The sequence below is a fragment of the Mytilus galloprovincialis genome, chromosome 3 (genome assembly GCF_965363235.1).
Source record: "Mytilus galloprovincialis chromosome 3, xbMytGall1.hap1.1, whole genome shotgun sequence".
NCBI classification, from domain to species: Eukaryota; Metazoa; Mollusca; class Bivalvia; order Mytilida; family Mytilidae; genus Mytilus; species Mytilus galloprovincialis.
The window spans coordinates 109,165,677-109,309,855 of record NC_134840.1 but is presented as its reverse complement, the minus strand read 5'-3'; the positions used below and the strand labels follow the sequence as shown (position 1 = coordinate 109,309,855).

Sequence of the window (144,179 nt, the reverse complement as noted above, 5' to 3'; positions counted from 1 at the left end):
GCAATGTCAAAACGACTACTACTCTTCTTTGCATGTTCAATAGTTCTTTTGAGATCAAGCCATAGGTGACCGTAAAAAATCTGAAAGACGGTTCATTCAACAACCAACGACGGAAAACTTGAGTAATTTCCGTATTTTTCGCGCTAAGGCACGGCGGACTTGTAGGCAAGCCCGACGAACATCCTGGAAAAAATTGTCTCTGGGATAACATCTCGCACTCCGATGACAAAAGTTTGGAATATGGTACAAAAAATAAAAGGTAAAAAATCTAAAGCCACTGTAAAACATTTGAAAGACGGCAATGATTTATTAACATCTGGAAAGGATATTGCCAACAAGCTTGGTGAAACTTTTGCGAAATCTTCTTGTAACAACTACAGGGGAGATTTTAAAAAAGTTAAACAAACAAGATTTTAAAAAAGTTAAACAAACAAAAAAGAAAAAATTAACTTAAACTTTAAATAAAAAAATGGTGAAAATTATAATAAACTATTTTCTCTCGAAGAACTTAGAACATCTCTGTCAAAAGCCCATGATACAGCTTGTGGGCCTGATAATATTCACTACCAACTCTTAAAACACTTGCCAAATTCCTCGCTGGAAGCTCTCTTGCAGCTCATGAAAAACAACTGGGAATATGGTGATTTACCATCAATCTGGAAGCTTGCAACCGTCGTGTCTATTCCAAAACCAAGTAAAGATCACACGGATCCTATTAATTGTCGACCAATTGCTCTTACCAGTTGTGTCTGTAAAACACTCGAACGGATGGTCAATGATCGCCTTGTTTGGTTCTTGGAATCAAATGGGCTATTAGCCAATATCCAGTGTGGATTCTGACAGGGCCGCAGTACTCTTGATCATCTTGTTCGATTCGAATCATTTGTCTGTAATGGTTTTGCGAAAAATGAACATGTGGTGTCGGTCTTTTTCGACCTTGAGAAGGCCTATGATACTGCATGGAAATATGGTATTTCAAAAGATCTATTTGATATGGGGTTGAAAGGAAATATGCCAAATTTTATTTCTAATTTTCTCTCTAACAGACAATTTAATGTTAGAGTGAAATTGACCATGTCTGATCTGTATGATCAAAAGATAGGTGTCCCTCAGGGCAGTATTTTATCTGTTACATTATTTAGTCTTAAAATCAATAGCCTTATTGAAGGTTCATTGTACGTTGATGATTTTTTAAGATGTTACAGAGGCAAAAATATGAATAACATAGACAGACAATTACTATTATATCTTGGAAGAATTGAAAAATGGGCCTCGGAAAATGGTTTTAAATTTTCCACGTCAAAAATGGTCGGAATACATTTTTGTAACAAAAGTGTTACGGCCAGAAATCGCCTTTAAATTGTAGCCAACAAAAGACACAAATCAATAGTAAAATTTAACAATATTTATTATACAAAAGTTTACAAAAGGTATAACACAAAATTTACTGTTAACTTAACTGTCAAAATATGAGTCCAATCTGTTATCTTTATCTGTATCCGGAAATCTTTCGGAATCCAATCTGAATATTATGTTCACTACTAAGGTCACAATCCAGTATGATGTTGTTTGTAGAATAAAAGTGTCAATCCAAATGCTGTGAATACTAATGTCTATCAATGTCTATGTCCAAGTTTAATTATGAGAGTTTAACTTTAGTGTCTGTATATATAGTGTTGTCATGGAAAATTCTAGAACACTCTATAATGGAACATTGTGGAAAATCCTGGAAAGTTACAACGGAAGTTTCTGGAATAACGTAGAAGTTTAAATTACGCATCTTTTATAAGGATCATTCTAGAAAGTTCCAATCATTCTGTGATTGTTCCAGTGATTCCTAAACTGCACAGTTATAAGATTATTTGGTAAACAACTATCAGGCCATACAACACAAATTAGGCCAACATAAATAAACATAATAATTACAATATCATAACACCTCCCCTCTTAAAAGAAGTTTTAGTGTAACAAAAACTTATCATGAATAATATGAACAAAAATACATAATATATACAAAGTGATTTAATAAGCTCTAGATAAAGCATCAGCTATTACATTATCTTTACCCTTAATATGTTTTACAATTACATCATATTCCTGTAACAATAAACTCCACCTAGTCAACCTCTGATTCTTGTTTCTCATTTTATGCATGAAGGTGAGAGGATTATGATCAGTATAAACAAGAATAGGATATACAGTGGGATTCAAATATACATCAAAATGTTGAAGTGCTGACAACATTGCAAAACACTCTTTTTCAATAGTTGAATAATTTTTCTGATGTTTATCCAATTTCTTAGAAAAATATGATATAGGTTTTTCAACATTATCATCTGTCTCTTGATATAAAACAGCTCCTATTCCTACATCGCTTGCATCAACGGCAAGTTTAAATTGTTTTTCAAAGTCTGGAGTAATCAGAACTGGACTATTAATTAAAAGTGATTTGCTATTTTCAAAAGCTTTTTGACAATTTCCGCTCCAGATAAATTTAGAATCTTTCCGTAAAAGATGAGTCAATGGTTGAACAACAGTAGCAAAATTTGAACAAAATTTTCTGTAAAATCCAATCATGCCTAAATATCTCATAAGTTGTTTTCTATTTGTAGGAGGTGGGAATTTGGAAATAGCTTCCACTTTAGCCATAATAGGTTTTACTTGACCTTGGCCAACTGTATGCCCTAAATAATCAACAGTGGCCTGACAAAATTCACTTTTACCAAGATTAACAGTCAAATTTGATTTTGACAATCTATCAAAAGTATCATATAAATGTGTTAAATGCTGTTCCCAGCTATCACTACATACAATAAGATCATCGATATAAGCATAACAACAGTCTAAATCTTTTATAACATTATTGATCATTCTTTGAAATGTAGCTGGAGCACTTTTCATGCCAAATGGCATTACAGTATATTGAAATAAGCCATCTGGTGTAACAAAAGCTGATATTTCACGAGCTCTCTGTGTCAATGGAACTTGCCAATAACCTTTCAATAAATCAAATTTGCTCACAAATTTTGCTTGACCAATATTGTCAATACAATCGTCTATCCTTGGAATCGGATAGGAATCAGATTTTGAGACTGAATTTACTTTTCTGAAATCAGTCACGAAACGAAAAGTTTTATCTGGTTTTGGCACAAGGAGACAAGGAGAGCTCCATTCACTGTTACCCGGCTCAATAATATCATTGTCAAGCATATATTTAATTTCTTTTCTCATAACTTCAAGTTTGAGTGGATTGAGCCTGTAAGGATGTTGCTTAATTGGAGAAGCATTTCCGACATCAACATCATGACAAACAGCAGTGGTTTTGTTTGGCACATCTGGAAAAAGATTTTTAAAAGAAAATACCAAAGTTTTTATTTCTTCTCTACGATCAAAAGACAGATGTGCAAGTTTTGAATCTAAATTTGACAAAATTTCTGAATTTTTCAATCTAACTGTCTCTTCCATAGTTTTACAACTAAAAGTTGGTTCAATTACATCTGGTTTGTCATGATTGTTCTCAAAGTTAACCATGCCTAAAGTGGCAACTGGTTTACTATCACATAGTACATTAGTACGCTCAAAATATGGTTTTAACATATTAATATGACACACTCTATTTTGTTTGCGCCGACCTGGAGTTTTTACAATATAATTCAAATCATTAATTTTATTCTCTATTGTATAAGGACCACAATATTTAGCCTGTAAAGGATGTCCAGGGACAGGCAGAAATACAAGTACCTTATCACCAGGCTCAAAAACTCTGTCCCTGGCATCTTTATCATACCATATTTTCATCTTGTTCTGTACATTTTTTAAGTTTTTCTGAGCAATTTGACAAGCAGTATACAATTTTTCTTTAAATCTAGATACATAGTCTAAAAGATTCAAGTCAGTATGTTCAGTAAGCCACTTTTCCTTAATCAATTTTTAACGGTCCCCTTACAGTATGACCAAATACCAACTCAAAGGGACTAAATCCAAGGGATTCTTGAACAGCCTCTCGAACCGCAAAAAGTAGAAAGTGAACTCCATCATCCCAGTCTCTGTCAAATTGAAGACAAAAAGTTCTAATCATGTTCTTCAATGTTTGATGAAAACGTTCTAAGGCACCTTGAGATTCTGGATGATAAGCACTTGATCTGTACTGAGCAATCCCTAACTGGTATACGACTTGCTGAAATAAACCTGACATGAAATTTGATCCCTGGTCGGACTGTATAGACTTAGGAAGTCCTACTAATGTGAAAAATTTGATCAAAGCTTTGACGATAGTAGGTGTCTTGATATTTCTGAGCGGAATAGCTTCAGGAAATCGGGTAGATGTACACATGATTGTCAATAAATATGCATTTCCAGTCTTGGTCTTTGGTAAAGGTCCAACACAGTCAATTAGAACTCTGCTGAAAGGTTCGTCAAAGGCTGGAATAGGCAGAAGTGGTGCTGGTGGTATTTTCTGGATAGGTTTACCAACAACCTGGCATATATGGCATGATTTGCAGTATTCTGCGACACCATTTCTAAGTCTGGGCCAGTAGAAATGTTGCAATATTTTTAGGCAAGTCTTCCTTATACCTAAGTGCCCAGCCAAGGGGGTGTCATGGGCAAGACCAATAATTTCTTGCCTATAAACTTTAGGCACCACCACTTGGTATAGCACTCTCCATTCCTCCTCTGGGGTGGCATCAGGAGGCCTCCACTTCCTCATTAAAATGCCGTCCTGATGGTAATAGCATTCGGCCACTTTGTCTGCTTCCTCCTGTGGTTGAGCTCTCTGGCTGAGCTGAAGAACCTCAGGGTCTTTATGTTGTTCTTCAGATAAATTCTTTCGGTCTAATGAATGGCTGTTAACGTCTGGCCATGGCATAATAACATTCTTGTTAACACTAGGTGGTCTTGTAATGGCCTTTTCTGAGCTACCAGGACCTTCAATGTCAGCTATAAAAGTGTCAGAAAGGTCCATGTAATCAAACTTGTCTTCTTGCAAATTCTGATTTTGTTGTTTTCTAGCCATCGCCCCAGTAACAACACAAGCTGGATACAATTCAGCATCATCTTCAGGTGATTTAACATCCACCACCGGTTCACTGGTAACAATTGGTTCAGCAACCACTTTGTTCCTAGCTAGATCATTTCCTAGCAATAATGTAACACCCTCAACAGGGAGATTAGGACGAACACCTACAACAACTGGTCCAGTTATCAAATCTGACTTCAGATAAATACGATGGAGAGGAACATCTATACAACCTAACTCTACACCTTGTAACAAAACGGAGGCACCAACAGAAGTATTCTCGGACAAAGGCAACACACCTTCTAACAATAAAGTCTGAGAAGCTCCAGTGTCCCGTAAAATCTTAATAGGCTGAAGAGTGGTATCATCAACAATAGAAACAAACCCATCAGACATAAAGGGTTTGTATTCCTCCATGTAATCACAAAAACTGGACTTAAAAGCCTGACGCGCAGGGCATTCCAATGTACTGGTATTATAAGGTGTCGTACAAGCACTGGTCTTCGGCTTATTATCTCGTTCATTCTTCTTCTGGAGTCTAAAACAATCAGCCATCAGGTGACCAATCTTCTTACAATAAGCACAAGTCAGTGACTTCTTCTCAAAAGTATCAAATTTTGGACTAGACATATTATAACTGGACTGACTCTTATTCTGTGCAACAGACTTACTATCAGTACGCTCATTGCTTTGATTTTTGTAATTTCCACTGGAAGTATTGACATTTTGACCCTTGAAACTTCTTTTATGTGAAAGAGTATAATTATCTGAAATGACAGCTCCATCATGTATCGACTCAACAGTTTTGTCGTCTAAATGTGTTTTTAAGTCTAAATGAACACATAGTTTGAACTCTTCTAATAATATCAATTGTCTTAGGTTATCAAAATTGTTATCTGTTTTCTTTGACGTAAGCCATTTGTCAAATAGATCTTCTTTTTCCCGAGCAAATTCCACATATGTTTGTGAATCAAACTTTTTATAAGATCTAAATTTCTGTCTATATGCTTCTGGTACTAGCTCATAAGCTTTCAAAACTTCCTGTTTTACCGTGTCATAATCAGAACTTTTTTCTGATGGAAGTGCGGAGTATATTTCAGCGGCTTTCCCCTCAAAAACACTTTGCAGCATCGTAGTCCAATACGGCATAGGCCATTTCAAATTGTTAGCAATTTTCTCAAACTGAGGAAAATATTTATCAACTGTTTTTTCACAAAATTTTGGAACCAAACGTATGTTTTTTGCTGCATCAAAATAATCTGATTTCGAGTGAACTTTAGTGTTGCTTTCTTCTTTGACCATTTCAATTTTCAGTTTCTCAATCTCTAGCCTTTCCCTCATTTCAAGTTCTTTTAATTTCTCCCTCTCCTTCATTTCCAGTTCTTTTAATTTAAATTCATCTTCTTTTTCTTTTTTCTCCATTTCTAACCTTTCCTTCATTTCCAGTTCTGCCTGTTTTAATTTAAATTCATCTTCTTTTCTTTTCTCCCTCTCCTTCAATTCCAGTTCTTTTAATTTAAATTCATCTTCTTTTCTTATCTCCAGTTCTTTTAATTTGAGTTCATGTTCTAATTCAAGCTGTTTTAATTTAAAGGCGTCAATATTTTCGACCTTAAGTTCAAGAGCCTCTTCACCTAAAATTTCTGCGTCAACTAATTTGTCTATAACCAAATTTTTTATAATTTGTTTTCTCATAGATACTTTAAAATCTAATTTCAGATGTTTAGCAAGCAACACTAATTCCTCTTTCTTTAAATTATCAAACCCCTCCAGGTCTGGCGTTTTCAAAAATTTACCAACATCAAATGCCATTTTGTAGAATTTTGTTGGCTAGTTATAATAAAAATATTAAACAAATTTTGAATAAAATATGTTCAGTATCCCGGACGAGCCCCCAATTTCTGTTACGGCCAGAAATCGCCTTTAAATTGTAGCCAACAAAAGACACAAATCAATAGTAAAATTTAACAATATTTATTATACAAAAGTTTACAAAAGGTATTACACAAAATTTACTGTTAACTTAACTGTCAAAATATGAGTCCAATCTGTTATCTTTATCTGTATCCGGAAATCTTTAGGAATCCAATCTGAATATTATGTTCACTACTAAGGTCACAATCCAGTATGATGTTGTTTGTAGAATAAAAGTGTCAATCCAAATGCTGTGAATACTAATGTCTATCAATGTCTATGTCCAAGTTTAATTATGAGAGTTTAACTTTAGTGTCTGTATATATAGTGTTGTCATGGAAAATTCTAGAACACTCTATAATGGAACATTGTGGAAAATCCTGGAAAGTTACAACGGAAGTTTCTGGAATAACGTAGAAGTTTAAATTACGCATCTTTTATAAGGATCATTCTAGAAAGTTCCAATCATTCTGTGATTGTTCCAGTGATTCCTAAACTGCACAGTTATAAGATTATTTGGTAAACAACTATCAGGCCATACAACACAAATTAGGCCAACATAAATAAACATAATAATTACAATATCATCACAAAAGGAAATTGCATTTTGATCCAGAACTCACTTTGTACGGCAACCCAATTAAAATGGTTGATGAAACCAAATTTCTTGCGTTAATTTTCGATAAAAAGTTAACCTGTCTACCCCATATCAAAATGGTAAAATCAAGATGTTTAAAAGCATTAGATATTTTAAAAGTTGTCGGCAAAACTGACTGGGGTGCTGATCGCAACATTTTACTTAATTTATATAGATCTCTATTTAGATCTAAACTAGATTATGGCTCTATAGTGTATGGCTCTGCAAGGAAATCCTACATACAGATTATCGATGCTGTGCATCACCAGGGTTTGCGTCTCTGTCTTGGCGCATTTAAAACCCCACAATTGAGAGTCTGTATGTAGAGGCTGATGAACACTCACTCCTTAACAGACGTTTGAAGCTTGGACTTCAATATGCTGTCAAACTAAAAGCCTATTCAGATAATCCTGCCTACAGCTGTGTTTTTAATCCGATTTATGAAGATATTTTTGCAAAACATGAAAATAAAACTCCTCCGTTAGGTATACGTTTAAAACCACATTTAGCTTCTTTTGATTTAAAATCTGTTGCCAAAGTTAAAACTTGCAAATGTCCTCCATGGGAACTTCCCAGACCAAAAATGATATTTGATCTCCGTGAACACAATAAAAATAAAACAAATCCTCTTTTAATTCAGCAACACTATGCTGAAATTAAAGCCGATTATCTAGATTTTTCAACTGTCTATACTGATTGATCAAAAGATGGTGACAGAGTTGCATCTGCTGCTGTCTTCAGGGACAGAGCTGCAACTCTCTGTTTGCCATCTGATGCATCCATCTTTACTGCTGAAGCAGAAGCAATAATTTTGGCTTTGAAATTTATTGCTTCAGATAAATCCAAATTTATAATATGTTCTGATTCACTTTCATGCTTACAAGCAATACAAAATACTAAAGTTAAAAACCCAACAATTCTCAAAATTTTATATGTAATGAGGAATTTAAAAATTCTTCTAAAAGAAATAATATTTCTATGGGTTCCGAGTCATGTTGGAATCCTTGGAAACACAGCTGTCGACCTTGAGGCAAAGAATGCCCTGAGTGACCCTTTATCTAACTGTCATATACCATATAATGATTTTAAATCTAATATTAGAGAATATGTTTTTAATATATAGAAAAATGAATGGAGTAAAAATGATGATAATAAATTACATGAAACTAAACCTAATTTAGGCAAACCTTTTAATATTTTTATGTGCAGAAAAGATCAGTGTGTTATTTCTAGATGTCGTATTGGTCATACTAGAATAACACACGAGTATCTTTTAAAAAATGAAGATGAACCACAATGTGTACCTTGACTCTGCAAGTATACTATTAAACATGTTTTAATTAATTGTATTGGACTTTGCTGATATTCGTAAGAAGGATTTCAATGTCAATAATATGTATGATTTATTTAATAATAATTCATTCACAAATAGTGTTGCATTTTTAAAAGAAATTGGAATTTATTATAGAATATAAGAATGTTATTATATTAAAGTCGTTTTAATTTTTATCACGTTATCTTACTGTTGATTTTTATTTGTAAATAATCAATTTGCTTTAGTCTAGAATCTTAGTATATTGACGGACTTTTGTCTTATTTTATAAAAATGCTTTAAATTGTAAAAATATTCGAATAAGCTCTCGCCGCGATATATCCTTTTTGTAATAATGCGTCGTAAATCAATCAATCAATAGTTCTTTTGTCTTTTTGAAGTTTGGGGGATAGGCGGCACTATTTTCCTCAGCATGTCAAACAAATTCATCAGATTCTTTTTTATTTGGGTAACATTATTCATGTGTTCCTCAAAACACAAATTATGTAAAGATGACATACAAATCTTCTCTCTTAAAACCAAAACTTTTTATATATATAATCAAATAATTCATTCTTCAATGTCAAGTTCTTATTCATAGTATGTAGTTTGTTGGATACTTTGTTTTCTTTTGTTCAACCAATCTAATTAAAAACCGATCTCTCATCGCTTCTGTTTCTCGATATATCAGAAACAGGAGCGATGAGAGATCGGTTTTTAATTAGATTGTTGTTCAGCTAGAACCTCATATTGCATTCTTGTAACGTCTTCTGGCTTGCTTTCCTCTTAGCAGTCTTGCATTTGAAGGTATAAAAATGTACAATCATTTCATACACCAAGTTTAGTTAACCAATTACTTAAGTATCTCTGAAACAAAATGCATAAAAAAAACAAGACCAGACGGACGGCCGGACGCTCGGTTTCTCTATAATATCTGGAAAAAACCCAAATAAACAAAAAATAACATTGACCAATTCATGAACCCTGAAACCTGCCAGACAAATAAAGAAAACCTTACATTCATTCCATAAACCTATTATAGTTCACCTGATGGATAATTGTGTCTTGCAGGAATACGCCAACTTTCAATTGAACGTCCTAATTAGCATCCTCAAAACTGGTAGCCACCAAAGAAATTGTGAAAATTAGTACAATGTCAATTGGAATTTTTGGAACAATTGGAAGTCATGATGGACCTTTACATAACTTTATTTCGAAAGGTTGTTTAAGTAAGCAAGATGGTGGACCTATTCTGGGATCTGAAACTAAACGCAAATCACTGATCAGAATAGTAGAAAATACACACCAGGAGAAACTGAGAGAATGCCAAGTCGGATAAGAGGAGCAGACAACAAATCGGAGTAACTAGTCATTTGCATTTGGCCCTTTCAACTTTCTGTTACTCGAGCGTCATTGTTGTGTAATTTGGTGACGAAACGCGTTTATTACCCCCCAAAATATAACAATTTTGTCGTCAAAATTAAATTTCTAGAAACTAAACATTACATTTCTTGACTAAGAAAATTCCAATAAATAGGACAACAAACAGTATTAATGAAATGAAACCTTTGATTCAGATCATTATTAATTTCTAGTCTTTTTTTGTTTGTAGAAGGGCAATCAATATACCATCGACTTTCAAAACAGCTATATGAACAAAATATGAAAACCTTTTAAAGTTCTATAAATGTGTTTTACGTTTTGAAGCAAATAATGTGTTGTACAGGTTTTCCGCTGAAGGAAAGACATTAAGTATAGACATGCTAAAAACAATCTTATCCATATTATCCAATATTCTTGTAATACACATGTTGGTGCAGAAATTGACTTGAATGTCCCTAGAAAAGAAGAAAGTGTGAGACCATTAACAGAAAGAAATCAGTTATTAACGTTAGAAAAGGACAATTTAAAAAAAATAAAGGGTTGTGTAAAAACAAAGCACAGTTTTAAACAAAAATCTGCTACATATTTCGAACAAACCAAGGACTCGAAAGCAAGCAAAAGAAGTTACTGCAACTGTTAAAAAACACAAGATATGCGATTCAAAAGTTAGTTCCTCATTCTCTAAATTGACAGAGGAGACAATATTTAATTTTAAAAACAATGAACAGTTCCAGTCGGATGAAGAACTTTCTCAAATTGATGAAGACATACCTATTTAGCAAGAACCACCAGCCCCGTTTCAAGTAGCCGCCTAGCAAGAAAGAAATTGAAAAGTTAGCACTGACCAGAACTGAGCCAAGAACCAACCAGCAGACAGTATGTGGAGTAATCTTCTTAGAGGTAAAAACCATAAAATGCAAAAATATTACAATGGAAAGAAAATACAATCATAAGTTGATGGTAAATTGGTTATCATAAAACATTTTTATGATAAATATAGATAATCGTGAGGTAATGGTAGTCGGCAATGAGTCAGCAACCTAGCAATATTTGTTTACCCTTTTCAAACATAAAATTTACTCTTCAGTGTTATTGAATATAACTTGAATAACAAGACATTAAACAAATCAAATTATGCAAGTAAAGATTTAGTATTCTTAAATGAGACGTACTTTCGATTGTCAAGATGAAGAATAAAAATTAAAACATTTCTTGATATTTTTTTTTGTACCAGACGTAATGTTCTTTAACATATGCAAGCATACTTAAAAAAATGTAATAAATAAATTGAAGTTATCACAGTTATGAGCATGCTGAAAATAGTAAACAAAAAACCCAAGTGGGGAATCGAACCCCTTCCTCCTATAGATAGGTGTAATTCCAAAATACTACCAGAGTTTACTGTTTTGTTAAGTATTACAGCAGCAAAAGAGTAACTTATTTTCTCTACAAAATTTTGAATGACACTAAACATGTACGTACATGAAAATCAGACAATCTAAATATTTTGCTTTTAATCTAAAAAAAAAAAGATTGGATTCGATCAGCTATTTCCAGGCATATAACTGGTCCTCCTTATGATCGGGAAATGAACCTAATAACTGACAAATTATTTATGCCATCAAATCATGTAATCAGAGGTATGATGAAAAAATTGAAAAGGGAAGGGAAAGATAAAACTGTTCATAAAAAGGATGTATAGTGTTTCTTGTTTCTCTTTTTTTTTAATATAAATTATACAGTTGGTTTTCCCGTTTAAAGACAAATCCCTCTATTGTTTATGCGCATATACAAGCGCAACAGTACTAAGCCGTCGTTGGTTTATGACGTCGCGGTTTCCGCGAACTGGAAACGTTTATTAGAGTTATTCCTCTTTGAGCCGATGGAGAGAGTGACAATCGTTTTGCTAGGTTACTTTGCCGAGAAAAAAATGAAAATTGTTTTTAAATAATAGACATGTTCCAGAATTGGATAACATATGAGAATGAAAAGAGAGTCAACTATACAGCAATCTAACAACAAAAAATACACTAAAATGACCGTAAAGAAACGAAATAGAATCTGGATACTCAACAACAAGATGAGCCAATCAAATTATAATATAATACTTTTTTCCTTAATTTTCTACATGTATAGACTTTTGTAGGTTCTTAATTACATCGATATTTTACAAATCATTAAGAAAGTACGAAAATCATCAATCTTTCTCATCATGTCCTCAAAATTCACTGTATCTTTAGCAATAGGTATGGATATGGCAAATTGCACTGACGTATTTTGAATGTGTACTGCACTTACATTTTTACATGAATATGATAATTAGATTTCAAATAAACACCAACAAAACAGTAACATAATGACGCATACATGTAAAACAAAGTACATCTAGAGAAGTTAACATATAATCTTCTAACATTGTAGGTTTTTTTATATGACCATTCCGAGTTTGTCCCGATTGTTTGATATTTATGTATAAGGTGCGCATTTTTTGTTTAAAAAAACATAATCGTGTCTGTGTTAAAAAGATGTCGGAATGAAGAATTACAGAGGAATGCATATGGGAAAAAAATAATTAAAAGGAGATTTGAGAAAAGAGCGCGGACTAGGTTTTATTCATACTCACGGTATGACAGCTGTATGAGTATACTTAGGCTGAGTTTCTAGCAACATTACGGAATATTTCGATATTCATAGATGCCTAAGGATGAGTGATCAAAACAGAAATGGTGTTAATAAGACCCCGTTAACACTTGCACGGAATTGAAATCTCTGAATAGCATCTCGCGTTTTCGATCTTTTTAAAAGAACTTGTGCGTTTACATTTAGTATACATTGCATATCTAAAATAATCAGCCTAACCATTTCGTTGACAAAAAAATCGTAAAAAATTGAATAAGGAAATATTTGGTTCATTAGATAATTATATGCTTCTGCATTTATTAATATTATATTTGATTAATATGTCATAAGTAATTAAAAAAAAAGAATTGTCAGAAAAAAATTACTTATAACGCTCATTTCGTTTGAAGATGAGTAATCTACAGAAGAAAAAAAATACTGAATGAATACAATTGAAAAGATATTGTTTTAAAAAGGTGCACCGAATAACACACGTATAGTAAGAGAATATAGAACGAATAAGTAACAGGGCATCAGTCGAGCACTGAAACGAGTATTTACTCCTTAGAATAGGGTTATTTTATCTCTTAGAACCAATATATAGCATCACAGACAAGAAAAAAAAAGGTGCGACCTATAACAAGCGAATAAGTAGCAGGTCATCGGTCTAATGCTAAAACTGGAACATACGCGCTAATAGGTATATTTCACTTTTAAGAACCTATGGCTAACACCAGAGACAAGAAAACAATTGAAAAGATTTGTTTCGTAATAGGTGCAATGTGTTTCAACGTATAAGGAACGAATAAGTAACGGTATCAGTCGAGCGCTGTAACGGGTCCTGTCTCAACTCAGAAGTATGTAATTTAAAGTGGTTGTTGTTTGCAAAAGAGTCACACATTTGTTTTTCATTAATTTTTTTTTATTATTATTTTCTATTTTGAATTGTGTTACATTTGTCCTTTCGGGACCTTTTATAGTTGTGTATGCGGTATGGGATTTGCTCATTGTTGTAGGCAGTACGGTGACCCATAGTTAATAATTTCCAGTGTCAATTGGTCATTTGTGGAGCATTGTGTTATTTGCAATCATACCACATTTTCTTTTTTTATTAATATATTTTCAGAAGAATAACGCAAAAAACGTCGAATATATTAATTTGGTTTTTATTATCTCCATGGCACGTTTTGTCAAATCATTAGAGAATAAACACTGAAAACATTTTTAAACTGACCATGCGCAGATTTATTTTCATATCTACATAAAACACTTGGAATTTTATATCGATTGATTGATTGAAAAGTCGATCGAGATGTATCAAAAGCGTTTTCACTTGAAGAAAAATCGGTTCATAAAAAAATCGTTCTTTTAAAAATACGTCTGGGGATGGAATGTTTACGTCCGATTGAAGATCGATCTTTCTAATTTTTGCAATACTAAAGATCGGCGATCTCAGAAATGATCGATCTTTATTGTTATTGGAAACGGAGTCTTAGATTTCTAATGATTTTAAGTAATTATAATATCATCAAAATAAAAAGGAACAACATTCTTAAACGAAATTAAAATTCATGATACCGGAAGCAAAATTCTGTCTTGTCTTTCAGATGTACTTTGATTGAACAATGATATTATATAAAATGTCTTCACTATTTTAAAAAGAATTTCTGTTCAACACGTAAGCACTATGAATAACCTGAAATGAAATGTTCACAGAAGCATTCGTGTGTACTTTTGTACAACGCATTGTTTTCCAACCACCGCATTTATATTACGTGTCTGTGAAAACTGAGTACTATCATGTGTAGATTACTGTGAATGTATCGTAGTTTAAAACAAACAAACAACAAAACAGCAAATAACGAGAATTGGGTTGTCTCTAATTTGTGGGAATATAGCCTAAAACGGCCGAACGTCTTTCGACGTTGTTTTTAGAATTGGCGCAATGTGTTCCCGCCAATTCAAATTGTTAACCCCTTTTTTGAAATATCTCTTTTTCCATTACGGTGACCCCATCTTTTTATTTCCTTATTTTGTTTAGATATAAACAACGCATAATCTATTGAAGACTCTTGGAGAAATTATTGGTCAATTTTTTTTAAACTTATTTTTTTATAGGTATTTCCAATAAAAAAGGCGGGAAAACTATTATAGCGACTTATCATTATTATTTTCCATTCAGTAAAGGGTGATATTATTAAAATAGTTTGTATTAACAACTAGGTTAACAAAACAGACAAGTTTTTATTGGATACGGACTTTAAAAAAAATATTACACTGCTATTGACTAGAAGTCCCAATTTCCAAATTTCGTGAAAAAAATGGCGTTTTAAATCGAAAACGAGGTCGGTGACCCCATTTTTTTATTTGCTTATTTTAAAGCTTTTACCTAGCCTAAACTAAAAATAAAATATAAAGAAGATATTATTGGTAGATCTGAATAGAAGGATTTGTCTTTAAATGGTTTTACACTAGTAATTGTTTGTGCCCTTTATAGCTTGTTATTCGGTGTGAGCTAAGGCTCAGTGTTGAAGATCGTACCTTGACCTATAATGGGTTACTTTTATAAATGGTGACTTTGATTGAGAGTTGTCCAAAAAAAGCCGTATTCCAGAGGTATCTTCAGTACTGATCACCAAAATAAAGTTTTCTGGGAAATTATGTTGAATTTTAGAAGGGGACAGGAGGGGCTTACTGATTTGAAGAAAACAACTTCTGCAAAATGTAAAGATGAGGACAAGAGTACTACAAAATGACGTACAATGAGTGTGACAAAACACACCATGGTTTCGACTCGAAAGAAAATTCAAGGGATGTACGCTAAACCTGGGGACATACACTGTCCAGTGTTTAGCTTGGACTTTTATCTTGGACTTTCATCTTGGGAAACTTAGTCCAAGGTGTATACCATTTTTTCAGCAACCGCTCCAGTATCCTAATCCAATTAGATGGTATGCTGCTCAACCAATTGGCAAAAACAAATTGGCAAGTATGATGTCAAGAATATCTGAAGAAGCCAGTCTTTCTATCAGATACACATACAACTGCTTGAGAGCCACTGTGGCAACAAGATTGAAAAGAGCGGCAGTCCATGACCTGGCTATTACGTCTGTAACGGGACACCGGAATGTTTAATCTTTGGGCAGCTACATTGAAGGTCTAACTGACAAGCAACGTGGAGAGCTTTCAAATACGCTTCCGCGAGTTGCAACCGCAAATACAGATTCTGCTTTGAATAAAAACAAAACAGAGTCAAAAGCTAGCGTCACATCTCCACAGAATCATTCATGCCAGATCGTTCTTTCTTCCTCTTTAGCGAGAAATCCGATTTAAACATTTTCACAAACGGTACAATCACTGGGGGAACAATCCATATTAACGTTTTAAATAAGAAATAAATATGACTTTCCTTCATGTGCAACTGTCACCCGCCATTTCCACCATCGTTATGAGCTGTGACATAAAGAAATCTCTAAACAGAAACAAAAACTTGTTGTTTGATATTAATTGTTTATTGAAGGCTTTTTAAATCTGTTTATTTCAGTTTCATTGGGTTACCGTTTTTTAGGTATATTTTGTACACGTTTATCTGTGAGGAAATAGGAACACCCAAACATTCCTTAGGTATTCTGTACGCTTGACCTATACAAATACCGTATTTGTCCTATTAGAATCGGAACAATTCCTTCATGTCATGCTCTATGCTAATTTTAACATGGGTTGGCATTATATTTGTCGACATTTTACACCTGGAGCGTAGAGCATGACATTAAGGAATTATTTCTTAATTTTAAAGTAAATCAGTGGATTGCTGTCGCAGATCTTAAAGATTTGTACATAGGTCAGGTTGAAGAAATCTTATCAAAAGGAACTGCTACTGTTAACTTTATGGAACGGTCTAATACAAATACATGTACATTTAAGTGGTGTTCACCACCAGCAGAACGCTTGTCAAAGTGGGGAGTCCGTTAGGTTGTGCGGGATGTAGCAGCCACGTCCGGTCAGAATGGGAACGTTAAATCCGATGCCTCCTGTAAAGAGAGTGCCACGCACTTTGCACTATAAGAACCCTTGCAACAACTCTTTGAGGGGTCCGTAGGTGGTCTGTTGCAAGGCAAAATGTCTGTCCCTATCCAATATACCCTCATTTTCATGTGGCAGTCTAAATTTCCCCGACCATCATCCCGGATGGCCTCTATAATTACAAAACCTTCCTATTGTATTTATTGTGAACTTTTTCTCGTCCCAACATGCATGAAATATTTGCCACTGGACGCTAAGCAACCAACAATCAATCAATTAATCAATCACCACCAGCAGTTGAAACTCCTCATATCAAAACTGTTATTCATTTTGATTTTAATAAGGAAATCGGACCAAATGATTTGTTATGTCCTTTATCTTTTCTGTGGGACAATTTTGGTTACGCTAAAAGGCTAAAGAAAATCTTCCAGTAAAGATATTTGTTTTCCAAGTCATTTTCAGTCCGATATGCGGTTTAAATAGAACAAAAGAATTCGACCTCTTGTGTTTAGAAGGTAGAAAAGTGTAGTGAACTTTGTATACGGTTGTCAAGATGTCACAAAAGTCACTTTCCGTAAAGTCATTAAAAATATTTGCATTCAGGTTGTTTTATTTTCACATTTTACAATTGTTCACAATGCAACTTGCAAACAATCGTTTTTAAAACGACCATAAGTCAAGCTGTTACGTCATTTAGGAGGTCTCCTTATAAACTGCTACTTTTTTTTGGCCCGACATAGAAAAAATCTGGGGAAAATTACAAAAATCGAGAAATGAATTGTCAATCGTTTAAGACCATTCCCAAAGTGGCACACCTAAATTTGACATTTAGACGCAACTTCAAAGTTGGATGTTATATGACGGGGTTTTGTCAATTAATTTACGCATCGAACACACCCGTCCTATATATGTAACATCACATGACTTTTAAGTGATTAAAACTAATTTTTTTTAAATTATATTTGCATGCTTGACATGTTTTTTTCTTAAACAATTACAATTACACCGACAGTCATAATTTCTGTATTATTTAAAAAAGTTTTGTTACACATTTTGTTACACATAGTTATACAGTAACCCGGATTGGTTGACGATTGTGAAGTTGAGTTTTTGGGGTAGCATAGATTTATATCGTTGTATTCCTTTTGTTTGTGTTCGACAATTGTTGTTCGGAATTATTTTTTATACATCATTTATTGATCTTGCAATTTCTTGTAATTTAGTTTGAGTCTTATTTCTTGAGGGTCATATATTGGCTATGTTTGTGTTCGATCATACAGTATAATAAGTCGGTAGTTGCCCGCGAATGGATTTTTTTTTAATTTCTTGTTACTCTTTGCGTCTTATTTGTTGATTGCAGTTGGTTTTTGTTTTGTGTCTTAAATTACCCCTCACTCTTTTTCACAATTTGAATGTTAAATTTTCATTTTCGTTCCCGTATGTAAATAACCAGCACAAAGACTTTCATTATTATATTCTTTACATCGCACTGTTCAAACCAATTATCAGTGGGGGATCCAGAATTTTACATTGGGGGGGCGGGGGGGGGGGGGGGGCGCTATGTTTAATCAAACAAATTTTTCCAACTAAAGCCCCCCCACCCCCGCTCCGAATCCGCCTATATTCTTGAAAACACTTACAATCAACCAAGCCGTTGCTAAGACGGTGCTTAAAGAGCAGGGGCTTAGGTTAAAATTGTACTAACTAGACAGTCTTTGATAATCTGTTACAGTTTTGTACAAGAGTTAGTCCTTTGTTTTTTTTAATAATAATAAAACGGAACTATTATGATGTTATGGAAAATATCGAGTTTGCTTGATATTGACAAATCAAAAACTCAAGTCAAATGGTAATGTTTGGGATACTTAAACCTTTGACATATTCTGTTAGTTGAAAAATGAATATACTAAAGACCTTTTTGGGGTGTTAACATTTACGATTGACTGTCATATTTTATGTAGAATGTACAACCTGTTTCATTTAAAAAAAATGATGATTCTAAAAAATAACGAAGATTAAGCATATGCTCTTTTAACTGTTCTTGAACAGGACTCCAATTTAAGAATTCAGATGATCAAGTTCTTTGAAGAAGGAGAAAGGGGAAACCAATGGCACTGCTATATCATCTCAGAAATTATATAAATTATTACCATCAGTATTACAAGGCTATGAAGGACGCATTCACATCTCTTAGATGTTATGGATACGTTTGACAAATTCTGTATATAAAAAAAAGAAGTTCCTTTTGTGGCATAACTTTATTCATATAGATTATTTCTCCAACATATCTTTATATATTGCTTTCTTTAGTTCAAATTGGAATCTCAGATAAGCATCTGCTACCCTCTTCTCTCAGTTCCATGCCTCTGGTCGACATGTGTACTTCACAATTATTCCTGACTGTCAGATATATAGCCGAACTTTCACATAACTTCTTGATAAATAAAGGCAACAGTAGTATACCGCTGTTCAAACTCAAAAATCCGTGGACAAAAAACATAGTCGGGGTAACAAACTAAAACTGACGGAAACGCATAAATATAAGAGGAGAACAACGACACAACACTACCATGTAACTAACACACACAGAAACGGACCAAGCATCAGACAAAATCCCACGAGAATAAAAAATATAACATCAAAACCAAATACATGAATTTGGGATAGACAAGTACCGTGACACGTCGCAATGACAATTAAACTGCTGTCTTTCTCCCTTTTCGACACTGCAAACAAAAAATCGAACAGGCAATTAAACAGGGGCCGGGTTGCAACCACATGTCCCCCGTACAAACCGATCAGAACTAAGAGCTCTTTCCAGGATCTGGCACTGGATTTATACATCAGATGCGTCACAAAATATAAACATGTTATTAAATATACTAGAATATGAAATAAAAAAAAAATATAAATCGAAAATGTTGCATTATCATTTATGTCTACGAAACCACAAGATCCTACTTAATTGACCATGTTTTCAAATCATATCAAATGTTTTCATTGGTCTTCACTTGTTAGAAAAATGTACGGAATTTATTGTTAGCTAAATTATCAATGTAAGATTATTGCATATTCATCAGAGCTGTATCTTGAACTAATAAATTGCAATAGAGGGGATGGGTATACGTACTAAACTTTTGTCTGTATTTACAACATATCTAACAAAAATATGAGAAAAATTAGGTTTAGAATCGAAATATCTCTCTCATTCTGTAAACAGATATTGTAGGATTATTAACGTATTTCGGTGTTTTTAAAAGACCCTCTTTTTTGTAATATACACCATAAAAAACATTTAGTTAGTATAAAGAACTAATAAACGATAGTCCAATAATGTAAGGCTTCAGAGTTTCATATCATTTACATTCAACATGTTTATCGGATTTTTTTTCACTATCAATGTTGAACCATTAATTTTTATCGGATTTTCTAAATTACTAATGTTGAACCGTAGAACCTTTCAACATTGAAAGTAAACAAAAATCGATAAAAAATGTTGAATGTAAATGATATGAACCTCCGGTCTTATATTAAAGGACAATATATAAGACTTCTGAGGTTCATATTTACATTCAACGGTTTTATCGGATTTTTTTTTTACTATGAACCGTTCAATAACAATAGTAAAAATAATCCGATATAAAAACGTTTAATATTAGTGATATGAACCTCCGACGTCTTATATAATAGCACTACGGTAAATAGAATAATTGAAATTCAGTCAATTGAGTGTGAGAGGCTATTTTAATCCCCTTTATGAGTGTGTATTATATAATGTTACAATGTAACAAACCTATCAAACACACCGTGAAAAATAACATTATCTCCCCTGGAAATGCTTAACACGACACAAAAAACTGCTACCTTTTTTTGCCCTATATCACATAATTATGAAAACACATTACATAGATAGGGAATACTGTGCTTGTCTACACGTTTGAATGTGTAGGTGGCACACTCAGAACAATCGTCTCTAGATTTTTTTTTGAAATTCGTCCCGGCCTTTCCGGGTTCACGTAGCAACACGTTTCTTTCATTCCCAGCTATTCCTGATTATGAATTAATCCAAAACATGCATTTATCCCAATGCAACAACTATTAAACAACTCACCTATACCAATGGTGATCGTCTAATTCCTAGCTGATTCCTTTAATCGTACCTTGCTTGACGACACCCATCGTTGTAGCGTCTACCATTGGAGGTAGCGAAATTACATGATTTGACAGGAGAGCGAAATAAACAAGGGAGCAATTTTATCGAACCGCATTCCGGACTGTTTTGATTCTAGTCCAGCTGATTCGTGCATATTTTTAGAAGAATGGTGGGTTTGATTATAAAAGCATGAAACTTTGCACAATTGTAGATCTATATATAATAGAAAATTTAAGCTATAGATCCTACATGAAAACTGATGTAGCTTGTTATTAATAAAAAGGTGATATGGTGGTAACCTGCATGTGGAAATCAAACACGAAAATAAGAAGAGATCTAAAAAAATAAAAAGTCTCCTTTTGCTATGTCTTCCAGGATCCAGAACATTCAGGTTGGGATGCAATAACTGAAATAAGACAAAAACTATTAGTTCTCATTTCTGACTAAATAACATGATTTAGAAATTATTTGTGGCAAAATTCCTATTAGGAAAGTAACTGTCTCGATATGAACAGATGCTATATCAATAACATTCGCATTTAACTGTTCATTGTTTATATTGACGAGGAAGCTGTACAACCGATATTCTTATTCTGAAAAAGTTTGAGTAATTGGGAAAATATAGAGAACATACGTATTTAATAAATCACAAATCTCCTGCCAACCATTTTGCCTTATAGTGGCCACAACCTTTCATCTTCCCAAAAATGGAATCCTCCCTGGGATTAGCATGATCTATCATGGCGAGCTCTTCATCAGTGGTCCAATTCGCACCTCTTTCATTTATTTCTGTTAATTGGCTGTACTGACGACAGAAATTACTTTGACAGACGACTTTCTCATCAAATCTCACGTGCATTTTCGCGAACTTTAGTTCTCTTTTCTAGTTTTCAACACGGAACGAGTTCCGTGTACCGCTTGCATCGCTATTTTTTCTCAGCTGATAATATTCTCAACGTTGGCGGATAAAAAAGTTCTCATTCTTAGCTGAGTAATATAATTCATCCTGTTTTGACTCCGTGGCCTGCCTGGTTTCTTTCAATAAATTGTTTACATAAGATGACGATTTCGTACAAATAGGTATTCCGAAAAAAAAAATAAAAATTCTATAATATGTAATCCTTTCGAAAATTATTTCCTGGCACTTTCTTGGACAAACCGAAAATAAAAATTCGTTCCCTTGTCTAAGTGAAAATCAGTTATCTCCTCCATGTTGGAAATACATATTATGACATCAAATTACTCTCACCCCTCTTCTTGGGACGAAGGCAGAACCGCCTGCATTTGAGAATTAAGTGTAATGGCCATAGGAACACTAAAACATCCTTCTACCGACTCAGATGATGTTTTCTCATTCTTTATTCTCTTTTTTTTTTATGTTCGTTTCATTCTTTGATGTACAATATGATATCATCACTGGGGATGAAATACGGCATTTCAGAATGGCCAACGAAACTTAATGGATTGATGGTGATCCCTGATGTTTTCTTGATGCTTACTATCCTTTTATGAATGGGATATTTATCCACATGTTTATCTTACTCTTCTTTTGTGTCACACCTATACTCACATAGTGTGTACCAATTTGTTTTCTGGGATAGTGGACCACATATTTATAGGAATTAATCACCGGCTTTTGGATTTGATGCGACCGTCATACAAGTTAAAGGTTTAGCTAGCTATAAAACCGGGTCAATCCACCATTTTCTGCTTAAAAAATGCATGTACTAAGTCAGGAATATAACAGCTGTAATCCATTCGTTTCATGTGTTTGATTAGGGAGTGTTTTTTTACTTACCTGGCATCTAACACACTCGTAAGCATTTCCCTCTCTTTGATGCCGATAGCTTTGCATTAAACATAATTGAAGCCATCTGAAAAACAGAAGTTTACATTACGTAAAATTATTGTTTACGAATACATTCAAACCCCGCTCGTGCAGGTGCACTCGGCTCCAATCTTAATGGACTAGGATTGTCAGTTTTCCTGTCGAAGGTCTGTGGTTTTCCCCGGCTAACCCCAGTTTCCTCCACCAATAAAAATCGCCACGAAATAGCCCAAAAGCGGTGCTAAAAAATGCCGTTAAAACCCAGAAAATCAGAACTAGAGACGGAGGGTGTTACAAATTACGCATTGACCATGCTGACCATTATCTACTGTTAATTGGCTTTAACTTAAGCGGAAATATGATAGCAATGCAAAACCAAAACCGAGTAAGATCACCACATAAAACGTTAACTGAGTACGGGGTGAAGCATTTATTTTTAACCTATAGGTAATCGCGAACCTGATAGAACGCATATCAACATGTTTAAACATTTTGTAACGTAGAAACTTCGCTACAATGTCAGGTCGGATGGAACGCGTATAAATAATATTGAAGATTGACGTTAAAATAATCTAGACTGAACATGCTGAAGCTGAAAATAAACAGTGGTAATTATTTTTGTAATACTACATCTGAGATCACATTTGTTCATTAATATTCATTTATTTAACAGAATAACGTCAATCGTACAGTTAAGTAACATATGCATATGCCGATGGGAGTTCCATGGACTATCATGCTATATAGACTTTATACATGCAGCATATCCGATATTTTGAAAGACTTCAAAACATACATATTGAAACAATAAATGATTTTCGTGGACTCTGGACTTGTATTTGATGAGAAAAAAGGCCTTTGAAGTAAGAAAACCAGGTTCATTTTTTGTTGGGACGAATTGATTTCCAGCTACACGATAAAATCACGCAGACAACAGTAATATAATGGATACAAAATATCTTATTCTTACTCAGCATTTAAGGGAACGATTTAGTTCATCTCTTCCTTTAGACTTTTCCATCTCATATCATATGTGGCTACTTGGTTTTTGTTGGTTGCACTTTACTGTAGTCTGCTGCTATTTATATCCTACGATTGTTAGGTTCTAAATTCAGGCTAGCCTTCCCGCATCAAATATGAACTGCGAAGTACACACACAATTATTTTTTTCTTTTTATTTTTTTGAAGTAATATATATAATACAGAAGGGACCAAAAACCAAACATAACGTGGTGCACAAAAATCGTTCGAAGCGCTATCTAGAAGAACATGTTCCGATTTGGTTTAATTAGAGGTATAACTAAGGAGAAGTAAAACCCTTAAATTCCAGATATCTATCCAGTATAATACAGTATTTAATTTATTTATGTTATGAAAATATGTAAAATTGCAATAGCAAGCTTTTTACTGTGGACAAAACATACCGGTAAATGGACTAATGTTCGTTTTTAATTTAATTTGCATATTGAAACTTTGGGAATAAATCATTTTTACAGGAATGTTTTGTGCATTGTGTGCGAAATTCAAACAGCATGCTAGAAATTCTGAAGTCTGGACTAAAGTGGGTTGTAAATCTTACAGATAAGATTTGATTAGAAATCATGAACGTACAAGCTATCATCAAGTTGCTGTCAATATAAAAGGAGACTCGTTAATAAGTTAAACAATTGTATGTATTGGACAAGCATTAGACACTGTTGTTACCATAGAAAGACGTGCCGTTATAGCTGCTCTTAGATGTATGTACTTCTTGTTGAAAAAAAAAGAAATACCAAACACTTCGAATTTTGGAGACCTGCTGGACTTAGTCAAAGAAAATGGTTGCACTTATTTGGATACACTGAATATGGAAGGAAGGGTGAAGTACCAGTCTCAACGAGCAATACAGGATATAGTTTGGTGTTTAGGTAATTATTTTTTTTTTTTTACTATTATAATTTATCATGCTTTATATTTTAAGAACGCATGAATCAGAAAATGATTTTTTTCTTTGTTTTATAGGTGAAACTATACGTGAAGATGTTGTTGCGAAAGTTGGACAGTCAAGTTGTTAGTTGTCATTTTTCAGCTATTTGATGGAAAAGTTGTTACCATTACAGACAAACTAAAAGAAGTGTTAAAAGATGCCAATCTTTCAATAAAGGACAGACTAATTGCTTCCGGCAGTGATTGAGCATCCGTGATGGTTGGAAGGAAAGATGTAGTTGCAGCCTTATTGAAACAGGTAGATAATTGTATATACTGCATCCTCTGACATTTTAGTATTATTTTAAATTATTTCTGTATTTGGAATATGATGTACGTTTAATTATTGTCATTTCTTTTTAGGAAGTTTTTTTTTTATAAGTAATCGTTTTGTGGCTCATAGGTTTGGCATTGGCTGTGAGACAGGCTGCAGACAACATCCAGGAAATTAATAAATTTATTTTTAAATTAATGTTCTTCTGAATGCTTTGTTTCACATATTAATGTGACTGAGTGTTTTTGAAATAAAGCATATTGTATATATTGTTCGAGTTGTATGCCAATTTTCCGGTAAGAATGGCTGCACTAAAAAACATTCAGACAATTTCAGACAACCCTAAATTAAAAATTAAAACAGCCAAAGGCTATGAGATGGCTGTCTCATGACGAGGCTTGTGATACCCTGCAACAAAGGAGAAGGTCCGGTAAGGACTCATTTTGGCCTCAAATTTCAGTTTCATCTGACTGAAGATTTTGACCACTTTTTAAACACTTAAGTGTCTATTTTACTTGATTCAATTAGTTTATGTGAAAGATTTTAATTGATTTAGTCATTAAACACGATCCGATTCCAGCTGAAATATGAAAAATCTACCAAATATGCTGAATAATGTCACTTTACAGATGGTTTTTGACAAAAATGAAAGTGGCCGCATTCGTGTTCATCCACAACCTTTATATATGTTATGTATTATAATAAGATACAACTTACATTTCAATATTAAGGATGAACACGAATGCGGCCACTTTCGTTTTACACGGAAACCGTCTAAAATTTAACTAAAATGCTAGAATTTTTAAGATTTCGGTAATTTAGCACGACTTAATGGCGCTACAACCCAATATATGTGCATTGTATAGTCAAAAACAGCCCATATTTATGTGGCAGAACCATTCAACTGTCCAATAAATAACTAAAAGTTTACATTTTAACAATTTTGTAAAACTGTTATATTTTGGGGCCAAAAAGGGGTCTTACCAGACCTACTCCTTTTGCCCAGCGTAATGATGTCATTAGGGAGGGATGCAAATGAAGCATTTTGTCTATCCAAAAATGTACAGACTGTGCAATTCATTACTGTATTGTACAGTTTGTGTGACTTGCTGCCTCAATTGAGTATGCTGTGCTAAATGCTTTCAGGTAATTATTGAATATCAAATATTCCATTTATACAATAAATAAACTCATCAGAGATATCAGGACTAAATTTTGTATATACGCCAGACGCGCGTTTCGTCTACAAAAGACTCATCAGTGACGCTCGAATCCAAAACAGTAAAAAAGGCCAAATAAAGTACGAAGTTAAAGAGCACTGAGGACCAAAATTCCTAAAAGTTTTACCAAATACAGCTAAGGTAATCTATGTCTGAGGTAGAAAAGCCTTAGTATTTCATAATTTCTAAATTTTGTAAACAAATAATTTATCAATATTATCATGTCAGCACAAACAGTGATGACTACTAAGCTAGTGATACAATCGGGGAAATAAATCTCCACCAGCAGTAACGTCGACCCAGTGGTTGTAAATAAACTCATCAGAGATATCATGACTAAATTTTGTATATACGCCAGGGATGCGTTTCGTCTACAAAAGACTCGTCAGTGAAGCTCGAATCCAAAAAAGTTAAAAAGGCCAAATAAAGTACGAAGTTGAAGAGCATCGAGGACCAAAATTCTTTAAAAGTTTTGCAAAATACAGCTAATTGTGACCTTTATTTCTAGTCATACAAGTAACAAAATTACATGGAGCAAGACTTGTATTATCAATTGCAGGAATCAGGTTTAGATTATTCTTCCATTCAGGAGCAAGTTGAAATTACTAGACTTCTTGGACAACAGGCTACCAATACCAGAAAGATACTTCAAGGAGAGTGAAGCTATGATAAGCACTTTAGAGGAAAATTGGTTCTCCATTACTAGAAGTGGAATCAGTGTTGTAGATGAATTCAAAAGAAAGGTACACAGTTTTCATATTTACCTTTTATATTCTTCACAATTTATTTCATCTGTACAGTGTAAACAATATTTTATTTATTTAATATCTATTACAGGTTCATAACAAATTCATGATTGCCATATATCAGAAAACAGGAAAAAACAGATTTCCAGATGCAGGATATCAACTTCTCTTGTGTTGATCCCTCTGGTATGAAAATTTGGAAAAATATGACCTAGACTTTTATGCAGAGGAAAAGATTCGGGTAAATTAAAACAATTATTTTGTTTTCGGAATTAAAATGTCTTTCATTCTAAATACCAAATAATACAAATGCCAATATATTAATGAAATACATATCTTTACAGACACTTGCAGCTCATTTCAATCAACTGATGGATGAAGAAACTGTATTCCAAAAGTTCCAGTCTTTTAAGATGGTCATACATAATAACACAGACAAGACAACAATTTGCTTTTAAAATTTCAATGACCAAATACAGGCAGTTGTATCCTAATCTGGCAATACTAGCAGAAATGTGCATGCTTATTTCAGCATCCACAGCAGGCAAGTGTCTTCTTTTTATCTTAAGTGGCATAAATATAGTTAACTGCAATGCATCTAAATTTTTTGAAAACATTAACATTTTTGTTAAACATATCAGATAATTTCCATTTTAGCTTATTACTTTTCAAATTGTGAAAGAGGATTTAGTGTCCTTAACAAGGTGAAAACTAAGGCCAGGAACAAACTTTCTCAAAAAGTCCCGTAATACGTATACCTTATGATGGTGTCTACTCAGGGACCAGAGGGAAAGGACTTTTATTTCAACAGGGCTGCAAAGTTGTGGGCATCTTTGTCTCAAAGAAAACTTGACATTGGGATTATAAATGATGATGTTTGATTGATTTATAATAAAATGTGTGTAATTCTCATATCACTTTCTTAACTAGCCTTTTTGAATTATAGGCATGTAAAATTGGTTTCGATCGCAATCATGATTTTTTTTTCAAGTTGAGCTTTCCTCTATGGAGATCTCTTTGAAAGAGAAGTAAAACCCTTTTTATAATTGCAGGACACAGTGTAGACTTGTGGAATCGGTAATGATTTCACTTTTGACCAATCTGTCATTTGTAAGAGGCACATGACCGAGCAGCACAGAGAGATTGGAGGTGTGGAGAGTGTAGAGTCCTTGTGAGTCGCAGAGCAGCTCACAAGAAGTGTGAGGGGATTTTGAAGTTAATCAAAAGGACCACAATGACTTGCACAAAGGAGGAAAAGGATTAGTTCCTTCTGTTCCAAAGACCGAGGGAGGATAAAATGATTACCGAGAAAGTGGAAAAGGAAAATAAAGGAGCAGCAGAAAGATAGCAAAAAAAGGTCTCAAAGGAATAGATCAGGACCAGGGGGCAAAGAAGCAAAGAGGACAGTGTTAAGGAACTTGTATGTGGAAGATAATATGGTATTTGGGAATGAAGGGGAGAAAAAGAAGGAAAATTAAGAAGGTGCAGGAGAAGAAGAGAACACCAGAGGAAGAAAGGGAGAAAAAGGAAGAGGAATGAGAAAAGAGGAGTAGAAGACAAGTAAGAAAGGAGACGAGAAGCTAACGGAGAACAGGAAGGGGTCAGTGAAAAAACAGAAGGAGGTACTTCCGAATTTATTGAAAGAGACGGAGAACTCCTCAGTGGGAAGTATTGAGGAAGTTTCACTATGTGATGAGGAGGAGAATGCTTTTTTTTATGATGTTGGGGGTTTCACTTCGGCAGCGTAACCTATTTCTCCTCTGCCAAGTAATCCCTGCAAGACCAGCCCCGATCCTGTTATGCCATCTACAGACGTCCCTGTTATAACCGTCCCAGATATTAATACAGCCATCTCTGTTATGAGCATCCCATACATTGATGTCCCCGTTGTGGAACCACCATCATTGGAACTTCCTTTAATCTTTACTTGTATATGTCTTCCTTTGTCAACACATCCTTGTCAAACATACTCCTCAACACAGGAAATCCTCTCCCGATAAGATATACGATAAGCTGCCGCGATGTACACCCCTACCCCAGTAGAAGGTTGAAGTTGAAGTTAAAGCAGATAAATGAGAGCCAACAATCTCGTTTTTTTTATAAATTTTGGTGGAACTAGATTTAAAACTTCGGCTGTTGTTATCCAGTTCTGGCTAGATTCACATTCATAGTAGTACGAACATAATACACGTTTTGATTGGTTGAAATTGACCGTAAAATTATAAGTAGAAGGTTGACGAAACGAACTTTAGATTTCTTTTCACCGCCTGCAAGAGCAGTCGGAATTGAAACGTCTGGATGTGTTTATAATTTGGTGTGCAGGTTTAAATTGTTTTCAGAAAACTAAACCTTCATACACATGGCAATTGTTTGTTTTGAAGAAGAGCACGACCTTCGACCTACGGGAAAGCCACATCAGCTGTCGTTCCTTTTTGTTAATTTTCCATCGATACGATAACATGAGAGAGATTTTCTTGAAATCTACTTTCACTTTAGCAGAGAGAAATCGTTATATATGATTACGGCACATTGTATATAAATATAACGTATGTTTTTATGATGAATTCTTATTATTTGATTATATAGATGTTACATAAAATACAACACGGTGGTGCTGACAATGATATGAGAGATATATATATCGGAAAATTGCGAGATGAAGTGTCAAAAACTGCAGTTGGGAAAATGTCTGAGGTAAAAGGTATGTAATTCAATTAGATAATCCACACTTAAAATATACAAGAGGGACGAAAGGTACCAAAGGGAAAGTCAAACTCATAAATCTAAAATAAACTGACAACGCCATGGTTAAAAATGAAAAAGACAAACAATTGACCCATGACAAACATAGAAAACTTAAGGATAAACAACACGAACCCCACCAAAAACTAGGGGTGATCTCAGGTGCTCCAGAAGGGTAAGCAGATCCTGCTCCACATGTGGCACCCGTCGTGTTGCTTATGTGATCACAAATCCGGTAAATAGTCTAATTCGAAAGGTCATATTCATGAAAGGGAAGGGGATTGTAGTTACGACAGAAGGAATGTATCCGATATCATTTGTGAAACGGTTATTCCATAACGGTCAACCATTTGTGATGGCGTCCGTAAATTTTACGAAGGGATGATTTCAACTTCACCATTTGGAACTCTTAGTTTAACAGCTTCATTGTGAGCAGCAACCCTCTATCAAGAAAATTATGATAGGAAATGCAAGCACGGGAATATCGTATCAATTGGGAGATATATACCCCGTATGCAGGTGCTCCTGGAATATTGCTACTTAGAAATGAAAAGTTCACAATTGGAAAGCTGAAATCATCTCTTTTGTCGTAAAGTTTTGTTTTCAACCAACCCTCATTGTCAATTTCTAGATGCAAGTCAAGATATGAGGCCGACTTAATTGTATCTGTAGTATCCTTTATATCTAGTTCGATGGGATAGGTACGTTCCACCTAGTCACCAAATTTTGAATTATTTAGTGAAAGAACATCATCTATATATATAGCGGAGAGTTAAAGGATATTCTAACTTCTTGTAGACAATTCAACAAGATGACTATTGAATAAAACATTGCGACCAAAGGAATGAAAGGAAATACTGCAGTCCATAAAAGGCAAAAAAGGATTGATCTATTTCAACTCGGGTACTCTAATAGTGATATGTGTCTGTTATTATATTAACAATATAAAAGTCACTGGTGTAAGTATGAAAACACAGGTGTAAGTTATGAAAACACACATTCTTAATTACATTTTGTAAATTTGTATCGACAAGTTTTGTGTTATTTTTCAGATGGTGTTAAGAGTTCAGTGAACAGCAAAACTGAAGTAAAGCAGGCAATGTATCTGTCAAAGGTCAAACCCATCATTAAAATGCTCCTTAGTTGTATGATGTCTCGCAATTAGGACATAACAATAGGGTTGGATGATGCCAGCTATATGTGAAAAAGCAGGTCTTGTGAAAAGATAAACTTACCATTTACTTAATAAATATATGGATGAGACTGATTTTGCTGTTGGAGGTATAAATGTGACAGAGTATATTTTTACGTATTTCATTTATTAGTATTTTACATTTTATAATATGCCAGATATTAGACTTGATTACTTCACTTTGATTATTTGATCTTTTGATTTATAGTTCATTATCTCTTCACACTTTAAAATGTATGAAAGTTCTTGTCAGTCATACTTCATTGGGCATAGTTGTAATAGTATCTACCTGTCCAACTCATTAGTAAATTAATTGTCACACCTTATTTACCTTTATGGTCAGATCTTTTTGGTCATTCTGGACACACCTCAGATTTTGGAAAAAAAGTAATGGTGGTTAACTATTGAAAATTAGAGACAGACATATTTAATATATACTTCTTATTGAAACCGTATATAGTGATGAAACTTGCATAGAAACATTATATTTAGTGCTCGTGATTATTCACTGAAGTTTCCATACTTTGGAAAACCTGTGTTATTGGAAATTACATTCTTTATATCTGGACACATAGATTATGATGTCCCTGTAACATACTGGTTGTACTGTAGATGTTAGATATATAACCTGGTTCCACAGATTGGGTCATTTATTTCCTATATTTACTTAATAAAGTGATGTCAAAGAACCCTAGACTTGTCGTTTATGGAACCCCCGTAAAACACGACTGTCACAGAAAAGTGCGTAAATAGTTTGAAAACATGCACAGGGTTTATATAAGATCGTGCACTGCATAACATACAAATGTCATTGTTGAAAGTCTACAACTTCTTATGAAAAGGTTCCTCATCTTAACGGAGTAGATATGGTTAGAGCTGAAAATAACACCGACAGTATTGACTTAATGCTCTTATCAGATTCACAAATCTATACTATTAAACGTGAAGACCTCATTCTGTGTGTCGCTTCTCTCCCTTCCACAATAAATCACTCATCATGCCTCTGTGTTTTATAGATACCATGCATAGTCGCATTTGTATCAAGTCAGGAATTCGGTCATTGTTTCTGTGTGTGTTACATTTTAACGTTGTGTTTCTTTTGTGTCGTTTGTTTCCTGTTATATTTGAGTGTGAATTCACATTATTATAAGACGTGTCACGGTACTTTTCTATCCCAAATTCATGTATTTAGTTTGATGTTATTGCTATTCTCATCGGTTTTGGTCTGTTACCCGGATTTGTTTTTTTCTCTATCGATTTGTGAGTTTTGAACATCGGTATACTACTGTTGCCTTTATTTGTCTTCTCCTCTTATGACTATTCAATTTGGGTTAATTTGATACAAAAATAAACGCGTCCGGATATTGTTCCCGTCATCAGACCAATTTATAAGTCATACAAGACTTCCAGTTTTAAACTTGCACACAATTTTCAATTCATGAAAACACAAAAACTTGATTACAGCCGAAAAAAGGGGCTGACAAGGGTAACTTGTTTTTGTCAGTTTTTTAATAAACAAATAGTGTTCATGTGTGTATCAACTGTCAATGATGTTTATAAATAAAAACAGATTTTACAGAACGACTTTTTTTCATTCACAAACTTTTTTTTCTCTAAAGCATACAGGATCAGGACTTTCTCTTAAACATACTGTTTTTTTTCTAATTTTTATGTTCAGTATACTTTTTTTCTCACTACCTTCATGATAGTCAACTCGATGAAAGAGGTTTCACTTCGATTCAGAAAGGTTGCGCACATACACATACCTATGAATGTTGATACCTTTTCAAAAATTCTCCAGACATAGAATCGTTTCCAAAAATTCTCCCTACAACAGTTAACTATAAAACCAGGTTAATCCACAATTTCCTACATTTAAAAATGCCTGTACCAAGTCAGGAATATGACACTTCTTGTCCATTCGTTTTTTATGTGTTTTGTTATTTGATTTTGACATGTGAATATGGACTTCCCAAGTTAATTTTCCTCTGAGTTGACTTTTTACATACTTTCAACCAAGCTCTAATTACCCATGATTTCACTATAATATAGCAGTGATCGCCTTGTAGAAGACACTTTAAATTGATAGTTAATAATAAATACACTTTATGTATAGTACACGTATGTACATAGTATACAGAAACGCGAAAATAATGGAATTTATCAGAAAACAAAAAAATAACGAACTTTGAAAAAAAAGAGAGAGGGCTTAATAAAGTGTCCCGTCTCAAAGTACATATGAATTTTTATACCTTTTCTGAAATTCTCCACACATAACATCTTATACAAAAGATCCCACTGCAACAGTTTACATACTTCCAACCAAGCTCTGAATGCCCGCTGGTGTGTTCTAGTGGATAATTAATACCAAAGTAATACTAATCTAACTCTTCACATGGACCGATGAATAATTGTGAACACCAACACCATGTACATTAATAAAGAGCAACATGTTTAAGCTACACATGTATATACCATTTTGGAAATAGATAAAATCTTTCGTACTAACAGACTAAAATGGGAAAATCAATATTAAATGAACTGGTTAAATCATGTTAGTTTAAAAAAAAAAAGAAAATGTGTTATGATTGCCAATAAATCAACTCTTCACACGACACCAAATAACACTGAGGCTATAGCTATTGGTTGACGTACAGTCTTAAAAGGTCCCGAAATGACATATGTTAATAAAGACTTGTAAATAAATGGTTAGTGTATCTTTTCACAAGACCTTTTTTTCACATAAAGCAATCCAAACGAGAAAACTGCCGGCTTACTTTATGTACAAAAATAAATGAACGAAATACAGATAATTATGTAACATAGCAGGGTCTTTTTTTGGTATTAAATTTTTATTTTTTTCATTTAAGAATTGAATGCTTCTTTTTGTAACTTTATTGGGGTGCAAAAAAAAACGTTGACCGAAGTACATTTTGTATGAAGCGCGAAAACGCGCTTCTTAAAAATGTACGCACGGTAAACGCTTTTACAACCCTTTGAAGTTACAAAAAGAAGCATTCAATACTTATAATTACATTTTTTAGTTAGGATCATGAAAACACGATTTACATCAAGGATCATCAAGATTTTATTTAATTTACCTGTGCACTTTTTTTATGGCACCTCGTGTCATCATGGACGATTAGTTTTATTGTGTAATGCAAAATGCTAAAGGAATAACACGTGATGTGCAGTTAGCCAATCAGAATAACGTATTATAATGAAACATAAATCTAATGTAATTATAATACAAAAAATGATATGTTTCGAGGAGCTACATGTATTAACAAATTGTTAAATATAACAACAATTATGTTAATAATTAAATTGAAGGAATGTCATCAGACTAAATGCTAAGAAAATCCGAAAGGAAGTGAAAGGTGTGCTAATTGAGCGCTGACCACCATCTTATCTTAGTATATTTCAAAATTGTATCATTTATGTTTCTTCCATTCACCATAACATAATAATAATTACTATAAACAATCTATACAAACGTCCGAATTTTCTGTCAGGCTGGATTTTAAAATGAAACCAATCCGTATTAAACTTTATTCTTGGTATCTTACATGAAAGACGACGAAGGTTTTTTAACATATATTTCATTAGGAACAGTTTATTTCACATCTGGAGTTTACCCAGAATTACTAGTGTTACAAAACTGCAGACCTTCGCAACTGCCGAGGGGTTCTATGTGGAAATCATACAAAACTGGATATTAGACCACAGAAAAGAGGTTAAAAAATGTCCAGAAACAACTGCTGAAGTATCAATGTCACTTACCTTTTATCCTTTAAGATATGGCGTATTGAAATGTTGTTTAGGATACCTGTTGAACCTATGTTTGCCTATTAAATTTGTAGTACTGAAATAGAAAAGTACAATATGTAACAAAGACGTAAAGTTTACAAAATAAAAATAGGCTAAAACAAAAAAGTTTTTATGTTATGTTTATACGTGTTGCTATGCTATGATTGCATTATTTGATACTACATTCATATTGAAGGTTATACGACGTTATATGATTGTAGTTAGTGCAGAGTCGTTACACACTTCAAATCCTGAACCAGCATTAAAACAACTCTGAGCAATGTGGTACCTGACAGGGAGTCAATTCTGCAGTACGGAGAAAACCTGACAAAAAAATTGTGCAAGACCGATAGAGAGGCAAAACGTATGGCGAAAGGTGAAATGGCTAAAAATTTCGATTAGCAAGATGTGTATTTCAGAAACTTATCATATTTGTAATCTTAAAATGTTAAGATGAAAAAAAATAGGATATATCAAACCGTTAATTTATCTATCAGGTATGTTATTATTTATATTACATATAACTTACTTTTAACGTTAAGAATATAGTAACTTTGAACGTTAAGAAAAGATGTAGATAGTAAAAAGGTATTTTCGGATATAAAATTATTGTCATTTTTTTAGAGCCAAATTTGTTACTGCAGCTAAAACAATAAGGATTATTACTAGCGAAATATACTTTGAAAATCCAAATGCTCAACGACACTTGTACGTGAACAGAACAATTACTATTCACTCAGTGTATCGAGAGGTCGTTACTCAAATTCGAACACTTCTGAAATATCACTCAAGTTGTCAATAAACTCATCACAGATACCAGGACTAAATTGTTTATATACGCCAGACGCGCGTTTCATCTACAAAAGACTCATCAGTGACGCTCGAATCCCAAAAAGTTAAAAAGGCCAAATAAAGTACGAAGTTGAGGAGCATTGATAACCAAAATTCCTAAAAGTTTTGAAATACAGCTAAGGTAATCTATGCCTAAAGTAAAAAGGCTTAGTATTTCAAAAATCAGATGCTTACGTTTAATCAAGTCCAAGGCATAACACAAACGCCTATAGACATTTTGACCTGTGAAGGACAAACTGGAAAGTGGTCTGTTTTTCGATGTGAGCCAAGGCTCTTAGTTGAAGGCTGTGCATTGAGCTGTAATGGTTTAATTTTATAAATTGTAATTTGAATGGAGAGTTAGTTGTCTCATTGGCACTCACATCACATCTTCCTATATCTATCAATTTCCATTGAAAAAAGCATGCATATAGTACGAATTCATATGACGTACGAAAGCATTTTACCTGACAATGTATATCATAGTAAAATTGTATGAAAAATGATACTACGACACAAAGTTTTAGGAAATGTATGGGAAGCATAATTAAGCGGGAATTGATAAGCTCATCTTTATGAAGTTTTGCCAACATCATTATACTCTGCTAATTTGCCCTTAAACACGTTTTAAACACAAGAAAATGAAATAAGTCAATGGTGGATAGATCTTCGTCAATAAAACTTTTCATCAGCAATTGCAGCGGGAAAACACATAATTAAAAATGGTAAATTTTATGAAGATGTGTACATGTTGTTTCTCATTACCAATAGTCAAAATTTATAGTGCATGCGCATATCATCATTTCTAGATAGTCAAAAATCGGGCAGTATAAATTGACTGATTGTTTAACCAAATAATTTAATTCTCAACAGGTCACTGCTGGTTAATGAAAGAATTTAAATGATCATAATGAAAATACATTGATTCGAAGAAAAAAACATGTCTTCATATCGAATTTGAACACAGCAAGTGTCTTTCAAAACGCAAATTATTTTCACACATGGACGTCGCCGCAGTATGATTGGGATTCATCTTTTTCATTTCTTTTTAGTTTTCAGTGTTTATATGTTTTTGGTGGTTATGTGTCATACCTGTTCCTTGGTTTATGTTTTGTAAATTGATTACAAGATGTTGATTGAAGACCAAATCGATGTATCCGGCATCAATTTCACCGGAAAAATGCTGCATTAGAAAGTGACCCTTCAACTCTTGTGCGCGTTGACCTTTTTCCATTTATCGATCATGTCACGTCTGAATTAAAACGACCTTCCAAAACGATACGAAAACTAAAGGGATGTAATCTAAATGTTATATTGAAACATCTGCACAACATAACACCTGACATCCTTGCAGAGCTTGGAATTATTTACAAATAACTGACTGGTTCTTTATGGAAACAAATTGAAAGCGCAAAGAATATTCTTGACCTTTATAGAATGTGTCTTTTCGTGTGTTTTTTAATGAATTAACTAGGGATTCCTCTAATTTACTGACACGAATTTTATTTCCTGAATTTACAAAACAGGATGAATTTTTTTACTGATTTTTTTCTATTCAAAATGAATAAAAATTCTTACAGCTGAGGCATTACAAATATTATGCACAAGTAATATAATCATGGAAAGCCCCTGCCAGGTGAAAATTTAGTATTGACAGTTCGCCAAATTTTATAAAATTATAAGAAAACTATATTACTGTTTTCACAACCAACATAGTATCAGAAAGGGATTTTGAGAATCTAGATCAGCTTAGGCGTGAAAATCCAAAGATGCAGACACAATCGCTTTTGAAGGCAGCATACTTTTACTAACAATAAAACACTAAATTGGTAAGATAATTTAAATGCAGAAAAAAAAACATTCTATGTACAGTGTTCAACCTGGCAAGTGAAAATGCACAAAAAATGATTCAACATACAGAACAAAAGCATATTATACAACTAGAGGCTCAAGAGCCAGGGTCATTCACCCGACTCTCCTTGGGTTTTTTGAAATCAAAGAAAAAGACAAAGAAAAATAATAACAGATACTTAAATAACGATTGAGGTCAAATTGGGTTTAATGTTGGCCCTTTAATCAAATATTTAATCCTGGTGGTCAGTTTGTACAGTAAATAAGCAACAAAATAGCAACACTTCATCAGCACCTCACAAGGAACATTCATGACATGTTTAGTTTTATTCCGAGCATTGGTTCCCTTAAAGAAAACATTTGTATGTATTTCCAAGAAAGGTCCTATGTTAAATAAGTCTACAACTGGCGGCCATCTTAGATGATGGATTAGCTACAAAATAACAACACTTGGTCAACACCTTATAAGGAAGATGTATTAGTTCTCTGAAAGAAGACATTTGTATGTATTTCCTAAAGGGTCCTAAGTAGCAACATTCCAGCAGCACCTGCATACGGGGTATATATCTCCCAATTGATACGATATTCCCGTGCTTGCATTTCCTATCATGATTTTCTTGATAGACGTTTGCTGCTAACAAGGAAGCTATTAAACCAAGAGTTCCAAATGGTGAAGTTGAAATCATCCCTTCGTAAATTTTACGGACGCCATCACGAGTTGGTTGACCGTTATGGAATAACCGTTTCACAAATGATATCGGATATGTTCCTTATGTCGTAACTACAATCCCCTTCCCTTTCATGAATATGACCTACCGAATTAGACAATTTACCGGATTTGTAATCACATAAGCAACACGACGGGTGCCACATGTGGAGCAGGATCTGCTTACCCTTCCGGAGCACCTGAGATCACCCCTAGTTTTTGGTGGGGTTCGTGTTGTTTATTCTTTAGTTTTCTATGTTGTGTCGTGTGTACTATTGTTTTTCTGTTTGTCTTTTTCATTTTTAGCCATGGCGTTGTCAGTTTGTTTTGGATTTATGAGTTTGACTGTCCCTTTGGTATCTTTCGTCCCTCTTTTAAACTAAGTCTTTTAGCGTCCATCTTGGATGATGGGTGGACTACAAAGCACTTGTAACAACACTTGGTTTGCAACTCACAAGGAACATTCATGCTATGTGTTTAATTTCATTCAAAGTGACGTCAAGGTATGAGAATAGCTCACTTGGCCCTTCGGGTCGGGTGGGCTAATCATATAGAAATTTAACAGAAAAAGAAGGAAAAAGTTATTTTAATCAGCAGTGAACAAAATGATGAGATCATAAAAAAAAAATAAGATATTGACACTTGTGGAGGGTAGTGGTTATTAAGAAAAAGGACGTTGACAGGGAATCGAAACTCGTAGCATGGCAGAACAGTTGAAGCCGTAACAGCTCAAATTAAATACCAGAAAAAGGTGTTTTGAAAATAGATTCCTTCAGATGATAACAAATTTAAATGTTCAATTTAACATGTTGAAGGAAATAAATTAACAAACAATCAATCAACTGGTTTCGAATTTGAGAATAATAGCTACATGTAATAAAGCAATTTTTTGTGTCGCAGTTGCAGCTGTAGAACAGAAACAAATGAACCATTATTGACAAATGCGAGAGAAAAGTTCATGATGCAACAAGAGGACAAAATACAAAAATAAAAATGCTACATTAGAAAGTCCTTCATCTCTTTGGCGCATTTACCTTTTCATCACATTCTTGGCACGTTTGAATTAAAACCACCTTCCAAAACAACGTGAAAACTAAATGAAAGTAATTTGCATGTAATACAGAAATATCTGCACAGCGTGACCCCTGACATCCTTGCAACAATTTGTGAAACATTTGATGCGGACTTGTCGAATAAGGACGAAGGCGTAAACGAAGTGAAAAGATGATGTTCATTCTGCTATATAGTGCATTAGTCTAGCAGTCGCGCGTAAATTAGCAGCTTTTGACTTGCATCCTTATATTCACAATGTTTTAAGTTGTTGCTGGTTCTTATTGTAACAATTGTATTTTCATTCTCTGTTTTGTGTAGAACACTAGCTGTTGGATATAAAAATAAACAGATTCAATCATTAATGAAAATTAAACATGTTAAATAATTAAAAATAATAATTAGTTTATAGCAGCGAGTTTGTTTATACATATTTATCCCAATTTGCTATATGTAGTAATTATATATAGACGGGAACTAGTACGTAATATTTATAAAGTTTGATGTTGGGTGCATAAGTGAAAACGTTCCTGTGGAAACTCAACCAAAGATGACGAATTTGATCTTCCATCATTGTAATGGATACATAAACTACATAAAGGCAACAGTAGTATACCGCTGTTCAAACTCATAAATCCATGGACAAAAAACAAAATCGGGGTAACAAACTAAAACTGACGGAAACGCATAACTATAAGCGGAGAACAACGACACAACACTACAATGTAACTAACACACACAGAAACGGACCAAGCATCAGACAAAAATCCCACGAGAATAACAAATATAACATCAAAACCAAATACATGAATTTGGGATAGGCAAGTACCGTGACACGTCTTATCGCAATGTCAATTTACACTCAAAATTAAGAGAAAACAAACGACGCAACGTTAACTTGTAACACACACAGAAACGAACTATAATATAACAATGGCCATATTCCTGACTTGGTACAGGACATTTTTAAAGGCAACAATGGTGGGTTGAACCTGGTTTTTTGGCATGCCAAACCTCGCACTTTAATGGCAATGTTAAATATAACAGAAATGACATCATAATATTACAGGACTACAATACAAATAAATAGGAAAACGTATTAGACAAAGAAACACATGATTAATGAATAACAAAAAGCATCAGGTTTAAAATTTAATGCGCCAAAAACGCGCCTCGTCCACACAAGACTCACCAGTGACGCCCAGATATAAAAGATCGAAAGCGAAAAAAAGTACAAAGTTGTACAACACTGAAGATCAAAAGTTGAAAAAGGTTGTGTCAAATACGGCTAAGTTTGTATGCTTGGGATAAGAACATCCTAATTATTTAGAACAATTAATGCTATTGCAAACAGTAAATTTTATCAAATGAATATAACAGATATACATAATGAAACTGAAGTATTAACTCATTACATAAAACAAACACGAATACATATTGAATGACCAACACAGAATAGACACACCCGACTCAGTCCAGGCCTCAACGCAGTAAATTATGAAAATGACGTCACATACGACGGTGAAAAGGCATTAAAAATTACGTCACATACGATGGTGAAAAGGCATTAAAAATTTGAACATATGAAATTTCTGAAACAGCAGAAAAATTACGTCACATATGAAAAACTATATCTCAAAAGTAAGATAGAATTAGGATTGATTAAAGATTACAATAGAACTAAATACTTTACTTTGCATATTGCAATACTTATTAATAGCAATTAACTATAATATGTATATGTGCAGTTTGTTATGAATCCAACTTCAAACTTAAATTATCGTACAGATTATGTTGACCAAAATTAAATCTAATAAATGACGGCAGTGTCCTTACAAATATCGGTATATTGCTGGATCATCCAAGTTCTGCATGTAACTCTGCCCTTGCTTGGGCCCTTAGCTGTTTTTCAGCAATAAAGATTGATTGATTGTTGGTTGCTTAAGAGGTCTGTTGTCTCTCATTTTGGATCTAGATAGGGAGTCAAAGAAGGTAATATTTTCGGATAAGTTAATTTATTTATATACCTGTGTATTTGAGTTTCTGCCCTTTTCTCCATTGACCCACTACATACGTTTAGAAATTATTGCATCCGTCTAAACATGTTGAACTCGTGGGAAAAAAAAAGAAACCCGCTAATATCTTGTAAACAAATTATTCATTCGTCCACAAGAAGTTGTTGTAGGTGTAAATATGTAGAGTGAGGCGCTCATATTCGCCATGGAAACAATTTCGCCGTTTCATGATTTTGAGGTGTAAAAACTTCAAAGGATGGTTGAAATGGAAGAAATATGCCCGCCGGTAAATTATATTTTTATAACAAATATGATTATTTTGAAAATGAGCACTTACCACAAAGGACCGAAATATGGACAACGATTTTCAGCCAATTTCCTGAATGAAAAAAAAAAACGATTTAAAAGAAGTATTTCTTAGTAATTCTGTGACTTGTTGCCCTAAACTTCAGTTTTTTTTACATCTTTCAAATGTCTTCTATTCATCTATTATGAAATTTATTTGATAAATATTGTTTATAGCTGCAATTATTTGGTTAAATCAGATTATGTGTCCCCCGTTGACAAAACATTAGGAAGTCTAGAACACCCTTTAATCCAACTTTTCAGATGATTTTTCTCAAAAAAAACACGTTTTAAAGCTAAGAATATTTTGCATGTGAAGTTATCTTTATATAGAAATATCAGTATACTTCAAAAACATAAAGACCTGAACATAAACCGAAGAAAACATGGAAAGATATGGCGAAAATGAGCACCCCACTCTAATATTTTGAAAACAAATTATTAAAGAAACAAACTCAAAAAAGGAAGCACAGTGTGTAGACAAAGATCGAGCCAGCTATGCACAGTGTCTAGTTTATAAACGTCATATGCAACGACATTTATCCTTTGACAGAACCAAATTCTGCCATTTATGACTTATTTTTACAAAGACTTACATGTACCATTTAACCGCAAGATGCCCAATGTATTGCCCTGGTAATCTTTCAGAGGAGTTATTTTCGAACTGTACGATTGAAATATATTATTTTATAAAAACCATCCTGCAATGTATTTCGTTCATAATTTACCAGTTTTCTGACGCAAATAAATGGTTAGCGCTAAAAGTCGCCAAAAGCATATCAATCAACTCCTCAAAGGATGTTTCAGAATCTGATATACATAATTTAACCGGATTTGTTATAACATAAGCAACACGACGGAGCACCTGTTTTTGGTAGGGTTCGTGTTGCTTATTCTAAAGATTTCTATGTTGTGTCGTGTGTTCTATTGTTTGACTTCTTTCATTTTTAGCCAGGCATTGTCAGTTTATTCATAAAAAATTACTGATTGCAAACGTACAAATTATTCGAGATACTAAGGGTATTCTTAACCCAGGCATAGATTTCTTTAAAAGTGTCATCAATAGAGGTACGGCAGTTAACCTTTTATCATCTAACTCAATTGAATTTCACATTTAAAAGCAAGAAGCACAATATGGCATATTGAAAGACAAATAGTAGCCAAAATTAAAAAAAAAGAATACAAAATTTACCTTTACACAATGACGGGATGTATAAGTACAGAACCACGTCACAAGGTTGTCACAAAAACAAGACTTTACAGCAGAAATTAAATTCAGGGACAAGTGAAGACAATGTCAGTACCAATCTATACTTCAAGACAATCTTTTATTATTTTAATAATTGTCACAGAATATTTATTAACAAGATTTTCGTACATTTCGAAAAAAAAAAAAAAAATAGAAAATAAAACGAGACGTTCTTTGACATAATGCACTGCCAGATAAAAAAAAACTTTCTGCTCACAACACTGATGAAGTTTGACAAATTCTGGGTAGAAATTGCAAGCTTCGAATACCAAAAAAAGCTGGGAAATATAAAGGTGAAGTTGATATTTTGATACTAAGGTGGCGGAAATGGTTAATTTCGAAATTGAAATCGTCTCGTTTGTCAAATACTATTGTATTCACAAATCCAAGAACCTAATGTATACGACGGTGATTATATTCCTAATGACGCATCGTTGTAAAGGAGTAGGTCCAGTACATTTTTTTAAGACCGCTTTTTGGCCCTAAAATATAACAGTTTTAAAACATAGTTAAAATGTAAACTTATAGTTATTTAATAGAAAATAGAATGCTTCTGCTACATTAATATGGGCTGTTTTTGACAATACCATGCACATATGGATAGTTGTCTCATTGGCAATCATACCACATTTGCCTCTTTTTTTTTTTTTTTTTTTTATACATATATCGGGTACTAGCATTTAGCATTACTGAAATCTTCACAATTTTAGCATTTTAGACGGTTTCCGTCTTAAATGAAAGTGGCCGCATTTGACATTGTTTGTGTTCATTCTTAATATTGAAATGTAAGTCGTATTTGATAATACATAACATATATAAAAGTTGAGGATAAACACGGATGCGGTCACATTCGCTTTTGATAAAAGCCATCTGAAAAAGTGACATGTTTTGGCATATTTTATAGATTTTTCATATTTAAGCTTGAATTGGAGCGTTTTAAATGAGTAAATTAGTTATAATCTTTTACGTATTCTAATTGAATGAATTGAATAGACACTTCAGTGTTTAATAAGTGTCCATATCTTTCGTCAGATTAACCTGAAATTTGAATCCAAATTCGGTCATTTCCGGACCTACTCCTTCGAACTAGAGATAAAGGATACTACAGATACAGTTAAGTCGGCTTCATATCTTGACTTACATCTAGAAATTGACAATGAGGGTCGGTTGAAAACAAAACTTTACGACAAAAGAGATGATTTCAGCTTTCCAATTGTAAACTTTCCATTTCTAAGTAGCAACATTCCAGCAGCACCTGCATACGGGGTATATATCTCCCGTGCTTGCATTTCCTATCATGATTTTCTTGATAGAGGTTTGCTGCTCACAAGGAAGCTATTAAACCAAGAGTTCCAAATGGTGAAGTTGAAATCATCCCTTCGTAAATTTTACTGACGCCATCACGAGTTGGTTGACCGTTATGGAATAACCGTTTCACAAATGATATCGGATATGTTCCTTACGTCGTAACTACAATCCCCTTCCCTTTCATGAATATGACCTACCGAATTAGACTATTTACCGGATTTGTAATCATTTAAGCAACACGACGGGTGCCACATGTGGAGCAGGATCTGCTTACCCTTCCGGAGCACCTGAGATCACCCCTAGTTTTTGGTGGGGTTCGTGTTGTTTATTCTTTAGTTTTCTATGTTGTGTCGTGTGTACTATTGTTTTTCTGTTTGTCTTTTTTATTTTTAGCCATGGCGTTGTCAGTTTGTTTTAGATTTATGAGTTTGACTGTCCCTTTGGTATCTTTCGTCCCTCTTTTGTAAGATTTTGCATCTCAAATATTTTTCAAATTGTATGGATTTCAAGATTACTTGTCTGATCACGCATTGGCTTTAAAATAGTCGACCAAAAGCGCTTGATGGAGGCAAATCATGAAAATTGCTACTGATGTACGAAATGGATATGGCATCTTATTCTTCGGGAAAGACATCGGTGCCGGAGTGTGGAATATTCCGAAATCTGCATTTTCTTTTGAAAGCTAGTCCAATCTTAAAATGCAATGAAAGAAGATTATTTGGTCAGAATCATTAACTCTTCATTAAGCAATATATGAAGTACTAGAAATGTATTCTAAATCGACCTTCTTATGACTGTATCGGGGATCGTCTCGGAGACAGATTATTTTCCCTGGAAGGACCCGACCTGGACTTATGTTTATATATAAGGACTTGAGGCTCAATTACTGTAATTACCCCTTGTATCGGGCGTTGTATCTGTCATCTCTCCACTTGGAAGGTCAGTCGTAAGAGTGCACTGCAGGCGTGCGCAGGCTACGTCATCAGCTGCATCCACCAATAGCCCAATGGGTGTCGGTTGTCTACTCCTAGCTTTGAAAACCCACGACTTCAAGTAAAGACACAACACACCCTCATCCTTCCTTAAAAGGAGGAACTGTAACTAAAGACTCCCCTATTCCATTCAAAAAGTAAAATCACAAAAATACTGAACTTAGAGGAAGATCAATTGGGAAAGTCCATAATCACATGGCAAATTCAAATAACAAAACGCATCAAAAACGAATGGACAAAAACTGTCATATTCCTGACTTGGTACAGGCATTTTCAAATGTAGAAAATGGTGGATTAAACCTGGTTCTATAGCGCTAACCCTCTCACTTTAATGACAGTCTCATCAATTTCCGATATTTTTACTTTGATGCGTTAAATAAACAGACACAATAAATATAATAGTCAAAATATGGGTACATCAGTCATCATCGTTTAACAATTTTAACAGAAACAATTTAACAGAACACAAAAACATCTACTATCTACGAACACATTTATTGAGTGTCTGACGTCAGAAAATTTTATACGTCACATAAATTTGTCGTTCAATGTGCGTACAAGCAATTTTAAAATTTTCATGGGAATGTTAGCATACAGGGTTAAAAAATCAAAAGTATGTAAGAATAAATTTAAGAAATAGACCGAGATTTAAACAAATCCAAAAGTTATAGATAGAATTTATAAGAATCCAAAAATAGTTAATACCACTACGCGATTGAATGATTTTTACGTTTGTGGTTCAACGTATATTGTAATTCATAATAGAAATATATCATAATGACATATAATAGAACAATATCATACTGACGGGATCTTTTAAAGTACAGAGTCACGTTATAAGAACAAAATAAATACAAAAAGTCGCAAATACAAAACAAACCACAAAAAAATGAAAGCCAATACAAACACATTGACGAGATGTATAAGTACCAAGCCACGTAATTCAAACTCTCTAATTAAGTCACATAACTAACGAATGGGTTATCTAACCTAGCAGATATCCTAAAACTTGCTGTTTATAATACATCCCCTGTTCCCTGGATACGGGATCTCTAAATAATCTTGAACCTTTCCTTAAAAACATGGCATGAAAAAATCACTGTAGACTACTCAGCCTTAGACAACTAAAAAAAAAAATGTTTACTCAATAAACTCGTCATAGATATCATGACTAAATTTTATATATACGCCAGACGCGCGTTTCGTCTTCAAAAGACTCATCAGTGATGCTCGAATCCAAAAAAGTTGAAAAGGCCTAAAAAAGTACGAAGTTGAAGAGCATTGAGGACATTTTCTTTTCACTGTAACCCTTGAGCTACAACAACGCACCGGCCTTAGATTCGTGTAAACCCTCCATACCTAGTTCTGAAATGTCACTGTTCTTGTTGAGAACCTTTCCATCACATCATGGACAAGAATTTAGTTCTACAACCCTTAACCGTTCTAATTATTGATTGCATGTAACAATATCTGAAAAACGCAATAAAACAAGGGAATTTCCAATAATCAAAAATAAACAAAGATCTCTGTCGCTGCCAGTTCATTAATCTCCCCTCAAATTTCAAATTAATCTAAGCTACGAACTATTCTACTAGATCCCGATAATATTTCAAGCACCTGTTCCAGCATGGAACAAGTGAAAACCATGACATCAATGAAGTGTACACCAATACCGTTCTTCAATATGTCGGTTATATATAAAAATGTCGCAAAAAAAATGTTATACTCAATAAACTCGTCATAGATATCAGGACTAAATTTTATATATACGCCAGACGCGCGTTTCGTCTACAAAAGACTCATCAGTGATGCTCGAATCCAAAAAAGTTGAAAAGGCCAAATAAAGTACGAAGTTGAAGAGCATTGAGGACATTTTCTTTTCACTGTAACCCTTGAGCTACAACAACGCACCGGCCTTAGATTCGTGTAAACCCTCCATACCTAGTTCTGAAATGTCACTGTTCTTGTTGAGAACCTTTCCATCACATCATGGACAAGAATTTAGTTCTCCAACCCTTAACCGTTCTAATTATTGATTGCATGTAACAACATCTGAAAAACGCAATAAAACAAGGGAATTTCCAATAATCAAAAATAAACAAAGATCTCTGTCGCTGCCAGTTCATTAATCTCCCCTCAAATTTCAAATTAATCTAAGCTACGAACTATTCTAATAGATCCCGATAATATTTCAAGCACCTGTTCCAGCATGGAACAAGTGAAAACCATGACATCAAGGAAGTGTACACCAATACCGTTCTTCAATATGTCGGTAATATATAAAAATGTCGCAACACTATCCTACAGTTTGTACACTGGAGTACAGCTTCAAGACAGACTAAAGCACCCCAAAAAAAGTCGGTCACAGTCCTCTAGCATACTGTTGTGCTCATTTCGTCAGAGCGACAATGAGCGCTGTCATCGCCGGCAGCAACTCATAACTCACGGACTGTGTGAAATATATAAAAATTTAATTAAAAGCCGATTCAGTTTGGAGTACTCCTTTTCTTCATACAACATGTGTCTTGTAGGCAAATGAAAGTGCAAAAAACAACATTATATCAGTACATTGCAGGTATTAACTTATAATCATAATCAATAAATCTAAACAATAGTTAAACCATTGGGGAATAGATATAAACTTTAAAATGAGATACTTAGATTTGAATTTTCACATTTATCAAAAGTCTGTGTTTATAAAATGTCATACCATGTATACCACGTTTTTTTTTCTTAGTTGTAAATAAACAATAAGTATCAAATATTTTAGATCTATTTGGCATTATGTAAATACTTAAACAAGAAATACAGTAAAGAGAGCTGAATAACCATACATTGTCTTCACACTTTTCTCGCCTACATATATATTGATGGCTTATCACTGTTGAGGTTTTTGTTGACGAAATGCAAGACTGGTTTGGAAAATAATTTAGCCAGCAGTTTCTCACATACTCACATTTTTATCCATTTTCGAAAATGGATATATATTTTTTTTCCTTAAATATACAATTTTGTAAACACTTATGTTAGATTTAATATGTACGACAATTGAAGGATTGGTGCTTCTTGAATTTTTAATTAAGTTTCAGGACATGATGCTGTAACAGATTCAAATGATGTTTCACTTTTAGGAATAGTTAATGATGATTCGACAGAAACCGAAGAGCAATCTTGGATATCTTTTGCAGAATCTTCATCAATAATACCTGAATTATCACATACATGAAGTAACAATAAAAACAATCATCATTTATTTCATCACTAGCATCATTTCTCTCAATATACTGCTCATTTATTTCATGCTTTATTTTACACAATTTTTTTTCAATGCCAGTTTGTGTTTCTGGATTAATTTTTGCACATGCCAAAGTTTCGTTAACAGTTAATTTTTAATTATAAACATATCAATGATAACTCATGTCAACACAGGAGTGCGGACTACTGGGCTGGTGATACCCTCGGTGAAATAAATCTCCACCAGCAATGGCATCGACCCAGTGGTTGAACATAAACTCATCATAGATACCAGAATCAAAATTTTATATTTACACCAGACGCGCGTTTCGTCTAAAAAAAGACGCTCGATTAAAAACATATTTAAAAGGCCAAAAAGAGTACAAAGCCGAATAGCACCAAGGACAAAACATTCCTAAAAGTTTTGTCAAATACAGCTAAGCAATCCCCTTCCCTTTCATGAATGTGACCTACCGAATTAAGACTATTTACCGTATTTGTATTCGCATAAGCAACACATGTGGAGCAGGATTTGCGTACCCTTCCGGATCACCTGAGAAAAACTCTATTTTTGGTGGGGTTCGTGTTGTTCCTTCTTTAGTTTTCTAATGTTGTGTCATGTGTCTATTGTTTGTCTCTTTGTGTTTTTCCTTTTTAACCATGGCGTTGTCAGTTTATTTGCGATTTATGAGTTTGACTTTCCTTCCGGTATCTTTCGTCCCTCTTTCATAGAGGAAAGGACTGTTACGAATTTACAGCTTAAGAAGGTTATAATATTTCTACAGTCATATATTTTCCGAAACGTCTATGAATTTCCCATTTGATCTTTTTAATATTGAAAAGAGCATCGAAATCATCACTTTATCCTTGGTTGCTATAAGACGTTTAACCTGTAGAGTTGTTGCTAGGATGCTATCTTCGAGGTTTGCGTTCTAATGTTAAATAGTGGATAGCTAATCAGTTCAATTGTTATTTGTACCGAAGACAGCAGACAGTGATCATCGGAAAGGTTGTAAAGGAAGTAGTTAACAGCAGGCAGAAGGTTAATTAGTTAGTAAAGTTAAGTGCTTGGAACCTGCGGACAGAATATAGAAAGACTGAGACTGTTGGCCAGTACAGATTGTCCAAACAGGGCTGGTGCTAATGTTTTGCGTCTCACCTCTCTCATTATGGCAGTGAGTGTTTCCTGACATACCATGCTTAGTGCTATCCTGTTGTTCCGACAGTTCTAGACATATTTGTTAGGTATAGTTTCATTCGAAAGTTAACCGTTTAAATTTGTTTCATACATTAGTTTTCGAATAGGTTCCGAACGTTTAGGTTTTACCTCAGTTTCCAAATATTTGGTTTAAAACAAGTATCAGTTTGAAAGGGTTTTAAACAGGTTTTTAATTTAGCAGCTGGTTCAGGTAAATGTTAGGTGTTGAAACTCGTTTTATGTAGTATTTGTTTTATACTTAGTAGTATAGCGTAAACTGTTTGACTTCAGAATTTTTGAATTGCTCTTTATTTTCCAGGAAACTGGTACGAACTTGAGGATAAACATATTAAAACGTCCCCGCCCGGTTACACGTTACAAATGGTGGCTTAGCGGTGGCATTTGTCTAGCATTTCTGTTACAGTATTTTGTCTATAACTGTCTGTCCGTCGGGTGGGGACGTTAAACCCGAGGTCCCGTGTTCAGGGAATACAACGTCATGTGTTACATCAAACTAATGGATAACAAATAACATGTTACTGATTAGATACTGGCATTTTCTTATGTAGAAAATGGTAGATTGAACCTGGTTTTATAACTGGCTTAACGTCTTCTTGAATGACAGTCGCATCAAATTCAATTATTTTGACAACGATGCATGAACAAAACATACACACATAATAGGTGAACATGTAAAAAAGATATTGAAGATAAGGGTACAGCAGTCAACATTGTGTTATAATCTCAATCACTACAAAAAAAAAACAACCACAAAAACAAATTATGTAAAAAAGTAGTACAAATATAGACCATGCTAATAAAAAGTTGAGAAAAGAACACAAATTACCTTTGTACTGTAACACATTGACGAGATGTATAAGTACAGAGCCACGTCATATATGTATCAAAGAAAGATAAAAATATGAATCTAGACAAGCACATTTGCAAAAATTAAAGGCCAGATTACATAAACCATAACATAATGAAGATGTACCACATCAATCATAATATAATCAAACAATTATTTAACAAAGAAGCACAATAAGCATATATTAAAATTAAACAACCTCAATGATTGCTTTTTTATTTTTGAATTTTATTCATGAATGTTAAATCCATCCAAACACGATTGAACAAATTAAAGTACTAGGACTCGATGGTTAGATTAACATTGAATCTGATGTAGAATCGCGCGTTTGCAGTCAGAATGTAGAGATAATGATTTTGCCGTTCAAAGTATGAAATTAATATAGTCTAGTTCTATTAGGCATATGTGAATTAGAAGTTTGCATTTCCTTCTTGTCGCTTGTGTGTATTTCTTCGAAAAATAAAAAGAGAGCCGCGCCATTATGTTTAAAAGAAACACTAAAGGCTATATAGACTAAGCATTTGCAAATATGAAAGAGCAGAATACAAAAAGTATAAATAAACTGCAAATTCACAGACGATACAAAAATGAAATATCCTAACAACACAATGACGGGATGCTTAAGTACAAAGCCACGTCTAATTGATGTCACCAAAAATTGACAAAAAAGTAAATGTAATATTAAGACAATACTAACACCACAATGACGGGATGCATCAGTCCAAAGCCACATCTAATTGATATCACCAAAAATAGACCAAACAGTAAATGTATTATTAGGAAAGACAATAATAACAACACAATGACGGGATGCATAAGTACAAAGCCACGTCTAATTGATATCACCCAAAATAGACCAAACAGTAAATGTAATATTAAGAAAGACGAACAAACAAATGAAAGAAATGCATTGTTGTTAATTCCTTATATAAGTTCTGATGATTTATTAAACTATTGATGTCCATACACTTAAAATACAATTCAGTGGTCGACGTTCCTACCATTAATCTTATTGTTTTTCCAAGGGTTTTCCTAGCAGCCGTCAGTATGACGTTTTCAATCCGGCTCCCTCGGGACTAAGCGCAGCTGTTAGTACCCCACTAAAAGACCCGACCGGGCTCGGGACCAAAGAAAGTGTCCCCACCGGAAGTACAATATAATAGTAAGAACGTCAACCACTACACTAGTTTTCATACTTGGTTTTTTTTCTCATTTTTTTAAGGATGGCCTACTATATGGTAAGGAGTTTTTCTCATTGTTGAAGGCAGTGCGTTATCCAATATTTGAAAATGGGGCGAGCTTCAAATATACACAAGTCTTGTTAAATAACCAGGTCTTCGGGCTGCAATTGCTTTATATTTAATAACTCTTAAAAGGGGGTGGACAATATTAACTTTGTCATTCTTCTTTCGATCGGTAGTATTGCTAAAGCGGAATGTACAGGTACGCAGCCCCGTTCAGTATAGTGGATACATTAATTCCGATGCATCATGAATTCCACGTCCTTTGCACTTAATGAACCATTGGAGCAACTCTATGAGGGGTCAGTATATGTCCTACTGCAGCAGAGCTATATTTTTATCTCCTATATATTAAAATATCGTGTTGCACTGAATAAGTTAGTGAAATCTGTTTCTCTCGTGATTTTAAGACGATTTGCAGACCCATCTTAATCCTTCTTTTTGAACGACATGTTAAAAGATGTATTCTTTCTATGTGACGTCATCAGACATGGTCGCCTTTTACTTCGCAATAGGAAGTTCAGGGGAAAGCAAAAATATTTTAATCGAATTTTGACCAAAGAAGAACATAGAACAACACGTTGATTAGATAAAAATAATCAACAGGTCAGGGAAAGGATAAATCGAGTAAGAATAAGAGAAAGACATATTCCAATGGAGTTGGTATTAGTTGTGAGATCAGTATCTATGACGAGTTGATTTGCAACCATTGGGTCGATGCCACTCAGGTTAAAGTTTTTGGTCAAGGTAGTTTTTGATGAAGCTGAAGTCCAATCAACTTGAAACTTAGTACACATGTTCCTTATAATATGATCTTTTTAATTTTACAGCCAAGTTAAATTTTTGACCCCAATTTCACGGACCACTGAACATAGAAAATTAAAGTGTGAGTTTCAGGTTAAAGTTTTTGGTCAAGGTAGTTTTTGATGAAGTTGTAGTCCAATCAACTTGAAACTTAGTACACATGTTCCCTATGGTGTGATCTTTCTAATTTAATGCCAAATTAGATTTTTTACCCAATTTCACGGTCTATTGAACATGTAAAATAATTGTGCAAGTGGGGCATCCGTGTACTTTGGACACATTCTTGTTTGTTCGAGCGTCACTGACGACTATTTCTTCAATGATCTTCAACTTTGTACTTGTTTGGCTTTATAAATATTTTGATATGAGCGTCACTGATGAGCCTTATGTAGACAAAACGCGCATCTGCCGTTAAATTACAATCGTGGTACCTTTGATAACTATTGTAGACGAAACGCGCGTCTGGCGTAACTATAAAAATGTAATCCTTGTATCTATGATGAATTTATTCATATATGGTTTAAAATGAAGTATATTGTTCTCGTAGTTTGGATCCTGAATGCTCTTCAACTTTTTACTTGTTTGGCTTAATAAATAATTTTATATGATCGTCACAGATGAGTCCTATGTAGACGAAACGCGCGTTTGGTTTACTAAATTAAAATCCTGGTACCTTTGATAACTGTTTACTAATATTCCTGCATATTATGGAAAAGAGAGTCGTGGGCAGTGTTATCAGGAAACGCTTATATTTTAATGACATAAAGGCCAAGTAAAAGATAGATGTTTGAAAGGCATAAGGATATAGACGTTTGAAATGACCTCATCAGTAATTTGTGTTAATAAATTTCTGCCACTATACGCAATTGACCAATAAGACAGCAACCATTTGATTTTCTGGGGGGGGGGGGGGGGGGGGGTGGTGCTTTGGATTTTTTTTGGGAAAAAAAGTTTGTTTCTAGTTTTTGGAGAAAAAAATAACTTGTTTTTGACCCTGAAAACAAAATTGTTTCCCCCTCAGCTGCCACTGTATGTTATGCTAAAATTGAAAGAAAAAAATTGTTTTCGACTTGTCGCGAAAAAAATAGATTGTTTTTCGCCGAAGGAAAAAACAAAGTTAGTCAAATAAAAATCCATAGCAAACCCCCCCCCCCCCCCCCCCCGCCGAAAATCAAATGGTTGCTGCCTAATCAAGGTTACATCTGATTCACAATCGAAAATTTATTATGATCAGACACCGCTGTTATTGTGATCTGGACAATTCTTTAAAGGCTGAAGTCGTGTTCAATCTTAGTGAGATTCCCGACTTGTCCACTCTGGTAACTTCAGTAATGCTCAGACAATTTGGTTGGTGTCAATTGAAATCCGTTATTTCTATGTTCTGACTGTCTGCTGGATGTTATTTACATGAAAGAGGGATGAAAGATACCAGAGGGACAGTCAAACTCATAAACACACATTTCACAAGGTCATGTTTTTCTCTGACTGTTTAGGACGTCTTTACACTAAATCCATTGGATGTTGGATGTGTACGGATTGATAAGTTGTCTTAGATGCATTCTTTTTTTATTAGTTAATAGTGGCTTTGAACTAGCTGTCATATAACTTCGAGGACTGTCAGATCTGTTCCTAGTGTCTTTTTGTTGTCGGGATGTTCAAGTACCCGGCCACGTCCACTTGTATTTTTGTCCATCTGACGAGTTCAGCTTTTTTCAACTGATTTTTATAGTTCGTTCTTATATTGTACTGTTATACCACTGTCCCAGGTTAGGGGAGGATTGGGATCCCACCACCTTATGTATGTATGTGCCTGTCCCAAGTCAGCAGCCTGTAATTCAGTGGTTGGCGTTTTTTTATGTGAAAGTCTACTGTTTATGCCCTACCTAGAAGTTTAATGTTTTTAAGTCTGTGTGTACATTCGTCCGTCTGTCTTGCTTAAGGTTAGAAATTTGGTTAAGGTAGGCCAATATGGAGTTGAAGTCTAATCAACTTGAAACGTAGTACACATGTTCCCTTATGGTATGATCTTTCTAATTTTAATGCCAAACTAGAGTTTTGGGACTAACTTCATGTTCCACTGAACTGAAACTTATTTGGAATTGGAAATTAATTTAGTTCCGCTTTGGTCATATAGCTCCTCAAAAGTACAAGCATTTATTTGTCTTTGGCTTTCGATTTGCCTTGAGTCATGTTTAGTCATTCATCAGTCAACTACAGTAATGTTTAATAATGTTTAAGACATTAGGTTGTTAAAGTGTACAGCTAAGTAACAACTACTGAACGGTCAAAACATAGACTGAACATATCGTTATTAATTCCAAGCAAATATGATTATGACAGTTCTGATTTAACCGTTATGACGAAGTCTGAGGTTGACTGCAAGATCGACAATTACTTTATAATTTATTGTTTAATCTCGTAAGAAAAGTTTCTATCGGAATAACAGTTTATTGGACAAAGAAAATCTAATTAAAGATACCAGGGTTATAGTTTTGACCGCCTAACAAGCAGTAATGGAAGAAAAGTCAAATAACAAAAATACCAAACTCCGATTAAAATTCAAAACCGATGTTCAAAATTAAAAGGACAATCAAAAACTCAAACAAATCAAACAAATGAATAACAACTGCCATATTCCTGACTTGGTACAGGCAAGCTCGTCAGGCGAATCAAATTTGGGAGAAAGGGGATTGGGAAATTTGTATTTATCGACCGACAGTTAAACTCTTGCTTACATTGGGCGTCTGATTAGTTATTCAAGATGTTCATGTACTGCAGTATATCGACTGTAACATATGCCAGCTGGTAACCGATGTTTACTAATTCGCTATCGTACTTCTACCAACTCGTAAGCAATGTTCAGTTATGTTTATATGATACCATATAAGATCAAAATAAAAATTAAAACATTATTACATGGAGCATTATTCGATCGACATAACTATAATTGATTTAATCTGGGTTTATTGAGAAGATAATTAATACACTTATGTTTTGGAATAAATTCAGCACTTTGAAAATCAAAGGCTGTTCATTGACTCGGATATATACTTTAACAGTGTCTATTGTCACCGGTAAACAAATTGTAGTTTAAATTTGCTTGACAATACTATGTAAATGAATGTAAATACAACATGTACAAAAATTTTATTAACCAAGCAATCAACCAAAAAGTATGTACATCTCAGGAAAACTTTATTTATAGGTCTTTGATAAAATGCTACTCGCTAAAACTATATTTATTACTAGCACTATAATAAGGCGATTAATTTATTAATAACAATAATAATAATGTTAATAATCTGATATGATCCATTATTTATGTTTCACTTCAAGATCCTCTTCTTACTAATGCATAATCTTTATTTGCAAAATAAACAAAAACCAATTGTAATGACACTTGAAAACATAATTGAGATAATTATAAGCAGGACGATTGTTCAATGAAGTAAGATCTACAAACACATCACCAACACCAAAACACAATTGTGTCATGAATCCATCTGTGTTCTTTGTTTAATATCCACATAGACCAAGGTCAGCAACACAGGCTCTTTAGAGCCTCTAGTTTGTCATTTCAACTACCTACTTAAGAATATACTTTCGGCCAGTATTTGCGTAATTGTTTGACAACGAACGTTTCCTTTGTCATGGATTTCATATTTTTATTTCCTTTGCGGCTAAAATATAAACGAATGTTCATTTGAACACGGTTTGCTAGGCCAAATGGTGTAATTGGGTCCAAATAAATGCTATTATAAAGCTTGGTAAGATCCTTAGATTCTATATTAGGGTAGTGAACAATGTCCCTTTTACCAACTGATTTTGTTCCTGCTTTAGCTGTTTTGAAACATTCATTTGCATCTGTAAACTCTGTTTTGAATTAAATCAAATGTTTTAAAAAAGGGTGGACTTTTCAGATATCGATTTAATGCATGCCTTGTATTAATCAAAGTGGTAGATTTGTACATTTCTCCTTCTTTTGTGCGGGCATCCATATACAAATTAGAAAGTGTTTCGATTCAGCGAGTCTGAGAATTTCAAAGATTTCAAAGTTTGTGTCCATATTTTTTCCTCCGTAAAGATGAGCGAGGTAAATTTGCTGCACCCTTATTAACCTTGACTGTGTTTAGAGGAACCAAATTCTGTTTTGTTGCAATAACATCTTCAGAATGAGAAGCAAACCGCTTCATGTTGCCTTATTTGATCTTGTTTTGCCATGTTTGTTTGTTTTGTGTGCACATAATTTATATTTATTAGAATTAATTGACTTGTTTATCGCTGAACCGTAAAATAATCCGCCATATTTTAAATATTTTTATTGAATTTTTTTTTGGTTACAATTGGGGCAAAAATCGTCGTGTATACCCCGGACATTTTTTGAGTGCCTAACGTGCGATAATGGAATAAAAGTCATTTAACAAAATATCAGAACTTCGAGGAAAATTCAAAACGGATAGTCAAAAATTAAAAGGACAATCAAAAGCTCAAACACATCAAACGAATAAATTACAACTGTCATATTCCTGACTAGTGCAGTAAATCTCGCTAAAATTGGGATTCCAATTGGTTATACGAGTTGAACATGTACTGCAGCCTCGCCCGGCCAAAAAGATCCATATCAACTGTAACCTCTGCCGATGATTACTAACTCCCTATCGTATTTTTACCAACTCGCTACCAATGTTCAGTTGTTTTTATGCAGTATAGAAGATAATTTGTAGCATATAAGATAAGAATAAAAACTAAAAACATAATTATAGAGATCATTATTTGATCGACATAACAATCATTAATTTAATCTGGGTTTATTGAGAAGATAATTAATACACAGATTTCGGAATAAATGCAGCACTTTGGAAATCAAAGGCTATTCATTGACTTGGATATATACTTCAACAGTTACTATTGTCACAGATAAAAATAAATGTAGTTAAAATTAGCATGACAATACAATTTAAAATTACTGTAAATACAAACAGTTTGTTAACCAAGCAATCAACCAAAAAGCCTGAGCACATCACAAAATATTGTTTAAGTTTTATTTAAAGGTCTTTTATAAAACACAACTTCCTAAAACTTTATTTGTTATATTATATATAATATTGCAATATTATTAAAGAGATTAATTTAATAAGAAAATTAATAAAGTTAATAATCTGATATGATCCATTATTTATATGTTTCACTTCTAAACCCTCTTCTACTTAATGACACTTGAACACATTTATCTTATATGTTTATCTATAGTTTTTTTTCCTGGTAACATGTATAACATGTATATCCGGTCTCGGGTTTTTCACTTGAATATTATATCAGCTATGTTGTCTGTACTGAAACTAGTGTTTTAAAATGAATATGTATTCAAATTCATGAAGATGACTTATCTTGTTTTATATATATTGCAATTTGTTTAAGCTGATAACTGAAAATTACCAAAGTCTAACACCTGGAACGTAAGTACCATATGATAATTTTTGATTTGTTTCAAACAGATCATTTGTCACTGATTTTTTTTTTATCTAACATGTCTATTAATAGATCTTTTTGTTCCCGGTAACAAGTCTGATTGTTCTACACGGAAATTATATCAGCCATTTTGTCTTGTTTATCTGTTTTGAAAAATAGTGCATTTAGATGAATTTGTACTTAAATGCAGTTATATAACTTATTGTGTTTTATATAAGTTGCAATTTGCTTAAATAGCTTAAATTACAACGACCAAAGTCATACACCGGGAATGTAAGTACCATATGTTAATTTCTGATTTTGTTAAAACAAGGCGCAAACAAATTTTAAAGTGGGAGATGCATTTTAATTTAGGTATTACAGGATATTCGGTGTAGACACGTATGAATAAAGTAGCGCCATGTATGGTCGATTAAAAACAAGAGGAAAGAGGGGCCAACAATGCACCTCATAACTAAATAACCTGGAGCATTGTTAGCCATGTGGATAAAATGTCTACGCATGTCAGATCCAAGTTCGTCTGTTACCATTCATAATGAAATAAAGTGCAGGGACATATAGTCCTGTAAGGGTTCAAAAATGTAAATAATAAAAAAAAAGTGATTTTAACGACCGTGTAAACTATCATGAAACACTGAACTGAATAAGGGGGATTGACAACACAGAAGGTCTTAAGCATAAACTAGCATAGCAAACTGTTACGAATATATAAAGAACACGTATGTGCAATTTAGAAAGTGCAAATTACTTGACGCATATGTTAAGAACTTGCACTTTAAAGACCAAACAGCCTATTCATTTCTATCAGTGATTTTTCCTTCAAATTTTGTGTGAAGGTGATGCATGATTTGAGGAACAAAATATGATGAAAAAAATTGGGGGTGACCGACTTAGTTTTGTCACTATAGCAACCTCAGTTTCGTGTTTTACCGAATATTAACATAATATTTGCTTGTTATCTAAACTCTTAAAAAATGATTTATATCAAACCTACAAGCATAATTCTTGTTTCACGTTAAACAGAAGATTTGTATCTTTCAAATACAGGTTCAAGAGTTTAAGGCTCATATTGATTTGATCTTTAAAAATATGATTTATTTCATTCTACCGCCAAAAATTTAACGTAAAACTGAAAAACGTTTCCAGTATTAAAAAATATCTACCAGTGATTTCTTCATAAAAATTTAAAGAAGGAAAGTGCCATATGTACTCTTCAAAATAAAGCCAAAAAAAGTGTATATCACCGACCTTTTAAAAAAGTTATGAGTAATTTTCATGTTTTATTTCTCGTTCGTTTTGAAGAAAAGAGTTGTCTTTCTTCAGAACATTGCATCTGACGTCATAGTACAAACTTTCCTTGCTGGCGCACTATTTGAAAAAAGAAATCGCAAATTGGACGTTTGAAACCCACATTTAAATTTCCAAAAATAACAACTATATTCACCTACTTTATTATCCGGTAATACTAGAGATTAAGCATGTATCAGTTTCAGATCTTTATGATGTTGTTGCCGCACAATATAAACCTTCAGAAACACCATCCGCCGGAATGGAAAATTGTTTGAAATAACCTTTCACGCCGCTTTTGTATTGAAAGTCTGTTTTTGTCCTCTGTCCCACATAAGCAAAATTATTGAAAATAAAAACAGAAATGAAAGATGGCACTAGTTAACTTACAGAGTATTTGAATACACTACACTAGACTATATATGTGCTTGTTTCTTTTTCGCGTCAATTTCAGAACTTTGCCGTAACGAACTCATTCGGTACTGTTGAAAGACGGACATACAAAAGCATGGATGGAGTTCTTTATACCACTATTTTTCCCGACTAAGACGAACGTTTAGAAACTATTTCATCGAGTTTGTGAATTCATTATTTTAGAATATTTAAGATATAAGGTAATTAAAATTATAGGTATAATATATGAATGAAAGTTTTGATTTTAAAACGTTATAAATCTATCTTATAATACCATCCTTTTATTACTGACTCGTGTGTTTTCAATAAAAGACAGTAAATATAAAATACAAAAAGTTTTTGATTCATAAATTAATTTAGAAATAATTTTCAGTTGAAAACTACAAAGTATGATTTCTCCAACAGGATAAAATATAATAAATCTCAATTGCTTATTTTAGAAATTAAAACAAAGAAAAGGTTGTTGCATGCATTGAAAATCGAAATTTGTTTTCAATCTTCCCGGTCACAGTTGTAGCTAAATGAAAGGAAGCGATTTTATGTTAGATATAATCTTGGAGCAATTGTTTTTCTCATAAGTTAGATTTACAACAATTTAGTTTTAAACACCGAAAATTTAGATTTTAATTCACATTCGCTGTGTATTAGTTTTATTAATATTTTTTGCCTTACAGCTAATTTCCTAATGCATGTAGGGTAAAACTTTGGCTGGGTTCCTTGTTTTGTTTGTATAAATGTTTACTCAAGCTCTGTAATTAAGATTGACATCTTTATATATATATAGGTATGTAAACCTGTATATATGCTATTTATTTGAATTGGACGTTATCGAAATATAATTATACAAAATATACAAACAAAGCAACCAGGCAAACCAAAGTGTTGATCTACATACAGTAGGAAATTAGATATAAGCTTCAGTGAGATTAGACAATATGATTATCATTTCTCCTTAAGACAATTTGAAATGAAACAAATGACAAACAAAAATGACCCTTTTTCATCATTCTATTTTTACTATAAGATTTTGTCAAATAAGCAGTATAAATAAATTTTAACTTCATTGGTTGTTTTGCTTGAGTGATTTACCTGTAAAAAGCTCGGGTCTCAACAATGTTTAAAACGTTTTTTGTCCTTTCAAGATAAATTCGGGTTACTAGTGTACATTCATAACTTTTTGAAAGAAGAAAAAAAATGGATCTCGGACAAAAATGTGAAGCCTGTCAATTAATTTTCTAGTAAAAAGGACATATAATTTCTGAGTATGTCATAATTAACTTTATAGGAATTAGCAGAAAAAAGTTATCATTTCACACTCCTGTAGCTATGACCCTGCCTTCTCTTCCTGAGCACCTTTAATCATCCTTTGTATTAGTCAGCCCGTTTTGAGTCTCTAGTTTTCTATATTCTAAGTATCTTTTGTGTTTTGTGAACTTGTTGGTCCTTTCCTTGTATTTTGTATTTTTGCAATGGCGAGGTCAGTTATCTCGACTTGTTTGAATGTCCCATTTGTATGTTTCATTCCATTTTGCACTGTTATATATAGATTTGCTAGACGTTCTTCTACAGGTGAAACTTTGATAGAGTTTGCAAAATGAATTCTAGTTTTTTTTAATTGTCATGTTAGCTCTGGTGAAAAGTTGCCTGATTGGCAATCATACAACATCTCCTTATTTTCATATTGTTGTTTTCCATATAGAGTTGATTTTTCCCATTTGCAATCATACCACCACGTCTTGTTATATTTATATTTTTGTTTTGCATAAAATGTTGATTGTCTTGTTGAGAATCATACCACATCTTATTTTCATATTGTCGTTATCCTTATAGTGTTGATTTTCCCATTGGCAATCATACCAAATCTCTTTATTTTTATTTTCAATATAGTGTGTATTTACAGTTTGTTCACAAAAAATCATAATAAGCCCTCATTCATATTTCTTTTATTACACAATGGCTCTAAATCTGAATCTGAATCATTTACTTCTTCTGGTCTTTGAGAAAGTCTAGGCATCTGTTCAAAGTCTTTGTTGATTTTTTCTTCCCCTAACTTGCATAGTCTCTCCTGTAGAGCTTTTTTTAGTGCTTCTCTGGCATTTTTCACCACTTCATTACGTGCTTCATCTCTTCCTTAACTTCCTTTTATTTATCTGAATTTCCTTCTTCTGCATATTCCTTCAAAGCCTAGTGTAAGCTTACCAGCTTCGTATGATTTACCATCGTTTCTTCCAGGTTTTTTCTGATGGTAGACTCTTTTTGCTTTGGGCCTTCTTCCCGTCTAGTAGAGTACTAATATATAACTATTCTCTACTTGCACCAGACCTGTTTTTTTTTTTAAAGTCAAAGCTGTGTCGGCAGCACCTGCTATGTCTTTGTCCAATTACGCTTAATGTCAATTGCATTAAAAATATTGATATATCAATAGCATGATAAATTTCTGATAGGTATTTTTTCCTTATACATGTTATACTTGCCCATTCACCTGAAACTCTTCATCTTACAGGTCTTACTTTTTAAATTCTGATAGGTTAGTTTCACAACATGTATTTTCTAATACATAAAAAATGAATGTCCTCATCCACCCCCACCTGCCAGATTTAACCTGGAATTACAGTATGTTCCCTTATGTATTGTATTATGTATTATTAAAAACAAGAGGGAAAAGGGCCAACCATTGCACCTCATTACTAAATAATCTGGAGCTTTGTATTACTAGATTACTGGTTGGGTTGTAAGAAATTCGCTTATTTAAGACCAGTTCATATGTAGACAAATGTTTTGGATAACAGATCAATGAAATGTCCAGTTATTCATCCCAGATCATACATTCAGTTCTTTTGTATATGTGTTTGGTGACACTGATAGGTGATTAGAATGCAATAATAATTATAACGGCAATCATCCTTATCACACACATCTTCAAATATACTGTCCTTATGAAATTTAAAACATAAGCTCCACCCCATCAGTTAAAATAATATTGTTAATAATCCATGTGGATAAAATTTCTACTCGTATAAGACTCAAGTTCATCTGTACCATTCGAAATTAAATACAATCGAATGGAAATGAAGTCCTGTTAGAGTGCCAAAATTTGTATTAGCTGTTCATGAAAAAACACATTTGTTTCCATAAAAAGAAATATATGAGATAGCATTTTGAATTATCTTCTCTTAAATAGCTTAGTTGAAAAAATGATTTTGAAACATAAATATTTGGTATTTGTTTAAACATTTTGTTTGATGCAATAAGTGACTCTTTTGTCTGTATACAAATCAACAATATTACCAATAAAGTGCAAATAATTTCCAAATTTGCAGATTAACGCAAAGAAATAGAGCGGTTTTGTATTGCAATTGTACAATCCAAGATGGTGTTGTACCATGAATATACCTTAAAATCTTGGAAAATTATCATGAAACACCTAACATAGTAGGGAAGATTGACATCTCATATTATATATATGTCAGACTCAGATCAACGTCCAGTCTATAATCGACGTCCGTTCCTCAAATAGAAGTCCAATTCTGACTTCACATTCTTAAATCGACGTCTTAGCCAGTCTTTGTGTTCAGACATCTGGATTCAAAAATGTTGTGCTAACGTTCTGTTGAACCTTTCTATCCAGCCCCGGCGTTTCGGATGGTAAGGACTCCCATGAATTTGTCGTGTTTAAAACACATCAAAAACATTTGCTAAGTTGTAGTTGGAAAATTCTTTTCTATTATCAAACTGTAAAATTCTTGGTGATCCTAATAGGTAAAGAATCTTTAAAATTAGATCTGCTATTTCTTTACCAGTTTGGGTTTTTGTTGGTCCTCCAAAAGCAAATCGTGAGTAACAATCAATTATGTTGCATACATATGAATATCCACTTACTACTGGCATCTGTTTTAAATCTTCTTAACAGCGACTGTTTGAATATGTCGCTGGAATAGGTGTTCGTGTTGTAAAAGTTTTTGGTAATTCAATAGCATTGCCGACACTTAATTTCTGTTTTAAAAAGATTTTGTACTGATCCTCTGACAACGGGAAACACGATGGTCCTTAGCGCTTCGTATATATTATCTCCTTTTTAGAAGTGTTTCGTGATTTTCTCTTATCAAATCAATTTTACTCCCGCATCTCCGTGTGTTTTTACTCACGCATCTTCTGTGGTGTACATTTAAATCAACAGATTTATGAACATTTATCATACTTTTAATATCTACTGAAATGTCGAAGTTAACGGAAATTCATCGCGACTGAATGCACCGACTACATGTAATGCTTGGTCTGCATTTAACTGTATGTGAAGAATAGTATTTCAGAACATGTGGATACCAGACAAAAATATGTTATTATGTCAATTAGGCTGAAATCTAGCTATTTAGAAATACACAGCTGAAACATGTGCAATGATGCGGTCGAGTAGTTCTTTTAAGAATAATGTACATAGATTGCAACTTAAAAAGTTGTAACAACCCTAAAAAATAACAAGTACAATAATGCGGTCGACTAGTTCTATATAAATAATGTGCATGGATAATAGCAATTTAAAAAGTTGTTAAAAATATTGTGAGTGTCAAATATTGTATGTATTATTGATATACGAATTTTGCTTCACTAACATGAAGACATTTTTTTGTATTACATCAACATTGTAGATACTTAATGTAGCAGATTGATTAAAGAGGTTCAATAATAATTGATTATCAATATTCCAATATTCTCATTTTTGTGTACGTTTGATACGATATTGGTGTATTTTGTTTAATAAGGTTCATATACTTCCTTAAATTAGGATTTAGTTTCTTGTTGATATATCAACAAAGTAAGTAAATAGTGAAGTTAATTCTGCGATGTCACTCAGGAAGTTTAAAAGCAACAAAAATAAAACACTTCAAACATAAAAAATACCCTTTTTTCAAGTCAAATAATTTAAACAAACCTTATCACAGTGGAAATTGTTCATCAGGTCAAGGTCTGCCCAGAAATATTCAGACGATAATTATGAAATGCTGTCTAATTGACTTATTACATGTATCATGAACAAACTTTGAAAAAATTAGATTGCTTCAAATGCTTAAAAAAACATTAGATATGTGTACTATTTAATCATGCTTTTCGCGATTCTATATAACTGCATATACCCGTTTAAGTCGTTATGTGTATACTTCATTTATTCACAATTAACACCAACAAAACACACGTAAATAGTATAAACACAACCGCGTGATTATTGTAAGCTACTTAAAACGTAAAAGTCACAAAGCAAAAATATATATCCGGTTAAACAACTAAACTTTGCTGTAAACTAGCCTTCATTGACTGCGAGTACATGTGCATTGTGTTTCTGTTGGTTTTTTTTTGGGCCAAATCTTCCGTCCTTCGTATCAATTAATGGAGAAACGAAACCTTTTTTAACTTGGTCTTACAGTTTGGAAGTTACACTTATGTTCCGCGTTGTCAAAATTGAATTGTAAAACAAAAAAATTATGGTGAATTTTATAATTTTCAGAATGGAAACAAGTCCGAAAGAAATACAGGCAGCAGTCGGTATGTAAATAACAAAAAAAAATATGTACGTGAGGTTAAACTTCTGCTATAAACCGTTTAGTAATTCTCACACATTGACAATTTTAAATTCATATAAAGAAACCATACATACCAGTTGTATTATTTTATTTTTAGTTGTACTGATATGCATGTGCTGTTTTACTGATAACATTTCCAAGTTTTGTCTCTACATGCTCTATGTGATAAATATACAAATATTCTGTACTACCCCTCCCTTCACTTTGGGTCTTCAATAGATTAAAATTTGACTCATATGTGTATGTTTATTTATAGGTAACATTCTCAAATTGGATCTATGTGATCAAATATACCAATAATCTGTACTATCCCTGCCTTCACTTTGAGTCTTCTATAGATTTCAATTTGACAGATCTGCATGTGTTTATTTACTGGTAACATTCCAAAATGTCGTCTTTATGTGATAAACTATACTAATAATCTGTACTACCACTCCCTTTAATCCCTTTACGTTGGGTCTTCCACAGATTTCAATTTGAATTATATGCATGAGTTTTTTATTGGTAACCTTCCCAAGTTTTGTCTCGATGTAATACAATATGCAAATACCCTGTACTACACCTCCTGTCACTTTTGGCCTTTCGCATATTTCAATTGGACTAATATGCATGCGCATATTTACTGTTAATACTGTTATTTTTCACAAGTTATTACAACATTAACTGTACTTATTTGAATATGTAGTTATTAAAAAAATATATGCTGGAATCCAAAGTTTATATGCTCTTCTTGTTCTTTTTTTGAAGGGTTAAAATAAAGGGCTCTGCGGGATATTTTCGACATATATATGCCCTGATATTCTAGGTGTTTAAACTTATACTAAATTATATACTACCTCTCCCTTCATTTTGGTGTATTTCAAAGATTTCTAATTGACCGCTATACATGTGTATATTTACTTGTAACCCAGGTTATGGCTCTACGAGAAGAAATATGTGCAATCCACAGCATGTTATTTTAAGTGTAAAAGACTGTTTGATTTGTGAGTCAAGTTGCCAACATATAGCCTTCTCCTTTATTGCGTTGTAATATTTGAACCCATCATGTTAAAAACAGTTCTACCACTTAAAAAGAGAAATGTGAATAGTACTGCTATTAAGCAGATAATAGTACATTTTAGTCATTCGCATATAAAAATGCATTTTTCCTGATGTATTTTTCTCTTTTAGAAAGTACTCATTCAAACTAAAATAAGTGTTTAAAACCAATGACGTGTGCGTACGGAAAATGAGTGTTTAACAATATGGATACAATAAAAAATTAAAGTGCACATATTTTCTATGACTGTTAATGACATCATGCCCATTGAAAGTACATTAAAAATTACAAAAATGGAAGTGTGGGTGAAAAAAATGTAAAAAGAAAACAAAGGAGTGATAAACTAATTTCATTTTTCCAAATTATTGTAGAATAAAAGGAGGGTTACATGAGCTATTTATACAATTGGCGGTCGTTGTCGTAACATATCTGGTCAATTTGCACAAAATGTAGCATTATAATTGGCGTATCCACTTCGAAAATGGTCCGATTATCTAGCTTTCAAACCAATATGACCCACATGGCTGAATTAAAATTTAGAATGAAAACAACCCGACCAAAGAGCCGACAGCAGTCGAATGCCACCAATGAGTCTTCATTGCAGCGAGAAACTCCCGCATCTTCAGCTGGTCCCTTAACAAAAATGTATACTAGTTCAGTGATAAAAGAGGGACGAAAGATATCAAAGGGACATAGACGTTATACTAAACTTTGAAATATACACAAAAAACTAAAATTTAAAATCATACAAGACTAACAAATGCCAGAGGCTTCTGAATGGGGACAGGCGCAAAAATGCGGCGGGGTTTAACATGTTGTTTGAGATCTCAACCGTTCCCCTATACCTCTAGCCAATGAAGAAAAACAAACACACAACAATATGCACAGTGAAACTCAGTTCAAAAGACGTCCGAGTCTGATATCAGAATAACAAAAGAAACTAAACAAAATGACAATGATACATAAATTAACAGGGATTAATAAGGACTACTAGCAGTTACTGACATGCCAGCTCCAGACCTCATTTAAACAGATTGAAAGATTATGTCTTCATCATATGAATATCAGGCACAATCACTTCTGTTAGGGATTTAGTATTATACCATCATGAATTATATGAGAAGAACATAACCCGTATCATGCCAACGACTGGTTTTATAATAAATGTGTTTAACAATCAATTGTTAAAGACAAAATATGTAATTTTTAATCTCCTGACTACATTATCGTAACTGTATCCCTTTCTAATAAGTTTGTTTAAAGGTTTAGTTTACTTTCGAGCTGAATGCCGACATTTTTGTGCTTTGTAAAGAATATTACTATACAAAATTGGATGTGAAATACCTGAACGTATAAGATGTCTGCATATTGAATTCTATTTACGAATGGTGTCTTTGTAATGATGATACAATTAAAAAATGTTTTGACAAGTTTGTTGTATCGAAAACCCTGGTAAAATAGTTTTTCAGTAATACACAATTTTCTCTCGGTAAAATGTAATACATTGTTACAAACATGAGCGAATCTTACAAGTTGAGATATACACACCATAAGATGGTGACAAGGGAACGTCACCATCTAAAAATGGATAATTAACAATACCAAAATTTATGATAAAAGAGATGATTTGTCAATTCCTATACCCAAATTTATGATGAAAGAGATGATTTGTCATTTCCTATCGTTAAGGTAGCAAAATACAAAGATTTTATAACTCCAACTCCCAAGTTTTAAAATGCTGTAACTTTCTTAATAATGCTTGAAAATTTATAAAAGTGGTAGTTTTGGATAGATAACAGATTACTCTTTCAAATTAATGGAATGTTAGTATTATGCAACAATTATGTAACAAATTATAATGATAACTGTGTCTAAAATATTTTTCACAAAATTTCCACTTTCAAATGAAATTAGCTTCTGCATAGGTATCCCTAGAGGGTTGATTGTATTATATGTTGTTCCTATGGCCATTATCTACAAAAGAGTGTCTCAGATTTCAGATAGAATGTATAGAACAAATTTTACACCTAATTAAACATTATATTCTTTTATGTTGTAAGGATGTTTACACTAATTTGAGATTTATGAGAGAATGGAATACCATAGAGACAATCTGAGACACCCTTTTGAAGCCCATGTTGTGTTGATTAAGATTTCGTTAAAATTCTTTGTATAGTTAAACAGATGATAGAGCTAAATTCATTCAAGTGAACTTACCCAGATTTTGCCACTAATTACATAATAATTGATTACATAATGATTGCATAATAAAAAATATTGCATTCATTTAAAAGATTAATCTTTTATCTATCTATATATACCTCTTTTATTATTTTCTATGCATTCATAAGAAAGTTACAGCATTTCAAAGGTTAGTGATTGGAAGTAAAAAAAATCTTTGTATTGTGCTACCTTAATTATCCATTTTTAGATTTGCGTTTCCCTTAAATGATCAAATCGATAAAGGACGAATTTTAAGGTTCAGAAATGTACAAAATGTGAGTATCTACTTGCCTTCTATTTGAACCAAAACTGCTACAGGTAGTCTTGCAGGAGTTATTCTAACTTAAATGACAATTGTTACAATTTTTTTTTTAAATGTATGTTTTATCGTTTGAATACTTTAAAATATCATCAGAAGCTAAAAAAAAACGATATTAGCATGAGAATATCTACATTTAAGTCAAACAAGATGAAATCATGGATCGACTTGTAAATAATTTATAGTCCAAAGAGATAACGTTACAGTTTGTTTTGTGTGTTCACCTATTTCAAATATATCTTGAAAAGTTGATAAATGATGATACGGAATTCAAGTTGCAGAAGTCGATCGGGAGGACAAGATGTTCAAATTTATCAATCAAGGCCAAAATTGTCGGTCGACTCCCCACGACAAATTCTTTATTTAAAGTTACAATATAACCGATAATGACCACCAGGTCAAAGTTAGAGAGCATTGAAACCCAAATATTCCGAATAATTGCACTCATTTATTGCTAAGACAATCATGACGTCGGGTAGAAGAACCTAAGTTTTTTGAAAAAGTTATCCTTTTATAAGTTATAAAATGTACAATTAATAATAAAAAAAATATAAATGATATTTCATGTTGACATGGTTGACACCAAACTGCTGACTACTGGATTGCTGATACCCTTGGGAATGAAACCACCTTCGGTATTAGTATCTCGCAAGATATATATATTTAATAATAGTATCGGAAGCACATGTCTGTGTTTGTTTATGTTAAACACGTGTTGATGAGCACATGGTTGCATACCTGGTTTGTTATTGTATGATTTGATTGGCTATTGTATGTCGCAATGCAGGTATTCTACCCGTTTGTACGAGGGTTGGATCGTGATTCTCGTGCAGGATCTCATTATAAAAATAAGATATTTTTATAACCAGTTATTCGACGTTCTGCCTTTACTGAGTAGCATACCTTCCGTTTCGTTATACACATAATGACCGAAAACCACTCAGACGACGAGGACACATTGCTTTTGCACGAGCCACCAGTACATTCAGGTGCCAAGTCTAGTTCTGTACCACAGATAAGTGATCAAACTTTTGAACTTTTTACTTCTTATTTTGATAGTAAGATTTCTTCTCTGAAGAACGAGTTAGTCTCCGGGAACGACTCCCTAGCTAAGAAGCTCAAGAAGGAGGTGTCCGTTAAGCTTAAGGGGGAAGGGAATCAGATTCAATACTCCTTCAACTCAGATATTGTTTCCGAATTGCAAAAACTAAAGAAGCGTACATCCACGGAAGATTCCGTTAGCACCAATTTTATATCAGGCCTTATTCTTAAAATCAACAGGAGGAATAAATTGATTCGAATTGCCGACAAGTCGCCAGCAGGCTGGTCCACAGTCAGAGAATACGAAAGTGATGACCTGACATCAGACTCAGAAGATGAAAAACGTTTACGGCAAGCAGACAGCAGGGCCCTCAAGACCATCAAAGAAAAGAAAACCCGTGGAAAACCGTACTCAAAACCGTCCGCCACCGTTTATAGACCTGCCAACTCTACTGATACTAGTAACAGTTACTATCAGCCTTACAACGCTACTCAGCAGTCCTTTCCGAGGTTCCGTCGCCGTGAGGCGACCCCATACGACACCTGTGACAAGTGTCATCAAACTGGCCACTTCAAGAGGAACTGCCCAAAAGCTGCAAACAAACCAACCTTTGGAAACTTGTCAAAGTGAAAAGATACAAGATGAGTATATTACTTTTGTTGACAATTTAATGCTATTTGGTCATTTTATTGTTCTCTTTCAACATGTTAAATATTTTGATAATATAGATTTTTCAAAAAATCGCTAAAGGAGTAAAATCAAGCTTATTTAAACATATAGAGTTTTGGAAACACATTGAGGCCAACAAATTTGTGTTGGACACCATTGAAAAGGGTTATATAATTCCATTTATGAAACAACCCCCTCCAATGAAATTTCGGAATAATAAATCTGCCTTAAAAAATAGTTTGTTTGTAAATGAAGCGGTAACTGATCCAATTAGCAATGGCTTTATTCTAGAAGTACCATTTTAACCATTCCTCGTTAATCCTCTCAGTGTTGCTACTCAAAAGACTGGTAAAAAGCGTTTAATTTTTGATTTAAGTGAATTGAATTTCTATATTTTGAAACAAGGTAAAATTTGAAGATTGGAAAATTGCAATGGAATTCTTCCAAAAAGATCATTTTCTAATTAAGTTTGATTTAAAATCAGGATATTTTCATTTGGACATCTGTAAAGAACAACAAACATATTTAGGTTTTTCCTGGAATAACAAGTTTTACTGTTTTTCTGTATTAGTTTTTGGTTTAAGTAGCGCCCCCTATATATTCACTAAATGTTTGAGACCAATGGTAAAGTATTGGCGAGAAAATGGTGTTAATATTGTTCTTTATCTTGACGATGGATTAGGCATGGATGAAGGTTATAAAAATTGTAAAGATACTTCTGAATTTGTAAAGTCATCACTTAAACTGGCTGGATTTATTGTCAATGAAGAAAAATCAATTTTTGAACCAGTTCAGTGTTTAGAATGGTTAGGATTGATTTGGGATTCAAAAGATTTTACTTCAAAGGTGCCAGAGCGCAGAATTAAAGACACTAAAGATTCTCTTGATATTATACTAAAATCATTTTCAAATTTGAACGCACGTATGTTGGCTCAATTTGCCGGAAGAATTATATCAATGTCACCAGTTATGGGTAATGCCACAAATTTAATGACGAGGCATATATATTTCGCGATAGAAAACAGAAAAACGTGGGATTCAAAACTATATTTAGTATATGAAAAATGTGTATTAGCTGAATTGAAATTTTGGCAGGAAAACTTGTTGGAGCTTAATGAGAAACGTTTATTGAATGATTCTTTACCGAGAATTATGATAGATTCAGATGCAAGTAATGTAGCTTTAGGTGCATATACTGTTGAATCAAATGAAAAGATTTTTTATTGTATGTTGAATGAAAAGAGGAAAAAATTGAGTTCCACTTGGCGTGAACTCAGGGCTATTCAGCTATCGTTGAATTCGTTTGAACCCGATCTGAAATGTAAAATAGATAAATGGCATACAGACAACCAAAATTGTGTAAATATAATCAATAAAGGCAGTACAAAGTTGCATTTACAACATTTAGCTTATGATATTTTTAGAACATGTACAAGGTCGGTTATCACGTTGTGTCCTACTTGGATACCTCGGTGTGAAAATTTCAAAGCTGATTTCATATCTAAAATGGTTGATATTGATGACTGGCAAACCTCGTTTCAGTTTTTTACTTTCATGAATGAAATTTGGGGTCCTTACACAATCGATAGATTTGCTAATTTTCATAATACAAAACTGAAAAGGTTCAACTCAAAATTTTGGAATCCAGGAAGCACTGCTATTGACGCTTTCGCTCAAAATTGGATGGTTTCTCCGATAAGTTTAGTGGCTAAAAGCATTAAACACCTCATTCTCTGTAGAGCTGAGGGAACATTGATCGTTCCAAAATGGCCATCAACGGCATTTTGCTCTTTGATTTTTAATAGAAGATTGGAATTTCAACCTTACGTTATAGAAGTTCTTGATTTTTCATCAGGTCAAAATATATTTATTCAAGGACAGAATAAAAACTCCATTTTTGGTACCAAGCATTTTAAGTCTGATATACTGGCAATTAAGATGAAAGCGACTTAATGATGTTCGAGTTTATTTGTACATATTGTTAAATGTTTACAATATGTGAAATTTGCATTGTATTGCAAATTTGGTTCTGACACGGCTATGTATGTTGATATAGCAAGGTCTAGTGAATAGAATAGTAAGATGTATATGAGATATTAAAAAACAAAAAAAAAAATTTATAATATTATTATTTGTTTGTTTTAATTATACGTTTTGCAGATGTTTTTAGTACTGATCGTTGGTCTAAAGATAAAATACCACAGAATGAAGCTCTTAGCAATCTTGCAAAATGTCTTCCAAATTATTGTTTAAATTCTAGAGCTGATAATACTAGAAAGAAATACAGGTATGCATTTAATAGCTTTTGTAAATGGTGTAATTTATTTAATATAAAGCCTTTACCGGCATCAGATTATAATGTCTCATTATATTTGATTCACTTACCAAAATAGTATAATTCTTCTGCAAAGATAGATGAAGCATATTATGCCATTCAATGGACACACAAATTAGCTGATTATGTAAATCATTGTGATTCTTTTCTTTGTACTTCCGTAAAAGAAGGTACACAAAGGTCAATCGGTCATCACATTGTAAATAAGAAGGAACCAATAACTCCTCATATTCTTAATCAACTGGTTTGAAATATGGCAATACAAATAGTACTTTAAACCATAGAAGAATAGCATGTATGTGTCTCGTTAGCTATGCCGAATTTTTAAGATTTTCAGAATTAGTTAATTTAAAAAGGTCGGATGTTTCATTTCATTCATTATATATGTCTTTATTTATCGAAAAAAGCAAAACGGACCAACAAAGAGCAGGAACTCATGTTCTTATTTCCAAAACATATTCGGTTACCTGTCCAGTCCAAATGTTAGAGACATACTTGAACCAAGCGAACATTAAACACGATTCTATAGAATTCATATTTAGATCAGTTGTATATCGTACAAAGACTAACACGTACGTGCTAAGGGGTCATGCGCCTTTGTCTTATACAAGAGCCAGAGAAGTACTGTTAGAGGCTTTAGAATCCTTGGGATTAGACAAATCAAAATTTGGTTTGCATAGTTTAAGAGCAGGTGGAGCAACAGCTGCGGCTGCTGCTGGTATTCAAGATAGAATATTTAAGAAACACGGTAGATGGTCTTCAGATACAGCAAAAGACGGATATGTGCGTGAAAACATTTCTGAAAAACTACTCGTTACTAAGAATCTTGGCTTGTAATTTTCATACCCGTTTTTTCTTATCTACTTTGTCATTTCGAAAGTGTGCTACTCACAAGGAGAGCTCATTCCTATTGTATACATGTGTTGAGTTTTATTGACTAAATAATTTTTGTTCGGTTAAGCTTGGCGAATTAGAACATAAATATATTTATTAATAGTATCGGAAGCACATGTCTGTGTTTGTTTATGTTAAACACGTGTTGATTAGCACATGGTTGCATACCTGGTTTGTTATTGTATGATTTGATTGTCTATTGTATGTCGCAATGCAGGTATTCTACCCGTTTGTACGAGGGTAGGATCGTGCAGAATCTCATTATAAATATAAGATATTTTTATAACCAGTTATTCGACGTTCTGCCTTTACCGAGTAGCATACCTTCCGTTTCGTTATACATATCCCCCACCCACTCAACCCATTTTGATAGATTTGAGTTAGACAGTTTAATGATGTGACAAGATATATTGTAATAATAATGTATTTATTGTGTTTTGTAGATTGTTGTTGATTTTGATTTTTAGTGGGATGGAGTCCCGATACGGTGTTTTGTTGTATTGAGAAAATTGTGTGATTTGCTTGGATGAGTAATTTGATGCAGATGGACGTTTAAATGACTATTGAAATATGAATATATATGAAATGGTTTTGATGTTTGAAGAAAAAGAAAAAATAAAGTATTAGTGTGCTACTCACAAGGAGAGCTCATTCCTATTGTATACATGTGTTGAGTTTTATTGACAAAATAATTTATGTTCGGTTAAGCTTGGCGAATTAAAACATAATGTAAAAACTTATCAAATTCATAATAACGTCAAACATGCATTTCATCTTTATAAGACTCATAATCAACATTTTGGGAGATACCGTTAAACACAAAATTAAATAGAATTAAAAACCGATTATTAATACAAATTGTGACATTTACGACTTAAACAGTCTCTTTCTTGGGGGTAGAATAACCTAAGAGTTTGGAATATTGAAACATTTGATAAATAACAAATGTACAGAAAAGGGACTTTTTAATGATATTTCAACCCAAAAATTCTGACCACATAATTGATGATATTTTTCGATTTAGATTCTGTACATTTTTGCAGTGCGAAAGATCGTATAAATATATATGTACGTGTTTCTATGAATTTGTTGTACGTCATATTTGGAGCCCACGATAAGTGCATGACGCAACTATTCGATATGAACAGGGTAAGAACGTTGATCTTGTGTCCATTTACTGCGTAAATACTTTGACATGTCAAGGTATGTAATTTGTTGTACTGGACTATTGAGAACTTCAAATATTGGTTAGACACCCATTTATTGATAAATTAGATGTTGATCCCTATTCGGTTTTTTTTTTAAATATTGTGGGTTTGTCGTCATGTCACTAGCGATTCTTTTTATTCTTGTATAAAGTATTTTTCACTAACACTCATCACACTGGTAGACATTTTTTATTGAGTTTTTGGTAGAAAGATTTTATAGTTCGGAGGCTCGTATACTTACGTTAATGGGTATGTATCGTATACTTTCTTTAATCTATCTTATTGATTGTTTATTTATTTATTGATTTATATTTTCACAGACGCATCGACGAAATTATTTGGACAATTCGGATCAAAACTGATAGATGGGACTGCACTAGACACTAACATTCTTGATCTTCTGATTTCGAAATGCATTCTTAGCATACAGGACAGAGAGGAAATAACAAAACAAGTTTCAACATCGCAGAGAAATGAGAAGTTGCTTTACATTCTTCAACGTCAACCGTATGACAGTTTTTATTTTTTTGTTGAAGCGTTAAAAGAAGATGAAGAGGATTTTAGTAAAATTGACGGTTGTAAAGATCTTTTGTATGAAATGGACACAGAAAAAAGCAAAACCATTCCTAGGTTTCCGCCTATGAAATTACCTGAAAGTAAGGAATTAAGTTTTAAGTGCAGACTAAAATATGATATGTATAACGTTTAGACTCGGAAATTTACCGAACATATTTATCAATCTAATACAATAGAATAACTCAATGAAAATTGTCTGTCCAGAAGGAATGCTTTTCACTTTTGACGACCAATGTTTTCATACTTTTTTTGGTGAAAAAAACTAAAGAGCACTTGACTGCGATGAGACTCATGACTTTCACCTGCATGCATTCGTACTCGCATTTAACATGTTTAACCAAATAGACCGATATTCAAATATCAGTAATACTTGTACTACTTTGAAATACAACAGGCTGCCCGTAACTACAAGTATTCAAGGTCTATACTTAGTGTTTAATTTGCTTTTAAAATCAATGTATAAGTTCCCAGGAACGTCTTCTTTGTGTTTTCGGTTTTTCTATTTATACCCATCTGACGATTTCAATCATTTTCAACTGATTTTTACAGTTGTTTCTTGAGTTGTATTATTATACCACTGTCCCGGATCGTTGCAGGGTTGAGCGCTCACAGAGTTCGGTGATTGGCGTTGGTTCAAATTTGTCATATAAGTTTTTCGAATGCTGTTGGTTAGAAATTAGGCCGTTTTATCAATTGAATTGTTCTATATTTTCATGTCGGGGCTTAATAGAGCCGACCGTGTGATAAGTGTTTTTCTAGTTGTTGAAGGAATTACGATAGCCTGCTATCACTGACGTCCACTTCATTTTTACTTCGATGTGTAGTTGTCTAATTGGCAATCAGACCACATCTGCCGATTTTTATAACTTTGTATCAATATATAATTACGTTTGATAGATATAAACAAACATATTGAGGACTGAAAGGGATTATTGCATTCAAAAGATATGTCAGTAACTATTGAAGTCCTTTGTTAATATATGTATCATTGTCAATTTGCTTAATTTCCCTAAGTGCCTATTCTGGTATCGGACTCGGACCTCTTTCGAGTTGTTCTGTGTGTATTGCTGTGTGTTTGTTTATTCTACATTAGCTAGAAGTATAGGGACGGGTTGAGATCTCGCATAACATGTTAACCACCGTCGCATTTTTTCGCCTGCCCATAGTCATGAGCCACTGGTTTTTGTTAGATTTGAATGTTTTACATATAATTCTATTTTCATGTTTTGAAGTTTAGTATGACGTTTATTTTCACCGAACTATTAACCAATTTTGTTTAGGGGCCAGCCGAAGACTGACTACGAGTGTAGGATTTTCGTGCTTTATTGAAACCCCATTTACGCCGTTCTGTTGTTAAAACACTATTTAAAAATTCCCAGTTTCCATTCTCAATGTTATCTTCGGATAATTACACGGTTGTCACAGATATATAAGCGAGAACAGCATATGACAAGCCGTATATCAATATCCGTAGAGCAAAATAGTCCAATAGCAACTACATACATTTTGTACTATTTGACAACATTCACCAAACAGCCGTAAAGTTTAACCTGTATGCTAACATTTCATAGTTTTTTAAGTATTCAACCTTCCATTTTTTTCCCGACAGTTGAAGAGAAAAAGATTAGTTCCAAATGTATAGTTGGACCACCCAGCGCAAAACCTTTAATATTAATTAAATATATGTGTTCAAAAGAACAGTCTCTAACACGTTTCGTATAAGATATTTAAAAAACGACAGAGAAACAAATATCGATAGGATTATATAATAAATGTAGAATGACAAAATATCCTTTTCACATCCTTTTGAAGCATACATGATTACCAAGTCATCCACAACAGTTAGGAAGATTTTGCTTGTTTCTTTAATATACTACATGACAACATCACACAAATAAACATTTAATATCTTTTTGAAATTTCTAATACCCAGCAATAACTAAAAAAAACCTGTATAAAGAACTTTAAATAGTTCTCACGTAAAATATAGGCAAAGTTAAACATAACCTTGAACGTTATAACACGTGTACATAAACTTAAGATATTAAGTGCAAGTCTGCCTAAGAATCAGGCAGTGGTGAAAACATGACCAAAAAACCCACCTTATTTGACATTGATTTCAGTTCATAATGTGTAGTTATGCACAAAAATAACATTCATTTCCATTTTCTGTTCTGGTAATAGAAGATACAATTTGGTTGAAATGCACTAGAAATTAACGAATAAGGGGAGATAACTCTGTAATTTGCTATCATTCTAACCAATTTTCCAACCAAGGTATTTGATATTACCAGACACATACAAACGAAAGACTAATACTTTTTAACTCAGGATGATGGTTAGTATTAAATAGCATGATTAATTCGGTGGGTTTTTTCTAATCATGTTTTAATTTTTACCTAAATTGCCTGATTCTTACAAAGACTAGCACTTAAGCCTCAAAATGCAAACGTAATGTTACTTATGAATTTGCAATAAGAAGGAGGCAGCATAAACGACAGAATTCCCCTTCCCTTTTACGAATACCTGATATCTTAATTTCATGCTTTTTGGAAAGGTTCGTGATACTTAGGAAATTCTAAGACTGCTAAATCTCTCTAAGAAATATGAAGCAGATATAAACAATTTGATCGTTCACTCTGCTGTTTTATATTTAAAATACATACAAGTTTTCAGACAAGAAAGGAGATCAAGAGATCAAAGAGACCAAGGATGAAATCGAAAGTCCTAAAAAACAGTCATTGCTACGACCAAAGGATCCGGACAAACAGGAAAACATAACATAGAGACAATTCAACCATCAACCGGCGTTGAACTCTTTAATCTTTGTCAAAATAAAGAGATGCGTAATATCCAGTGGCTAGATTTTTTATAAGCCGGGTTAATAAATGTCTCTTGTTTAATCCGTAGAGATCAACAAGTACCAAATACGTGTTTCCATGACTGAGGACATGGACTTAAATTACCGGAAGACACCACAACATTGAAAGATTTAAATAGAACACGATTTACATCACTTGAAAAGTAATCATAAGGTGAAAAATTGTAATGAATCTATACCAGTGTACTTCATATTAATACCATATGTACATTATTTGTAGTAAGCCTGCTTTATAATCGTATACACCGTATTAGTGTTTCTTATTTTAAAGATTCAAAATTGCAAACTTACTGATTACTTGACTTGTAAATTTTAAATATTGATGATATTGGAGACGAGTCAGTATAACCAGACTCCCTCTATATTATAATTGTTTGCTGGTTTGCGTTTGTTTGATCTTTCCAATTACGTTATTCGTAAATAATTGACTATAGTGATATATGTAAAAATTAATAAAAACGATATAGAATAAAAACAATATGTATCCAAACAGATAATACATCGCTGTATACATCAATTCATTCCGCCTTACTGATCAAGGACAAGTTACAATCCTTACTAACTGACCAGTTGTTACTTTCCAAAACCCTTAAACCTACTTATACATTATTAGATTGTCTCTACGTCATTTCAATACGGTGCAAGTCGATGTTTTCGACATAAGGTTTATATTCAGAGCGAGATGGGGTCATTTCGAAACCGGACTAAATTAATGGTCAGATTGGTCAACTGTTTGATCCTATTTACATTTATTGTCCTCTTCATACTATACAGATGCAAAATACAATATTAATGTCCCCATTTTAAGTGTAAATTCTATCATTTATAAGCAAATTTCAAATTGATGGTAACTGTTAGTACTTAAAAAATAATCTGCAAAACTCAGCAAATTAGTATCTCACCTTTAGTTGGTTATGAGAGGAATAACAGTTCGAGTGTATGGTAAAAGACCAAACTTATAGCAAACTTTGATCGATTAAAATGTTATTATCCCCAAGAGTTCCTGTTAAACTATTCAAGAAAAACTGAATTTCTGACAGTAACTTCTCCGTGACCAGTAAGGTTTTATATTTGTTATATTCTGTTATATACATTCTCTTCTGACGAAGATGAAGTAAGCTCATCCGTTTATGTAGCTCATATATTTCAGCTATGAAAGACGATTCATTACAACTACAAAAGAACTTTCACTACTTGATCAATAACATTGCAAAGGCCGACTCCCTTATTGATCATCTTTGTAATGGAATACTAACAGTTGATGAAATTGAAAATATGAGGGACAAAACTCCTAAAGAGAAAAACAGAAGACTACTGTCCGTTATCATTGCAAAAACGGCATTAACATCAACGGTAGCAATTAAAGATACAAGCAAGAAAGTATACCAGGCTTTTTTGGAGGTACTAGGAGAGGATGATATAGGTAAAGATTTAGTGAACACAATCAAATCTACAGAAGTGCTAGTGGAAGACAAAATACGAATACGTTTAGGTAAGAAACAACTTTTAAATCTTGAACAGTGTCCATCTTTTGTATAAGGTTTAATAAATAACCAATAATGTGTACAGAATGACAAAAGCATTAATTTTATGTAAGTTCCATATTCTATTCAGGATGAGGTCTTTAAAAATTATTTAAAAAACTGATTATTTTCGCATGGCAATTCCTCGACTTTAGAAATACCTTTATAAAATATTTTGACACAGTAAGAGGCTAGAAACAATAGTAGGCAATAGCAAATATATTATTAGTAGTTTTTACATTGCCATATAAGCGGCTGGTTTAGCTAGCAATAACATCGGTTTCAACAATCCTTTTCTAATGTTTGTTAATGTGTGCTTTTGTTTGAAATGCAGTGAAATTCAGTGTTGCTGTTGCTCAGCTGATTTCCTCTTATAGTTGATGTGTTTTCCTCTGTTTTAGTTTGTAACCTGCATTTGTGTTTGCTTCTACTATAATGACTATTAACTAGCGGTATACTACTGTTGTCCTTATCTATTAGTCAAACAATAGAAATAATACAATATATAATAGTGTTTAAAGTGTTGTAAATATCTATTAAAATCCAGGCAAACCTCAACTTATTTTTCCAATCATATTTATGTTTTGCTCGGACAGATAAAGCAGCCTCACACTGTTGTTATGGGTTGTCATATATACGTCACACAAACATTCTTAAAGGGAAACTCCGCAAAAAAATGAAAAATTGATATTTTGCTTTTTTGGTCATAAAAAAACACATATTCATTAGTTTGATTCTCTATATAAAGCGATTAAAATCGTTTTTTTAAAATTCACTATCTGTTCTCGACATATCGCCATCTTGTCGGCATGTTCGATCTAGAAAGTCACGTGATATCTATAAACCACAAAAAACCAAAAGAAATAGGGGATTTACCGACCGTGCGTCAAAAACTCCAATCATCAATTTCATTAATTATTCTATATATTTATCCGTGCTGTCAACTGAAAAAAATCTGACAAACAGAAGTTTATTTCTGAATGCAAATCTATATGCTGTAATTATTATCGCAATGAGAAGATGGGATTTGATTGTCAATGAGACAACTCTCCACATGACTTTAAATGACAAAGAAGTTGACAACTTTTAAAGGTCACTGTACAGCCCCTTTCTTCCACTGTGATAAAAAATCATTTCTGCTAGACAGCATCGATCGTTTAAAGGTTTGGCAAAACAGTTCATCTACAACATGTACAAATTGCAGTGGGAACCAATAATGCCCCTCTTCTTTGTAGCAACATTCCAGCAGCGCCTGCATACGGAGTATATACATCCCAATTTATACGATATTCCCGGACTTGTATTTCCTGTCATGATTTCCTTGATAGAGGATGGCTGCTCACAAGGAAGTTATTAAACCAAGAGTTCCAAATGGTGAATTTGAAATCATGCCTTCGTAACTTTTACGGACGCCATAACGAGTTGGTTGACCGTTATGGAATAACGTTTCACAGATGATATCGGATATGTTCCTTATGTCGTTACTACAATACTCTTTCATTTTTATGATTGTGACCTACCGAATTAGACTTTTTACCGGATTTGTAATAACATAAGCAGCAAGACAGGTGCCACATGTGGAGCAGGATCTGCTTACCCTTCCGGAGCACTTGAGATCACCCCCAGTTTTAACGGGGTTCGTTTCGGTTAGTCTTTAGTTTTCTATGTTTTGTCTTCTGTACTATAATTGTCTCTTTGTCTTCTTTGTTTTTTAGCCAGGGCGTTGTCAGTTTATTTTCAATCTATGAGTTTGACTGTCACTCTGGTATTTTTCGTCCCTCTTCCTGCCAGGGATGGGGTCGATTACTTTAAAATGTAATCGATTAAATTACAATTCCTTTGCTAATAAAATGTAATCGATTACATTACAATTACACCTTATTTCATATGTAATCAATTACATTAGATTACTTTTCTTTAAAGTAATCATGATTACTTTAGATTACCTATGATTATATTGTATATATATTGCAATATCAAAGTTTTTTGTATAATTTTTTATCCTCACAAAAAAACTAATTTTGGTGATTTTTTAAAAGCCTTAATTCGTTCATCTTATTTAAAAGAATTCATAGACAAGAAAAGTGTAACATGTGTAATTGATAAAATAGCTATTATAGACAAGTGTCCTCTCTCTATGTAAAAGATATAACTTTATTTTTTCTACAAATTTTAACCAACTGCCTAATTAACAAAAAACCTAAACAAATAAGGAAAAATTAATTACGTATAGTTTTGTTGTCTGTTGGGACATAATTGACACATCCATCAATGTTTTTACAGGTGTTAATCACTACTTCCATTTTTTTAACAAACAATAGGTGAGCTTGGGTATTAAAATGTTATTGTCTTATTAACATAGTTAATAAAGTTAAAAGTGGTTGATTGCCATTATATGTTTTAATTTTTTTTCTATACTTGGTCTGATTAATAATTTATAGAATTATTAGTTTAAACATATTTATTTATAGTGGATTGGGAAACAAGTTTTGCAACTTATTTTAATCCCTTTCCACTTTGCGGGTGCGAGTGCTGCCTTGTAGCGGCATTAGCCTACTCCTTTTCGAAATCTACAAGGGTATCTATAACGTGCAAGAGATATGGCTCTCTCTTAACACGGGTCAGCCATTTATCGTCCCCTTCCGACGGACTATCATCGTTTCCTCAAGACCATACTCGCAGAATTATTGTCAGGTGAAAACACAAAACAGCTTTGTAACTTAGGAAAGTATATACATTACTCTTTAGTTTATTGTAATAAAAGATATTTTGTATTGATGAAACTTCTGACGTCACCTATTGTTTACTATGCATATTGTTTGTAATATTATGCCATATGTATACATGTACTTGTTTATACTGATGAGCCGTAAATAAAGAATAAAATTAGAAAGCACATATTATACACAAATTTATGGAAAACAAAATTTATTAAAAAAAATGTTTTCAAGGCATATTCTTGTATCATAAGAGCTGAATCTCACAACTAAATATTGAAGAGGCAATTTCCTTTAGTAATCTGTTAACAAAATAAAACACTTGTTTATACAAATTTGGTATATAAAAGATACAATTTATCACATTAAACAAGGTCCCATCATTGTGAATACTACATGTAGTTTCATGATTTTTCATTCTAGCTTTACATTTTCTTATTTTTATCTTGTCTATCAAAATCAATTTTCATATATATACAAGATTTGTAATCAGCAAGTAATCATATGAATGTAATCTTGATGTAATCTAAAAGTAATCATGATTACACCTGTTTTTTGCAATGTAATCGATTACATTACGATTACTTGTAATCAGAAATGGCATGATTACTGATTACATAGGATTACACTGCAAAATGTAATCGATTACAGCTGATTACGATTACTGATTACAATTACCCCATGCCTGCTTCCTGCAGGTATTAATATCGACACAAACGCGCTTTGTTAAATCGAACACGTTACTGTGTTTAACTGGTTCTATTTTAAGACTAAACTTCGTAAAGGTCCGTCGGAATACAGTTTCCTTTTCACAAAAATATTGCTGTCCCCTACCTTGATAATTATACCCCTGCTTTAGAAAAAGTTGAGGTATACTGTTTTTCCACTGTCTGTATGTTTGTCGGTTCAATCATGTGTCCGGCCATCCTCCGTCAGTCCCGCCTTCCCATGAGTATATGTCGTCGCATCTTTCTCAGGAACTACATAACATTAATTTCTGGAATTTGGTTTCAGGTTTATATAAGTCAGCTGTACCGTGTGCTGCGTTTTCATATTCATCACTCAAACGTTCATGTTAATGCAACACTTGTATAATTTTTCATATGAAAGCCAAATTGAAAATTTCGCGTATCTTTCTCGGGAATTACAATACAAGGATTTCTTAAAATTGGTTTCAGGATTTCTGGGAGTCAGCTTTACCGTGGTATGCGTGTTCAGATTTATCACTGAACAACTTCCAGTTTACCAAAATGATTAGGCGTGGATATCATATTAAGTGAGCAGTACCTCACCCTTTCATTTGCTTATTTGGATATGTCAATATCTTTTTTAAAATACTATAGCAACTATTCTGAAACGCTCTATACTAATTTTTTTACTATTCTACAATTTGCTTTTTAATGTAAATTTTTGTTTTTGTTTAACGGTGATGTCCCTTTTGTCCTATTCGTATTCAGATAAATCATCATGAAACAATATGATAAAATCGAAATAAATAAGAAGGATTCAGAAACAAGCACATTTGCTTTGACAAATCTGTTTTCAATTACATAAATAATAAACTTATTGAACAATACATAAATATAAATACTGGAATAAAGAATGGTTTATGTGATCAAATGAAGCTTTTTAAAACTTCCAGTATGAAAAATGTCATGTAAGAATATGATATCATCATGTATTTCGGTTAAAATAACGAAGATGATTGATGTACCCATATTTTGACTATTTCTAAGTCTCCCAAACAAAGTTTGGGAATTATTGTTTTTGCTCAGTTCTTATTATTATGGCACCCTCAACGGAGTTGGGGTGACATATTGTTATTTTACGTTTCTTTTTTTCTTATTATGTCACCCGATCGACAATGTCGGGTGACATACTGCTTTTCCTCTGTTTCTTTTTCTGTATTATTATGACATATTGTTATTGTTCGTTTCTTTTTGTCTTATTATTATGGCACCCTCAACGGAGTTGGGGTGACATATTGTTATTGTTCGATTCTTTTTTTCTTCTTATTATTATTATGTCACCCGATCGACAATGTCGGGTGACATATTGCTTTTCTTATGTTTCTTTGTTATTATGTCACCCGATCGACAATGTCGGGTGACATATTGCTATTCCTCTGTTTCTTTTTCACTATTATTAAGTCACCAAAACGGAGTTTTGGGGACTTATTGTTTTTGTATCGTTTCTTATTATTATGTCACCCTGACTGAGGTCGGGTGACATATTGTTATTGTACGATTCTTTTTTTTATTATTATTCCACACTTTTTTGTCCAGACTATTTCTGAGAATAGGATGGACCAATTGTTATGGAACTTTACCAAAATGTTAAAGACCATGTGCAAAAGTGCAGTCGAGGGTTGGCATATCCAACATGGCTGCCGTTGTCAAGGAAACAGAAAGAATGTAAAAATGTAATAGAACATTCTAGAATATTGATGTTAAAGTAAATCTACGACCATTAAATGTTATATAATGGTATTATATTATGGCGAGCACAATATAAAACAGCAGTATGACTTTAGAATTTTCAAATGTTGCCATGGAAACTGTGCAAAAAAAGCAAAATTTTGAAAATTCTTCAAATCTGTATGAAACGTTACAGAAATGTTCACTTGTTAATCTAAATGCGGCTTTCAACTTTGGAATTTCCAAAATGGCTGCCGTTACCATGGCTGCTGTTTAGTGGCAATTGGTGGACCAGGGTGACATCCGCTATTGCTTGCAATGGCAATTCTAGTTATGGCACCCTCAACGGAGTTGGGGTGACGTATTGTTATTCTACGTTTCTTTTTTTTCTTATTTTTCTTTTTCTTCTTCCACACATTTTGTCCGTCGTGTTTCTCGGAATCCAATAGACCATTGTTGATGGAACTTTACTATAATGAGGACCCCCATGTAAAGTTGTGCACCTTGGTATGGAATGGTAAAAAATGGCCGCCGTTTCCATGGAAACAGAAAAAATGTTAAATAAATCAAAGTGTTCCAAACTGGAAGAAACTCCACAGGAATGTTAACTGGCATGTGCTGATTTCCAGTTTGACTTTGGAATTTTCAAAATGGCTGACGTTACCATGGAAACAGCTAAAATATCAAAAATTCTAACTCTTTCGTTATAAGATCCAACTGGATGAAACTTTATGAAAATGTTCTCCAGTATGCCAAGGTGTCAAGACAATATTTGGATAGTTCAAAATGGCCGCCGTTGTCATGGAAACTGGGGCCAAGTTTTGCATTGACCCTATGGAAAAATGCATAAAATCAGCATTTTCTCCGAGAGTAGTGCACCAAAGTAAATGAAACTGTACTGATATATAACATGACATGTGGCAATGAGATGTCTGCTTTTAGAATTTTGGAATTATCTACTGTAACCATGGTTGCAGCACAAATGTTCAAAATTTCCAAAAAAAATTAAGTACTGCAAACTGGATGAAACTTTACAGGAATAGTGACTGGCATGTGCGGAGTTGCATTTTGAAGTTGGAATTTCCAAAATGGCCGCCGTTACCATGGAAACAGCAAAATTGTCCACAATTTCAAAATGGTCCAAACTTAAAAAAAATGAAAAAAATGATAACTTGCAAGTGTAGATGCACTCTTTGACTTTGGAATTTCCAAAATGGCTGCCGCTCGCCTGGCAATGGGGGGACGAGGGTGCCATCTGTTATTGCTAGCAATTACAAATCTAGTTATGGCACCCTCAACGGAGTTGGGGTGACATATTGTTATTGTTCGTTTCTTTTTGTCTTATTATGGCACCCTAAACGGAGTTTGGGTGACATATTGTTATTCTACGTTTCTTTTTTTCTTATTATTATGTCACCCGATCGACAATGTCGGGTGACATATTGCTTTTCCTCTGTTTCTTTTTCCGTATTATTATTATTATTTTTCTTCCACCTAATTTTGTCCGGCAGTTTTTTTGGAGCCAAAGGAACCAATCTGCATGATGGTGCACTATAACAAGGAACCCTGACTTTCCAGTTGCAGTGCAATTTTGGAACTAAAAAATGGCTGCCATCACCATGGAAACGGGAAAATGGTGAAAAAATATAATTTTGGAGTTAGGTGAATTGTTTGAGAATGCTTAAGCTTAAAATCTTTAGATTTTAATACAATGTAGGTGCCCACTATATACTGCTTTAGGATGATTTTGGCAATCATTGGAACTGCTATGTTGCCATGGATACTACACCAAAAATTTCAAAAATATGAAAATGCTCCAATTTTTTTGAAACTTTAGCATAACGATGAGCAACTTTGGTAGATGTGGAATTTGGCGTTGAAATTTCCAAAATGTCTGCCGTTTCCATGGAAACAATGCAAAAAGGTCAAAATGCTCCAAAAACTTCCGGGTTTGGTGAATAACTTTGATATGCATGAACTTAAAATCATCAAATTTTAATGTAATATAGTTGTCCACTATATCCATGATTTGAATGATTTTGACAATCATTGGAACTACTATGTTACCATGGATACAGGATCAAATATTTCAAAAATTTCAAAATGCTCCAAAATTAATGAAACTTAATATGATTGTTGACTGTCAAGAATGCATCAGACTTTTGAAGTTGGAATTTCCAAAATGGCTACCGTTGCCATGGAAACTGCAAAAATGTAAAATATTTTCGAAATGCTTCAAACTTAATCAAACTTAATGTTATCTTTAGCTGGCATGTATAGATGAGATTTTTGACTTTGGAATTTTCAAAATGGCTGCCGTTGCCATGGAAACAGCAGAAATGTGAATTTTTATAAAATACTCTGAATGTACTGAACATTTACAGAAAGATGTATTGCCATGAATATATGTGCATTCACTGTTAAACCATTTTGAAATGGCTGCCGCTTAGTGGCAATAGGGGGAAGGGTGACATCCGCTATTGCTTGCAATGGCAATTCTAGTTTTATTTATTCTTCCACACATTTTGTCCATGCTATTTCTCAGAATTGGCTTGAACAATATTGATGGAACTATACCATAATGTAGACCACTATATGAAATTGTGCAAACGGGGTATGGCATCATCAAGATGGCTGCCGTTGCCATGGAAACTGATAAAATGTGAAAAAAAATGCAATTTCTAAATCTTTCATTATAAGACCTAGCTGGATGAAATTTTATGGTAATGTTCCTTGGTATGCCTAGATGTTGTCACAATATTAGGAAATTCCAAAATGGCCGCCATTGTCATGGAAACAGGGCGAAAGTTTAACATTGGCCCTATGGGAAAACATTTTGAAGCTGCATTTCCTGCAAGAATATTAAATCAAACCTTTTACAACTTAATCAATATGTTACATGGCATGTCTCAAAGTTGCTCCTGTCTTTGAAATTTTGGAAATGGTACCCGTAACCATGAAAATAGCAAAAATTTCAAAAATTTCAAAATGCTCCAAAATTGAAGAAACTTTACAAAAATGTTAATTGGCATGTGTATATGTTATCTTTGACTTTGAATTTTTCAAAATGGCTGCCGCTCACCTGGCAATGGGGGAAGGGTGCCATCCGTTATTGCTTGCAATTACAAATCTAGTTATTTTTATATTTATTCTTCCACACTTTTTTGTCCATACTATTTCTCAGAATTGGCTTTAACAATATTGATGGAACTATACCATAATGTTGACCACCACATTCTATAGTGCAGTGAGGTATGGCATCATCAAGATGGCTGCAGTTGCCATGGAAACGAAACAAATGTGAAAAATTTCTGTTTTTTGTTTTGGTGAACTGTTTGAATATGCTTACACTCAGAATCATCATATTTTAATACAATGTAGGTGCCCACTATATACAGGTGTTGGATGATTTTTTGCACACATTGGACCTACTATGTTGCCATGGAAACTACACCAAAAATTTCCAAAATATCAAAATGCTCAAAACTTAATGAAACTTCACAGTAACGATGAGCAACATTGGAAGATGTGGAATTTGGCGTTGGAATTTCCAAAATATCTGTTGTTACCATGAAAACAATGCAAAAAGGTCAAAACTTTGAATTTTCACAGAACATTCCAGAACATCAATGTTAAATTTATTTTAGAGACATTAAATGGTATATGATGGTATATATGATTATGGAGGGAAAAAATTGCAGCAGGGGTTTGACTTTGGAATATTCAAAATGGCCGCCGTTACCATGGAAACAGCAAAAATATGAAAAACTTCAAAATGCTTTAAATTTAATGAAACTTATAACAAATGTTGCCTAGCTTATGTAGACTTGACTTTTGAGTTTGGAATTTTCAAAATGGCCGCCGTTACCATGGAAACAGCAAAAAATTCAAAATTTTCAAAATGCTCCAAACTTAATGAAACTTTACAAAAATGATGTTTTGCATGTGTAGATGCACTCTTTGACTTTGAAGTTTTCAAAATGGCTGCCGCTCGCCTGACAATGGGGGAAGGGTGCCATCCGCTATTGCTTGCAATGGCAAATCTAGTTATGGCACCCTCAACGGAGTTGGGGTGACATATTGTTATTCTACGTTTCTTTTTTTTCTTATTATTTTTATTTTTCTTCCACACATTTTGTCCGCGCGAGTTCTCAGAATTGAACCTACCAATGTTTATGGAACTCAACTATAATGAAGAACCCCACTTGAAGTTGTGCACCTTGCTATGGAATGGTAAAAGATGGCCGCCGTTTCCATGGAAACAGCACAAATGCGAAAAAAATCAAAGTGGTCCAAACTAAAAGAAACTCCACAGGAATGTTAACTGGCATGTGCTGATTTCCAGTTTGACTTTGGAATTTTCAAAATGGCTGCCGTTACCATGGAAACAGCTAAAATATCAAAAATTCTAACTCTTTCGTTATAACATCCAACTGGATGAAACTTTATGAAAATGTTCTCCAGGGTCCTACCATTTTTTTGGAAGCAGTAGGGGATGGAAACTTTATATTTTTTCTGGGTATGGGTCTGCATCATGGGGGTTGCAGAACCCAATGTCCGTGATACCAGGGTGTCATCTTGGCATAATTAGGGGGGCTCAAAGATGGGTGGGGTCAATTTTTTTTTACATTTCTTAAATTTTCTACTGTATGTAGAGTAGATGGAATAATGATTACTTCTATGAATATTAAGAGACACATGTCTGCTTCAACATGGAACTTTTTTTATTTCAGTAGGGGGTCTCCTTGCATAATTTTAGGGGGTGAATTTTCATGGAACATTCCAGAACATCAAAGTTAAATTTATTCTAGACACATTTAATGGTAAATGATGGTATATAATTATGGAGAGAACAATTTGCAGCAGCACTTTGTCTTTGGAATATTCAAAATGGCCGCCGTTACCATGGAAACAGCAAAAATATGAAAAACTTCAAAATGCTTCAAATTTAATGAAACTTATAACTAATGTTGACTATCTTGTGTAGAATTGACTTTTGAGTTTTAAATTTTCAAAATGGCCGCCGTAACCATGGAAACAGCAAAAATATGAAAAAAATCAAAATGCTTCAAATTTAATGAAACTTATAACAAATGTTGCCTAACTTGTGTAGACTTTAATTTTGAGTTTGAAATTTTCAAAATGGCCGCCGTTGCCATGGAAACAGCAAAAATGTCCAAAATAAATAAAATTCTTCATATTGAATTAAACTTTACACACACATTATTTGGCATCAATGATACCGCAGAACAATGATGTGGGGTCCGTTTTGGTGACTTTTGTGTTAGCATCCTAACACAGGATTACTTGTTATTATTTTTCTTCCACCTAATTTTGTCCGGCAGTTTTCTCAGAGCCAAAGGAACCAATCTGAATGATGGTGCACTATAACAAGGAACCCTGACTTTCCTGTTGCAGTGCAACTTTGGAACTAAAAAATGGCTGCCATCACCATGGAAACGGAAAAATGGTGAAAAAATATAATTTTGGAGTTAGGTGAATTGTTTGAGAACGCTTAACCTTAAAATCTTTAGATTTTAATACAATGTAGGTGCCCACTATATACTGCTTTGGGATGATTTTGGCAATCATTGGAACTGCTATGTTGCCATGGATACTACACCAAAAATTTCCAAAATATGAAAATGCTCCAAATTTTATAAAACTTCACAGTAACGATGAGCAACATTGGAAGATCTGGAAATTGGCCTTTGAATTTCGAAAATGTCTGCCGTTACCATGGAAACAATCCAAAACAGGTCAAAATGGTCCAAAAACCTTAAAGTGGCATTTACTTTCTTAAAATGGTAGGTCAAATTTAACGAAACTTTGATGGTATGGTCCCTCCAATGTACCAATGTGGTATATGCCATTAAATTTTGGGAATGGTCTCTGTTGCCATAGGAACCATCACAAATGTAAAAATTTTCAAAAATTTCAAAATGGTCCAAAATTTATGAAACTTAATTAGATTGTTGACTGTCAAGTCTGCATGAGACTTTTGAAGTTGCAATTTTCAAAATGGCTACCGTTGCCATGGAAACTGGAAAAATTGTCAAAAAATTTCAAAATGCTTTGAACTTAATGAAACTTGATATTATTGTTAATTGACAAGTACCGATGAGACTTATGACTTTGAAAATTTCAAAATGGCTGCCGTTGCCATGGAAACGGCAGAAATGAGATTCCTTTTTTAAATGCTCGAAATGAACTGAAAATTTACAGAAAGATGTATACCCATATATATTCGTGCATTTACTGTTAAACATTTTTGAAATGGCTGCCGCTAAACTGGTAGGTCTGGTAGGTCAAATCCATTTTAACTTTGATTGTATATACCGCCATGTACCAATGTGGCATCTATGATTATTTGTTTTGGAATAATCTGTTACCATGGAAATCTGGGAAATGTCGAAAATTTTAAAATGCTCTCAACTGAATGAAAATTATTTAGATTGTTAACTTACAAGTATAATTAAGACTGTTGTCTTCGGAATTTCCAAAATGGCCACCATGGCCATGTAAACTAAAATAGGCAAAAATGAAATGTTCTTGTTCAGCATTGATCACAGTTATTTTATATACTAACCTTCATTATATCTTCTTTTCAGCATACTTATATCGGGCAGATGCCCCCCAGACCTGGCGGGAAAGCCAGGGTCAGGGGAACCCCTACCCAATTTTTTATGAGGGGTGTTTTAAAATATGTGTAATAGGCATTTCAAGCAATCTCTAGGCACTTAGGGTCACTATTAAACTTATCTTAATGTGTTTGAATTTATGGGGATCTCCTGCTCAAATTTTCCTTTTCGGCATTATTTAGATTCCCCCTCTAAATATTCCTTATATATCTCTTTTCACCTTTTCAATATATTAATATCGGGCAGACGTTATCACGTCGATCCTCCTCCTTTCGGAAATTTAACCCATGTAGTCTCATTGGCTGTACGGGATGTATAAGTACACAGCCACGTCCGGCCAGAATGGGGAATTAATTTGTTGTCATTTTAACTTAACAAAACTTGCAGCAATGTTGACCCCCCACCCCCAAACTATTTGATTTCAGTTTTTTATCCTACATCGATCTTTTAACGTTGTCCCTAAAGACGTTAAATTTTTGTCGTCTGTTTGGCTGTACGGGATCCTTAAAATACACAGCCACGTTTGGTCAGAACGGGTAATTTAGGGACAACATCAAAAGATCGATGTAGGATAAAAAAAACTTAGATCAAATAGTTTGGGGTTGGGGGGTCAACATTGCTGCAAGTTTTGTTAATTTAAAATCGATTTTACATATATCCCTATTCATGCTATTGGTCAATCAATTTTTCCCAAATTAAGTTAAGAGAGGGGGTGTGGGGGTTAGTGAAAAAACTATGTGAATTTAGTTTTTTATCCTTCATTGATCTTTTGATGTCATCCCTTAATTGTTGTCACATTGCACCTTTAAGCGTTAGGATGTAAAACCCTTGTCTGTTTGGCTATAGGATGTAAAACCCTTGTCTGTTTGGCTGTACAGTATGCTTTCAATACACAGCTACGTCTGCTCAGAATGGAGAATTTAATTGTTATCAGGTTGATCCTCCTCCTATAGAAAATTAACCCTTATCGTCTGTTTTGCTGTATGGGATGTATAAGTACACAGCACCGTTTGGTCAAAATAGGGAATTTATTTGTTGTCACTTTTATCCTCTTCCTTTAGAAAACTTATATTCTTGTCGTCTGTTTGGCTGTACGGGCTTGAAATACACAGCCATGTCTAGTCACAATAGGGAATTTAATTGTTGTCACTTTGGTCCTCCTCGGTAAAGACAGCCACGTTTAGATAAAATTAAAAATTTACTGGTTATCAATTTAATCCTCCACCTTTAGGAAGTAAAACCATTGCCGTCTGTTTGGCTTTATGGAATGTATAAAGCACACAGCCACGTTTTGTAAGAAAGGGCAATTTAATTGTTGTCATTTTGTCCTTCACAGTATTGACGTAAAACCTTTTCAATTCTTTGACTGTGCACGATGTTTAAAATACACAGAGATGTCTGGTCAGAATTGGCAATTTTGATGTTGTCACATTTATCCCCCCCCCCCGTAAAAATTTTATACCCTTGTCGTCCGTTCAGTAGTACGGGATGTATAAGTACACATCCACATCTAATGTCAGAATGGTGAATTTAATTGTTATCACGTCGATCCTCCTCCTTTTGGAAATTTAACCCATGTAGTCTCATTGGCTGTACGGGATGTATAAGTACACAGCCACGTCTGGTCAGAATGGGGAATTAATTTGTTGTCATTTTGGTCCTCCTGCGTAAAGACGTTAAATTCTTGTCGTCTGTATGGCTGTACGGGATCCTTAAAATACACAGCCACGTTTGGTCAGAACGGGTAATTTAATTGATGTAAAACCCTTGTCTGTTTGGCTATAGGATGTAAAACCCTTGTCTGTTTGGCTGTACAGTATGCTTTCAATACACAGCTACGTCTGCTCAGAATGGAGAATTTAATTGTTATCAGATTGATCCTCCTGCTTTAGAAAAACTCAATTCGCTTGATATAGTCTATACAGGTACACAGTTAACGTATATACTTCACAGCCACGTTTAGAAAAAATTAAAAATTTACTGGTTATCAATTTAATCCTCCACCTATAGGAAGTAAAACCATTGCCGTCTGTTTGGCTTTATGGAATGTATAAAGCACACAGCCACGTTTTGTAAGAAAGGGCAATTTAATTGTTGTCATTTTGTCCTTCACTGTATTGACGTAAAACCTTTTCAATTCTTTGACTGTGCACGATGTTTAAAATACACAGAGATGTCTGGTCAGAATTGGCAATTTTGATGTTGTCACATTTATCCTCCCCGTAAGAATATTAAACCCTTGTCGTCCGTTCAGTAGTACGGGATGTATAAGTACACATCCACATCTAATGTCAGAATGGTGAATTTAATTGTTATCACGTCGATCCTCCTCCTTTCGGAAATTTAACCCATGTAGTCTCATTGGCTGTACGGGATGTATAAGTACAAAGCCACGTCTGGTCAGGGGATTAATTTGTTGTCATTTTGGTCCTCCTGCGTAAAGACGTTAAATTCTTGTCGTCTGTTTGGCTGTACGGGATCCTTAGAATACACAGCCACGTTTGGTCAGAACGGGTAATTTAGGGACAACGTCAAAAGATCGATGTAGGATAAAAAACTGAAATCAAATAGTTTGGGGGTGGGGGGTCAACATTACTGCAAGTTTTGTTAATTTAAAATCGATTTTACATATATCCCTATTGGTCAATCAATTTTTCCCAAATTAAGTTAAGAGAGGGGGTGTGGGGGTTAGTGAAAAAACTATGTGAATTTAGTTTTTTATCCTTCATTGATCATTTGATGTCATCCCTTAATTGTTGTCACATTGCACCTTTAAGCGTTAGGATGTAAAACCCTTGTCTGTTTGGCTGTACAGTATACTTTCAATACACAGCTACGTCTGCTCAGAATGGAGAATTTAATTGTTATCAGGTTGATCCTCCTCCTATAGAAAATTAACCCTTATCGTCTGTTTGGCTGTATGGGATGTATAAGTACACAGCACCGTTTGGTCAAAATAGGGAATTTATTTGTTGTCACCTTTATCCTCTTCCTTTAGAAAACTTATATTCTTGTCGTCTGTTTGGCTGTACGGGCTTAAAATACACAGCCATGTCTAGTCACAATAGGGAATTTAATTGTTGTCACTTTGGTCCTCCTCGGTAAAAAGACGTGAAATTCTTGTCCTTTGTTGGGTGTATGAGATGATTAAAATACACAGCCACATCTGGTCAGAACGGGGAATTAAATTGTCGTCACTTTGCACCTTTTAGCGTTAGGATGTAAAACCCTTGTCTGTTTGGCTGTATCGGATGCTTTAAATACACAGCAACGTCTTTCTTTAGAAAACTTATATTCTTGTCGTCTGTTTGGCTGTACGGGCTTAAAATACACAGCCATGTCTAGTCACAATAGGGAATTAAATTGTTGTCACTTTGGTCCTCCTCGGTAAAGACGTGAAATTCTTGTCCTCTGTTTGGCTGTATTGGATGCTTAAAATACACAGCCACATCTGGTCAGAACGGGGAATTTAATTGTCGTCACTTTGCACCTTTGAGCGTTAGGATGTAAAACCCTTGTCTGTTTGGCTGTATCGGATGCTTTAAATACACAGCCATGTCTAGTCACAATAGGGAATTAAATTGTTGTCACTTTGGTCCTCCTCGGTAAAGACGTGAAATTCTTGTCCTCTGTTTGGCTGTATTGGATGCTTAAAATACACAGCCACATCTGGTCAGAACGGTGAATTTAATTGTCGTCACTTTGCACCTTTGAGCGTTAGGTAGTAAAACCCTTGTCTGTTTGGCTGTATCGTATGCTTTAAATACACAGCAACGTCTGGTCAGAATGAGGAATTTAATTTTGAATTGTTAACAAGTTGATCCTCTTCCGAAAGATGTAAAACTCTTGTCTGTTTGGCTATATAATATGCTTAAAATACACAGCCACATCTGGTCAGAACGGTGAATTTAATTGTCGTCACTTTGCACCTTTGAGCTTTAGGATGTAAAACCCTTGTCTGTTTGGCTGTATCGGATGCTTTAAATACACAGCAACGTCTCGTCAGAATGAGGAATTTAAATTTGAAGTTGAACCTCTTCCGAAAGATGTAAAACTCTTGTCTGTTTGGCTATATAGGAAGTATAAATTCACAGACGTCTAATCATAATGGGAGATTTTAGTATTGCCTCTTTGATCGTCATCTGTAAGGACGTAAAATCCTTGTCATCTGTTTGGCTGTACAGGATGTTTAAAATACACAACCACGTTCAGTGAGGAGGGGTAAGATCAAATAATTGGTATTTTTTCAAATCTTGAAATTTATACAAATTTAAATTTTAGAAACATGAAATCCAAATGCAAATTGAAATATTCATCCAAATTGAAAACTACAGCGTCATTAGCGTAAAAGCCAGATAGCTTGCAGTTTAGGGTTTTTTGTTGTTGCTGAATTATACTATACATAACTTTTTTTATGTAACATTAATATCATTTTAAAAACAATCAAAACTCTTTGTAGAGAACACTTGTTTATTAAATGCAAACCACTGATATGGATTTGCAACAAAGTATACTCACACTGAACGATGAAATATTGTTACATTCTCAATATGTACACGAATTTCACTTGTCATTAGAATATCATGATATGCAAACCACTGATATGGATTTGCAACAAAGTATACACACTCTGAAGGATGAAATATTGTTACATTCTCAATATGTACAGGAATTTCACTTGCCATTAGAATATCATGATAATAAAACTGAATCTATAAGCAGTTGTAGTTATTCTACTTTACATACATCTGACAAGTATAAACTTAACAAAGCTGTATCAGCACTTAAAGACGAAGTATGTTATCAGTCTACTATCATTCGTGATTTTAATCTGCCATTCAAAGACTTGGTTGACGAACGGGAATTACAGCAAAAATCTGAAGAACAGCTTGATGTCAGTAGAATTACATCAAACATAGAAAAATGTTCGAAACCTCAAAAGAAGAGTAAGCATAACAAATCTTCAAGAATGTCTAGAGAAAAAGACAAAGAACGAAAAAGGAAGCAAAGAAATTTAAAAAAGCAGTTTGAAATTCCCTGTGAAACGTCACAATCTGTTGATGAGGATATTTATGACACAAAATGGCAGAAAATGTATACTGAAAACGTTTCTTACAGACAACACAAAAAAGCATACAGTGAAGAGAAATACAATTTAGATCTACAAAATAAACAAGTAAAGATAGATCAAATTAAAACGAAATATAGACAGGATAAAAAATGCCAGCAAGAACTGAGGGATAGAAGTAATAAGAAATATCAGTCTAATGCAGATTTTCAACGAGCAGTGAAAGAAAGGAGCAAAACTAAATATCATTTGAATAAACCATTCCAAACTACCTTGAAAGAAAGAAGTATAACCAAATATCACGTGAATAAACAATTCAAACAAGCAGTGAAAGAAAGAAGTAAAACGAAATACAGATTGAATATACAATTTCAAAAAGCAATGAGTAAAGCAAGTAGACACAAGTATGCTTTTGATAGAACATTCCGAGAACAGAGAAAGACTTTGACTCGATTGAGGTATAGACAGAATGTGCTTTTCAGAGAAAAATACAAACGTAGACTACGTGAACAGTACAAATATGACATAATGATACGACAAAAAAAGACATCCGTGATACTACAGAGACGTTTAAACAAAAAACAGAATCGTGATGATATTGCAAATTCTTTTCGACAGCAAGTTAGAGATGGGCCAAGATATGTATGTTCAGTTTGTCACAAGTTTAAGTTCAGAAAACAGGTTGTTGTATGTGACAAACTAAAATACTCAAAAAAAGGTGATAAAAGTATAGCAATGGCAAATCAATGCATAACTCAGCAATTCCATACCACTTGTTCCGATCAATGTCAAAGCAGCTGTGAAACCATATATCACAAACAATGGATTTGTTTTACCTGTCATTACCACCTTCTGAAAGGACAAATGCCAGTCGATGCCTTTGCCAATGGTCTACAATTGCCACATATTCCAGATCAACTTAACTCCTTAAATAAGTTGGAAAAACAACTCATCTCTGTAAGGATTCCCTTCATGAAAATTATACAGCTACCAAAAGGAAACCAGCGAGGATTTATAGGCCCATGTGTTTCAATTCCAACTGACATTGAGAAGACCACCAATGTTCTTCCTAGATCTGAAAATGAAGCTGAACTCATCAGATGCAAACTTAAAAGGAAACTCCAATACAAAGGCTATTGTCAGTATGAATTTGTTAGTCGAAAGAAAATATGCAAAGGATTGGAATATTTACAGCAAAACAATCCATATTATCATGATACATTACTGAATGACACATGGACAGAACATATTCCTTCAGATTTTAAAGGTCTAGTTACTGAAGAGGCAGAACTTACTGAAGTTTTAGCAGAACATGATGAAGATGACAAAAATCACGACGATGAAGACATTTCATTTAAAGACAGAGGCTTACCCTCAGACACTTGCCTTCAAGCTGTTGATTTAGGACAGGAAATTCTCGACCAACATTTCGATGACATTTTTTGTGTTGCTCCAGGTGAAGGCAATACACCTGTCAGCATGTTGCAAGAACATGGCAACGAAGCAATGTCATTTCCTGTTCAATTTCCCGAGGGATCTTTTGGATCATATGATGCAAAGAGACTAGTTTCACTAACAAGATCAAGATATTTCCATGCTCGCCTTTTTAACGCTGACACTCGATTTTCCAGTGACACATCATACATATTCTATGCCCAGTACCTTTCAGAACTTGAGCAGGTCATATCAAAAGTCTCAATAGCATTGCGCAAAAGTAGTGGAAAAGATAAGACGGGAAATATCATTACAGCAAGAATGCTTACAGATAAAAACCAACTTAAAAGACTGTTAACAACTGATCAAGGATATAAATTTATGACACCAATCAGAGGTACACCTCCATATTGGCAGGCAACCCTCCGTGATTTAATGGCCAGTATACGCCAACTAGGAATACCTACCTGGTTTGCAACCTTCTCTGCGGCTGACTTAAGATGGAAAGAAACACTCCAAGTACTTCTTGAGCAACAAAAAAGCACACAATCTTTGGAGGATCTGGACTGGACTGGTAAATCAGAACTATTACAGTATAACCCAGTAATGAGCGCTGTGATGTTTGATCATCGATTTAATACATTCTTTAAAGAAATTATAATTAAAAAAAATGTAATTGGTAATATTAAGGACCATTTTCATAGGATTGAGTTCCAACAACGCGGCTCTCCACATGCCCATTGCCTATTTTGGATTAAAGATGCGCCAATACTTGACACACAAGATGACAAGGCAGTATGTGATTTTGTTGACAGGTATGTAACTTGTGATCTACCTGGTAAATCTGCTGACCCTGAATTAAACGAAATAGTAAGCAGCGTACAGCAGCACAGCAAAACTCACTCTAAATCATGTGCCAAAAAAGGGACTAAATGCCGGTTTAATTTCCCCCGACCCCCTTCCGAAAATACTTTTATTTCTCGTTCCCCAAATCAAACAGGACCAAAACCGTCAAAAGAAACACTTTCCTTTGCAAAAGACATACTACTTAAGCTATGGACAACTATCAACAATTCCAATATAGAAAATATAACAACACAAAACAGTGCAAAACCTGTTTATTGAAGCTGGAATAACTCAGGAGGAATTCGAAACTGCATCAAACGTTCTAACAAAGCGAACTACTGTTACTTTAAGACGTACACCAGCTGATATATGGATCAATCAGTATAACCCTACCTTACTACGTTGTTGGAATGCAAATATGGATCTGCAGTACATAACTGATGCTTATTCATGTGTTATGTACATCATTTCCTATATTTCAAAAGCAGAAAGAGAAATGGGCTTAGTCTTAGAACATGCAAGAACAGAAGCAGCAGAAGGTAACTGTGATGCACAGGATGCCATGAAGAAAATAGGAGGCGCTTACTTCCGCCAGCGGGAAGTAAGCGCACAAGAGGCTACTTATAGGGCATGTGGTCTTCATTTGAAAGAGTCATCAAGAAAGGTTCAGTTTCTTCCTGTAGGTGACAATCAAGTGAAAATGAGCTTGCCCCTCAATATCATACAAATGAAGGCCAATCAGTCGGATGACAGTATATGGATGAATTCGTTGTATGATAAATATAAGGCTCGCCCAGTCACCTTACAGTTTAATATTCTCTGTTATGCTTCATTTTCATCTGATTACCGGGTTCTGACAGCTTCACAAATTCCAAAAAAACCTTCACAATATGTATTTCAACTGCAGAATGATCTTGGATACATTCATAAACATTCTCGAACAGAGTCGGCCGTTGTAGCATATCCAAGATTTTCCAAAAACAAGAGTCCGGAGTTATATTTTAGATCAAGTCTACAACTTTTTTTACCCCATAGAATTGATGACCAGTTAAAACCTCTCAAATTTAAAACCTATCAGGATATGTATTTGTATGGAGCAGTTTCTCTTGATTCATCAAAAGAACCACAACAAGTTAAGACTATTGTTGAATCAAACAGACATATATTTGAAAAAAATGCAGAGGAATTAGATGAAGCACAGGACTTATTAGACAAGCAAGGACCACTTGAAGACGCATGGGCATTGATTGCTCCAGAATCCGAGGCTGAACGATTAGAAACACAGGTTAAGAAAGAACACCTTGATGATGAAGATGGTTCAGAAATACCCGATTTAGACATTTTAAACAAAAAGGGCAAAAAAGGAACGGATTTTAAAATCAGACAAAGCATATTTACCGGTCAGCAAATACAACACCTATTGCAACAACTAAATATAGAACAAAAAAGAGTGTTTTATCAGATTAGACAGTGGTGCCTAGATAAAGTAAATGGCAAAAATCCAGACCCTTTTAAAATTTTCATCAATGGGGGTGCTGGTACAGGTAAAAGCCATTTAATTAAGTGTTTGTCTTATGAAGCAAACAAAATTTTGTCCCCGCATGCACCAAATCCAGATGATATTGTTGTGCTTATCACTGCACCAACAGCAACTGCTGCTTTCAACATTGGTGGAACAACTCTTCATCAAGCGTTTTCACTTTCAAAATCACTGCCGTTTCCTTATATTTATAAACGAGATGATGAAATAAACAAGCTTCGTGTTAAACTTCAGAACCTCCAAATATTGATTATTGACGAAATATCCATGGTCGGTCAACGTGTCCTCCTGTATATCAGTGAGCGACTTCGTCAAATCAAGCAAAGTGGAAATGCTCTATTTGGGAACATATGTGTTATTGCAGTTGGAGATTTCTACCAGCTTCCACCTGTGAAACAAAAGTGTCTCTATGACCTTAGACCAGAACACTTTTTCCCATTATGGAGTTTAAATTTTTCACTAGTAGAATTAAATCAGATCATGCGACAGAAGGAGGACTCCGAATTTGCTCAGTTATTAAATAAGTTACGTGTCAAGAAAAAAACTGAGCATCTGCTCCCTCATGATCTATCTGTATTAAAATCTTGTATGCAGCATTCAGTTCCATTAGATAGTTTGCACATTTTTGCTACTAACAAAGAGATTTATTCTCACAACAGCAAGATGATAGACAAAGTCTGTCAACAAACAGAAACCATTATGGCACAGGATTACGACAGAAATCCGCAGACAGGTGAGCTTATCCTCAGACCTGCACCATATGACAGTTCACATGACTATTTACCGGCACAGTTGCATATTGGACCAAATGCCCGAGTAATGCTTACAAGAAATGTTGATATTACAATAGGTTTAGTCAATGGAGCTATTGGAACTGTCATAAGCATATTACCTGGCCAAAAAGGTTCCGTATTGCCGCATGCTATTAAAGTGCTGTTTGACAATAAAAACATTGGACGGAAACATACATTATCCTCACACGCAACAGAACATAAACCAATTGACATTACACCAATTGAAGAAAGCTTGAGGAAAAACGCCGTCAGATATCAATTTCCATTACAGTTAGCATGGGCCTGCACTACCCATAAAGTACAGGGAATAACCACTGACAAAGCAGTTATCTCAATGAAGAACATTTTTGCTGCTGGAATGGCTTATGTTGCTCTCAGTCGTGTGAAATCAAAAGATGGTCTTCTTTTACAAGACCTGGATGAAGACAAGATCTACTGCACTACAAAGGATGCCTAAGTATTTAGTCGAACAACATTATGATCAGAACTTTAAGCAAAATCAATTACGTATATTGCTACATAATATTCAAGGGTTAATTCCACATATTGAAGACCTGCAGGCAAATAGTGATATTCAAAATGTGAATTTTATTTGTTTGACAGAGACCTGGATGGAATCAAATTCTGTTTCACCGAATCTAACCAATTTCAATCTGATACATAAACCAAGATCTTCCTCATATTCATCAGCAAAAGGTATTTTTGAAGACCTCAGCAACAAAAAATATGGTGGTGTTGGTATTTATTTTCGAAATCAGCAGCAGTATACTCAATTAACATTTGAATCTTGTAATATTGAATGTGTTGGTTTGAGAATTGAAAATATCAAAACCAACATAGTTGTCATTTATAGACCAGAATCATATACAACATCTATATTCTTGGAACAGTTACAACGGCTTCTTGTAGCCATACCACAAGACGACGGATCAACAATAGTTCTGGGAAATTTTAATGAAGACATTCTAAAATGTAATTCAGCAATACAGATATTCATGAAACAATTTGGATTCATGCAAATATTGCATAACCCAACAACTGATGGAGATACCCTCATTGACCATGTATATGTACGCGGAAAATTGCAAATTTCGTTGGACACTATACAAACATATTATAGTTATCACAACATGGTGCTATTGCAAATTCCTGTTGATTAAATAGCCTTAAAATCAATCCAGTTTCTCTATGATTATCAACTTCTTTCATGCTGCATCGCATATACGAGGCTTATTCAAAGTGGCAAAGTCCCAGTTTCAGATTCAATGGTTTGAGTACACTTTATCGTGTTTGAAATGTAAATAGTCTTTTGGAAACCATTGTTCATTTGTTTTAAACGCGTGATGGAATGGGTGAATGATTTGAGTTCACTTTATCGTGTTTGAAATGTAAATAGTCTTTTTGAAACCATTGTTCATTTGTTTTAAACGCGTGATGGAAAAGGTGAATGATTTGAGTTTACTTTATCATGTTTGAAGTGTAAAATAGTCTTTTTGAAACCATTGTTCATTTGTTTTAAATGCGTGATGGAAAAGGTGAATGATTTGAGTTCACTTTATCGTGTTTGAAATGTAAATAGTCTTTTTGAAACCATTGTTCATTTGTTTTAAACGCGTGATGGAAAAGGTGAATGATTTGAGTTTACTTTATCGTGTTTGAATTGTAAATAGTCTTTTTGAAACCATTGTTCATTGTTTTTAACGGCTGCTTGAAAAGGTGAATGATTTTAGTTCACTTAATCGTGTTTGAAATGTAAATAGTCTTTTTTAAACCATTGTTCATTTGTTTTAAACGCGTGATGGACAAGGTGAATGATTTGAGTTTACTTTATCGTGTTTGAATTGTAAATACCCTTTTTGAAACCATTGTCTATTGTTTTTAACGGCTGCTTGAAAAGGTGAATGATTTTAGTTCACTTAATCGTGTTTGAAATGTAAATAGTCTTTTTGAAACCATTGTTGATTTGTTTTAAACGCGTGATGGAAAAGGTGAATGATTTGAGTTTACTTTATCATGTTTGAAATGTAAATAGTCTCTTTGAAACCATTGTGCAGTGTTTTAACGGCTGCTTGAAAAGGTGAATGATTTGAGTTCACTAAATTGTGTTTAAAATGTAAATAGTCTTTTTGAAACCATTGTCAAGTGTTTTAATGGCTGATTGAAATGTGTCTGATTTTATTTCCCTAATCTTGTTTGAAATGTAAATAGTCTTTTTGAAACCATTGTTGATTTGTTTTAAACGCGTGATGCAAAAAGGTGATTAATTTGAGATCACTTTGTCGTGTTTGAAATGTAAATAGTCTTTTTGAAACGATTGTATTTTTGTTATTATGGCTGCTTGAAAAGCTGAATGATTAATAATCTTTTTTGAAACCATTTTCGAGTGTTTCAACAGCTGATTGAAATGTGACTGATTTTATTTCCCTAATCTTGTTTGAAATGCTTCAAAATGTGAAAGATTGGAGTTCATTACATCGTGTTTGAAATGTAAATAGTCTTTTTTAAACCATTGCTCATTGTTTTAACTGCTGCTTGCAAATGTGAATGATTTTAGTTACCTACTAGTGTTTGAAATGTTAATACTCTTTTTGAAACCATTGTCCATAGTTTTAACTGCTGCTTGAAAATGTAAATGATTTGAGTTCCCTACTAGTGTTTGAAATGTAAATAGTCATTTCGAAAACACTGCCCATTGTTTTAACACCTGCTTGAAAATGTGAATGATTTGAGTTCACTCAACCGTGTTGTATATGTAAATAGTCGTTTTGAAACCATTGCCCATCGTCATTACTGCTGCTTAAAAATGTGAATGATCTGAATTCACTATATCTTGTTGAAGTGTAAAAAGTATTTTTTGAAACCATTGCCCATTGTTTAAACTGTTTGCTTCAAAATGTTTTTTTTTATCAGTTCACTCAATCGTGTTTTAAATGTAAATAGTCTTTTTTAGAAACATTCCCCATTGTTTCAAATGCTGGTTGAAAATGTAAATGACTTAAGTTCATTAAATTGTGTTTGAAATGTAAATAGTCTTTTTGAAACCATTGACCATTTTTTTAACACCTCCTTCAAAATGTGAAGGATTTCAGTTCACTAAATTGTGTTTTAAATGCAAATAGTCATTTTGAAACTATTGTCCATTGCATTAACACCTGCTTGAAAATGTGAATGATTTCAGTTCACTAAATTGTGTTTGAAATGTAAGCAGTGATTTTGAAACCGTTGCCCATTGTTTTAACACCTGCTTGATAATTTGTTTTTTTGTCAGTTCACTTAATCGTGTTTTAAATGTAAATAGTCTTTTTGAAACCATTGCCCATTGTTTTAACTGCTGGTTGAAAATGTGAATGATTTAAGTTCACTAAATCGTATTTGAAATGTAAATAGTCTTTTTGAAACCATTACTCATTGTTAAACTGCTGGTTGAAAATGTGAATGTTTAGAGGTCACAAAATTGTGTTTGAAATGTAAATAGTCTTTTTGAAACCATTGTCCGTAGTTATAACTAAAGCTTGAAAATGTAAATGATTTCAGTTCCCTACTAGTGTTTGAAATGTGAATAGTCTTTTTGAAACCACTGTCCATTTTTTTAACACCTGCTTAAAACTGTGAATGATTTCAGTTCACAAAATAGTGTTTGAAATGTAAATAGTCGTTTTTGAAACCAGTGCCCATTGTTTAACTGTTGCTTGAAAATGTGAATGAATATATTTCACTTCATCGTATTTGAAATGTAAATAGTTTTGTTTAATCATTATCCATTTTTTACTGCTGCTTCAAAATATGAAAGTTTCCAGTGCCATTATCGTCTTTCAAATGTACAAAGTCGTTGTGTAACCATTACCCTTTGTTTTAACTGCTGCTTGAAAATGTAAATGTAATGAATTCCCTTATTATAGTGTTTAAAATGTAAAATAGTCTTTTTGAAACCATTGCTCTTTGTTTTACCGACTGCTTGAAAATGTAAATGTAATGAATTCACTAATAGTTTTTAAAATGTAAATAGTCTTTTTGAAACCATTGCTCATTGTTTTAACACCTGCTTGAAAATGTGAATGATTTGAGTTCACAAAATTGTGTTTGAAATGTAAATAGTCTTTTTGAAACCATTGTCCGTAGTTATAACTAAAGCTTGAAAATGTAAATGATTTCAGTTCCCTACTAGTGTTTGAAATGTAAATAGTCTTTTTGAAACCACTGCCCATTGTTTTAACACCTGCTCAGAAAAGTGAATGATTTGAGTTCAAAAAATTGTGTTTGAAAGTCTTTTTTGAAACCATTGCCCATTTTATCAACTGTTGCTTGAAAATGTGAAAGATTATATTTCACTTCATCGTATTTGAAATGCAAATAGTTTTGTTGAACCATTGCCCAATTTTCCCGACTACATGAAAATATGAAAGTTTCCAGTGCCATTATCGTCTTTCAAAAGTGAATAGTCGGTTTGGAACCATTGCCCTTTGTTTTAACTACTGCTTCAAAATGTAAATGTAATGAATTTAAAATGTAAATATAGTTTTTTAAACCATTGCTCTTTGTTTTAGCTACATCTTGAAACTGTAAATGTAATGATTTCACTAATAGTGTTTAAAATGTAAAAAGTGTTTTTGAAACCATTGGTCATTGCTTAACTGCTACTTTAAATGTGAATGAATTGAGTTCCCTAAATAGTCTTTGAAATGTAAATAACCTTTTTTAAACCATGAACCATTGTTTTAACTGCTGCTTGAACATGTGAATGATTTGAATTCACAAAATTGTGTTTTTTTGTTGTTTTTTGTTGTTTTTTTTTTAAACCATTGCCCATTGTTTTTAACTGCTGCTTAGAAATGTAAATGATTTAGGTTCACTTATAGTCTTTTTGAAATCAGTGTCTTTTAATTTTACTGCTGCTTCAAAATGTTAATACCTTCAGTTCACTAAATCTTGTTTGATGTGTAAATAGTCTTTGTTGGAACCATTCTCCATTGTTTTAACTGCTATTTAAAAATGTGAAGGTTTTCAGTTCCCTTAATATCTTTGAAATGTAAACAGTCTTTTTATAATTACTGTCCATTGTTTTAACTGCTGCTTAGAAATGTGAGTAACTTCAGTTTACTAAATCTTGTTTGACTGTAAATAGTATTGGTTCAAATCATTGCCCATGGTTTTAACTGCTGCTTTAAATGTGAATAAAATGTAATGTTTTGAGTTCCTTATTTATCTTTGAAATGTAAATAGTCCTTTTGTAACCATTGCCCTTTGTTTTAACTACTGCTTAATATGTGATTAACTTCAGTTCACTAAATCTTCTTTGAAGTGTAAATAGTCTTTGTTGAAATATTATTAACTGCTAACTATAAATAAGACTTTTTACTAAACGGCCACCGTTGCCATGAAAACTCCAAGATTGTCAATTTTCAATTTCCAAACATGCTTTTAATGTCATGAAAGTTTAAATACTGTATACCCATGCATACATATGCATCCCCTTTTAAACAAATTTAAAATAGCTGCCGCTTAGTGGCAATGGGGGGAGGGTGACATCCGCTATTGCTTGCAATGGCAATTCTAGTTAAGTCACCAAAACGGAGTTTTGGGGACTTTATGTTTTTGTTCGGTTTCTTATTATGTCACCCGATCGACAATGTCGGGTGACATATTGCTTTTCCTCTGTTTCTTTTTCCGTATTATTATTATGGCACCCTCAACGGAGTTGGGGTGACATATTGTTATTCTACGTTTCTTTTTGTTTTTTTTATTATTTTTCTTCCACACATTTTTGTCCAGTCTGGAACTCTCATATGAATGGACCCAAGAAGATGGAACTATACCATAATGTTAACCACCAAATGAAGATTTGCTTTTCGGGGGTGGCACTTTCAAGATGGCTGCCGTTACCATGGAAACGGAACAAATGTGGAAAAATCCAGTTTTTTGTTTTGGTGAAGTGTTTGTATATGCTTTAACTCAGAATCATTATATTTTAATACAATGTAGGTGCCCACTATATACAGGTGTTGGATGATTTTGGCACTCATTGGAACTACTATGTTGCCATGGAAACTACTCCAAAAAATTCAAAAATCTCAAAATGTTCCAAACTTAATGAAACTTCACAGTAACGATGAGCAACATTGGAAGATGTTGAATTTGGCGTTGGAATTTCCAAAATCGCTGTTGTTACCATGGAAACAATGCAAAAAGGTCAAAACTTTGAATTTTCACAGAACATTCTAGAACATCAATGTTTAATTTATTCTAGAGACATTAAATGGTATATGATTATGGAGGGAAAAAATTGCAGCGGGGGTTTGACTTTGGAATTTCCAAAATGGCCGCCGTTACCATGGCTACCGCTCACCTGGTAATAGGGGGAGGGTGCCATCCGCTATTGCTTGCAATCGCAAATCTAGTTATTATTATTATTTTTATTCTTCCACACATTTTGTCCATGCTATTTCTTGGAATTGGTCAGACCAATGTTGATGGAACTGTACCATAATATGAACCGCCATGTTAAGTTGTGCAAGAGACATTGGAATGGTAAAAAATGGCCGACGTTACCATGGAAACTGAACAAATGTGAAAAAATCCAGTTTTTTGTTTTGGTGAACTGTTTGGATATGCTTTATCTCAGAATCATTATATTTTAATACAATGTAGGTGCCCACTATATACAGGTGTTGGATGATTTTGATGATCATTGGAACTACTATGTTGCCATGGAAACTACACCAAAAATTTCAAAAATCTCAAAATGCTCCAAACTTAATGACACTTCACAGTAACGATGAGCAACATTGGAAGATGTGGAATTTGGCGTTGGAATTTCCAAAATCGCTGTTGTTACCATGGAAACAATGCAAAAAGGTCAAAACTTTGAATTTTCACAGAACATTCTAGAACATCAATGTTTAATTTATTCTAGAGACATTAAAAGGTATATGATTGTGGAGGGAAAAAATTGCAGTGGGGGTTTGACTTTGGAATATTCAAAATGGCCGCCGTTACCATGGAAACAGCAAAAATACAAAAAACTTCAAAATGCTTCAAATTTATTGAAACTTATAACAAATGTTGCTCAGCTAATGTAGACTTGACTTTTGAGTTTGGAATTTCTAAAATGGCCACCGTAACCATGGCTACCGCTCACCTGGCAATAGGGGAAGGGTGCCATCCGCTATTGCTTGCAATGGCAAATCTAGTTATTATTATTTTTCTTCCACCTAATTTTGTCCGCCCGCTTTCTCAGAGCTAAAAGAACCAATCTGAATGATGGTGCACTATAACAAGGAACCCTGAATTTCCTTTTGACTTTTTGACTTTGGAACTAAAAAATGGCTGCCATCACCATGGAAACAGAAAAATGGTGAAAAAATATAATTTTGGAGTTAGGTGAATTGTTTGAGAATGATTAAGCTTAAAATCTTTAGATTTTGGTACAATGTAGGTGCCCAATATATACTGCTTTGGGATGATTTTGGCAATCATTGGAACTGGTATGTTGCCATGGATACTACACCAAAAATTTCCAAAATATGAAAATGCTCCAAATTTTATAAAACTTCACAGTAACGATGAGCAACATTGGTTTATGTGGAATTTGGCGTTGGAATTTCGAAAATGTCTGCCGTTACCATGGAAACAATGCAAAACAGGTCAAAATGCTCAAAAAAATTCAGGGTTTGTTGAATAATTTTGGTATGCCTTAATTTAGAATCATCTAATTTTCATACAATATAGTTTGCAACTATATACAGGTTTTGAATGATTTTGACAATCATTGGAACTACAATGTTACCATGGATACAGCAGCAAAAATTGCAAAAAATTCAAAATGCTTTAAACTTAATGACACTTCACAATAATGTTGACTGTCATGTGTTGAAGCAGAATTTGAAGTTAGAATTTCCAAAATGGCTGCCGTTACCATGGAAACATAAAAAATTTCAAAATTTTCAAAATGCTTCAAATGTTCTGAAAATTTGTAGAAAGATGAATTACCATGCATATATGTGCATTCACTGTTAAAATTTTTTGAAATGGCTGCCGCTTAGTGGCAATGGGGGGAAGGGTGACATCCGCTATTGCTTGCAATGGCAATTCTAGTTATTATTATGTCACCCGATCGACAATGTCGGGTGACATATTGCTTTTCCTCTGTTTCTTTGTTATTATTATTATTCTTCCAACTATTTTGTCCGCCACTTTTCTCGGAGCCAATGGAACCAATCTTAATGATAGTTAAGTATAATAGGGAACACAAAATTGCGGGTTGCAGTAGGGTCTAAGACCATAAAAAATGGCTGCCGTTTCCATGGAAACAGAACAATTGTGAAAAATTCCACTTTTTGTTTTTTTGGAATAATTTGGAGATGCTTTAACTCAGAATCATCATATTTTAATACAATGAAGGTGCCGCCCATATACTGGTTTTGGATGATTTTGGCAATCATTGGAACTACTATGTTGCCATGGATACTACACCAAAAATGTCAAAAATATGGAAATGCTCCAAATTTTTTGAAACTTCACCATAACGATGAGCAACTTTGGTAGATGGGGAATTTGGCGTTGGAATTTCCAAAATGTCTGCCGTTTCCATGGAAACAATGCAAAAAGGTCAAAATGCTCCAAAAACTTCAGGGTTTGGTGAATAACTTTGGTATGCTTGAACTTAAAATCATCAAATTTTTACACAATATAGTTGTCCACTATATACAGGTTTTGAATGATTTTGACAATCATTGGAACTACTCTGTTACCATGGATACAGGATCAAATATCTCAAAAATTTCAAAATGCTCCAAAATTGATGAAACTTAATATCATAGTTGACTGGCAAGTCTGGATGAGACTTTTGACTTTGGAATTTCCAAAATGGCCACCGTTGCCATGGAAACTGCAAAAAGTCAAAATTTCTCAAAATGCTTTGAACTTAATGAAACTTGATATTATTGTTAACTGCCAAGTACAGATGAGACTTTTGACTTTGAAATTTTCAATCATTGGAACTGCTATGTTGCCATGGATACTACACCAAAAATTTCCAAAATATGGAAATGCTCCAAATTTAATGAAACTTCACAGTAACGATGAGCAACTTTGGTAGATGTGGAATTTGGCGTTGGAATTTCCCAAATGTCTGCCGTTTCCATGGAAACAATGCAAAAATGGTCAGAATGGTCCAAAAACACCTAAAAGTGGCATTTACTTTCTTAAAAAATGTACTGAAAATTTACAGAAAGATAAATTGCAATGCGTTGATCAGCATTCACTGTTAAATTGTATTCAAATGGCTGCCACTTAGTGGCAATGGGGGGAAGGGTGACATCCGCTATTGCTTGCAATGGCAAATCTAGTTATTATTCTTATTTTTCTTTTTCTAACCCCTTAAACGGTCCTACCATTTTCTTGGAAGGAGTAGAGGATGGAAATTTTATATTTTTTCTGGGTAAGGGTCTGCATCATGGGGGATGCAGAACCCAATGTCCATGATACCAGGGTGTCATCTTGGCATAATTAGGGGGGCTCAAAGATGGGTGGGGTCAATTTTTTTTTACATTTCCTAAATTTTCGGCTGTATGTAGAGTAGATGGAATTATATATTCTCTTATGAATATTTAGAGACATATGTCTGCTTCAACTTGGCACTAATTTTATTTCAGTAGGGGGTCTCCATGGCATAATTTTAGGGGGGTGAATTTTCATGGAATATTCTAGAACATCAATGTTAAATTTGTTCTAGAGACATTTCATGGTATATGATGGTATATAATTATGGAGTTAACAATTTGCAGCAGAAGTGACATTTTGGAATTTTCAAAATGGCCGCCGTAACCATGGAAACAGCAAAAATATGAAAAACATCAAAATGCTTCAAATTTAATGAAATTTAAAACTAATGTTGACTAACTTGTGTAGAATTGATTTTTGAGTTTGGAATTTTCAAAATGGCCGCCGTTACCATGGAAACAGCAAAAATATTTAAAAAATCAAAATGCTTCAAATTTAATGAAACTTATAACAAATGTTGCCTAACTTGTGAAGACGTTAATTTTGAGTTTGGAATTTTCAAAATGGCCGCCGTTGCCATGGAAACAGCAAAAATGTCAAAAAAAAAATGTCTTCATATTAAATAAAACTTTACACACACATTATTTGGCATCAATGAAACCGCAGAACAATGATGTGGGGTCCGTTTTGGTGACTTTTGTGTTAGCATCCTAACACAGGATTACTTGTTATTATTATTCTTCCACCTTTTTTTGTCCGACAGGTTTTTTGGAGTGAAATGGAACCAATCTTAATGATAATTCACTATAAGGAGGAACACAAAATTTCGGGTTGCAGTAGGGTCTAAGACCATAAAAAATGGCTGCCGTTTCCATGGAAACGGAACAATTGTGAAAAATTTCAGTTTTTCGTTTTGTGAATTATTTAGAGATGCTTAAACTCAGAATCATAATATTTTATCACAATGTAGGTGCCAGCCATATATTGGTTTTGGATGATATTGGCAATCATTGGAACCACTATGTTGCCATGGAAACTACCCCAAAAATTTCAAAAATTTCAAAATGCTCCAAATTTTTTGAAACTTCATAGTAACGATGAGCAACATTGGTAGATGCGTAATTTGGCGTTGGAATTTCCAAAATGTCTGCCGTTACCATGGAAACAGTGCATAAGTGTCAAAATGCTCTAAAAACCTCAGGGTTTGGTGAATAATTTTGGTATGCTTGAACTTGAAATCATCAAATTTTTACACAATATAGTTGTCCACTATATACAGGTTTTGAATGATTTTGACAATCATTGGAACTACTCTGTTACCATGGATACAGGACCAAATATTTCAAAAATTTCAAAATGCTCCAAAATTGATCAAACTTAATATGATTGTTAACTGGCAAGTCTGGATGAGACTTTTGACTTTAGAATTTCCAAAATGGCCATCGTTGCCATGGAAACTGAAAAAAGTCAAAAATTCTCTAAATGCTTTGAACTTGATGAAACTTGATATTATTGTTAACTGGCAAGTAAAGATGAGACTTTTGACTTTGAAATTTTCAAAATGGCTGCCGTTGCCATGGAAACAGCAGAAATGTGAATTTTTTTAAAATGCTCTGAACATACTGAAAATTTACAGAAAGATGTATAGCCATGCATATATGTGCATTCACTGTTAAATCATTTTGAAATGGCTGCCGCTTAGTGGCAATAGGGGGAAGGGTGACATCCGCTATTGCTTGCAATGGCAATTCTAGTTATATTTATTCTTCCACACTTTTTTGTCCATACTATTTCTCAGAATTGGCTTGAAAAATATTGATGGAACTATACCATAATGTTGACCACCACATTATATAGTGCAGTGGGGTATGGCATCATCAAGATGGCTGCCGTTGCCATGGAAACGAAACAAATGTGAAAAAATCCAGTTTTTTGTTTTGGTGAACTGTTTGGATATGCTTGAACTCAGAACCATTATATTTTAATACAATGTAGGTGCCCACTATATACAGGTGTTGGATGATTTTGGCACTCATTGGAACTACTATGTTGCCATGGAAACGACACCAAAAATTTCAAAAATATCAAAATGCTCCAAACTTAATGAAACATCACAGTAAGGATGAGCAACATTGGAAGATGTGGAATTTGGCGTTGGAATTTCCAAAATATCTGCTGTTACCATGGAAACAATGCAAAAAGGTCAAAAGTTTAAAAAAAAATAAAAAATGTTGCAAACTTTACAGAAATGGTCACTGACATAAGAGAGTTGACTTTTGAAGTTGGAATTTTCAAAATGGCTGCCGTAACCATGGAAACAGCAAAATGTCTAAAATATCAAAATGCTCCAAACTTAACGAAACTTTACAAAAATGATAATTTGCATGTGTAGATTCATTCTTTGACTTTAGAAATGTTTCGAAATGGCTGTCGCCCGCCTGGCAATGGGGGAAGGGTGCCATCCGCTATTGCTTGCAATGGCAAATCTAGTTATGGCACCCTCAACGGAGTTGGGGTGACGTATTGTTATTCTACGTTTCTTTTTTTTTCTTATTATTCTTCTTGCAACAAATTTTGTCCGCGCGAGTTCTTGGAATCCAATGAACCAATGTTGATGGAACTCTACTATAATGAAGACCCCCATGTGAAGTTGTGCACCTTGCTATGGAATGGTAAAAAATGGCCACCGTTTCCATGGAAACAGCACAATTGTGATAAAATCGAGGTTTTGGTTTTGGTGAATTATTACGTTATGCTTAAACTTAGAATCATTATATTTTAATACAATGTAGGTGCCCACTATATACTGGTTTTGGTATGATTTTGGCAGTCATTGGAACTACTATGTTGCCATGGAAACTACACCAAAAATTTCAAAATTCTCAAAATGCTCAAAACTTCAGGAAACTTCACAGTTACGATGAGCAACATTGGAAGATGTGGAATTTGGCGTTGGAATTTCCAAAATATCTGTTGTTACCATGAAAACAAGGCAAAAAGGTCAAAACTTTGAATTTTCACAGAACATTCCAGAACATCAATGTTAAATTTATTCTAGAGACATTAAATGGTATATGATGGAATATAAGATTATGGAGGGAAAAAATTGCAGCAGGGGTTTGACTTTGGAATATTCAAAATGGCCGCCATTACCATGGCAACAGCAAAATTATGAAAAACTTCAAAATGCTTCAAATTTAATAAAACTTATAACAAATTTTGCCTAGCTTATGTAGACTTAACTTTGGAGTTTCGAATTTTCAAAATGGCCGCCGTTGCCATGGAAACAGCAAAAATTTTCTGAATGGCTGCCGCTGGCCTGGCAATGGGGAAAGGGTGCCATCCGCTATTGCTTGCAATGGCAAATCTAGTTATTATTATATTTATTCTTTCACACTTTTTTGTCCATACTATTTCTCAGAATTGGCTTGAACAATATTCATGGAACTATACCATAATGTTGACCACCACATTAAATAGTGCAGTGGGGTATGGCATCATCAAGATGGCTGCCGTTGTCATGGAAACGAAACAATTGTGAAAAAATATAGTTTTTTGTTTTGGTGAACTGTTTGGATATGCTTGAACTCAGAACCATTATATTTTGATACAATGTAGGTGCTTACTATATACAGGTGTTGGATGATTTTGGCACTCATTGGAACTACTATGTTGCCATGGAAACTACACCAAAAATTTCAAAAATCTCAAAATGCTCCAAACTTCATGAAACTTCACAGTAACGATGAGCAACATTAGAAGATATGGAATTTGGCGTTGGAATTTCCAAAATGTCTGTTGTTACCATGGAAACAATGCAAAAAGGTCAAAACGTTAAAAAAAATTAAAATGCTGCAAACTGGATGAAACTTTACAGAAACGGCCACTGGCATAAGCAGAGCTGACTTTTGAAGTTGGAATTTTTAAAATGGCCGCCGTAACCATGGAAACGACAAAATTGTTAAAGATATCAAAATGCTCCAAACTAAACGAAACTTTACAAAAATGATAATTTGCATGTGTAGATGCAGTCTTTGACTTTAGAATTTTCTAAATTGCTGCCGCTCGCCTGGCAATGGGGGGAAGGGTGCCATCCACTATTGCTTGCAATGGCAAATCTAGTTATTATTATTTTTCTTCCACCTAATTTTATCCGACCGCTTTCTCGGAGCCAAAGGAACCAATCTAAATGGTGGTGCACTATAACAAGGAACCCTGACTTTCCTGTTGCAGTGCAACTTTGGAACTAAAAAATGGCTGCCATCACCATGGAAACGGGAAAATGGTGAAAAAGTATAATTTTGGAGTTAGGTGAATTGTTTGAGAATGCTTAACCTTAAAATCTGTAGATTTTAATACAATGTAGATGCCCACTATATACTGCTTTGGGATGATTTTGGCAATCATTGTAACTGCTATGTTGCCATGGATACTACACCAAAAATTTCAAAAATATGGAAATGCTCCAAATTTTATAAAACTTCACAGTAACGATGAGCAACATTGGTAGATGCGTAATTTGGCGTTGGAATTTCCAAAATGTCTGCCGTTACCATGGAAACAGTGCATAAGTGTCAAAATGCTCTCAAAACCTCAGGGTTTGGTGAATAATTTTGGTATGCTTGAACTTGAAATCATCAAATTTTTACACAATATAGTTGTCCACTATATACATGATATACAGGTTTTGAATGATTTTGACAGTCATTGGAACTCTTCTGTTACCATGGATACAGGACCAAATATTTCAAAAATTTCAAAATGCTCCGAAATTGATCAAACTTAATATGATTGTTGACTGGCAAGTCTGGATGAGACTTTTGACTTTGGAATTTCCAAAATGGCCACCCTTGCCATGGAAACTGCAAAAATGTCAAAAATTCTCAAAATGCTTTGAACTTAATAAAACTTGATATTATTGTTAACTGGCAAGTACAGATAAGACTTTTGACTTCGAAATTTTCAAAATGGCTGCCGTCGCCATGGAAACAGCAAAAATGTGAAATTTTTTAAAATGCTCTGATTGTACTAAAAATTTTCAGAAACATGTATTGCCATGCATATATGTGCATTGACTGTTCAACAATTTTTAAATGGCTGCCGCTTAGTGGCAATTTGGGGAAGGGTGACATCCGCTATTGCTTGCAATGGCAATTCTAGTTATTTTTATTCTTCCACACTTTTTGTCCACGCTATTTCTCGGAATTGACTGGACCAATGTTGATGGAATTAAACCACAATGTGGAACACCATGCGAAGTTGTGCAGCAGAATGTGCAAGATGGCCGCCGTTTCCATGGAAACAGAACAAATGAAAATATTTTTTTGGTTTTTGGTAAATAATCCTGAACTGAAAATCATCAAATTTTTATATATTGTTGGTGTCCATTATATACAGGTTTGAGATGATTTTGGGAATCTTTGGAACTACGATATTGCCATGGAAACTAAATATGTTTAGCATTAAACCCTATGGGGAAAATCTTAAAGTAGCATTTAAATTCTTAATATGGTATATCCAACCATTGAATCTTTAATGGTATGTTCCTTATCATGTGCCTATGTGGTAGGTGTCTATGGAATTTTAAAAATGGTCACCGTTACCATGGAAACAGCAGAAATGTTCAAAAATTTAAAATTGCTCCAAACTTTCTGAAAATTGACAGCAAAATTTTCAATAATTTCAAATACTCCAAACGACATGAAATTTTACAACAATGTTAATAAACATGTGTAAAAGCGCTCTTTGACCTTGAAATGATCAAAATGGCTGCCACTCGCCTGGCAACGGGGGACAAGGGTACCATCTGATATTGCTAGCAATTACAAATCTAGTTATTATTCTTCTTTCTCTTCTTCTTCCGCCACTTTAAAAAAAGAACTTGTCCGCAGCGTTTCTCCAAAACCGCTTGTCAGATTTACTTAGGGTTTCAATGAATGTTAGACTAATATGTCTAGGTGAGCCATCAATCTTTTGTTTGTGCATTGGGGTCTATTAAGGGGTATTTTAGGGGGCAGAAAGAAGGGAGGGATTTACTATAGAATTCTATGGGATTTTATTTTCTAAAATTTTCAAATGAATATGAATTGAAAGCTGTAAGTGATAAACACACGCAGTCTTCAAAAATGATCATAGGACAATAAAACAAATCACATAAAATTTAGGGTAAGTCCCTGGGGGTCATCCACACCCCCCTTCAATTTGATAAAATGCTATTATCTTGTAAACGGTCCAGATCCCCACCCCTAAACCATATATATTCTTGTAGGGGACAATACAACAAATCAAATGAAATAAAAGGGGAGTCCCTTGGGGTCACCCCCACCCCGTTCAATTTGAGAATGTGCTATTAACTTGTAAACGGTCCAGATCCCCACCCATAAACCATATATATTCTTGTATGGAAGAATAAAACACATCAAATGAAATATAGGGTCCATAGGGGTAACCCCAACCCCCATATATTTGAAAAAGTTTTAAATGGTTGAGATCCCCACCCTTAAACCATATATATTCTTGTATGGGACAATAAAAAAATCAAATGAAATGTAGGATAAGTCTGATGGTCACCACTCCCCTCCTGTTTGAATACTTGTAAATGGGTGGGACCACAGGAATGGCAAGTTATGGTAGCTTTGTTTGGAAGACTTCGTAACAGCATCCTGTTACAATTACTTCTTGTTTTTATATTGCCTGTTTAGTTCACGCATCATTGTAAATATAAAGGAATTTGATAAGACTGTCATCAAAGGGAGAGGTTTAGCGCTATAAAAAAGGTTTAATCCATCATTTTCTATATTTGAAAATGCCTGTACCATGTTATGAATATGACAGATCTTGTCCATTCGTTTTTGATGTGTTTGGTCATTTGATTTTGCCATGTGATTATGGACTTTCCGATTAGATTTTCCTTTGAGTTCAGTATTTTTGAGATTTTAGTTTTTGCTTAGTCGTCCTACGTTTAAACTGACCGGTAAAAATAGGGTCATCTATTGACTTGATAGTGATTATGACAATTTTCAATGTTAATCACAACGAGACTTTTAAAAAAAAGTGGAACGATAAAAATGGATTTGAATATCTTGATTTCATTGAAAACAGTTGTGAGTTGATCTACATCTTTTATTGGAAGAATCAACGATGAGGAGATCAGAGTTGGTCGGGAAGGGGGTGTTAGCTGACCTGACCCAAAGTGGGTTTGAACTAATTCTTAAATATAAAATGTTTTGTTATATATCGTATCACCTTCATTTTTAAAATTTCTTGCAGGACAGCTAATAAGAAAACGAAGAACGCAAATGGATAAAGGTAAATATTCTATTTGTAAAAATCCAATTTTTGGTCAAGATACGTATATCCTTTTAACAATACTGCACTCTGAGGAAAATTCAAAAACGGAAAGTCCCTAATCAGATGGCAATATCAAAAGCTCGAACACATCACACAAATGTATAACAGCTGTCATATTCCGGACTTGCTAAAGACACCTTTTCTTATGTAGAAAATGGGGGATAGAACTTGGTTTTATAGCTATCAAAACCTCTCACTGGTATGACAGTTGCATCAAATTCCATTATGTTAACTACGATGCGTGAACAAACAAACATAGTTTTTTTCTTTCTTAAAATCGGATGAAGGACTCATCCAAAAGTCATGTTTATTTCAATGCACTGTTTCAAAATGATTTCTAGTCAACGACGATATTATGAGCTCACGCTACTTACCTAATTTTGATCAGAAGCGGTTCTTTTTTATTATTACATTATAGATCTTTAAAGAATGCACAGTTAATTTTCTTTCTCAGTCTTTCAGTATTTTTTTTAGACTTCTTCACTGCGGTAAATTCAGTATTGTTGACACAATTCTCAATTTCAATCTGCTCAATCTATTTTCAGAGTAATCAGTAGTAGTTTTGTTATATATTACACATCATTGTACTAAATTTTCTCACTATTAGCTGAACAGAAGTGCATTAACAAACTAGCGAACTGTCTGAACAGAACTACCGTTACCGCGTAAATTAATTCTGAATTGTCTAAAAGGATTTATATGAATAAATAACTTGAAGTGAGACTTGTTCACTGATGTGAAGATCAAAATGAATATTTCAGACAAAAAAATCATTTACATGTACTATTGTAAGCATTCGTCATGACTTGTGATAAACTTAAATTCATCATTGATTATTTTAGACAAATCATGAAAACATAGTCTCACCACTTACGGTGGACTCCCTTCACTAAAAAGTTACAAAGTCTAAAAAGACCAATTTTTATTTGAATTTGCATGAATGTTTACTCGACATTCTTTTGGTCTTAAAGCTGTCTGAATATATCTTTACACAATTTGTATGCCCCATCTACGATAGTAGAGGGGCATTATGTTTTCTGGTCTGTGCGTCCTTCCGTCTGTTCGTTCGTCCGTCTGTCCGTCCGTTCGTCCCACTTCAGGTTAAAGTTTTTGGTCAAGGTAGTTTTTGATAAAGTGGAAGTCCAATCAACTTGAAACTTAATACACATGTTCCTTATGATATGATCTTTCTTATTTTAAAAAAAAATTAAACTTTTGACCCCATTTTCATGGTCCACTGAACATAGATATTAAAAGTGCGAGTCTCAGGTTAAAGTTTTTGGTCAAGGTAGTTTTTGATGAAGCTGAAGTCCAATCAACTTGAAACTTAGTACACATGTTCGCTTTTGGTTGATCTTTTTATTTTTGAGGCCAAATTAGATTTTCACCCAATTTTACGGTACATTGAACATGGAAAATGATAATGCGAGTGGGGCATCCGTGTACTTTGGACACATTCTTGTTATTGTCTTAAAAATGTTTTTGACACTATCTCAAAAATATAAATTGCAACTAAATTGTATATAGCTATAGTCTCATTCTTGACAGTTATATCACTTTCATTTGCGGATTTATACTCAATCGCTTAACTCAAGTTAGAAAAATTCATTGCTAATTATAAAAAGCCACATTTTGGTACAACAATTTTCATTTACTTTATAAACATTGAATAGTATGCATAAAACATTAAATATGTCTACATTGCGGTAGGTTTATAACTCAACATTTGTAATTATTTTCAAACCAACATTTAAATTTGTTTATATCAACATACTTGAATTTTTCTAAAAACTAAGGATTTTCTTATCACAGGCATAGAGTACTTTAGCCGTATTTGGCACAACTTTTTGGAATTTTGGATCCTCAATGCTCTTCTACTTTGTACTTGTTTGGCTTTTAAAATATTTTGATATGAGCATCACTGATGAGTCTTATGTAGACACAACGCGCGTCTGGCGTACTAAATTATAACCCTAGTACCTTTGATAACTATTTACACCACTGGGTCGATGCCACTGCTGGTGGACGTTTCGCCCCCGAGGGTATCACCAGCACAGTAGTCAACACTTCGGGGTTGACATGAATATCAATAATGTGGTCATTTTTATAAATTTCCTGTGTACAAAACTTTGAATTTTTCCAAAACTAAGGATTTTCTTATCTTAGGCATAGATTACCTTAGCTGTATTTGGCACAACTTTTTGGAATTTTGGATCCTCAAATTCAACTTTGTACTTGTTTGGCTTTAAAAATATTTTGATATGAGCGTCACTGATGAGTCTTATGTAGACCAAACGTGCGTCTGGCGAACTAAATTATAGTGCTCTTCCATGTGCTCCACGAAACCTCTTTCTAAATTATTAACATCTATTATATCAGCAATCAAAGACGGGCTTCAAGGTTGTTGTGAAACTGCTTGTTCTGGAGGTGGCGTGAATCAGACGTTAATACTTAATATAGGTTGCTTTTCTGTAAATATTGACAATGCAATTTCCCATAGGAACTCCTTTTACGGCTAAAACTGTACCACTCTTACTATGAAGTTTTGAAAAAAATCTTATCCTAGAATTAAAAGTTCACATGCACTACAATTGTTTTCAAAGGTCAAAATATAGGGCTGTGCGGCATATTTTCAACGTTTATATGCCCTGAACTTTTCAAAGTTTAAACTAACACTAATTTTCTTAACTACCCCTACCTCGAATGAAGGGTTACCACAGATTTCAATGTAAATATAGATATAGGAAGATGTGGTGTGAGTGCCAATGAGACAACTCTCCATCCAAATAACAATATAAAAAAGTAAACCATTATAGGTCAATGTACGGCCTTCAACACGGAGCCTTGGCTCACAACGAACAACAAGCTATAAAAGGTCCCAAAATTACTAGTGTAAAATCATTCAAACGGGAAAACCAACGGTCTAATCTATATAAAAAAACGAGAAACGAGAAACACGTATAAATTACATAAACAAACGACAACTACTGTACATCAGAATCCTGACCCAGGACAGGTGCAAACATGTATATTTACTGGTAACATTCCCAAGATATGTCTCTATGAGATGGAACACAGAGAGCATAACTGGGAACCAGTATGTAGACAAAATTAATTTTCTATGAATATTCCAAATCTCCCCAAAAGAGGCGTGGTTTGAGAACCAGCTGTATTTACAAAATGCAATCTATAAATTCGAAAGATCTTTCAGAGTACATGCGGTCTAAAAGAGGGACGAAAGGTACCAAAGGGACAGTCAGACTCATAAATCGAAAATAAACTGACAACGCCATGGCTAAAAATGAAAAAAGACAAACAGACAATCAATAGTACACATGACACAACATAGAAAACTAAAGAATAAACAACACGAATCCTAACTCTCTTTCATCTTGTAATGGTATTAAAACATTTGACTTTTCTGCACTGATCACAAGTATTCCACATTCCAAACTGAAAGACAAATTGAAAGAGTTGGTGTTGCTTTGTTTCATAAAAAAGAATGGCCAACGTAGAAACAAATATCTTGTCTTAGGGAGGGATAAATCCTACTTTGTAAAGGATCACTCTGATTCAAACAGGAAATTCTCTGTCACATTATCAAGATGCTTGATTTCTTGATTGATAACATATTTGTTACGTTCGGAGGACGTGTTTTTCAACAGACTGTCGGCATTCCAATTGGAACAAGTTGTGCACCTCTACTTGCCGACTTGTTTCTTTATAATTATGAGGCTGACTTCATACAGGAACTTCTTAGGAAGAAAGATAAGAAGTTAGCCGTATCCTTTAGCTCTACTTTCCGCTGTATAGATGATGTTCTTTCACTAAATAATTCAAAATTGGTGACTATGTGGAACGCATCTATCCCATCGAACTAGACATACAGGATACTAGAGATACAGTTAAGTCGGCCTAATATCTTGACTTACATCTAGAGATTGACAATGAGGGTTGGTTGGAAACAGAACTTCGCGACAAAAGAGATAATTTACATAGTTTATACAACAATTGTTATCACTGTTGTTTTTTATAGATTCAATGGAGAAAGAGCTAGACTGGTGGATGTATGAGGATATTTTCTTCGTTGAAACACAGAGAAGTGCTCGTATATATTCACTAATCCAAAACAATCAGTGTTTAGTCGTTTCGGGTCCATCTGGAGTCGGAAAAACAGCTGCTGTTAAACACGTGGCCTTACAATTAGAAAATGAAAGTTATACTTTAATTTTGTTGCGTGAGGCCAATGATTTAGACCGTTTTTATAAAAGTGGTCGGAAAACTTTATATGTGGTTGATGATTTGTGTGGTAGTTATATCGGAGACGAAGAAGAGATGAAGAAGTGGGAAAAACTAGAAAAAGATATAAAATATAGATTAGAACATGGTAACTGTAAATTGATAGCTACCTGCAGACTTCAGGTATTTCATGACATAAAGTCATTAGATTTAAAACTGTTTGAAAATGAATGTAATCTTATTTCAAAAGGTAATACTTTGACAGAAGGGGAGAAAGTAAGACTTGCTCAAAAGTATTTTCAGGGGAATGCTGACTCAGCTAAAGAACATTTAGGTAAGTACGAATGTTTTCCATATTTTTGCAAGTTTTATCATGACAACAAAGATAAGACAGAATTCTGTTTGCAAGATTTTCTAGCAAATCCATTCTCTTTCTTAGCAAATGAAGTACACAAACTCAGAACGCAAAGAGGACAAAACAAAAAAGGTAAGTTAAAGTTCTGCGCTCTTGTATTGCTTGTTATTTCCAACAATAACCTTGAAGAGTCAACACTAGAAAGTAAGAACAAGATGATTTTTGACACACTCCAAAAATGTGAATTGAGTACCAATATTACAGGAAAAGCTATAAGATTAGAATTAGAAACTCTAATCGGCTCTTTTGTCATTAAAAGGGAGCAGTCTTATAGCGCTGCTCATGACAAAATGTTCGATTTTTTAGCATTTTATATGGCTGTAGAGGAGAAACTGGTAGATATCATAATACTTTACGCCAGTGAAAATTTGGTATGTGAGAGACTACATGTATCTATTGGAGGGAATCCTGTGGCAAATGAATGTTTGACATATGAGAAAAAATCAGTTGGAGGGAACACTAAACTTGACTCTTACCAAACCTCTAATATAGACTGTTTGATAACCATTCCTGATGACATGATATTCAAGTATACAAAAAGAGTTTTTAGCGACATTAAAACATCTGATCATGTTGAGAATTATTTGTCAAAAAACAGAAATATGAAGAATGGCGAATTCAAAAAGAAGTTACTTTCTTATATAAAACAACAGTTACTTGAGAAGGACGAAACAGAAAATCTTATATACACAGCAAGTTCTGATTTCATATCCCGAATACTTTCAATCACTACAATAGAACGCCTTCACAGTGACAGTTTCCTTGATAGTTACGCTGTCGAAATACCAGAAAACTACGTGCACATGTATATCAAAAGAGTGTTCAATGATATGAAAAGGTCAAACGACATATTAGAGTACGTTCGTAATAATATAAATCATGCAGAGAATGCGTTCATAGACAGACTAGCTGAATACATGACCCAAATTTCAAAAGAGGAGAAAGAAATACTTCTCAAAGAAGCCAGTGCTGATTTTGTTGCAAGAATTTTTGTAGTATCAGAACAAAGTATAACCAGAAGAGGGAGTCCTATTGACAACTTTCACATCTTAATACCGCACGAACTTTTAAATAGTTACATTGCAAAAGTATTCGCTGATTTGATAAAGTCAGATGACATAGAAATATACCTACAAAACAACACCAATGAACCGGACGTCACTACTTTTAATGAAATGTTGATCGCTTTTATGACTAAACTTACAGAACAAGAGTTCCGCACATTGCTTCGTGATCGAAAAAAAACAAGTAGCAGTAGCATTAAGCGTTTGTTTGTTGTAGACTTAAGCGGTAGTGCACAATCTGATGTTTACGTTTTGAAGCCTTTGTCTAAGAATATTCTTCAGCATATACAAGACAAAGGTATACTGAATTGTCCAGAATGCTGTGTCAGTGATTATATAAAAATAATGCTTGACTACTGGAAAAGTGGAGAAGTATTTGATGTTTTTGAAAATGTGAATATGAAAAATCATTTATTTGCAGACCTTTTTATAAAACGTTTACATCAGCTTGACCAAGGAACGCAATTACAGCTTGCAGCTACAATAGACAATAAAACCAAAAGTTCAACACTAGTAGTAAGTTGTCATACTGGAAACAAAAGGCTTGCAGACTGGTGTTTGCAAAACAACGTAGATATTAATTGGTGTGACAATATAGGTGGATCTCCCTTATTCTTCGCCAGCTGGAAAAATTATCCTGAACTTGTGTCTGTCTTACTAGAGAGTAATAGTACAACTATAGATGTCAATAAGTGCATAGAAGACGGCAGAACACCACTGTTTATGGCCTGCGCTGGTGGGCTAGAAAAGATTGTCACTATGTTGCTGGGAGCAAAAGGGATAGATGTCAATAAAGGGTCAGATGAAGGAGAAACACCTTTATATATTGCATGTGCCCGGGATAAAAGACATATTGTAGCACTATTGTTACAAAATACGAGTAGCAGAATAGATGTGAATAAGTGTACAAAAGATGGCTATTCACCGCTGTATGAGGCATGTTGTCAAAGAAATGCACACATTGTATCGATGTTGCTGAAACATAAAGATTTAGATGTCATCAACGAAAGCAATATATGGAATAAAACCCCATTGATGATTGCCAGTGAAAATGGGAATGGTGATATAGTCCTCCTCTTACTAGAGAACAATAAATTAGAAGTAAATAAATGCAATAACGAAGGTGAGACAGCATTGTATGTTGCGTGTGATACAGGTTGCACAAAAGTTGTCTCCCTGTTACTCAAATCCGAAACTCATAATGTTGATGTGAACATATGTTCAAAGAATGACACAACAGCAATATATGCTGCATGTTGCAGAGGACATACAGCGATAGTCTCGTTGATTTTGAAGTATAAAGCTAAAGAAATTGATTTCAGTAGAAGCAAATCCCTATTATACACCGCTTGTGCAAGGGGTTACACCGACATGGTAACTGTACTCCTAGAAACCGGCAAAATAGAGGTCAATGAAGTAACATTTTGGGGTGAGACACCATTATTTGCATCTTGTGAAAAAGGCTTTGAGGAAATTGTGCTTACATTAACTACGTTTGCAAATATAACAATTGATGTTAATAAAAGTACAGATTCTGGTGAAACGCCTTTGTATATTGCATGCTATAAAGAACATTTGAACATTGTCTCAACGCTGATAGCATGCAGAAACATAGATGTCAATAAATGTACAACCATTGCAAGATCACAGTTCATCGAATGCAGCCAAGGTTATCCAAACAAAGACGCCAAGGCATATACCAACAAAAATAAGGTTGATGGAAATACAGAAGCTGGTGAAACGCCTTTGTATAGAGCATGCTATGAAGGAAATTTAAATATTGTCTCAACGCTGCTTTCTTGCAAAAACATAGACGTCAATAAATGTACAACCACTGGGAAATCACCATTGTATATTGCATGCTACCATGGTTATACAGACATTGTAACTCTATTATTTGAAGATTCTGCATCAAAACCGGATGTGAATATATGCACGGACAACGGGGAAACACCATTGTTTGTGAGCTGCTTACGCGGTCATGAGAATATTGTTCGAATTCTCTTGGAACGAGGTGCCGATCATATGATCTGTACAGGAGAAGGTAAATCGCCAATATTTATTGCGAAGGAGAAAAAATATACTAGAATATCAGAAATGTTAGTTGATAAGAGGGATAGTACATGTGACTAAAGATACTGGTATCTGAGTTTGCTTGTTTATTGAACAGTCATGTTTTTCTTTGTTGTCATGCAATAAAATAGCTTGTTATTGTTGAACAAATCTGTCACACGTATCTTCAATTGCCTTTGAAAGAAACTCTCGTTCTTCAAATTGGAATATAACAGTTTTTTTTAATTACTACTAATACAAATTTTGTTGTAATCATACGAGGGAGTTTTAGTAAGTATTTGTAAACCGAATTCTTTTACCAGGAGAAAATATATCACTGGCAAGTAAAGTTTAAGAATACACCTGTGACACAATTTATTCAAGTAAGTAATACTGTACAATTAATTTCGTAGTTGTCATTTTAATAGGTTGCATGTAGCTCGTACGATACTTGCACAGATTTTGCATATTTTCCCTTTTATGATATACTTCAGTTTTACCACTTAACATGATTAAATAATATATTATATAATAACAACTGCATTGCTGATTTACAACAGACATGCATGTTAACCTGTGCATGTTGTGTATGAAAACAAAATAGAATAGCTTGTATCATATAAAATGTGTTGAACTTGATTAATGCTTATCAATATCGCGATAAATACACATTTACCTACTGTTACTTCTGATATTTAGATTTATGTATTTTACCGTACTGTATTGTTGACCTATAGCTACTTTGTGGTGGTGCGTATTCTGATACTTTAGGTAAGATTGGTCTAATGTCAGACAAAAAACTCTCATCTCAGTTAAAGGCTGCTTACATGAATCTATTTTGAATATCATTGTATATTTAATGAATTCCAAAGTATTCTTAAGGTAGTATCATATACTGTATATAAACATGGTAGACTTGTAAATTTTTAGAATTTCTTAGTTGCATAATAACAATTAATGTCAATGGTTTTACTCACTTATGTATTGTTACAATGTATGTATATACCATATTTTGAAAGAAAGAAAAAACGATCAATAAAAATTGAAATAAAAAAGTGAATTAAAAAATTTAAAATATGTTTTAGGTTCAATGATACCTTGCCTGTCTATAATTTGTATATAAAGGACACATTTGCTTGTATTTCCACAATTATATCATGTGTATATTTCATTTTATTTTCATGTTTGCTTTTTCATTTTGTTTCCCAATGCAGTTTGTTAATTCTGTAATGACCTTTTTTATGAGATTGTAATTTTTGAGGGTCAGTCGTAATAAGGAAGATTTTGTTTTAGCTCATTTGTATTATTTTATTTTGTTTCGCAAAACAATTTGTTGATTCTTAATTAAAAATTTCTAAATATTGTATATAATTGGTATTTTGATATATTGATAAATAAATATTAATCACACAAAAGACTCGTCTTTGCGTTAAAAATTATGACCGTATAACGTTGTGTCAATTTTAAACTTTCCATCAATTTATGGGATAGCAATTGAACACGTGTGTTCATCGTTTGGGCACGTATGCTATATTTTAAACGAAACATAATAACGATAGTTACAATATTTATGATTGGCTATCAGACTTTTATTCACCAGAGACCAACTGACGTGGATGTAAGCAACAACATGTCAACCTACGGTCCTCAGCATAGACAAAACTAAAACCGTATACTAAGCTGCAACAACATAAACAATTATGACACATCGATCGGTTCCAGGCCCTTAACAGTCACATAAAATTATGTTAAACATATTTATTAAAAAGTTATCAACAAAATTTCCAAATTCAAAGAAAAAAAATCAAAAAGAGGTAAGTACAGTAACTTTGACAATATCAAACGCTCGATTCTATCCACCATGCGAAAAAAAGAGAAGGAAAACAACGGTCATGTTCCCGACCAGGTTCAAACTAAATCTCACACCTGTATGGCAGTTCTTAGAAATAGCGTTATGTTTTTTATAATTGTGTGAGGGATCCAAACAGACAAAATTGATTAACATAATAATACTTGGACCCACCAGCCAAATGCAAATGTGTTGAAATATTCGCTAAAGATAGACAACATCACTAACAGAAAAAATCCACCTAACATTAATTAAACTGACAAACACTACAGCAAACAGTTTTATTTTTGTAGTTGATAGTACAATTTTGTAGTTGAACATGTTAAAAAAAGAAATTAAACATAACTATGAAACGTTCATAAAGAAATTAAACATAACTATGAAACGTTCATAAAGAAATTAAACATAACTATAGAACGTTCATGCCTCCGAGGTTCTGTTCTTGATTATCATTTATCAAAAACCATATATAAAACGTTTCGAAGGTTAAATCGTAACAGTTAAAGACCGTATAACGTTGTGTCAATTTTAAACTTTCCATCAATTTATGGGATAACAATTGAACACGTGTGTTCATCGTTTGGGCACGCATGCTATATTTTAAACGAAACCTAATAACGATAGTTACAATATTTTATGATTGGCTATCAGACCTTTATTCACCAGAGACCAACTGACGTGGATGTAAGCAACAACATGTCAACCTACAGTCCTCAGCATAGACAAAACTAAAACCGTATACTAAGCTGCAACAACATAAACAATTATGACACATCTGTCGATTCCAGGCCCTGAACAGTCACATAAAATGATGTTAAACATGTTTATTAAAAAGTTATCAACAAAATTTCCAATTCAAAGAAAAAAAAATCAAAAAAAGGTAAGTACAGTAACTTTGACAATATCAAACGCTCGATTCTATCCACCATGCGAAAGAAAGAAAAAGGAAAACAACGGTCATGTTCTCGACCAGGTTCAAACTAAATCTCAAACCTGTATGGCAGTTCTTAGAAATAGCGTTATGTTTTTTAAAATTGTGTGAGGGATCCAAACAGACAAAATTGATTAACATAATAATACTTGGACCCACCATTGGTTGAAATATTCGCTAAAGATAGACAACATCACTGACAGAAAAAAATCTACCTAACATTAATTAAACTGACAAACACTACAGCAAACTGTTTTTTTTTTTTGTAGTTGATAGTACAATTTTGTAGTTGAACATGTTAAAAAAAGAAATTAAACATAACTATGAAACGTTCATGCCTCCGAGGTTCTGTTCTTGATTATCATTCATCAAAAACCATATATAAAGCGTTTCGAAGGTTAAATCGTAACAGTTGAAGACATATATGACCAAACTAATAGCCAATTCAATATAAATAAATTTGGTATTTTTTTCTGTCTTCTGATTGGTTAAAATTATTAGTTTTATTTTCAATGTTGTCAATTTTGTTGGCGACACGCCCACTCTGACGTTGTGTATTCATACGCCAACATGTGTGTACGTTGTTATTGTTAATATAAATAATATAAAAAAAGTTCTTTGAGCCTTATTTTTGATAGAAATTTATTTATAATGAATGGCAATAATTTATTTTGATTTTATTGAACCATAAAACTAATTTTTGACTCTTCACATTTTACATAATCCGCTTCGCAGATTATTCAATGTAAAGAGTCAAAAATTAGTTTTATGGTTCAATAAATTCAAAATAGATAATAGCCACTCATTAAATATAGTCAACTGTGCCGTAGGGAGTTGAAAACTTAGTTTCTCTAGAATTTTTCAACTTATACACGGACAATAACCGACAGCTAATTTTTATAGATCATGTCATCACCAACATTCCGACTACTGCAAAGCTGATGACATGGAAGAATGGCTTAACACATCTCTTACAAGACAAAATGTAAATGAAATATAAATGCACTTTGAGTCTTGGCGGAAAAGTGCAAATCATGGTTGATACACAATTAAGTTAATTTGAATAGACCAAATACACACTTTTGCATCTGCACCCATTTATATTGAGGTTTCCAATGAAAACTATCATAGATATAAGAAGATGTGGTATGAGTGCAAATAAGACTCTCCATCCAAGTCACAGTTTATAAAAGTAAACAATTATAGGCCAACGTGCGGTTTTCAACACGGAGCCTTGTCTCACAACGAACAGCAAGCTATAATAGGTTCCTAAAAAATAACTATAATATTGTTTACAAAACCATTCAAACGGGAAAACCAACGACATAATATATATAAAAAAAGAGAAACGATAATTACTTATGAACCACATCAACAAAGATCAATTACTGAACATCAGATTCCTGATTTAGGACAGGTGCAAACAATTGCAGCGGGTTTAAACGTTATAATGGTACCAAACCTTGACCTATAGCTGCTTAATAATAATTCATACTAAAAGGTTTTTTGGGATTCACGTTGCCATTGTAGAAGCTTTGGGAACTTATAGTGTCATTAATGATATTTTGTTATAAAATTTTCACTTAATAAGCAATATATGTCACAGATAGAGGATGAAGATGACTTAAAAAAAATCACATTCAATGACCTTTAGTTAATAACAAAGGTCGAATGTAATTGATGAACTTGATATGTGCACGATGGGTATTTTATTATATTTCGTCATAAATGCAAATAGACACAAACATTCAATACAAAAACCTTTTTTTAAACAAGAAGATGAAGTATAATTTTCAATCAGACAAAACTTCAAAAGAAACCACATGACACCAAAATTACCAATGATAATTCATTTTATACCTTCAACAATGAACAAGAAAGTTATTTTTCGCCTTGTGATATATATTTTGTATTAGTATCTTGTGTTTTATAATTCCTTAAAAATACTCAAGGTCAATAGTCGAGGTCACATTAAACTTTGGATAGAGTTTAAAATTTATGGTCTTGGGATACTCATTTTACTTTTTGTTATCATTCAATGTGTTTTATATGTTTTTGGAATATTTTATTAGCATGGTCAAATATCAGACAAAACAAATGACAGATTTTGATTTTCATAGCAACCATCCAAAAACCCTGAATAAGTTATTGACAAAAACATTTATCCTTAGTATTGTTAACAATTATTTAAATAAAGGTAGATTCAAAAATATATATTTTGTCCATGCAAAGTTTGTATAATTTCCCTTCACAAACACAATGAAAAATCACCCATACTCCTTCGGTTATGACAATACTTTGAACAAAAACAATTTTTATAGATGTATAGATGGATATTTTTATTTTAAGGTACAACTTGGTACATATACATAAAGTACAATATATTACAAATTTAAACATCTGCAGTCAATAAACATGCATACTTATAACCAGCCTTTAGATGCATATAATGTATTGTCATTTATGTACAACAAATGTTTGACTATTTTATTTATTATGTCTGTTTAGTGCACGCATCATTGTAAATATAACGGAATTTGATGAGACTGCCATCAAAGTGAGAGGGTTAGCGCTATAAAATCAGGTGTAATCCATTATTTTCTACATTTAAAAATGCTTGTACCAAGTCAGGAATATGACAGTTCTTGTCCATTCGTTTTTGATGTGTTTTGTTATTTGATTTTGCCATGTGATTATGGACTGTCAGATTAGATTTTCCTCTAAGTTCAGTATTTTTGTGATTTTTCTTTTAAGCGAATAATTTCAAAATCATGTAAATTATCTCAACATATCTGAGGCCTTATTCATATTAGAAAGTTTCAATTTATCAGTTGTGATCAATATTAAATGAGAAAATAAAGATGAAAGTATCTACATAATTATTGGTTTGATAATGTAGGGGGTGTACATGGAAACGTAAGAAGATAAGAATTGTCTGTCGTTGTTCATTTTCGCATTATATTATACGAAAAATAGAACTTGAAATAAAAAATAGAAAAAGATGTTATCACCTAGATATGACTCAATTCTGACATTTGTACAGTTGATCTATACTATATCTTTATCCCATTCACTCAGCTAGCAAAATAGCACGTAAACAATATAGGTTATTTTTGAAAAAGTATGATTGAAAATAATATTGTATACATGTAAAAATCTGATACTTTTATCACAAAACAGGTACAAAACAAGCAAATGTAACAATGCACATTCATCAATGAACAGACCAGACCCTTCTTTGTACAATGTAGATATTATAAACGTATTGAATTAATAGAGTGTGTATGAATGAATAGTTTGTATTTTCATCTTGTTGTTTATTTGGGTTATCTCTCTTTTCACAGTTGAAGATTTGGCATTTGCATCATTTTTGGATTTATCATGTTGTTTTATAGGTAACTTCGTCTGTCTTAAAAAGATTTTGAATAAATTATTATTGTGTATATTATCGTCTTATGTGCGCCCGATCGAGTGATCATACATGTATATTCCACAAAGTGTTTTGTCTTGAGTTATTTTGATAAAAGTAAAATCACAAAAATACTGAACTCCAAGGAAAATTCAAAACGGAAAGTCCCAAATCAAATGGCAAAATCAAAAGCTCAAACACTCTAAACGAAACAATAACAACTGCCATATTCCTGACTTGGTATAGGCATTCTCTATGTAGGAAATAGTAGATTGAACCTACCTTTAAACATATTTATAATTGAAGCTTGATTCTACAGTAAAACGATTCGCAATAATTATATTACATACAAAACGAATGTACTGACAAATGTCACTCTCATACTTTTACATTTATATAAAAATTTACATTGCATTCATATTAGCACATCAAAATAAAGCGTTCATATTCACTTTTCTCAAAATTTCTTAAGGAGTCCAGTATATGTGAAAGTTACAAGTTTGATACAAATGTACAGTAACATTTTAGGGAAATTTAAGTCACTGACTGACGATTTTTTTTATTAATAAATCGACCAGATTTTGAATATAAATACTCATATATTGATCAACTTTAACATTTGGATAAAATCATTATGTTCGTGTAGAATAATTCTCTTAGGTTTATGTAAAAAAAAATTATGAGTATGACATAACTAAACTTTTCTGCAAATTGTGAAACATTTAGTAGTGAAAAATGCTTTGGAAGGGAAAAATTACATACAAAACTTATATATTCATAATTATAATTTCACAAAAAGTTCTTTGTTTAAATGTTAATTTTAAAAATGTGATTGTTTCACTGAACACTACATAGTCCTGTAATGATTGTGATAAAAAATTGCAAACAACACGTTAAAAATGTCATGCGTCCGAAACGCTTTTCTGGCTTTCCCTTCATCAGAAACGCTCAAAGCCAAATATTCTAAAGCCGAGGATGTATAAGTACAAAAACAGTTGAAGAGCTATACGATATAAAATACCTAAAACAACAGGCCAAATTCCATATAAGGTCAAATTTGTCAGAGGGAGTTGAAACCGTAGTATTTTAATAATTTCAATTTCTGAAAGCTTATTTTAGATTAGATGTATCTTTTGTCTAAAACTACCATTAGAAAGTTGGCTTCATCACAAATCGTGTCTTGTGTGATCAATAGCAATTACAAGAGTTCATCATCTCGCCAAATTCATGTATATGTATGTTCAGCTTGCCTTCAACTGTAGAAAACAGTGTTAGTCTCTCGGGGTAAATAAGGACACTGAATCAGAAAATGCTTCTCATCCTCAACAGCTCGATTGGTGCAGGCTTTGCAGAGTCTGTCTGGTAAAGGTCTTTGGCGGAAGCGACCTATTTCTATTTTTATAGGAAATGTTCCACTTCTGAGCTTTGAGATGAAAAATCGCTGCTTTAGTTGACATAGTTTTGTTAATATTTGGTTTCTGACAGTAACTATCTTTAATTTTAGCATATGTCCTAAGTTTTGGTATCCAGTTCACTTAGTTTTCCATTTCTCTGACCCTATATATTTTAGTCTTTCTTTAACAATGTCTAGAAAAACTTTCACTCCAATACCAAGTTTACTACTTTCTTTATATTACAGTGATATTACATTTGTTCAAACTTGACTTAACTTCAAATGACCTGTTACTATTCTGTTGTCCCATAAAAGTATATTTCCCGGCAATCAGCTTTCCTGCATTCTTATAATTCTCAACTATAATCGGATCATTTTAATTTGTCGTCTTAGTCGTACGTCCAGCCAACACATTTCCCCTGAAAGATATAACCTTGTATATGTGACCTTTTCCCGACTCTAGAATGTTCTTATTGCTCTATATTATCATTAAGGTCCATAGTGTTATGTCCCCACACTTCTAATGTACTCACTAACTAACGAACTACGTACAAAGGAGGCAAAGGACTGTGTTGAAAACATGTTAACAATGGTTAACTTTACACAAGATGAGTAACCTGATACACCAATAGTGTTTTCTTTGCATCATGATAAAAGAGCGCCTAAGAACAAATAAAAATGTATCTTATTGTGATAACTCTAATGTCATACAAGGGAGAGGCTTTGCTAAGATTTATTGATGACAAGGATGGTTTTCATCTCACCCCGAATGGTACTGCAGTATTGGCATCAAACATCAGAAACTCTATTGACAATACTCTAGACTTGCCTAAACGTGTACCAAGAAAACAAAATGGCAATCGAGGTCGGGGCAACCCTTATTACAGAGGACGAGGCGATGGACGTGGCCGTGGTGGATACAGACGAGACTAATTAGTATTTTTTGAAAATAATATCACAAACTGTAGTATTTGTGAATATATTATTCATTGAGAAACATTATTTTGTTTCATATTTGTTTTTGTTTTAGTATTGTTATTGAAATTTTTATTACTGTAGAAAACCAAGAGTGTTTCATTTAGATTCATTTTAAAGTACAGATACTTTTATCTTTAATTATTACACCATAAAACTTTATAAAAAAAAGTATGGATATAACACTCTTTTATATATACATTTGTAACTAGATACAAAATCAGTTAATTGTTGAACTGTATAGAATTTAGAAGGTGTAATTTAAATCATTATATATCACATATTAATACTTTAGGGAGATTACAATGAGAACATCATTTAATATTTCAACATGGAATGTGGGTGGTCTTATATCAGAAAATCATGATAAGACAACAGACCCTAGCTTTTTAGCAGAGTTTAAAAACGATGACTTAATATTTTTAACAGAAACACATGCCGGATACGATTCATGTGTTTCATTTGAAAATTTTCAGTATTAACCTTTTTGTAGGAGTAAGTCGAAGAACAACAGATATTTTGGTGGGTTAGGTATTTTGATACGTATTGGATCAGAAAAGGTGTCAAGTTTCAAAATTATGGTACATCTGAATATCAATGGTTAAAACTCTGTAAGGAGTTTTTTAACTTTAAGAGAGACATATTTATCTGTATAGTATATTACGCCCCGAAAAGCTCAATTGATTTAATAGAAATCGTAGAAAAAGACATAATTGAGAAATATGGAAAAAAGGGAAAAATCATATTGCTTGGCGATTTTAACGCCCGAACTGGAAATGGTTGTGATTTTATTGAAGGGGACAATACCAAAAACATTCCATTAAACAACAGCAATTATAACATTGATATTTTGAATGAGAGAAGAGCCAGCTGCGATAATAATGTAGATTCTAGAGGGAAAGTCCTTCTTGATTTTTGTATATCTAATCAAATCCGTATCTTGAACGGAAGAATATTAGGTAATAGCACTGGCAAGCATACATGTTTTAAGTATAATGGTTGTAGTGTAGTTGATTATGTGTTAGCATCAAAACAATTATTTTGTAACATTTTATATATGTGTGAATCAGATTTCAAGGCAACTTTTTCAGATTGCCACTGTAAACTATCATTTAAGTTATTAACCTCATTTACAAACGAGAACATTTACTCAAATTTAAAAGATTTCCCAACAAGATACGAGTGGAATGAGGAAAAATTAATAAGTTTTCAAAATGCCTTTGCTCTTCCTGCTATTCAAAATGAGTTAAAGAACTTTATAACAGAAGATATAACTTTTGATTCAGCTGGTATAAACCAAGCAACTAAAACAAGCCATTCACTTTTTGAAAAAAATTGTAAAATCACCCTTAAGAAAAAAAGAAAAGAGTAAAAACCGACAAAAAATGGTTTGATCATGAACTGACATCGTTAAAAAAATTGTCGATGGAAAAGCTGCACTGATGAATAAATATCCTAAAGACCCATTAATTCGTGGGTCGTTTTTTAAAACACATAAAAAGTATGCAAAACTTAGAAAGTATAAAAAAAGGGAATTTAAAAATGTAATTCTAAATCGTCTAGATTATTGGGAAACTAAAAACCCTAAGGAGTATTGGAAACTTGTGAACCTCCTACGCAATGAGAACACGGATAAGCCAGAAAATTATATTGATGGTGAAACCTGGTACAAATATTTTGCTTCTTTAGCACTTATTCCAATAGACAAACATGATCAAATAAAAAAGATTGAAGAGAAATTCAAGTTACTAGAAAGTAATTCAACCAGCTTCACACTTTTAGATAACAAAATATCAGAAGCTGATTTAAATAAAGCATTTAAAAAGCTTAAATCAGACAAAAGTCCTGGATTAGATAATATTAGCAATGAGATGCTTAAGGCATCTCAATCTTTTATTAATACAATTTTACTAAAACTTTTCAATGCAGTTTTCACCTCCGGTATATATCCAAGTGAATGGTCAAAGAGTTTTATTAGTCCAATATTCAAAGCAGATGATAGAAAAAAACCTGAAAATTACAGGGGAATTGCTATAAACAATAGTATCGGAAAACTATTTAATATTATTTTAAATAACAGATTTGATCTTTTCTTAGATGAAAATAATATAATTCACGAAACCCAGATAGGGTTCTCCAAAAAAGCACGTACCTCCGACCATATTTTTGTATTAAGATGTATCATTGAAAAATATTTAAAGACTGGAAATAAAAAATTATTCACGTGTTTTGTCGATTTTCGAAAAGCTTACGATAAAGTCATACTCATTGGTAGTATGTATAAACTACAACTGTGTAATATATAATAATTTTTATATGATATTGAAATCTATAAAATTGAGAATGGAAATGGGGAATGTGTCAAAGAGACAACAACCCGACCAAATAAAAAACAACAGCAGAAGGTCACCAACAGGTCTTCAATGTAGCGAGAAATTCCCGCACCCGGAGGCGTCCTTCAGAAGTATGTATACCAAAGACAAATTATGTGCAAAAATAAATGACCGCTTTACAAGCAGAACCAAAAACAATGAAAGTCCCAACTATGTATTGGCTTCCGAAACTACACAAAACACCTTACAAATATAGATTTATTTCGTCTTCAAGCCATTGTTCCACTACTAAATTATCTATTCTTCTTACCAGTACACTTGGTACAATCAAAAACCTGATAATAAATTGTTCAAATAAAGCCTCCGAAAATAGTGGAATTAATTACTTTTGGAGTGTCAAAAACTCGTTGGAAGTACTTTATAAATTGCATGCTGATATTGGTGATTTTGAATTTGTTCAAAGTTTTGATTTTTATACCCTATATACCACATTGCCTCATATTCTCATTAAGAAAAAATTCACACACCTAATTAAATGGGCATTTAAAAAGTCAGAATGTGAATATATATGTTCAAACTCTTTTAGGTCATTTTTTAGTAGCAATAAACAAAAAATACTATGTCAATTGGACATGCTTTGATACTATATCTGCTCTTGAATTTTTACTAGATAACATTTTTGTTCGCTTTGGAGATTCCGTATATCGTCAGGTTATCGGAATTCCAATGGGGACTAACTGTGCACCACTTATTGCGGACCTGTTTTTGTATTGCTATGAGTTACAATTGATGACAAAAATCAGCAAAGACCCATCGAAACAACATCTGATACACAAATTTAATAATACTTTTAGATATTTGGATGATATTTTAGCTCTCAATAATGACAACTTCAGTATGTATACTAAAGAAATTTATCCTGTTGAACTTACTTTAAATAAAGCTAATACTAACAATGACCACTGCCCTTTCCTCGATCTTGATATATATATCATTAACGGAAAGCTTAATACTACAATTTACGATAAAAGAGATGATTTCTCATTTCCTATCGTTAATTATTCATTTTTAGATGGTGACGTTCCCTTGTCACCATCTTACGGAGTTTATATATCTCAACTTGTACGATTCGCTCGTGTATGTAACAATGTTTTAGATTTTAAACTAGTCAAAACATTTACTAAATCTTATCATCGGTATAAGGACATCATTCGTAAATATAGCTCAAAATGCAGACTTCTTATACGTTCAGGTATTTCACATCCAATATTTTATGGAAATATTCTTTATATTTTTCAATCAGTTTAATTGAGGTCCGGAGCTGGCATGTCAGTTAACTGCTAGTAGTCTTCTCTTGAACTGAATTTTAATGTGCGTATTGTTATGCATTTACTTTTCTGCATTGGCTAGATGTATAGGGGGAGGGTTGAGATCTCACAAACATGTTTAACCCCGCCGCATTTTTGAGCCTGTCCCAAGTCAGGAGCCTCTGGCCTTTGTTAGTCTTGTATCATTTTAACTCTTAGTTTCTTGTGTACAATTTGGAGTTTAGTATGGTGTTCATTATCACTGTTTTGTTTAGGGGCCAGCTGAAGGACGCCTCCGGGTGCGAGAATTTCTCATTGCATTGAAGACCTGTTGGTGATCTTCTGCTGTTGTCTGCTCTATGGTCGGGTTGTTGTCTCTTTGGCACATTCCCCATTTCCATTCTCAATTTTATTATCAGGGGTTGGTGTAAGACAGGGGGACATTTAAAGTCCAAATTTATTTAAATTTTCATAAATGAACTTCCAAAACTTTTGCTGGAAAAGTCAGAATCAGTTTGTTTAAATAACGAGAAGATACCATGCCTCCTATATGCTGATGACCTGGTATGTTTTTCAGAATCTAGAGCAGGGCTTCAAGACAAACTTGATATTTTATATAACTATTGTAATGAATTGTGTTGAAGTCAACTCCCTAAAAACCAAAATAATTATATTTAATAATAATGGACATTTGTTAAAAGATGACTTTCATATAGGGGAGGAAAAAATAGACTGTGCAAAGCAATATAAATACTTGGGTCTTATATTTCAAAATACTGGTAAATTTTCTGAGGCTAGAAAACAACTTTACCAAAAAAGTCTTAAAGCCTGTTTTAAGCTCTATAGGGACTTGAAATCCTCAAGTCCTAGTATTGGTACTTTTCTTCATTTATTTGATCATTGTATTAAACCTATTATTTTATATGGTTGTGAGAACTGGGGCACTATTAATATAACCCCTAAGAGAAAATCATCCTCTCTCTTTGATATATTTAAGGACTGGGAATCTGAAAAACTTCACCATAAATTTTGTAAATATAACCTTGGTGTTACTAAATTGTGCCCTAATATAGGAGTTCTTACAGAACTAGGAAGATATCCTCTTTAGATAGACATGTTAACACAAGTCTTCATGTATTGGCACAGACTTCAGAATTCCCAATCAAACCTGCTGAATAATGCATATAAGGAGTATATATGCATTTACATAGCTTAAACAAATTAAACAAAGGTAAGGGGACGACCATTTGATATTCTGGGGGGGGGGGGGGTGTGGGTTTGGGGGGGGGGGGGGCAGGACGATTTATTTTTGATCGGTTATTTATTTTTGTAATCTAAAAGGACAGATTATTCATTTTCTGCACTGTTGAAGCAAGATTTTTCATTTTCATTAAAGCAAGGGACTGATTATTCATTTTCACTACTATATTTTTGATATTCAAAAACATACAATTTTTTAAATGATTTGTTTATTATAAATAATACACATAGTATTTAGTCAAGTCATTATGTACCATTTAATTAGATTAACCATCCCCCTCTGAAGAAATGAATCTTTTAAATCCCCAACTGCATATACATGTATTATTAAAGTTTAGTTATAACTAGGCACTTTGAAATGTATTGGCAAGCATAGTAAGCCGAGCGGAGCGAGGCAAAAAAAATTTGAAGGGTTTTGGAGCCACTGAAGGCCCAAGAACAAATGATGCAAAATCATGCTTTCTGGGTGTTTCGAAGAGCCTTTCATAATCTGAAAATGAAGTTTTGTTTCAATAATTTTTTGACAATATTTTGGTCTCAAAGCAAAGTGTAAGACTGAAGTTTCTAGGGACAACATCAAAAGACCAATGTGCATGATAACGGAAAAATGGTTTTCACATAGTTAAGCCTGTGGCTGCTGTTTTTTTTTTTCTAAACTCGACATGATCAAGTTCATAACAAAATTACCAGATTACAAAAGGAATGCAACACTAACAGAATACAGAAGAGCAATCAATGAACAAAAGACAATTAAATAAGAAACATTGATCCCGAAAAATCAGGGCTATAAGTCTGAGAGAAAACAGAACTTTCTTCTGTCAAGGCCGTGAACACAATTTGATATGGAGACAAGCGTTTGGTTTTGAAATTACCTACATGTAGTTACGGCCCTGTTAAAATAAAAGTGAGGTAAGGTTTCCTGAGACAATATACCTCAAGTTAAATGAAACCAATTTTCAGACATTTCAAGTATATTTAAATAATATTTATACTTTTGTTATTAAAAAAATTGGGAAATGTTTCCCCGATTTTTTTGGGGAAAAAAGATGAATTTATGAAGAATCTGGTGCCATCTCATACTTTCGATTAGACCTGCTGAGTTATTTATTTTCTATGCATTGCAAGTCAGGTAATTTATTTTCAAACTACCACAGAACAAACGATTTATTTTTGTGATTATCAAGGCTGAGTTATTTTTTTTTTAAATCCTCGTGCCCCCCCCCCCCCAGAATATCAAATGGTCGTCCCCTAATAACTCCTGGTACACTAATATACTCTTTTATGGGGAAAAGTTAAACTTTTACTTGTCTTATTGTGAAACCCTAAGTAAATATAAATTTTAAAAAATCACTTAAACAATGTCTCCGAAACAGTTTTCTTGAGACTTGGAAAGTAACCAGAGATTCTTATTTACAGAATAAAGGTAAATTGAGTACTTATTCTAAATTTAAATTCTCATTTGGTAAAGAAACATATCTATGCTCTATAAATAATGGCAATTCTTACTAAATTTAGGTTAAGTAATCACAAATTAAGAGTTAAAACTGGTCGTCATGAACGCAGGGTAAATATGTTAGGTAAATTAGAGAATATTCCACGATGTGAAAGACTTTGTCAATATTGTAATTTGAATGTGACTGAGGATGAACTCCATTTTTTGTTGGAATGTCCTCTATATGTAACTTCAAGAACCATTTTACTTGATGATTTATTTATGGAGTATCCAAAACTAAGAATACTTAATTCGCAAAACCTATTTATATGGATTATGACAAATGATGATGATAATTTTATTAAAAATTTATGCAAATATATAACTTCAAACTTAGAAGTGAGAAATAATACTGTCAAGTAAAAATTAATACAGGTTTTAATCATAATAATTGGTGAAGAGTTATCTTTCTTTTGCTGAACTGACAATGTCGAATATATATACTGTTCTTTTGTTTTTATATGAATCATACTTTAATGTTTGATTTCATATTGTTTCTAAACATGTATTTATGTTTTGTCTATTATGATTTATTTGTTTTTTTAATTGATATGCATATAAGGGCCCTTTGATTAGGAAATAAACATATTTGATTTGATTTAATTTAATGCAAAGTCTGTAATTACAGTATTGAAATAAAATTTCTCAAATACTAGAAAGCTAAGGCCTTTCATACTTAAATTCTACCTAGTGTTATAATTCCTGCATTATGGAGTACTTAAATGCTCTTTTCAAAGTTTCCGGAGTCATTCACACCAAGGCCTTTATATCGGTATGAGCTACAAAGGCTGTGAGTTTGCTCTACTAGTTTGGAGATTCTTTGTTTTCGACAGTTCATTATTTTGGTTTGTCATGATTTACATCCCGACGTCACAGATTTAAAGTACAATTGTTTAATGTGTCCAAAATTTCTTGTAGGTCATCTTCAGTTTTTGCAAGAAGGGTAATATCACCAGCATACATAAATAAGCTCAACTGTTCATCATTATTAACATGAATCTCGAGATTTAAACTGTCGATATCATGTGCAAGGTAATTTATAAAAACAACAAATAACAGAGGCGCTAGGATATCGCTCCGTCTCACACCACGTTCAACAGAAAACCAATCAGCAGCTTGTCTATTTTACACAGCTTTGAAGACTTTTGTACATTGATTTTACAACTTTTGAGATTTTCCAATACTCAAAAGTTTTTAAAAAAAGTAGATCATGGTAAACAGATTCAAATGACTTAGCAAATTCAACAAAGCATGAAAACGTTGGCAAGTCTATGGGTTTTGAGTGTATAAGTGTGATCTATACACGAGCATAGCTCTCTAAACTAATTCTGCTGTTAAATACATTTTCTACTGAAGATATGAGACTAAAGGATCGATACCTCAATAGAACTCGTTAGTCTTTCTCTTTCTTGAGTATTGGATGTGTAATGTTTAGATCCCAATAAAGGCCATTGTCAAAACATTGTTTCAAAAATTTCAAAAGCAATTCCTTTTAACTCCCGCATTTCAAGATTGTATTTGGAATGTTATCTATTCCTATTGCTTTGCATGATTTGCAGATTTTAGAGCATCATTGAGTTCCTCCATCTTTATTTCTGTGTTCAATGTAACATTAGAGTGTTCGTCATCAGTATTGTGTGGCAAGATATTATCAGTAGGAGTATTCGTATTGTCTAGTGGATTTTCCATGTCTTTTAAAAGCTTGCAAGTATTGTCAAGGAATGTCACGGACTTGATTTGGTTGTATGTGTTCTTTCAATAAATCAGAAATATCCTCTCTCCATTTTCTAAATACTAGTATCTCTTCAGTGTCAGGTTAAATGACTCCATTATCTAATTTAACTCAATCTATGTGTTTTCTACAGACGGGCAAAGTTTGTTTATTTAGCTCTAAAATTTCGTAGACTTGTTTGTTTTGAGTTGTGAAATACAGTCTTTTTCACTTGCCTTGTATTGTCGTTCTATTTGTTTTTCTCTTTTATCATATTCTTTCCTGCTTTTTTCAAATCTCTATCCGCAAAACTAGTTTTCTCTAGAATTGTCTTTACATTGTAAACATACGAGTGTATTTTTCCTTACATTCTGTCAAAGTTTTTTTTTTATTTCCCCCTGTGTCCCATTACGTCTGTCATTTTTCTGATTGGTTTTGTTGTTCTTTGTCTTTAAGTTATGTTTTCATTCATTTCATCAGTAGCCGAGTACAAAAAAAATTGATATATATTGTCAACCTCTTCTTGGTTGTTTTGAACATGCTCGTGTCTTTAAATTACTCTAACAATTGCTCTTGTTAAACGTTCATTTGCAAACATGTCTACAGGAATATGATAAAATCAACAAACACAATTGATAAGCTTATACATTTGCAGGTTAGACGCATGTGCTAAATCCTTTTCTAAGACAATAAATCGATTAAATCTAAAATTGAAATTAAGAGTAACTGCCAGTAAGAAAACCACGCACAGAATAATGTAAATATGTAACTATGCATATCTCTGCACAATAGTTTTGCCAACAAAGTCTTTACTTATATCCAAACAATTGCACTATATTAATAATATTCTGATATAAATTTTTTCTTCATATTTTCCATTTTTTACCTTCATATATACATTAAGATACAGTTAAGTCTGCATCATATCTTGTAACTACGTCTAGAAATTGACAATGAGGGTCGGATGAAAATAAAAAGTTACGACAAAAGGGATGATTTCAGCTTCCCAATTTGAACTTTCCAATTCCATGTAGCAACATTCCGGCAGCGCCTACACAGCTACTTTTGCATAGGTACTATTTCTGTTCTAAAAATTTGTAGTACTGGAAATCTACTTTTAATATTAAGTACTATTTTGTTACTCTAAAATTATTGTAATATTTAGGTACCTGTTTTTTACAGTACTTTGATCGTACTTGAAATTAAGGTACTACAGACTTTCAGTTACTACCGTTACATTTTCAGCATTTTGAAAGTTTTTCTACTCAAAATCTCTTAAAGTTATGATTTTCAAACATGGAATATAGTATTTTTTCAGTACCAACATATTTAGTGCAAATCAAGTACTATACGATACCAGTACCTCAATATCACAATAGTTTTAAAGCAAAGAAATAGTACTAAATATCAAAAGTAAATTTCAAGTACTGCATTTTTTAGTACAGAAATAATACCTATGCAA

General features: G+C 33.5%; 1 protein-coding gene and 1 long non-coding RNA gene across 2 annotated transcripts; both read left to right on the top strand.

Annotated features, from left to right (window-relative positions):
- The first annotated feature begins 57,830 nt into the window (after nt 1-57,830).
- Nucleotides 57,831-127,472, top strand: LOC143069748 (uncharacterized). Its single transcript, XR_012976477.1, has 6 exons — nt 57,831-57,983; nt 65,198-65,235; nt 75,323-75,658; nt 79,610-79,951; nt 118,207-118,245; nt 122,324-127,472. It is a non-coding gene; the product is annotated as an uncharacterized LOC143069748 (long non-coding RNA).
- On the top strand, nt 69,125-70,855 carry LOC143066704 (uncharacterized). The gene has a single exon (XM_076239525.1). The coding sequence runs from the start codon at nt 69,780-69,782 to the stop codon at nt 70,524-70,526; it is 747 nt and encodes a 248-aa protein (XP_076095640.1). The 5' UTR covers nt 69,125-69,779; the 3' UTR covers nt 70,527-70,855.
- Nucleotides 127,473-144,179: the final 16,707 nt, after the last annotated feature.

Coding starts and splice junctions, on each gene's coding strand:
- LOC143066704 (XM_076239525.1), top strand. CDS start 69,780: ATGACCGAAAACCACTCAGACGACGAGGACACATTGCTTTTGCACGAG.